At 47.2% G+C, this 144,179-nt stretch overlaps 1 protein-coding gene and 1 long non-coding RNA gene across 3 annotated transcripts; both read right to left on the bottom strand.

Moving 5' to 3' along the window:
• Positions 1-58,904: 58,904 nt before the first annotated feature.
• LOC134958454 (interferon-induced very large GTPase 1-like) lies at positions 58,905-117,328 on the bottom strand. 2 transcript variants are annotated; one of them, XM_063941075.1, is made up of 6 exons: positions 117,262-117,328; positions 113,915-113,979; positions 110,570-110,634; positions 92,433-92,548; positions 80,269-80,401; positions 58,905-66,352 (listed from the first exon to the last, which is right to left on the bottom strand). In XM_063941075.1, the coding sequence occupies exon 6, from the start codon at positions 66,348-66,350 to the stop codon at positions 59,121-59,123; it is 7,230 nt and encodes a 2,409-aa protein (XP_063797145.1). In that variant the 5' UTR covers positions 66,351-66,352; positions 80,269-80,401; positions 92,433-92,548; positions 110,570-110,634; positions 113,915-113,979; positions 117,262-117,328; the 3' UTR covers positions 58,905-59,120. The 2 variants fall into 2 exon arrangements, with proteins under 2 accessions (XP_063797145.1, XP_063797144.1); XM_063941074.1 differs by lacking the exon at positions 80,269-80,401.
• A 9,968-nt stretch (positions 117,329-127,296) lies between these two features.
• Positions 127,297-143,875, bottom strand: LOC134957119 (uncharacterized). Its single transcript, XR_010186476.1, has 3 exons — positions 143,842-143,875; positions 130,655-130,719; positions 127,297-127,365 (listed from the first exon to the last, which is right to left on the bottom strand). It is a non-coding gene; the product is annotated as an uncharacterized LOC134957119 (long non-coding RNA).
• Positions 143,876-144,179: the final 304 nt, after the last annotated feature.

Genomic DNA, 144,179 nt, shown 5'->3' with positions numbered 1-144,179 from the left:
CGCCGGCCTATTCTGAATAATTTGGTTTGCTGTAAGGGTTTGCTGAAGACCGTGATATAAAGATCAAAGGAGTAGTAAGCAACACCTGCAGATTATGGGGGCCAATTGTTCAGGTATGGGGCGATCAACCTCGGTTCGGGTTGATTCAGAGAACCGACCAGTCGGGTCGGCAAGATACATCATGTGTGAAAAATACGGAAGTCACACAGAGGTTTTATGTGATGAATGGGAGAGAATGACTGTACAAGACAGGGACAAATTCCCAAGAATAGGTAGCTTCAGTCCAGAAGTGTTACAAAATTTAAGGAGGAGGATATGTCTCATAAAATCAACAAAGAGACGAATTCAGCATCATGATTATTTACAGTTATGGCACCAGGAAGGTGAGATACAGAGAGGTTTGGCTCTGGCGGCGGGGGCTGGCCCTAACAGAAAATTGATTGCCACAGCCCCGCCACCACCATATATAGCAGGAGAGAAGTTGATTGCGGAGAGAAACGCACTGGGTTGTAAAACACAAACACTTAGTAACCCTGTAAATGTTAATGATGTTAACCAAGTAACTCATGCAATTATTAACCCGTGCAAGTTGTACCCTGTTTTGAACTTTCCTCAGGAGTGTGATCAAGAAGACGATTCAGCAACAATTTCAGCTCTCTCTCTCGCAGCCACTATAGCAGAGACCACAGTAGGCACAGCAACACCCACGAGATTAGCGAAGGCCCCTAGCGGAGGGATAGGTGAGGTCGTGTCAACGGGTAAGTACGGCACCATGCACTACACTGAAACAATTGTACCACAACAAGCTGTAGAATCTACACAGGAAGAGGCTGTTAGAATTGCTCCTGTAAGGGTAATAGCAGTTCCCAATGGAAAAACAGATGTGTCTGGAGCCACTCCCATAAGGAACATTGCCATGTACACTCCATTTTCCCGAATGGAATTAAGAACAATAGTGTCCGAATTTCCTGACCCCAGGAAAGACTTAGTTGCTAGCCAAAAATACATCAGGGATCTAGGTAACACTGTAGAACCCAACAACAAGGATTGGCAGATACTGCTGAGAGCTTGTTTACCTTCCAATGTCGACTCAACTCAATTCTTAGCTGACTGTGCATTGGATAAAGATGTACCGCTTACAGACGTGTACAACAAGGATAATGTAAAAAGGATAAATTTACAGCTAAAGGAGTATTTCCCAGCCGTTGTTAAATGGAACAAGATATTCTCCATTAGACAAAAAGAGTCCGAAACGGCAGCAGAATATTTCTACCGGGCACTATTAGAAATGGCAAAGTACACTGGAATAGAAGACATTAAGATCAACCCAAACCATCAAGACGTAGCAGTATCTGTACTGATGGATGGTTTAAAGGAAACATTAAAGACTAGGGTTCAGACCACGCAACCATGTTGGCGAGGTCTGTCGGTGTCCACATTGAGAGAGGCTGCTATTGATCACGACAGAAACATCACTAGGCACAGGGAGTCGCAAAGTGATAAGTTGATGTCAGTAAGTATACAGGCGCTGACCACAAGGCAGCCTGCGTATGTACCACCGAATCCTGTGGGTAAGGCAAGTGTAATAACATGTTTTTCTTGTAACAGACAGGGACACTATGCACGAGACTGTAGAACAAAGAGTGAACAGCACTATTAAAAATAAATTGAGTAAAGTAATGGCAGAGACAGGATTGACGTGGCCAGAAGCTTTACCCATTGTACTGTACAGCATCAGAACCACTCCCAGGTCCCCTCTTAACCTGTCCCCTTTTGAAATTCTGTTTGGTCGACAACCGCATGTCATGATTAACCCTCAGGATGATTTGAAATGTAACAATGAAGTAACTGTAAAATACTTGATTAACATGAGTAAGCAGTTGAGGAATCAAAATGATAATCTGAAGTTGGTGATTCCTGATTTACCAGATAGTAATTGTCATGACATTGAACCTGGGGATTATGTAATGATACGAAATTTTCTACGCTCAGGTTGTCTTATTGATAGATGGGAAGGACCATACCAGGTCTTATTGACTAGCACCACAGCATTGAAGGTTGCTGAGAGAGAGACTTGGGTCCATTCATCCCACTGCAAGAAGGTTGCTGATCCAGAGAAGTCCCGTGATAAGGAACAGACGGTAGAGGTTGTATCACTGGAGTGTCTGTTCCAGGAGGACTGAGGCGGCACCTGAGCCTTGAAGACCGAAAGCAGTTGTCGACTCCCCAATCCCTTTTATTGTTTTTCTCCACTTCCCATCCCCTCTTCCTTGAAATTTCTTTTTCCCCCTTCTCATTCTTCTCTATTTTCCCCTCAAAGATGGACTTGCCCCAAGAGACTGTGATCCGGATTTTGATGTTAACCATGATGTTGACCAGAGCAGTCTGTTCCGGCGAGAGTACCATAGAGGTCGAAAGAGGTTCTGGAATGGGTTCCGATTATGGTGATGGAGGCGTAGTTTTCCAAGATCAACCAAACCAACAAGCAAAGGCGAGTATCAGAAAACGATCCGATAGCATTGATCATAGAAGGAATTGTGACGGATTGTTAGCTGAAGAAAACTGTATCTGTAGGCTTTGTGACAATTTGATTGAAGATGGATGCATAAAGAAATGCCAATCCAGTTTTAATATCCATATGGACCGGCATCCATTGAGTGACTATCACTCCTTAGTGGGTAACGTATTAAACCAAACAGATTGTTGGGTATGCTCTCAAGTACCTCAGGGTCATAGCAAATCAGGGCTAGTACCATTTCCTTTAACGTTAGGGGAGGTACTTGAGCTAAGTGGTGGGAGACCGGTGGACCGGAGGTTTAACATCTCCAGCCCTCCTAGTTTGAAGCTCCACCAATACCATGTGGATAGGTCCCTCTTATGTTTTAATATCTCCAATCCCCGTAAGCCGGGAAATTGGGAAGTGTCATGGAGCAACCTTACCATGACCTTTTCGCATAGAGCAGATAGAATGCCTACAGATACAGAGCTTGTACGCCACATAGCCAGTAGAGGAAAATCTTTCCGGTATCGATATACCTTAGGAAATAGGATTACTAGAGTTGGAGAGGTATCACCAGGATACTGTGCACATATCGTACAAACTGATACGTGCATTAAGCAGATGGAAGAATTAGGGTCAGGAGAGTTCACCTGGAAGGTGTGTAACATGGTAATGTCCTTCTCCGTCCCATATGTCCTCCCCGATGATGCATATTTCATATGCGGGAGAAAGGCGTACAAGTGGCTTGCCCCAAACTCTGAAGGATTGTGTTATATTGGAAAAGTATTGCCTGAAGTGATGACTGTAACACATGACAAAATGAAGGACATACACCGTGGTGCCCAAGCTCCTTATACTCACACCCATTACGAGCACCGAGTTAAAAGACAACTGTCAGAAAGGTTAGAGCATCCGGCCTCTGATCTTATCCATGAATCCACCGGGATTCAGGTTCTGGTAGCGTTAGATTTCACTCGCACCGCTCGAGGAGTGATGAATTATAGATACATTTCCGCACTCGCCAATTTGTTAGATAATATCACTGAAATGTATGATGACACGTTTAGATACACTGGAAGAGAACTCCAAGCTTATAAAACAGAACTGGTACAGCATAGAATGGTTCTTAATTACCTCACAGCAGTAACAGGCGGATATTGTGTTACATTGGCAACACAGTACGGCGTGAAGTGTTGCGCGTATATCACAAATAGCACCGAGGATCCGGTAGAGGTCATAGACCAAAAGATGGACGATATTCTGCAATTAAAGTGGGAATTTCGCCGAAAACACAATCTCACTCTTGCTGCTGTAGGTAATGAGCTGACTGGTTGGGTGTCATGGTTGAACCCGCGAAATTGGTTCTCCGGTTTAGGAGACTGGGCTCAAGGAGTCATAATGGATGTTGGAAAGTTTCTACTATGTATCTTGGGTGTTGTTATATCTATTGGATTGATATTTAGATGCGGGCAGGCTTTAATGAGGTGCAAACAAAGTACAAAAGTGATGAGCTTGAGGAGTGAGGAAACCGTAATTAACCTGGATTTGATTTATGACCCAATAATAGAAACCAGGATGTGATGAAAATGCGATTATACGGTCCGTTTCTTTCACCTGTTTTTCTGCTTTTCTCCAAGATAACAAGACCCCCTTGGACGAGGAAGTTGACGAGACGCTATACAGACAACGGATGGACCAAAGAAAGAGTTTTGACCACTTGAGAAATGGACACTTGATGAACTTTGCCATGGATCCCCAGTTTCCCTAGTATTTTTAAACTCACGCTAGCCCAACATTTTTTGTAAATCTGATGGCACTGACAAAGCTTGTTGCTCATGCCTAAGGAGCAAAACAGCACAAAGAAGACGACTTTCAACTGATACCGAACAAAACTTCGACGACAGATGTACATTTACCTGACATAGAATATCATTGCATTTTCCATAAGTGTTCTTCATCTTCATCTCTACAACCCTCAGGTAATAACACACATAGTATAGGGAATACAGGCACAGATATCAGCAATCACATATTCCCCCATTCATGTATCATCAACTAAAATGTGCTCCCCATTTTGTTCAAAAATCCGAAAAGAGCTCGGTAAAGTTTGACAGCCCATCCACAGACCTGTACCACAGGATAAGAAGGAATTCAAATGTATACTTCGCAATACCTCGAAGCTTGATTTACAACACGTACGGCACGATGATACATGACCCCCCCCCAAACATGGACTCATACACACATGCTTCTGCTATCTCACTAGGTCATACCCTCTTCACACCTACTCCTCTCTCCTCCCCTACCCAACCATGGAAATGAATTAACCCCTGACATATATTTTTCTCCTTTTGAAATGTTTTAGAAGGTGGCAGTTATTATTGACTGCCAAAGGGTGGACTGTCAAAGTCAGAAAAATATCCCTATACATGCTGCCATATTTGCACCTCACGCTGGTCCGCGCTGCGCATGCGTACGCTCTCCCGTGAAGGCGCATACCCGCAATAGCGTGCACCCGCGGGCGCACGGTATGCGTATTTACGGTAGAGTTTATGTAGTCGTAGCGTGCGACTCATTCGTTACACATTTTCATAATTAATGTAGTTTATAGATCATGATCCCTTTAATAGTTCCTGAAAGTTTGGTTAATATAGAACGTCCCTGAACGGAGGAATCCCTCTTTGTATTGTACGAAGGGTCTAACAGGAATCATATAGCAGTGTTTGGTACCCATCGGAAGAGTATTTAATTAACAATATTCCGGTGTTGGTTTGGAGCGTATTAATCGCTCGTGCGGATAGTTATGGACATAAGAAGTTTATGTCCATTTCTATTATTTACTCATACTCAGGTATGCGGCGGGAAACCCAGTTTCCCACCCACCTGAGCTGTTGGAAATCGTCACAGCCCACCTGTATGAATCAACCTATGACCTTTTGTTATGATACGGGGCCGAATTCCTTCATCCAATGGACAATGGGATTGTAGGGACTATGAGATTGCATTGTGTGTGGGGCATAAATAGGCAGGCCGACCATATCCAACTTCACTCTCATCAACGGTTTTCTTGCTGATAATCGGGAGCTGGATATCGAGGCGCATGCGATCATACCCTTTGTGCGTAAGTTTTCTCTCCGTAATCATTGTCTTACTGTGAGCCAATTTCTCTCATCTCTTTCCATTTCTCTCTCTCCTTTCTCTTTTCTCTCACATCTCCCCTAGACTAGTATTGAATTGTATTAGATAGTATTGTATATTGGTTAGGAAGAATCTGTTATATTGTAGTGTATCATTTGTACTGTTATTCTCTTTTACAAGTATATTAGATATAATACAGTTAATAGGCTTTGGACCCTAAACCCGTATCTGTGTATTTCCTATAGTGTTGTGTTCACTTGAGCGTCGGTGACGCTCAAGCAGCTTTGTAGTTAGTCAGGGTACACAAGGTTGCACTTACACCCTGTATTCACATTAAGGTATTCTGTGTATTTCCTTGGTAAAAGGTTTAGACATAAAGGTATAGCGTTGTGAGCGTCTGCGCCGCTGGTGATCTCCTCGTGGTCTCGAGCATCCGCTACGCCATAGCGAATCATTTCTCTAGTCATAGCCAACAACGTGCTGTCCTGTGATCACTGGGCCGTGAGCGAACGTGACGCTTGAGCGTCTCGCCTACGGCTGAGCGATCGTTACGCAACTAGCGTACCCTTCCGGTACTTCTTAAGTGAACAGCGTACAGTGTTCTTAGACTTCATTAAGGGTTGTTTATACAACAAAAGAATTTAGTATTGTCAGCTGTGTCGACGCAGTACCTGAGGTAAGTCTGACTCCATGCGTAATTAACATAAAAGCTTTCTTTGACTAACTGTTTCCTTTGAGCATCTAAATAATACGGTTCTTTAAATACTGACTGCTGTATTGCTGGCTAGAAATGTTCAACTATGGGTTGCAAGCAAAAGATAATACAGCATTCATCATATAGGAGATGTCCTTATATATATCCCCTTCAATATGAGGCCGCAATGAAGCTAAACAGTCTCTCCTGTAGGGCTGCGCTAGTTTCCCTTCAGTATAGGACCTTTTTCCTTTTTATCAGTCTATATGCTGGCCCACCCCTCGACACGTATAGGCTGCCTGGAACTGCCTACCGCCTTTTGCATTAGGGGTTTTACCACTCACTGTTATGAAGCTCCAACTTCTCTGATCAGGATAGTGGATCTGTTCTCTGGAGCATCTCAGGGCATCACCGAGGGTAAGTATTTCGGCCCTCCGCAGCCGCAGCCAGCCTCCTCCGGTCCTCCCACTAGACCGAGCCGTCTCACTTCTTCCACCGGAGCTACGCGGACGTCACCGGAGGCAGGGAATGAGGTGAGTCACTTTCCTCTGAACAGGGATCGCGGTTCGCTCTCTCACTCACCGCTTGACTGGGCACACCAACAGCGCACTCCTCCTTCCTCTACGGCTCGCCTCAGACTACCCTAACGGTCCTCTGCTCCTTCTTCTTAAAGCCTCTCCTCAGGTTCCCGGATCAGTCCCGCTCTCCTCACGCGCCGGCTTCTCTACTGTTAGTTGTGTCCATAACACCCCCAAATCCTGGTAGTGTACAAGTCCTGGGGGGCCACGAGCCCATCAGTTTTCCTGGGCTAATAACGGTCTCGATCAGACTATTTACCCTCTGTGAGGGTGATATTCATTTTCCTGAAAGTCTCTGCCCTCTGTGAGGATATTATACATTTTAATAGCTTTTACCACTGAGTGGCATTTTAATAAAATGACACACCATAAATTTTACTAAAATTATTACCATAACTTATTTAACATAAATTATATTATTTTACTATGGCAGGGTACTACACATCTCCCCATGAAAATGTAATGGAGGGTGGCCAAAAATTACCAGACAGCGCCCCCTGAGTTTGCTTCCAGCCTGCACAGAGGATTTATAGAAAACTATGTCCTATTCCACAGCTAGCTATATTCCCTGTGCTAGACCCAATGAAGCCAAAAAAATTATTTTGTTTGCAGTGCCTGCAATTTTGCATGTTTGGTCCATCTGCCTTTCCCAGTTATACCTCTGTTCCTATAATGTCTATGGATTACTCACTTACCGGGTCACTCAGATGTGTAACTAGCTACATACTGTAGAGATTTATCAAAACTATTTATTAAAGAGGACTAATGGAGGTTTGCCCATAGCAACCAGTTAGGTTCGAGCTATCATTTTATAGAATGTAATAGATAAACAATATCTGCAATCTGATTGGCTGCTATGGGTAACACTAGTCATCTTTAGATGGTTTGATGATTCTAACCCATGGGTGTTTCTCTTATCCCTTATACAAGCCAATATAAATGTTTGTAAATTAGTTGTATTCACTTTAATAGACAGCTGTTTATATTTTATGTTATCTGCCAACAAGGCAAATACCCCCTCCCCCACCCCACGCCATCCTTGCACCCTAAAACAAATTCCTCTCTATGCAGCAATACACATGCAGGCCACTGTTGTCACCCCATTACATAACTGGAAATATAAAGACTGCAGGGTTGGCAACAGAAATCTAGGGGACCGGTACACTCATATTTTTGGGGCCCCCTATAACTTCAAGGTAGGTACAGGCTAGATGACCATTGGCTTATTCACCCCCCCCCCGTATCTCACCAGCCTCACTCCTCTCCTGTATCGCTGCAGTCCTCCAGCCTGATCCTCACCTCCTCCAGCACCATCCTTCCCACCCCTCTGTATCTCTCAGCCCCCCATTCCACTATGTCTCTCAGCCTCCCACTGTCTATCAGCCTCCGCATTCCCATGTCTCTTAGCCTCCCCACTCCCATGTCTCTTAGCCTCCCACTGTCTATCAGCCTCCCCATTCCCATGTCTCTTAGCCTCCCACTGTCTATCAGCCTCCCCATTCCCATGTCTCTTAGCCTTCCCATTCCCATGCCTCTTAGCCTTCCCATTCCCATGTCTCTTAGCCTCCCCATCAGGGACGTGCAGGCAGGGGAGGCAGTGCCTCCCCTGTCATTAAGGATTAAAATAATGCAAAGAAGATACTTATGACACATATTCTGTGTCATAAGTATCTGCTTTAGGCTGTGTATAATGTTAACCATTTTACCCTATAAAAAAACCCTGTTTTAAATGTGTTTCGGAGGCACCGAGAGCGGTGCCTCCCGCCGTCAGTAAGAAAGGTCCGGAAGTGGGGGGCGGAGCCAAGCATTGGGCAGTGAAAGCCCATTAAAAAAAGCCCTATAAGCGGCACCTAGTAGAAGTGTCGCTTTGACGGGGGCGTGCTTTCAGCTCATATGAAAGCACGCCCCTGTCAATAAAGAAGATATGATTGGGCAGTGGGAGGGCCGGCCCTATCATTAGCCCTGGACCTGCTACGAGGCTGCGTAAGATGCGGGCACCACATATAGGAGGGCGCAGCAGCCCGACATAACCTGCCGCAGTGAGTTGATCCCTTTTCCCCTGGTGTCCCCACTGCCACAGCGCACACAGTCCCACAGTCCCCTTGCCTCCCCATGTGTCTCCGCAGGTGGTGCCCAGCCAGCGCACACAGTATCCTTGTTCCCCGTGTCCCCCCAGACGGCGCTCACAGATACCTGTGTTTCCCCTTCCCCCTGGTGTCTCCTTGTGTCCCCACTGCCAGCACAGCCAGCGCACACAGTCCCCCCCTCCTTGTGTGTCCCCGCAGATGGCGCACAGCCAGCGCACACAGTACACTTGTTTCCCCCCCACCCCACGTGTCCCCGCAGAAAGCACACAGCCAGCGCACACAGTTTCCCCCCTCCTCGTGTGTCCCCGCAGATAGTGCACACAGTCCCCCCTTCTCACCATGTGTCCCCGCAGATGGCGCACCTCCACCCCGTGTGTTCCCTCAGATGGCGCTCCAGGCCCCTGTGTCTCTTATGGTTCCCCCGCTGCTGGCGCACACAGATCTCTGTGTTCCCCTTTCCCCCCTTCCCCCTGGTGTCTCATGGTCCCCCGCTGCCGGCACAGTCAGTGCACACAGTCCCTTGTGCGGGTGTCCAGGTGAGCGCTGGTCAGGGGGTCCAGGAGAGCAGGGAGGGCCATAGAGGGGAGAATCATGGATTCCATGAGAGGATTTTCTGGCAGGGGGAATCACTACAGTCAGTGAGAGGGATTGCTGACATGGGTGGTATTCAGTATGCCAGCTGTTGGGATTCCGGCACTCAGTATACCGGCACCGGAATCCCGACACTCGGCATACCGACAACTATTCTCCCTCTTGAGGGTCCACGACCTGGAGGGAGAATAAATAGCCACCGTGCCCGCAAGGGGCTCTTTTGCGCTCACCCCGCTGACGGTATGCCGGCGGCCGGGATCCCAGCGCTGGTATGCTGGCCGCCGGGAACACGACGGCTGGCATACCATACTACACCCACTGTAACTTTCTTACGCTGCCTGAGAAAGGCTGTCTATGAAGGGGGGGGGGGGGGGGGGTCGGGCATGTCTGCAGCCACAGTGACCCATGCTGAGTCTGCCCAGCTAACAGGGGACCTTGTAAGGCAGATGCAGACTTCTGCTGCTGGGTCTGCCTAGTGGGATGAGAAGGCCTCTATGGTAGGAGGATTACTGCAGCAATGGACACTCCCAGAGCTGTGAAAACGGTGGGGAGACAGCAGGGAGGGATCTGAAAAGATCCCTCACCTGCACTAGCTGCAGCATCAGTGACAGCTGCAGTAACTGGCAATGGCTTGGGGTTGGTAGCGTGCATGAGCATAGGGGTAGTAGCGGGCATCAGCAGGTCGGCGGTATGGGTCATCGGCGGGACTCGGCAAACATTATGGCTGCAGTGCCTCACCAGCTACTGACCTCACCGCACGCCACTGCTCCCCATTGTCCTGTGCCTCTCAGCTCTCCCCATCACCTTGTGTCTCTCAGCCTTCCCCTGTCTCTCAGCGCAGGGGCAAATGCAGGATTTGTGGGGAAGGAAGGTTCCTTCTATGCACTCACGTGTGTGGGTGTATACACGGTCGTGTCACATTAGTATGAGCACCAGCTAATAGCCAGAGTAACCCCCGTGTGCAGCACAGGCAGCAGCTAGACAGGCTGAACTGTCATTTTAGACACACGTCTGGTAGTGCCCTGTTTCCACTGGCTATCTATAATGGGTGCAGTGTGTGCGAGGCCCACCCTGCACCCATTTGTTTAATACTTACCTCTCTGGAGTCCCCCGTTGGAGCCATCCCTTCTCGGCAGCACAATAGAGTTTAAACACTAGGGGGAACAAACTCTATTACGCCTGCTGAAAACTCCGGAAAGATGGCACGGCGGCCATTTTTCCAGAGTTTCGCGCATGCGCATTAGCAAAATCTTCGGGAAAATGGCCGCTGCGCCGTGTTCCCGGAGGTTTGCGAATGCGCAATAGAGTCTGTTCTCAGACTCTATTGCTGCTGCGGAGAAGGATGGGCACCGCCTGGGGACCCAGGAGAGGTATGTATTAAATCCTGTACATCAGTCAGAGAGGAGGGGGCCCCTGAAGCAGAAGGCTGCACACGGGCCTCCTCGTCTCTTAAAATGCCCCTGCCTGGTTCATTTTGATGGTGAGCTGCTCCGCTGTAGAGTGTTGGTCGTCCCTCGCGCACTTTCTTAGCCGACGTTCACTTCTCACATTAATGGCACGTGGTGCTCCGCAGTTTCCACGTCGGTTATTTGCAATGCTGCCATTTGTCCAGCCATGCTATACCTTCACCACAGCAGCACGCGGACAGGTCACAAACTGCGCTGTGTCAGAAATACTAACAACCTAGGCCCAAAAGCCAATAATCATGAGGTGACCATAATAATGTGACTCGACCATATGTATGTATGTATGTATGTATGTATGTGTATATGTATATATATACATACACACACACACACACACACACACACACACACACACACACGTTACATAGAACACACACACGCAGAACACACACACACAGAACACATATACACATAGGACACATACACACAGAACAATTGTTAGGTTCCTGGTGCTCAGAACAAGGGAGATGCTCATGAAGTGAGTCCAGAGCACCAGGACGTAACGCTGGGAAAGGGGAATGGAAAGGGAATAGCCCCTGGCGCCCTAACTCTGTTGTCTCACCCGTGCTGTCAGAAATCCCTTGCGAGACTATGGTTTCTTGAGCCCCTGGCAGCCACGTTTGAAAGGCGGATTATGTCTGCCCAACTCCGGTGCCCCCCGGTCTTAGTGAGAGACAAAGGGAAATCCGAGACAGGATGATAACAAGATGCCCTCTAACTAAGCAAACAGGCCAGGGGCTACAAGCTAACTAAAAACCTAAAGTATGTGCGGAGAAACCGCCAAAGGAAAATAACAACAAAGGAAATGCTGATCACACGCCGACACAATACCCTTGTGTACTGGCGGTGACAGCACAAGCAGAACCCTCTGCAAAACACCAGGGACAGAAACAATAATGAAATATAGCGGCCTAGGCCAACGGACGCGGCAGTGCCGCTACTCACGGAACCGGTACGAATACTGGCAAACGGACAGGAACCCTCAATGATGCCGACACACACTCTCAGAACTGGAGGACAGGCAGAATCCCAAACGACAGACCGGTGGATCCCAGGAAACCAGGAACTTGACCAAGGTTAGGCAAAGCCACGGGACCTCCGGGCTGGAACGCCTAACAGCAGGACACGGGATCAGACACAGGAATCGACACAGGGACTGACACAGGAATAAACACAGGAAGCAGCTAGTCAGACACTGCTATACAGGAGCTCAGGGACTGGCAGGAACCAGGTCAGACTTCAAGCAGACTGAAAACCAAGAAATATCACCAGCATCTGCGAACTGCAATCAGCCAGCATATAACAGAGAGGCCTAGTTAATAATCCAGTGCAGCTGGCCTATTGCATGACTCCAAGCTGACAAAATGCAATTAGCAGCCAGATGAGGCTGAACACATGGGAACAAGCTGCAATTGCACAGACTCACCAGCTGCAGCAGACAAGAGTAATCTAAAACAGAGCAATGGGAAATCCTGGCATGCAAGACAACTAAATAAACATAAAATAGGAATGAACCACTACCTGTGGTTCATAACAACAATACATACACAGATACATACTATAGAACAAATATATACATACAGTACATACAAACACACACATACCTCCCAACTGTCCCGATTTTCGCTGGACAGTCCTGTTTTTTGGGACTGTCCCACTGTCCGACCTGTGGGCCGCAGTGTCCCGTGGTGGGGAAGGGGCAGTTGGGAGACTCTTGTCACTCATCGCTCTGCTGTAGAGCAGCTGTGAATAGACGCTGTACACATGCACACAGCGTCTATTCACAGGAGACAGAGGGACTGGGGCCATGGCAGCAGCTCGCAGAGCTCTGGCCATACCGCCACTGTGACTATAACGGGAGGCATGTCATGTGATCGAGCTGCGCCAAAGGAACCTGCATCTTAAGAACTAAAAGTTGGGAGATATGCACACACACTAACTACTGGAGTCTGCCCTGAGGGAAGAGGACGCTGCAGCAGGAAGTCAATGATGTCGACTCTGGGCACTTAGCAGATCAGCACTCAATAGATCCAGACCGAGGCAGCCAGCATAATCAATCTAAAAACTTTGATCTCAGCAAAGTACTGCTTTGCCAGGATCAAAGAGCTTTGATTATGCTGGCCGTCTCAGTCTGGATCAGCAGCATACAGGGAACCAACTGGACTTCTGAGGGTCTGGGGCCCCTCAGAATCACGAGGGCCCATCACAAGTGTCCCCTTTGGTCCCCCCCCCCCCCCCCCCCCCCGTCGCTGGGCTTGTGTATGCTCAAGTTATATATTCTGACCTGGATGTGCCAGTATAAGGGCAGAAGAGAAAATAAATTGTTGTTACCTGGACATATTGCTTCCTGTCCCAATGAGTAGCCATAGGAAACACTGCGCTCAATTCCATAAACGTAGATTGTAAATGGCATTGACTCATGATATATTTCATGTTGTCCCTCCGTTTTACCCAAAGAGACCTCCCAAGCATGGAATCCACTGAAAGATTTCGATGAAACGCTGTATGAACTGAGACGGCGGTGGTCCAGGTAGAACCCATCATCTGCAGATACCTGGGATACTATCAAGAGGAAGTTGTAGTATCTTGCTTGTGTTATAAATCTATAATGCATCCTTGTGACTAATGAGGGTGGGACATTCATGATAAAGGGGTCATAGGTCACAATTACTCCTGATATATAATCTTGGAAAATATATGTAATCATAATGGGTCTGGTGGAATTAATAGTTATTCCTTTCTCTATGGCAATTTGGATATATGAGCCATTCTGTAGGCTGTAGTGAGTGATACCCTTTGGACCGTTAACGTCCACAAGAGTATCTGGACTTTCTGATATAATTCTAATGACGTCCTTGGTGTGATTTAACAATGGAAACACAGCAAAAAAGCTCCCCCAGTTCTTCACAGGATGCAGCTGCTCGGCCAAGGCATCACATCCATTGCTGATTCCGGAAAAGCATTTTTGACCACTGAAAACAGCCACTGGGGCTGTGGATGAGACCCTGGTGCCTGTGAGGTCATCTGCACTTTGAAACTGAACGACTTGTTGATACTCAAGTTGGAACGAGAAGGAATCTCCACTGGTGTAGTAGACGCCTTTAAAGGTGATGGACCCAGAGGTGGTCACCGTCACTGAGACCACTTCTAGGCCGTTGGCCACAGCAAAATACTTGCTTGCTCCCGATCCAGTAGTTGATATGTAATACTCTGTTCCCAGGTCTTCAAGATGAAGACAGGCCATGGCGTCGGCAGAATAGATATGTGTGTAGAAAGCAAAGACAGATATGTCAACGTCAGATGACACCAGCACAGCCTTGGAAGTCTCTTGGGTTTCGGTGATCATATAATTGTAGTTCAAGGTCACCAGTGCACTGCTTTCCCTCTCAATGAACACCGTCTGGATGAATAGCGGCTTGGACACCGTGACTGAGGCTGTCTTATTATATGTCGCAAGATACAGCTGGAATGTTGTATCTGTGGATACGGCAGAGTTTTCCATAAAGGCTGTGATATATTTTCTCCAAGTCTGTCCTGGAGAAGTAAAGGTGCAAAATAAGTGTTATTAGTTCGCTGAACATGAATAATAATTATATGCTGTGATGGATTGCATGGATTTTGTGTGCTTATAAGTCTGGTAATACAATAAGTTGCAATAACGTAATTACACAAAAAATATGGATATTACATTGTATTCTGTGTTGCAAACAATAAGAGAGAGAAGACGACTCTTTTTCTGGGGCACTCTTAATTGTAAATGTGTGTGTATAGAAAAAAATAACAATAAAACATTTTCTCTTAGACTATCATTTTGCCCACCCTTCTGAGAACACTCACTACAATAAGACCTAGAAATACAGTATATCTCTCTTGGTAAATAGACATGAAGTATAAATGGAGATGTATTCATTTCAAATCTTATGTTTGTAGTAGCACCAATATTAAACAGTGGATGATGAAAATATCTTATGAATTCTTGATCAACAAAACATCAAACAATCATATTAGTTGATGGATCAGAGAAATATCACCTAATTTTACTCCTAGAAGCATAGCCAGATTAAGGTGGGGGATGCAGGGAATACTGTACCCCGGCCCCCTCTGTCTGGGGGCCCCCAAGCCGAAGCACACTGAAATCACTAGCTCTCCCTTTTGGGCAGCAGCAGAACCAGGAAACCAGAATGCATGCAAGACAGTATGCAATACAGGCAGAGACACATTAGTATCAGGTTTCATGAGCTACCGACAGAGCTTCCCAACAAGAGGAGAGATAGGAGGAGAGAGAGAGCTGCCTCGATCCTGTGTAACCAGGGATCTGGGTCACGTGTAACCTGTTATCTAATGAGAACATTCAGGTCTATAGAGAGAGACACACACATGGAGAGTCCCCTAGAGTCTTGTCCCAGTGTGTAATAACTTGTGCAGATGCTGCTGCTATTCTTGCATGTGACAAGAAAAATTATATGACAGGAGCGCTTAAATGTATAAATGAATTAAAAAAGCAAAATTAAAATTAAAAAGATTTTTGCAACACCTGTGAAAAGAAAAAAAAATGGTTAATGAGCAATGTTTACAGCACTTTCGTGCTAATGTGAGTAGTCCTGTGCGGGAGTCCTTTTTATGAGATCAGCCAGGATTAAGGACCAGCAAGTCTGAAACGCGCTGGAAAAGAATCTGTGAGTGAAGCCTTGACTCATCCCACCTGCGCCAAACGGATGTGAAGACGGGAGCGCTTGTACCAGCATTGGGACCAGCCGGCAGGACGCGATCCGAAAGAAAGAAGTACAGTCTGGACGTGACTGAAAGGTAGGCAGCAGTAGGGTTAGTTACTGTAGTTAGACTTTCCAACTGCAGCCGCAGTACGGACCAAAGTGCCGGCATTTATAAAAAGGACTCCCGCACACGACTACTCACATTAGCACGAAAGTGCTGTAAACATTGCTCATTAACCATTTTTTTTCTTTTCACAGGTGTTTGCAAAAATATTTTTAATTTTACTTTTTTAATTCATTTATACATTTAAGCGCTCCTGTCATTCTGTTTTATTGTAACCATTTCTTAAAGGAGCAGCTCCACATTATTTCTAAAAGCGCGGGTTATCCATTACATCTGTAAGAAAAATTATATATTTTATTTTTCTATGTGTATTTTGCGGTTAAGTTGTTCCACTATAACAAAAAATTATAAAATGGTTGTTTCTCAATAAGGTGGAGCTATAAACAGTACACAGGTATTATTTAATATACACCAATAGTTTAAATTGAATATACACAATCCATACCTCCAAACATGATCCATTCCAGGAGGGATAAAATGCTTTCTACCTGGACCTTCTTCTTAATTTATGCATTCCAGGTAACGCCAATTATATCTTAAGATGGAATTCCAAATAGAGAGCATTTTGTGCCTCCTGGAACGGTCATGTTTGGAGGTATGCACAATCTAATATACACCCCCCCCCCCCCTCTCCAGGGCCCCCCTGTTTTAAATGCCCGGGATCTTCCCAAGACAAGTATTGGCAAGGTAGCATTCCTTTAGTTGTGTGTTCATATGCTGGTAAGCAGTGTGCAGTAGTGTGAAACAAGGGCCCTCATTCCGAGTCGTTCGCTCGGTATTTTTCATCGCATCGCAATGAAAATCCGCTTAGTACGCATGCGCAATAATCGCACTGCGACTGCGCCAAGTTATTTTGCTATGAAGATAGTATTTTTACTCACGGCTTTTTTTTCGCTCCGGCGATTGTAGTGTGATTGACAGGAAATGGGTGTTACTGGGCGGAAACACGGCGTTTTATGGGCGTGTGGTTGAAAACGCTACCGTTTCCGGAAAAAACGCAGGAGTGGCTGGAGAAACGGGGGAGTGTCTGGGCGAACGCTGGGTGTGTTTGTGACGTCAAACCAGGAACGACAAGCACTGAACTGATCGCAGATGCTGAGTAAGTGTGAAGCTACTCTGAAACTGCTGAGGTGTGCTATTCGCAATATTGCGATTACATCGTTCGCAATTTTAAGATGCTAAGATACACTCCCAGTAGGCGGCGGCTTAGCGTGTGAAACTCTGCTAAATTCGCCTTGCGACCGATCAACTCGGAATGAGGGCCAAGGTTTTTTAAGTGCATTACAACCTATAATACCGTGCAATTGTCATATGGTATAAAGAATTATATATCAGAAACTATACATCCGCATCATACTTCTGCTTCTCATGTGTGAGATTATATATATATATATACTAGGTGCTTCATCGCGCCCTACGGGCGCTCTTCACACCGTCGGAAGGGGCTACGCCCCCTTAACCCCTGCACGCCTTTCTGGGGTTCAATATATGGAGTATTACCTGCATTCCTAGTTTTGTTAGTGTTTGAATATTGCACAATGATAGGGCGTCCGATGGTGAAGGGCGCGTAGTCCCTTGCAACAGGAAGGGGTTTGGGGAGTGGGGACCGCGGATGGGGGAGGGGGTATGAAGGCGCTGTGGGTGGGGTAGGAGCAGGGGTGTCGCAGGTGGGGGATGGCAGCTGCAGGGCTGTTGCGGATGGAGGAGGGGTTCCAAAGGTGCTGCAGATGGGGAAGGGGTGGGTGCGGGTGTGCAGTGGATGGAGGAGGTGTCCAGGGGGCGCGGTGGGTGGGGGAGGGGTGGATGCGGGGTAAAGTGGGTGGGGGAGTGGCGGGTGCGGTGCTGTTGCGAATGGTGTAGGCGATGCGGATTGGGAAGGGCCTGCTGCGTGGGTGGGGTAGGGGATCCAAAGGTGCAGCGGGCGGGGGAGAGCCAGATGCGGGGTGTGGCGGATGGGGGAGGGGCTGCTGCAGATGGGGGAGGGGTTTGGAAGACACTGCGGGTGGGGTAGGGGGTCCGAAGGCGCAGTGGGTGGGGGTGCCACGGGTGGTGGAGGGGCAGGTGCGGGGGTTTGCGGGGGGATGGGGAGGGGTCCAGGGGCGCTGCAGGTGGTGGAGGGGCAGATATCAGTGCACATAGTCTCTGTGGTAGTTAGTGAGGGTTGGTGATGGTGTGAGAGGGGTGAAGGCCAGTACACAGACAGGCAGTTAGAGAGCAGGATGAGGGTGACAGGGCATAGTGACGGGGAGTACTTAGCAGATATAGGGGTGGGCTACAGGTGTGATGTCACAGTGTGTGTACCTTTGCTCTCATGTGTGAGGTATATGTGAGGTATATGTGAGGTATGTGTGAGGTATGTGTGAGGTATGTGTGAGGTATGTGTGAGGTAAGGATGTGCGGGTCGTGGTGGCCACTAACCTCCAGGCTACTGCTGTGAGATGGTGACTGCAGAGGGAGGGAGCTCAGACCCAGCAGCAATGGGTCGTGGTCAGCATTCCTTCCTGGCCCCGTTCCGCCGCACACTGTCCGCCCCGTCTGACGGGCGTCATTCCTCCATCTTGCATGGCAGCGTCAGCTGCTGTGATCGCGGAGCATAGGTAAGCGTCCGGAGCCCTGTGGGCGGGCAGGCATGGTATTTCCCTGGAGAGGTGCGGCGCGCATCCTTAGGCTGCAGACGGAGGGAGCTCCGGCCCAGCAGCAATGTTGATTAGTGCGTGTCCCGTCCTGGCGCTGTCCCGCTGCACATGCTCCGCACCGCTTGCCGCTGAGCATGGCAGCCCTTGTGTGTATGCTGCAGATGCTGATCTAGCGGTGCCTGAGCTAGCGCCCTCTCCCTGGGGTGTGGGTGTCAGGCGGCAGGTATGGTGTGTAGGTGGGAGAGGAGCTGCGGGCGGCGACTCGCTGCCTGCAAGTACCCTCCATATCAGCGCTGTTCCCCTCCCTGCAGATAGTGTCAGTGGCCGTGGTGTACTTTTGCTACTGGTGGCCAGGGCCGGTGCTAGGGTGCTCGGTGCCCCCCTGCAAACTATGAATTTTGCACCCTCCCATATTCCTTTGTTGTGCATCGGGAAAAGTGGTGTGGTCTCACAACTAAGGGGCATGGCCACACAATAGTACCCCCATTTAAAATTACGCCACAATGTAGCACAATCTTATTCATCTTATACGTAATGCCCCACCCGTAGTAGTAGCGTCCTTATACGTAATGCCCCACCCGTAGTAGTAGCGTCCATATACGTAATGCCCCCCCAGTAGTAGTAGCAGTTATATGTAATGCTCCCCAACAGTAATAGTAGCGTCCTTATACATAATGCCCCCCCAGTAGTAGTAGCATCCTTATACATAATGCCCCCCAGTAGTAGTAGCATCCGTATACATAATGCCCCCCCAGTAGTAGTAGCATCCTTATACATAATGCCCCCCCAGTAGTAGTAGTGTCCTAATACATAATGCCCCCCCAATAGTAGTAGTGTCCTTATACATAATGCCCCCCCCAGTAGTAGTAGCAGTTATATGTAATGCCCCACAACAGTAATAGTAGCATCCTTATACGTAATGCCCCACCCGTAGTAGTAGCGTCCTTATACGTAATGCCCCCCAGTAGTAGTAGTAGTAGTAGTTATATGTAATGCCCCCCCATCAGTAATAGTAGCGTCCTTATACGTAATGCCACCCCTGTAGTAGTAGCATCCTTATACATAATGTGCCCCCAGTAGTAGTACCGTCCTTATACATAATGCCCCCCCAGTAGTAGTAGCATCCTTACATGTAATGCCCTCCCAGTAGTAGTAGTAGCACCGTCCTTATACATAATGCCCCCCAGAAGTAATAGAGTCCTTATACATAATGCCCCCCCAGTAGTAGCGTCCTTATATGTAATGCCCCCCAGTATTAGTAGCCTCCTTATATGTAATGTCCCCCTATAATAGTAGCGTCCTTATACGTAATGCCCCCCCATAGTAGTAGCGTCCTTATACGTAATGCCCCCCCTATAGTAGTAGCGTCCTTATACATAATGCCCCCCCATAGTAGTAGCGTCCTTATACGTAATGCCCCCCTATAGTAGTAGCGTCCTCATACGTAATGCCCCCCCATAGTAGTAGCGTCCTTATACGTAATGCCCCCCCATAGTAGTAGCGTCCTAATACGTAATGCCCCCCTATAGTAGTAGCGTCCTTATACGTAATGCCCCCCCTATAGTAGTAGCGACCTTATACGTAATGCCCCCCCTATATTAGTAGCGTCCTTGCATGTAATGGCCCCCCCAGCAGTGGCGTCCATAAAGTGTGCACACACAGACATGCCTCACACACACACAATTCACACATATATACAAACACACACACCCCACCAGGGCCGGACTGGGACTAAAAATAGGCCCTGGCATTTTTGAAGCACACAGGCCCACCTCTGTGACTCCTCCCCTTACTATTCCTGACTCCTCCCACTTATTAGTCTATGTTCTTACAAATATAATTAATATTCTAACAACATACAGGTGTACATCATTCTCTATTAAAATATACACAACCAGTGGTTGAAGTGGAAATTTTGAAGTGGGGGTATGTAAATGTGAGGTTTTTAATTAAGCGCGCGCCTTCGGCGCGCGCTCCGGAAAAGGGGGCGTGACCACTCAAAAGGGGTGTGGTCTTCAGTGTAATTTACCACACCATACACCCCTTATACGCATTATGCACCACAATAGTAGGACCCCTTATACTATCTAGTACTGCTGCCCCTTTCACATTATACCACACAGTATGAGCCAAAATTCACATTACAGCACCCGGTATGAGCCGAAATTTACATTATATGCCCCCGATAGTGCAGTGCCAGGTATACAAATGCCGCCACAGTGCCAGGTATACAGATGCCCCCACAGTGCCAGGTAAACAATTGCCCCCACAGTGCCAGATCCACAAATGCCCCCCACAGCACCAGGTATACAAATGCCCCCACAGTGCCAGATCCACAAATGCCCCCACAGTGCCAGGTATACAAATGCCCCCACAGTGCCAGGTATACAAATGCCCCCACAGTGCCAGGTATACAAATGCCCCCACAGTGCCAGGTATACAAATGCCCCCACAGTGCCAGGTATACAAATGCCCCCACAGTGCCAGGTATACAAATGCCCCCACAGTGCAAGGTATACAAATGCCCCCACAGTGCCAGGTATACAGATGCCCCCACAGTGCCATGTATACAGATGCCCCCACATTCCCAGGTAAACAATTGCCCCCACAGTGCCAGGTATACAAATGCCCCACAGTGCCAGCCAATTGCCCCCACAGTGCCAGGTATACAATTGCCCCACAGTGACAGCCAATTGCCCCCACAGTGCCAGGTATACAATTGCCCCCACAGCAGCCAGTGCTGCAGCTGCTTACCGCTGCTGCACTGCTGCTGTTGCTGCTGATCCTCCTCCTCCGGGCTGTGAGGGACGGGGGTGAGAACGCCGGGCGCCCGCCAGCACGGCTGTGTCTGGCGCGGCAGCGTATAGCGTTCAAACCAGCCGCCGGTTCGTGAGCCAATCAGAGCTCGCGGACCGGCGGCTTCTGATTGGCTGCCGGTCCGCGAGCTCTGATTGGCTCACGAACCGGCGGCTGCTTTGAAGTCCGCTATACGCGCCGCGCCAGACACAGCCGTGCTGGCGGGCGCCCGGCGTTCTCACCCCCGTCCCTCACAGCTCTCCAAGCCTGACAGCTGAGACGCGCTGCCGCCGGACTGAGCGGCAGCGCGTCTCAGTGACCGCTGGACCGGCCCACGTGGCCATCGGCCCTTCTGGCATCTGCCAGAAGTGCCAGATGGCCAGTCCGGCCCTGCACCCCACCATATATACACCCCCCCCCCCACTATATATACACACACACACACACACACACACACACACTATATACACACACACACACACCCCACTATATACATGCACACCCATACACACACACCCCACTATTTACACACACACACACACACACACACACACACACACACACACACACACACACACACACACACACACACCACTATATACATACACACACACACACACACACACACACACACACACACTATATAAACACACACACACACACACACACACACACACACACACACACCCCACTATATACACACACACACACACTATATACACACACACACACACACACTATATACACACACACACATTTCTCTCTCACCCTCCACTTACCAAGTCTGGCTGGCCGTCACTGCAATGCTGATTCCACCACTGTTCAGCTGTCTGGTCCCGTGTAGCTCCGCCACTCTATTCCGTGTAGCTCCTCCCCATCGTGATGCAGTAGCTCCGCCCCCTTTTCGAGACCCACACTGCACAGCACACAGCCCGCTGTCACAGGTGATTGGTGGGGGGAGGACAGGCACAGCAGCCGGCAGCTAGTGGCCATCCTCACCTCCTATACTGTAAGGTAGGGTCTTGCACCTGACTGCTGCTGGCGCTGGGTATGGGGTAGCTCCCTGCAGCAGATGCAGTTGACTCCGCCCAGCTCTGTGACTCCGCCCAGTGTTACGAGCACAGAGTCACAGATTAAGGCAAATATATAGGAGATATTAGAGATGAGCGGGTTCGGTTCTCCGAGATCTGAACCCCCCTTCCGAACTTCACCTATTTTACACGGGTCTGAGGCAGCCTCGGATCATCCCGCCTTGCTCGGTTAACCCGAATGCGGCCGAACGTCATCATCCCGCTGTTGGATTCTCGCGAGATTCGTATTCTATATAAAGAGCCGCGCATTGGAGATTGAACGGAGAGGACGTGGCTACGTTCTCTCCCTGAAATGCTCCATATCTGTGCTCAGTGTGCTGCAAATATCTGTGCTCAGTGTGCTGCAAATATCTGTGCTCGGTGTGCTGCAAATATCTGTGCTCAGTGTGCTGCAAATATCTATGTTCTTTGCCTGAAAAGCTCCATATCTGTGCTCAGTGTGCTGCATTTTGGTGACCAACAGTATATAGTTGTAGAGTACAGTACAATAGGCCATTGCTGTATCTTGCAGCTTTGTGTCACTGCAAGTATCCATTCCATGGGGGTCATTCCGAGTTGATCGATCGTTATTTTTTTCTCGCAACGGAGCGATTAGTCGCTAATGCGCATGCACAATGTCCGCTGTGCGACTGCGCAAAGTAAATTTGCTATGCAGTTAGGTAATTTACTCACGGCATTACAAGGTTTTTTCTTCGTTCTGGTGATCGTAATGTGATTGACAGGAAGTGGGTGTTTCTGGGCGGAAGCTGGCCGTTTTATGGGAGTGTGTGAAAAAACGCTACAGTTTCTGGGAAAAACGCGGGAGTGGCTGGAGAAACGGAGGAGTGTCTGGGCGAACGCTGGGTGTGTTTGTGACGTCAAACCAGGAACGACAAGCACTGAACTGATCGCAGATGCCGAGTAAGTGTGGAGCTACTCAGAAACTGCTAAGAATCTTTCGTTCGCAATTTTACTATGCTAAGATTCACTCCCAGTAGGCGGCAGCTTACGAGCGAACAACTCGGCATGAGGGCCCATATCTATGCTGCATTTTTGTGAGCAGTATATATAGTAGTACAGTGCAGTATTTTGGTGACCAACAGTATATAGTTGTACAGTACAGTATGCCATTGCTGTATCTTGCAGCTCTGTGTCACTGCAAGTATCCATTCCATATCTGTGCTGCATTTTTGTGAGCAGTATATATAGTAGTACAGTGCAGCATTTTGGTGACCAACAGTATATAGTTGTACAGTACAGTACAGTAGGCCATTGCTGTATCTTGCAGCTCTGTGTCACTGCAAGTATCCATTCCATATCTGTGCTGCATTTTTGTGAGCAGTATATATAGTAGTACACTGCAGCATTTTGGTGACCAACAGTATATAGTTGTACAGTACAGTAGGCCATTGCTATTGATATAATAATATTACTGGCATATAATTCCACACATTAAAAAATGGAGAACAAAATTGTGGAGGGTGAAATATGGAAAGATCAAGATCCACTTCCACCTAGTGCTGAAGCTGCTGCCACTAGTCACGGCAGAGACGATTCTATGCCATCAACGTCGTCTGCCAAGGCCGATGCCCAATGTCATAGTAGAGAGCATGTAAAATTCAAAAAACAAAAGTTCAGTAAAATGACCCAAAAATCAAAATTAAAAGCGTCTGAGGAGAAGCGTAAACTTGCCAATATGCCGACACGGAGTGGCAAGGAACGGCTGAGGCCCTGTCTTATGTTCATGGCTAGTGGTTCAGCTGCACATGAGGATGGAAGCACTCATTCTCCCGCTAGAAAACTGAAAAGAGTTAAGATGGCAAAAGCACAGCAAAGAACTGTGCGTTCTTCTAAATCACAAATCCCCAAGGAGAGTCCAATTGTGTCGGTTGCGATGCCTGACCTTCCCAACACTGGACGGGAAGAGGTGGCTCTTTCCACCATTTGCACGCCCCCTGGAAGTGCTGGAAGGAGCACCGGCAGTCCAGTACCTGATAGAGATGAGCGCCTGAAATTTTTCGGGTTTTGTGTTTTGGTTTTGGGTTCGGTTCCGCGGCCGTGTTTTGGGTTCGAACGCGTTTTGGCAAAACCTCACCGAATTTTTTTTGTCGGATTCGGGTGTGTTTTGGATTCGGGTGTTTTTTTCAAAAAACACTAAAAAACAGCTTAAATCATAGAATTTGGGGGTCATTTTGATCCCAAAGTATTATTAACCTCAAAAACCATAATTTACACTCATTTTCAGTCTATTCTGAATACCTCACACCTCACAATATTATTTTTAGTCCTAAAATTTGCACCGAGGTCGCTGTGTGAGTAAGATAAGCGACCCTAGTGGCCGACACTAACACCGGGCCCATCTAGGAGTGGCACTGCAGTGTCACGCAGGATGTCCCTTCCAAAAAACCCTCCCCAAACAGCACATGACGCAAAGAAAAAAAGAGGCGCAATGAGGTAGCTGTGTGAGTAAGATTAGCGACCCTAGTGGCCGACACAAACACCGGGCCCATCTAGGAGTGGCACTGCAGTGTCACGCAGGATGGCCCTTCCAAAAAACCCTCCCCAAACAGCACATGACGCAAAGAAAAAAAGAGGCGCAATGAGGTAGCTGTGTGAGTAAGATTAGCGACCCTAGTGGCCGACACAAACACCGGGCCCATCTAGGAGTGGCACTGCAGTGTCACGCAGGATGTCCCTTCCAAAAAACCCTCCCCAAACAGCACATGACGCAAAGAAAAAAAGAGGCGCAATGAGGTAGCTGTGTGAGTAAGATTAGCGACCCTAGTGGCCGACACAAACACCGGGCCCATCTAGGAGTGGCACTGCAGTGTCACGCAGGATGTCCCTTCCAAAAAACCCTCCCCAAACAGCACATGACGCAAAGAAAAAAAGAGGCGCAATGAGGTAGCTGACTGTGTGAGTAAGATTAGCGACCCTAGTGGCCGACACAAACACCGGGCCCATCTAGGAGTGGCACTGCAGTGTCACGCAGGATGTCCCTTCCAAAAAACCCTCCCCAATCAGCACATGATGCAAAGAAAAAGAAAAGAAAAAAGAGGTGCAAGATGGAATTGTCCTTGGGCCCTCCCACCCACCCTTATGTTGTATAAACAAAACAGGACATGCACACTTTAACCAACCCATCATTTCAGTGACAGGGTCTGCCACACGACTGTGACTGATATGACGGGTTGGTTTGGACCCCCCCCAAAAAAGAAGCAATTAATCTCTCCTTGCACAAACTGGCTCTACAGAGGCAAGATGTCCACCTCATCTTCACCCTCCGATATATCACCGTGTACATCCCCCTCCTCACAGATTATCAATTCGCCCCCACTGGAATCCACCATCTCAGCTCCCTGTGTACTTTGTGGAGGCAATTGCTGCTGGTCAATGTCTCCGCGGAGGAATTGATTATAATTCATTTTAATGAACATCATCTTCTCCACATTTTCTGGATGTAACCTCGTACGCCGATTGCTGACAAGGTGAGCGGCGGCACTAAACACTCTTTCGGAGTACACACTTGTGGGAGGGCAACTTAGGTAGAATAAAGCCAGTTTGTGCAAGGGCCTCCAAATTGCCTCTTTTTCCTGCCAGTATAAGTACGGACTGTGTGACGTGCCTACTTGGATGCGGTCACTCTCATAATCCTCCACCATTCTATCAATATTGAGAGAATCATATGCAGTGACAGTAGACGACATGTCCGTAATCGTTGTCAGGTCCTTCAGTCCGGACCAGATGTCAGCATCAGCAGTCGCTCCAGACTGCCCTGCATCACCGCCAGCGGGTGGGCTCGGAATTCTGAGCCTTTTCCTCGCACCCCCAGTTGCGGGAGAATGTGAAGGAGGAGATGTTGACAGGTCGCGTTCCGCTTGACTTGACAATTTTGTCACCAGCAGGTCTTTCAACCCCAGCAGACTTGTGTCTGCCGGAAAGAGAGATCCAAGGTAGGCTTTAAATCTAGGATCGAGCACGGTGGCCAAAATGTAGTGCTCTGATTTCAACAGATTGACCACCCGTGAATCCTTGTTAAGCGAATTAAGGGCTGCATCCACAAGTCCCACATGCCTAGCGGAATCGCTCCCTTTTAGCTCCTTCTTCAATGCCTCCAGCTTCTTCTGCAAAAGCCTGATGAGGGGAATGACCTGACTCAGGCTGGCAGTGTCTGAACTGACTTCACGTGTGGCAAGTTCAAAGGGCATCAGAACCTTGCACAACGTTGAAATCATTCTCCACTGCACTTGAGACAGGTGCATTCCACCTCCTATATCGTGCTCAATTGTATAGGCTTGAATGGCCTTTTGCTGCTCCTCCAACCTCTGAAGCATATAGAGGGTTGAATTCCACCTCGTTACCACTTCTTGCTTCAGATGATGGCAGGGCAGGTTCAGTAGTTTTTGGTGGTGCTCCAGTCTTCTGTACGTGGTGCCTGTACGCCGAAAGTGTCCCGCAATTCTTCTGGCCACCGACAGCATCTCTTGCACGCCCCTGTCGTTTTTTAAAAAATTCTGCACCACCAAATTCAAGGTATGTGCAAAACATGGGACGTGCTGGAATTTGCCCATATTTAATGCACACACAATATTGCTGGCGTTGTCCGATGCCACAAATCCACAGGAGAGTCCAATTGGGGTAAGCCATTCCGCGATGATCTACCTCAGTTGCCGTAAGAGGTTTTCAGCTGTGTGCGTATTCTGGAAAGCGGTGATACAAAGCGTAGCCTGCCTAGGAAAGAGTTGGCGTTTGCGAGATGCTGCTACTGGTGCCGCCGCTGCTGTTCTTGCGGCGGGAGTCCATACATCTACCCAGTGGGCTGTCACAGTCATATAGTCCTGACCCTGCCCTGCTCCACTTGTCCACATGTCCGTGGTTAAGTGGACATTGGGTACAACTGCATTTTTTAGGACACTGGTGAGTCTTTTTCTGACGTCCGTGTACATTCTCGGTATCGCCTGCCTAGAGAAGTGGAACCTAGATGGTATTTGGTAACGGGGGCACACTGCCTCAATAAATTGTCTAGTTCCCTGTGAACTAACGGCGGATACCGGACGCACGTCTAACACCAACATAGTTGTCAAGGCCTCAGTTATCCGCTTTGCAGTAGGATGACTGCTGTGATATTTCATCTTCCTCGCAAAGGACTGTTGAACAGTCAATTGCTTACTGGAAGTAGTACAAGTGGGCTTACGACTTCCCCTCTGGGATGACCATCGACTCCCAGCGCAACAACAGCAGCGCCAGCAGCAGTAGGCGTTACACGCAAGGATGCATCGGAGGAATCCCAGGCAGGAGAGGACTCGTCAGAATTGCCAGTGACATGGCCTGCAGGACTATTGGCATTCCTGGGGAAGGAGGAAATTGACACTGAGGGAGTTGGTGGGGTGGTTTGCGTGAGCTTGGTTACAAGAGGAAGGGATTTACTGGTCAGTGGACTGCTTCCGCTGTCACCCAAAGTTTTTGAACTTGTCACTGACTTATTATGAATGCGCTGCAGGTGACGTATAAGGGAGGATGTTCCGAGGTGGTTAACGTCCTTACCCCTACTTATTACAGCTTGACAAAGGGAACACACGGCTTGACACCTGTTGTCCGCATTTCTGGTGAAATACCTCCACACCGAAGAGCTGATTTTTTTGGTATTTTCACCTGGCATGTCAACGGCCATATTCCTCCCACGGACAACAGGTGTCTCCCCGGGTGCCTGACTTAAACAAACCACCTCACCATCAGAATCCTCCTGGTCAATTTCCTCCCCAGCGCCAGCAACACCCATATCCTCCTCATCCTGGTGTACTTCAACACTGACATCTTCAATCTGACTATCAGGAACTGGACTGCGGGTGCTCCTTCCAGCACTTGCAGGGGGCGTGCAAATGGTGGAAGGCGCATGCTCTTCACATCCAGTGTTGGGAAGGTCAGGCATCGCAACCGACACAATTGGACTCTCCTTGTGGATTTGGGATTTCGAAGAATGCACAGTTCTTTGCTGTGCTGCTTTTGCCAGCTTGAGTCTTTTCATTTTTCTAGCGAGAGGCTGAGTGCTTCCATCCTCATGTGAAGCTGAACCACTAGCCATGAACATAGGCCAGGGCCTCAGCCGTTCCTTGCCACTCCGTGTGGTAAATGGCATTTTGGCAAGTTTACGCTTCTCCTCCGACAATTTTATTTTAGGTTTTGGAGTCCTTTTTTTTCTGATATTTGGTGTTTTGGATTTGACATGCTCTGTACTATGACATTGGGCATCGGCCTTGGCAGACGACGTTGCTGGCATTTCATCGTCTCGGCCATGACTAGTGGCAGCAGCTTCAGCACGAGGTGGAAGTGGATCTTGATCTTTCCCTAATTTTGGAACCTCAACATTTTTGTTCTCCATATTTTAATAGGCACAACTAAAAGGCACCTCAGGTAAACAATGGAGATGGATACTAGTATACAATTATGGACTGCCTGCCGACTGCAGACACAGAGGTAGCCACAGCCGTGAACTACCGTACTGTACTGTGTCTGCAGCTAATATAGACTGGTTGATAAAGAGAAGATGTCTATGTAACTATGTATGTATAAAGAAGAATGAAAAAAAACCACGGTTAGGTGGTATACAATTATGGACGAACTGCCTGCCGAGTGCAGACACAGAGGTAGCCACAGCCGTGAACTACCGTACTGTACTGTGTCTGCAGCTAATATAGACTGGTTGATAAAGAGAAGATGTCTATGTAACTATGTATGTATAAAGAAGAATGAAAAAAATCCACGGTTAGGTGGTATTACAATTATGGACGGACTGCCTGCCGAGTGCAGAGACACAGAGGTAGCCACAGCCGTGAACTACCGTACTGTGTCTGCTGCGACTGGATGATAAATGATATAAAAAATATATATATATCACTACTGCAGCCGGACAGGTATATATTATATATTATATAATGACGGACCTGCTGGACACTGTCTGTCAGCAGAATGAGTTTTATTTTTATAGAATAAAAAAAAAAAACACACAAGTGAAGTCACACGACGAGTGTTTAACTTTTTCAGGCAATCACAATATAAGTATACTACTAACTATACTGGTGGTCAGTGTGGTCAGGTCACTGGTCAGTCACACTGGCAGTGGCACTCCTGCAGCAAAAGTGTGCACTGTTTAATTTTAATATAATATGTACTCCTGGCTCCTGCTATAACCTATAACTGGCACTGCAGTAGTGCTCCCCAGTCTCCCCCACAATTATAAGCTGTGTGAGCTGAGCAGTCAGACAGATATATAATATATATAGATGATGCAGCACACTGGCCTGAGCCTGAGCAGTGCACACAGATATGGTATGTGACTGACTGAGTCACTGTGTGTATCGCTTTTTTCAGGCAGAGAACGGATATATTAAATAAACTGCACTGTGTGTCTGGTGGTCACTCACTATATAATATATTATGTACTCCTGGCTCCTGCTATAACCTATAACTGGCACTGCAGTAGTGCTCCCCAGTCTCCCCCACAATTATAAGCTGTGTGAGCTGAGCAGTCAGACAGATATATATAATATTATATATAGATAATAGATGATGCAGCACACTGGCCTGAGCCTGAGCAGTGCACACAGATATGGTATGTGACTGAGTCACTGTGTGCTGTGTATCGCTTTTTTCAGGCAGAGAACGGATTATAAAGTAAACTGCACTGTCCTCACTAGTAAACTCTCTCCACTCAGTCTCTACACTTCTACAGTAACAGTACTCCTCCTAGTCAGCTCCAGTAAATCTCTCTCAGTCTCTTATAATCTAAATGGAGAGGACGCCAGCCACGTCCTCTCCCTATCAATCTCAATGCACGTGTGAAAATGGCGGCGACGCGCGGCTCCTTATATAGAATCCGAGTCTCGCGATAGAATCCGAGCCTCGCGAGAATCCGACAGCGTCATGATGACGTTCGGGCGCGCTCGGGTTAACAGAGCAAGGCGGGAAGATCCGAGTCTGCTCGGACCCGTGAAAAAAACCATGAAGTTCTGGCGGGTTCGGATTCAGAGAAACCGAACCCGCTCATCTCTAGTACCTGATAGTCAAATTGAAGATGTCACTGTTGAAGTACACCAGGATGAGGATATGGGTGTTGCTGGTGTTGAGGAGGAAATTGACAAGGAGGATTCTGGTGGTGAGGTGGTTTGTTTAAGTCAGGGACCCGGGGAGACACCTGTTGTCCGTGGGATGAATATGGCCATTGACATGCCTGGTCAAATTACCAAAAAAATCACCTCTTCGGTGTGGAATTATTTTAACAGAAATGTGGACAACAGGTGTCAAGCCGTGTGTTGCCTTTGTCGAGCTGTAATAAGTAGGGGTAAGGACGTTAACCACCTAGGAACATCCTCCCTTATACGTCACCTGGAGCACATTCATCAGAAGTCATTGACAAGTTCAAACACTTTGGGTGACAGCGGAAGCAGTCCACTGACAACTAAATCCCTTCCTCTTGTAACTAAGCTCCTGCAAACCACACCACCAACTCACTCAGTGTCAATTTCCTCCTTAGACAGGAAAGCCAATAGTCCTGCAGGCCATTTCACTGGCAAGTCTGATGAGTCCTCTCCTGCCTGGGATTCCTCCGATGCATCCTTGAGTGTAACGCCTACTGCTGCTGGCGCTGCTGTTGTTGCTGCTGGGACTCGATCGTCATCCCAGAAGTCGGAAGACCACTTGTACTACTTCCAGTAAGCAATTGACTATCCAACAGTTCTTTGCGAGGAAGATGAAATATCACAGCAGTCATCCTGCTGCAAAGCAGATAACTCAGGCCTTGGCAGCCTGGGTGGTGTTAAACATGTGTCCGGTATCCACCGTTAATTCATAGGGAATTAGACAATTTATTGAGTTAGTGTGTCCCCGGTACCAAATACCATCTAGGTTCCACTTCTCTAGGCAGGTGATACCGAGAATGTACACAGACCTCAGAAAAAGACTCACCAGTGTCCTAAAAAATGCAGTTGTACCCAATGTCCACTTAACTACGGACATGTGGACAAGTAGAGCAGGGCAGACTCAGGACTATATGACTGTGACAGCCCACTGGGTAGATGTACTGCCTCCCGCAGCAAGAACAGCAGCGGCGGCACCAGTAGCAGCATCTCGCAAACGCCAACTCGTTCCTAGGCAGGCTACGCTTTGTATCACCGCTGTCACGATCCGGGTATCTGGACACCATTTCTTACCCATCAGATGCCTCCTAAGGCTGGCTCAGCACTCCAGGACCGGATCCCGTCTGTTATCCTGATGTGCACATTCCCGCATCCTCTCCTGTCTCTCTGGACGCTGTCACAGTAACGCCTTATACATCTGGCATGGCGTCTCCCACGGCCTCCGCCGCCGTCCCTGAGCTTCTGCATTCAGAGTGGCGATTACGTCAGCCGCGGCCTCCACTGTGTCCGCGTGGTTGGATGTGCACCTGTCAGCCTTGCGTCTCCTGTCTCTTATGGCCGGCGCCGCCATTACTGTTTTCCAGACCACATGGATTACAACCAAACTTCCCTCCAAGTGTCTGCATGGGCGCAGCCATCTTGGATTCTGTCAGCTGATCATTCCTACCAATCTGTTATCAGTATTATTAATTTGCATAATTGCCTAACCAATGCCTTCCTTGCTGCAGGTATAAATAGGTTGTGCCTGAGCAAGGAAGGCGTCAGTGCTTTGGTTGTCAAACCTAGTTCCAGTTTGTCTCTCTCCTGTGAATGTCTTCCAGGTTCCAGCTCCTGTCTCCAGACTTCTGCTATAGAGACCCGCACCAGCATTCCATCTGCGGTGTAGCCTGACTCTCCGATCCATTCTGGACTCACCTGTTTCCAGCTACAACATCACCTGCTTCCAGCCCAGCTTTCAGCAGTGTACAGCTTCTCTTAAAGGGCCGGTGTCCTTTCTGCAGTTTACCACTCTCCACCGGTATTATTATTTCTTCGTTCTCAAATTCTACATTTCATCCATATTGCATCGCTCTCAAGCCTCATTTATTATTTAACTGGTTCCAGCCAGTATCCACTCCGTGCCACCATCTGTCTGGTTCTAACCAGTACCCCACAGCAGCATTTTTATTTACAGCAGTCCAGCTTTCCCTGGAACACCAGCTGGTACGACCCTGGGCTTTCCTCATTGCTACAGCTGAGCCTGGTAAGGACTTTCCAACTTGCAGATAATAAGAACTGTCTCATACCACCAGAGCTCTGTGGCCCCTGCCACCCTGTAGTACCCAGGAACTATATTATTATTTCTCTGCTGATTTTATGTTTCTTTTACTGCTACTGTGATGCATGGAGTTTGTCATAAATAAATATCATTGACTTTTACTCAAGTTGTCGTGGTCACGCCTTCGGACGGATATTCTTCATGTTACTTACATGTCCAGGGGTCTGATACAACCTCCCAGGTTCCGGTACATCTCAGCCCCTACAACTGAGGCTGCCTTCCGTCAGCTCAGGCCCTCAGTTGTGACAGTAAGCACTGACCTAATGAATCCAGCCGGAGACCAGGATCAAGCGGCCAGGCCGATGCAAGAACTGGCAGCCCGACTTGAACATCAGGAGGCTGCACAGGGCCACATCATCCGCTGTCTCCAGGATCTCTCTACTCGGCTGGATGGGATTCAGACAACTCTCCGTGGATCAGGCGCATCTGGGGCGTCAACCACAGTGACTCCAACTATAACCCCACCCACCTTACCCGTTTCTGCTCCACGTCTTCATCTTCCAACGCCAGCAAAATTCGACGGATCTCCAAGATTCTGCAGGGGATTTCTCAACCAGTGTGAGATTCAGTTTGAGCTACAACCTGGCAATTTTCCCAGTGACCGTACAAAAATTGCCTACATCATCTCTCTTCTCAGTGGCTCAGCCCTTGATTGGGCATCACCGTTATGGGAGAGGTCCGACACCCTGCTATCTTCTTACACTGCATTCGTGTCAACATTCAGGCGCATCTTCGACGAGCCGGGCCGGGTAACTTCAGCTTCGTCTGAGATTCTCCGTTTACGCCAGGGATCACGTACTGTAGGACAATATCTTATACAGTTCCAGATCCTGGCATCCGAACTGGCATGGAACGACGAGGCCCTGTATGCTGCATTCTGGCATGGTTTATCTGAGTGTATTAAAGATGAGTTAGCTACCAGAGACTTACCCTCCAAGTTAGATGAGCTAATCTCACTTTGTACGAAAGTTGACTTACGTTTCAGAGAGAGAGCAACTGAGCGTGGAAGATCATCTGCTCCAAGATCTTCTGCTCCTCCTCCTCGCCAACTGTCACCAACTAAAGATGAGCCCATGCAAATTGGCCGTCCCCGTTTAACTCCTGCTGAGCGCCGAAGACGTCTCTCCAAGTCTCTCTGTCTTTATTGTGCAGCTCCGTCTCACACCATTAATGCCTGTCCCAAACGTCCGGGACTCCAGACCCTAGCTCGCCAAGGAGAGGGCCGGCTAGGAGTAATGATCTCCTCTCCATCTCCTCAAGATTGTAATCTCCCAGTCTCGCTTCAAGTTGCTCAACGTTATCAGAACGTCATTGCCCTCCTTGATTCCGGAGCAGCTGGGAACTTTATTACCGAAGCCTATGTTAAACGGTGGTCCCTACCCACCGAGAGACTTCCTTCGTCCCTTTCCTTAACTGCCGTGGATGGCAGTAAAATTTTTGATACAGTTATTTCTCTAAGGACTCTACCAGTTCGTCTGAGAGTGGGAGTTCTTCATTCCGAACTTATTTCACTTTTAGTGATTCCAAGAGCCACACATCCTGTGGTCCTGGGCCTTCCATGGCTCCGTCTTCACAATCCTACAATTGATTGGACGACTACGCAAATCCTGGCATGGGGTTCCTCCTGTACTAAGACATGTTTGTTTAAAGTGTTGCCTGTCTGTTCTTCCTCCCTCAGGTCGTCTGATGTTCCACCTCCTCCATATCAAGATTTCACGGATGTGTTCAGTAAAGCTTCTGCTGATATCCTTCCTCCTCATAGAGAATGGGACTGCCCGATTGATCTCGTTCCAGGGAAGTTTCCACCTCGAGGCCGAACTTATCCGTTGTCTCTGCCCGAGACGCATTCTATGGAGGTATACATTGAAGAGAACCTAGCAAAGGGGTTCATTCGACCTTCTTCTTCTCCAGCCGGCTCAGGCTTCTTTTTTGTAAAGAAGAAAGATGGTGGTCTGCGGCCGTGCATCGACTACAGAGGTTTGAACGACATTACCATCAAGAACCGCTATCCTTTACCCCTGATTACTGAGCTCTTTGACAGAGTTAGCGGAGCTACCATCTTTACAAAGCTGGACCTGAGAGGTGCATACAATCTCATCCGGATCCGTGAGGGTGATGAGTGGAAGACCGCATTTAACACCCGTGACGGACATTATGAGTACCTCGTCATGCCCTTCGGATTGAGCAATGCTCCAGCTGTCTTCCAGCATTTCGTCAATGAGATCTTCAGAGACATTCTATACCGTCATGTCGTGGTCTATCTAGATGATATCCTCATTTTTGCCAACGATTTAGAGGAACATCGTTTTTGGGTAAAGGAGGTTCTGTCCCGTCTCCGTGTCAATCATCTCTACTGCAAATTAGAGAAATGCGTCTTTGAAGTCAAGTCCATTCCGTTTCTAGGGTACATTGTGTCCGGTTCCGGACTAGAGATGGATCCTGAGAAACTACAAGCAATCCAGAATTGGCCGGTACCCTTAACCCTCAAAGGGGTCCAGAGGTTCTTAGGGTTCGCCAATTATTACCGAAAGTTTATACGAGACTTTTCCACCATTGTGGCACCTATTACTGCTTTCACCAAGAAGGGTGCTAACCCGTCCAAGTGGTCTGAAGAAGCCATGCAAGCTTTTCATCTGTTAAAACAGAGGTTCATCTCTGCGCCTGTCCTGAAACAGCCTGACATCGACTCTCCTTTCATCTTAGAGGTGGATGCCTCCTCCGTTGGAGTAGGAGCGGTGTTATCTCAGAGGGCTAAAGATGGCCATTTACATCCTTGCAGTTTCTTCTCCCGGAAGTTCTCCCCAGCGGAGCGCAACTATGCCATTGGCGACCATGAGTTGTTAGCCATCAAGCTCGCTCTAGAGGAGTGGAGATATCTGTTGGAAGGAGCTTCTCATTCAATCACCATCCTTACAGACCACAAGAACCTTCTATATCTAAAAGGCGCACAATGTCTCAACCCTCGTCAGGCCAGATGGGCACTTTTCTTTTCCAGGTTTGACTTTAAACTCCAGTTCTGTCCGGGCTCTCAGAATCGCAAGGCCGATGCCCTTTCCCGCTCATGGGAGCAAGAAAATGAGTCAGAGTCTTCAGACAAGCATCCTATTATAAATCCGTTGGCATTCTCCACGGTAGGGATGGACTCTACGCCCCCATCAGGGAAAAGTTTTGTGAAGCCGACACTAAGGAAGAAGCTCATGCATTGGGCCCATGCTTCCCGTTTTGCCGGACATACAGGTATCCAAAAAACCCTGGAGTTTATCTCTAGGTCCTATTGGTGGCCAACTCTGAAAAAGGACGTTTTGGAGTTTATTGCATCTTGCCCAAAGTGTGCTCAACATAAAGTATCCCGCCAGTCGCCTGCGGGGCAACTGGTTCCACTATCTGTTCCCCGTCGACCATGGACCCATTTGTCGATGGATTTTATTACAGATTTGCCCATGTGCAACAAGTTCAATACCATCTGGGTGGTAGTTGACCGGTTCACCAAGATGGCACACTTCATTCCTCTCACCGGTCTTCCGTCAGCTTCCAAGTTGGCTCAAATATTCATACAAGAGATCTTCCGACTCCACGGTCTTCCAGAAGAAATTATCTCTGATCGAGGAGTTCAATTCACAGCCAAATTCTGGCGAAGTTTATGTCAAGTCCTCCAAGTCAAGCTAAAGTTTTCCACGGCTTACCATCCTCAGACCAACGGTCAAACTGAGAGGGTGAATCAGGACTTGGAGTCCTTCCTCCGCATCTATGTGTCCTCCTCTCAAGATGACTGGGTTCAATTACTTCCCTGGGCCGAGTTCTGTCATAACAACCAGTATCATTCTTCATCTTCTTCAACACCATTCTTCACCAACTTTGAATTCCACCCTAAAGTCCCTGAGTTCCAACCGCTTCCAGCAACTTCTGTTCCCGCAGTGGATATCACCTTGCATCAGTTTGCCAATATCTGGAAGAGCGTACGATCAGCTCTGCTCAAGGCATCGTTCAGGTACAAGAAGTTCGCGGATAAGAAGCGTCGAGCAGTTCCTGCTCTCAAGGTGGGTGATCAGGTATGGTTATCCACGAAGAATTTGAGGTTAAGAGTTCCCAGTATGAAGTTTGCACCTCGCTACATCGGTCCTTTTAAAATTGATCAAGTCATCAATCCTGTTGCTTACAGACTCCAGTTGCCTCCCTTCTTAAAAATACCCAGGACATTCCATGTTTCCCTGTTGAAACCGCTAATCTTGAATCGGTTTCATTCCTCACTTCCTCCAACTCCGAAAGTCCAAACTCAACGAGGCGTTGAGTATGAAGTGGCAAAGATCCTGGACTCACGTCACCGTTACGGTCAACTTCAGTATCTTATTGACTGGAAGGGTTATGGCCCTGAGGAACGTTCATGGACCAATGCTTCTGATGTCCATGCTCCTGCCTTGGTCCGGAGATTCCATTCCAAGTTTCCTCAAAAGCCAAAGAAGTGTCCTGGGGCCACTCCTAAAGGGGGGGGTGCTGTCACGATCCGGGTATCTGGACGCCATTTCTTACCCATCAGATGCCTCCTAAGGCTGGCTCAGCGCTCCAGGACCGGATCCCGTCTGTTATCCTGATGTGCACATTCCCGCATCCTCTCCTGTCTCTCTGGACGCTGTCACAGTAACGCCTTATACATCTGGCATGGCGTCTCCCGCGGCCTCCGCCGCCGTCCCTGAGCTTCTGCATTCAGAGTGGCGATTACGTCAGCCGCGGCCTCCGCTGTGCCCGCGTGGTTGGATGTGCACCTGTCAGCCTTGCGTCTCCTGTCTCTTATGGCCGGCGCCGCCATTACTGTTTTCCAGACCACATGGATTACAACCAAACTTCCCTCCAAGTGTCTGCATGGGCGCAGCCATCTTGGATTCTGTCAGCTGATCATTCCTACCAATCTGTTATCAGTATTATTAATTTGCATAATTGCCTAACCAATGCCTTCCTTGCTGCAGGTATAAATAGGTTGTGCCTGAGCAAGGAAGGCGTCAGTGCTTTGGTTGTCAAACCTAGTTCCAGTTTGTCTCTCTCCTGTGAATGTCTTCCAGGTTCCAGCTCCTGTCTCCAGACTTCTGCTATAGAGACCCGCACCAGCATTCCATCTGCGGTGTAGCCTGACTCTCCGATCCATTCTGGACTCACCTGTTTCCAGCTACAACATCACCTGCTTCCAGCCCAGCTTTCAGCAGTGTACAGCTTCTCTTAAAGGGCCGGTGTCCTTTCTGCAGTTTACCACTCTCCACCGGTATTATTATTTCTTCGTTCTCAAATTCTACATTTCATCCATATTGCATCGCTCTCAAGCCTCATTTATTATTTAACTGGTTCCAGCCAGTATCCACTCCGTGCCACCATCTGTCTGGTTCTAACCAGTACCCCACAGCAGCATTTTTATTTACAGCAGTCCAGCTTTCCCTGGAACACCAGCTGGTACGACCCTGGGCTTTCCTCATTGCTACAGCTGAGCCTGGTAAGGACTTTCCAACTTGCAGATAATAAGAACTGTCTCATACCACCAGAGCTCTGTGGCCCCTGCCACCCTGTAGTACCCAGGAACTATATTATTATTTCTCTGCTGATTTTATGTTTCTTTTACTGCTACTGTGATGCATGGAGTTTGTCATAAATAAATATCATTGACTTTTACTCAAGTTGTCGTGGTCACGCCTTCGGACGGATATTCTTCATGTTACTTACATGTCCAGGGGTCTGATACAACCTCCCAGGTTCCGGTACATCTCAGCCCCTACAACTGAGGCTGCCTTCCGTCAGCTCAGGCCCTCAGTTGTGACAGTAAGCACTGACCTAATGAATCCAGCCGGAGACCAGGATCAAGCGGCCAGGCCGATGCAAGAACTGGCAGCCCGACTTGAACATCAGGAGGCTGCACAGGGCCACATCATCCGCTGTCTCCAGGATCTCTCTACTCGGCTGGATGGGATTCAGACAACTCTCCGTGGATCAGGCGCATCTGGGGCGTCAACCACAGTGACTCCAACTATAACCCCACCCACCTTACCCGTTTCTGCTCCACGTCTTCATCTTCCAACGCCAGCAAAATTCGACGGATCTCCAAGATTCTGCAGGGGATTTCTCAACCAGTGTGAGATTCAGTTTGAGCTACAACCTGGCAATTTTCCCAGTGACCGTACAAAAATTGCCTACATCATCTCTCTTCTCAGTGGCTCAGCCCTTGATTGGGCATCACCGTTATGGGAGAGGTCCGACACCCTGCTATCTTCTTACACTGCATTCGTGTCAACATTCAGGCGCATCTTCGACGAGCCGGGCCGGGTAACTTCAGCTTCGTCTGAGATTCTCCGTTTACGCCAGGGATCACGTACTGTAGGACAATATCTTATACAGTTCCAGATCCTGGCATCCGAACTGGCATGGAACGACGAGGCCCTGTATGCTGCATTCTGGCATGGTTTATCTGAGTGTATTAAAGATGAGTTAGCTACCAGAGACTTACCCTCCAAGTTAGATGAGCTAATCTCACTTTGTACGAAAGTTGACTTACGTTTCAGAGAGAGAGCAACTGAGCGTGGAAGATCATCTGCTCCAAGATCTTCTGCTCCTCCTCCTCGCCAACTGTCACCAACTAAAGATGAGCCCATGCAAATTGGCCGTCCCCGTTTAACTCCTGCTGAGCGCCGAAGACGTCTCTCCAAGTCTCTCTGTCTTTATTGTGCAGCTCCGTCTCACACCATTAATGCCTGTCCCAAACGTCCGGGACTCCAGACCCTAGCTCGCCAAGGAGAGGGCCGGCTAGGAGTAATGATCTCCTCTCCATCTCCTCAAGATTGTAATCTCCCAGTCTCGCTTCAAGTTGCTCAACGTTATCAGAACGTCATTGCCCTCCTTGATTCCGGAGCAGCTGGGAACTTTATTACCGAAGCCTATGTTAAACGGTGGTCCCTACCCACCGAGAGACTTCCTTCGTCCCTTTCCTTAACTGCCGTGGATGGCAGTAAAATTTTTGATACAGTTATTTCTCTAAGGACTCTACCAGTTCGTCTGAGAGTGGGAGTTCTTCATTCCGAACTTATTTCACTTTTAGTGATTCCAAGAGCCACACATCCTGTGGTCCTGGGCCTTCCATGGCTCCGTCTTCACAATCCTACAATTGATTGGACGACTACGCAAATCCTGGCATGGGGTTCCTCCTGTACTAAGACATGTTTGTTTAAAGTGTTGCCTGTCTGTTCTTCCTCCCTCAGGTCGTCTGATGTTCCACCTCCTCCATATCAAGATTTCACGGATGTGTTCAGTAAAGCTTCTGCTGATATCCTTCCTCCTCATAGAGAATGGGACTGCCCGATTGATCTCGTTCCAGGGAAGTTTCCACCTCGAGGCCGAACTTATCCGTTGTCTCTGCCCGAGACGCATTCTATGGAGGTATACATTGAAGAGAACCTAGCAAAGGGGTTCATTCGACCTTCTTCTTCTCCAGCCGGCTCAGGCTTCTTTTTTGTAAAGAAGAAAGATGGTGGTCTGCGGCCGTGCATCGACTACAGAGGTTTGAACGACATTACCATCAAGAACCGCTATCCTTTACCCCTGATTACTGAGCTCTTTGACAGAGTTAGCGGAGCTACCATCTTTACAAAGCTGGACCTGAGAGGTGCATACAATCTCATCCGGATCCGTGAGGGTGATGAGTGGAAGACCGCATTTAACACCCGTGACGGACATTATGAGTACCTCGTCATGCCCTTCGGATTGAGCAATGCTCCAGCTGTCTTCCAGCATTTCGTCAATGAGATCTTCAGAGACATTCTATACCGTCATGTCGTGGTCTATCTAGATGATATCCTCATTTTTGCCAACGATTTAGAGGAACATCGTTTTTGGGTAAAGGAGGTTCTGTCCCGTCTCCGTGTCAATCATCTCTACTGCAAATTAGAGAAATGCGTCTTTGAAGTCAAGTCCATTCCGTTTCTAGGGTACATTGTGTCCGGTTCCGGACTAGAGATGGATCCTGAGAAACTACAAGCAATCCAGAATTGGCCGGTACCCTTAACCCTCAAAGGGGTCCAGAGGTTCTTAGGGTTCGCCAATTATTACCGAAAGTTTATACGAGACTTTTCCACCATTGTGGCGCCTATTACTGCTTTCACCAAGAAGGGTGCTAACCCGTCCAAGTGGTCTGAAGAAGCCATGCAAGCTTTTCATCTGTTAAAACAGAGGTTCATCTCTGCGCCTGTCCTGAAACAGCCTGACATCGACTCTCCTTTCATCTTAGAGGTGGATGCCTCCTCCGTTGGAGTAGGAGCGGTGTTATCTCAGAGGGCTAAAGATGGCCATTTACATCCTTGCAGTTTCTTCTCCCGGAAGTTCTCCCCAGCGGAGCGCAACTATGCCATTGGCGACCATGAGTTGTTAGCCATCAAGCTCGCTCTAGAGGAGTGGAGATATCTGTTGGAAGGAGCTTCTCATTCAATCACCATCCTTACAGACCACAAGAACCTTCTATATCTAAAAGGCGCACAATGTCTCAACCCTCGTCAGGCCAGATGGGCACTTTTCTTTTCCAGGTTTGACTTTAAACTCCAGTTCTGTCCGGGCTCTCAGAATCGCAAGGCCGATGCCCTTTCCCGCTCATGGGAGCAAGAAAATGAGTCAGAGTCTTCAGACAAGCATCCTATTATAAATCCGTTGGCATTCTCCACGGTAGGGATGGACTCTACGCCCCCATCAGGGAAAAGTTTTGTGAAGCCGACACTAAGGAAGAAGCTCATGCATTGGGCCCATGCTTCCCGTTTTGCCGGACATACAGGTATCCAAAAAACCCTGGAGTTTATCTCTAGGTCCTATTGGTGGCCAACTCTGAAAAAGGACGTTTTGGAGTTTATTGCATCTTGCCCAAAGTGTGCTCAACATAAAGTATCCCGCCAGTCGCCTGCGGGGCAACTGGTTCCACTATCTGTTCCCCGTCGACCATGGACCCATTTGTCGATGGATTTTATTACAGATTTGCCCATGTGCAACAAGTTCAATACCATCTGGGTGGTAGTTGACCGGTTCACCAAGATGGCACACTTCATTCCTCTCACCGGTCTTCCGTCAGCTTCCAAGTTGGCTCAAATATTCATACAAGAGATCTTCCGACTCCACGGTCTTCCAGAAGAAATTATCTCTGATCGAGGAGTTCAATTCACAGCCAAATTCTGGCGAAGTTTATGTCAAGTCCTCCAAGTCAAGCTAAAGTTTTCCACGGCTTACCATCCTCAGACCAACGGTCAAACTGAGAGGGTGAATCAGGACTTGGAGTCCTTCCTCCGCATCTATGTGTCCTCCTCTCAAGATGACTGGGTTCAATTACTTCCCTGGGCCGAGTTCTGTCATAACAACCAGTATCATTCTTCATCTTCTTCAACACCATTCTTCACCAACTTTGAATTCCACCCTAAAGTCCCTGAGTTCCAACCGCTTCCAGCAACTTCTGTTCCCGCAGTGGATATCACCTTGCATCAGTTTGCCAATATCTGGAAGAGCGTACGATCAGCTCTGCTCAAGGCATCGTTCAGGTACAAGAAGTTCGCGGATAAGAAGCGTCGAGCAGTTCCTGCTCTCAAGGTGGGTGATCAGGTATGGTTATCCACGAAGAATTTGAGGTTAAGAGTTCCCAGTATGAAGTTTGCACCTCGCTACATCGGTCCTTTTAAAATTGATCAAGTCATCAATCCTGTTGCTTACAGACTCCAGTTGCCTCCCTTCTTAAAAATACCCAGGACATTCCATGTTTCCCTGTTGAAACCGCTAATCTTGAATCGGTTTCATTCCTCACTTCCTCCAACTCCGAAAGTCCAAACTCAACGAGGCGTTGAGTATGAAGTGGCAAAGATCCTGGACTCACGTCACCGTTACGGTCAACTTCAGTATCTTATTGACTGGAAGGGTTATGGCCCTGAGGAACGTTCATGGACCAATGCTTCTGATGTCCATGCTCCTGCCTTGGTCCGGAGATTCCATTCCAAGTTTCCTCAAAAGCCAAAGAAGTGTCCTGGGGCCACTCCTAAAGGGGGGGGTGCTGTCACGATCCGGGTATCTGGACGCCATTTCTTACCCATCAGATGCCTCCTAAGGCTGGCTCAGCGCTCCAGGACCGGATCCCGTCTGTTATCCTGATGTGCACATTCCCGCATCCTCTCCTGTCTCTCTGGACGCTGTCACAGTAACGCCTTATACATCTGGCATGGCGTCTCCCGCGGCCTCCGCCGCCGTCCCTGAGCTTCTGCATTCAGAGTGGCGATTACGTCAGCCGCGGCCTCCGCTGTGCCCGCGTGGTTGGATGTGCACCTGTCAGCCTGGCGTCTCCTGTCTCTGATGGCCGGCGCCGCCATTACTGTTTTCCAGACCACATGGATTACAAACCAAACTTCCCTCCAAGTGTCTGCATGGGCGCAGCCATCTTGGATTCTGTCAGCTGATCATTCCTACCAATCTGTTATCAGTATTATTAATTTGCATAATTGCCTAACCAATGCCTTCCTTGCTGCAGGTATAAATAGGTTGTGCCTGAGCAAGGAAGGCGTCAGTGCTTTGGTTGTCAAACCTAGTTCCAGTTTGTCTCTCTCCTGTGAATGTCTTCCAGGTTCCAGCTCCTGTCTCCAGACTTCTGCTATAGAGACCCACACCAGCATTCCATCTGCGGTGTAGCCTGACTCTCCGATCCATTCTGGACTCACCTGTTTCCAGCTACAACATCACCTGCTTCCAGCCCAGCTTTCAGCAGTGTACAGCTTCTCTTAAAGGGCCGGTGTCCTTTCTGCAGTTTACCACTCTCCACCGGTATTATTATTTCTTCGTTCTCAAATTCTACATTTCATCCATATTGCATCGCTCTCAAGCCTCATTTATTATTTAACTGGTTCCAGCCAGTATCCACTCCGTGCCACCATCTGTCTGGTTCTAACCAGTACCCCACAGCAGCATTTTTATTTACAGCAGTCCAGCTTTCCCTGGAACACCAGCTGGTACGACCCTGGGCTTTCCTCATTGCTACAGCTGAGCCTGGTAAGGACTTTCCAACTTGCAGATAATAAGAACTGTCTCATACCACCAGAGCTCTGTGGCCCCTGCCACCCTGTAGTACCCAGGAACTAAATTATTATTTCTCTGCTGATTTTATGTTTCTTTTACTGCTACTGTGATGCATGGAGTTTGTCATAAATAAATATCATTGACTTTTACTCAAGTTGTCGTGGTCACGCCTTCGGGCGGATATTCTTCATGTTACTTACATGTCCAGGGGTCTGATACAACCTCCCAGGTTCCGGTACATCTCAGCCCCTACAACTGAGGCTGCCTTCCGTCAGCTCAGGCCCTCAGTTGTGACAACCGCTTTCCATAAGAGGCACACAGCTGACAACCTCTTACGGAAACTGAGGAACATCATCGCAGAATGGCTTACCCCAATTGGACTCTCCTGGGGATTTGTGACATTGGACAAAGCCACCAATATTGTGCGTGCATTACATGTGGGCAAATTCCAGCACGTCCCATGTTTTGCACATACATTGAATTTGGTGGTGCAGAATTTTTAAACAAAAAACGACAGGGGAGTGCAAGGGGCCTCCCTATAGATTGTAAGCTTGCGAGCAGGGCCTTTCTACCTCTATGTCTGTCTGTTTTTACCCAGTTTTGTTCTATTACTGTTGTTCTAATTGTAAAGCGCAACGGAATATGCTGCGCTATATAAGAATCTGTTAATAAATAAATAAATAAAATAAGAGATGCTGTCGGTGGCCCGAAGAATTGCGGACCACTTTCGGCATTCAGCCACCGCGTGCCGAAGACTGGAGCACCAGCAAACACTCCTGAACCTGCCCCGCCATCATCTGAAGGAAGAGGTGGTAACGAGGTGGAATTCAACCCTCTATATGCTTCAGAGGATGGAGGAGCAGCAAAAGGCCATTCAAGCCTATACATCTGCCTATGACAGAGGTTCCCAAACTGTGTGCCGTGGCTCCCTGGGGTGCCTCGGGACACTTTCAGGGGTGCCCTGGGTTCGTGGTCCAGGACCAATTCAAATTATTCATGGTCAATATAATAATAGGCAAAACCAGTGCTGGTGGCTGCCAGTCATAAAATATGTGGCCAAACAGAAGCAAATCTTGTCCCTCTCCACACAACTGACCCTAAGGATGACATATAAATGTGATCTACTTAATGTAATATTTCTTTCTAAATTTTTCAATAAGAAATTTTTGACCTTTGGGTGCTGTGAAAAAAATTCTGATATTCTAGGGCGCCGTGATTCAAAAAAGTTTGGAAACCACTGGCCTACGATATAGGCAAAGGAAGGGGAATGCACCTGACTCAAGCGCAGTGGAGAATGATTTCAACGTTGTGCAAGGTTCTGCAACCCTTTAAACTTGCCACATGTGACGTCAGTTCAGACACTGCCAGCCTGAGTCAGGTCATTCCCCTCATCAGGCTTTTCCAGAAGAAGCTGGGGAGATTGAAGGAGGAGCTAAAGCGGAGCGATTCCGCTAGGCATGTGGGACTTGTGGATGGAGCCCTTCATTTGCTTAACCAGGATTCACGGGTGGTCAATCTGTTGAAATCAGAGCACTACATTTTGGTCACCGTGCTTGATCCTAGGGTTAAAGCCTACGTTGTATCTCTCTTTCCAGCAGACACAAGTCTGCAGAGGTGCAAAGACCTGCTGGTGAGAAACTTGTCAAGTCAAGCGGAACGTGACCCGTCAACAGCTCCTCCTTCACATTCTCCCGCAACTGGGGGTGCGAGGAAAAGGATAAGAATTCCGAGCCCACCCGCTGGTGGTGATGCAGGGCAGTCTGGAGCGAGTGCTGACATCTAGTCCGGACTGAAGGACCTGCCAACGATTACTGACATGTCGTCTACTGTCACTGCATATGATTCTGTCACCATTGAAAGAATGGTGGAGGATTATATGAGTGACCGCATCCAAGTAGGCACGTCAGACAGTCCATACGTATACTGGCAGGAAAAATAGGCAATTTGGAGGCCCTTGCACAAACTGGCCTTATTTTACCTAAGTTGCCCCCCCCTCCAGTGTGTACTCCAAAGAGTGTTTAGTGCAGCCGCTCACCTTGTCAGCAATCGGCGTACGAGGTTGCTTCCAGAAAATGTGGAGAAGATGTTCATCAAAATTAATTATAATCAATTCCTCTGTGGAGACATTCACCAGCAATTGCCTCCAGAAAGTACACGGGGACCTGAGATGGTGGATTCCAGTGGGGACGAATTAATACTATGTGAGGAGGATGATGTACACAGTGAAAGGGGTGAGTAATCGGACGATGAGGAGGAGGTGGACATCTTGCCTCTGTAGAGCCAGTTTGTGCAAGGAGAGATTGATTGCTTCTTTTTTGGTGGGGGCCCAAACCAACCAGTCATTTCAGCCACAGTCGTGTGGCAGACCCTGTCGCTGAAATGATGGGTTTGTTAAAGTGTGCATGTCCTGTTTATACAACATAAGGGTGGGTGGGAGGGCCCAAGGACAATTCCATCTTGCACCTCTTTTTTCTTTAATTTATCTTTGCATCATGTGCTGTTTGGGGACTATCTTTTGAAGTGCCATCCTGTCTGACACTGCAGTGCCACTCCTAGATGGGCCAGGTGTTTGTGTCGGCCACTTGGGTCGCTTAGCTTAGCCATCCAGCGACCTTGTTGCACCTCTTTTTTTCTTTGCATCATGTGCTGTTTGGGGAGTGTTTTTTAAATCTGCCATCCTGTCTGACACTGCAGTGCCACTCCTAGATGGGCCAGGTGTTTGTGTCGGCCACTTGGGTCACTTAGCTTAGCCATCCAGCGACCTTGGTGCACCTCTTTTTTTCTTTGCATCATGTGCTGTTTGCGGACTATTTTCTAAATCTGCCATATTGTCTGACACTGCAGAGCCACTCCTAGATGGGCCAAGTGTTTGTGTCGGCCACTTGGGTCGCTAAGTTTAACCATCCAGTGACCTCGGTGCAAATTTTAGGACTAAAAATAATATTGTGAGGTGTTAGGTGTTCAGAATAGACTAGAAATTAGTGGAAATTATGGTTATTGAGGTTAATAATACTATGGGATCAAAATAACCCCCACATTTTATGATTTAAGCTGTTTTGGGGGGTTTTTGTAAAAAAACACCCGAATCCAAAACACACCCGAATCCGACAAAAAAATTTCATGGAGGTTTTGCCAAAACGCGTCCGAATCCAAAACACCTCAGCGGAACCGAATCCAAAACCAAAACACAAAACCCGAAACGAGACGTGCCAGTCGACGGGTCTACATAGGTAAGAATGTGTGTGTTGGCAGGTGTGAAATAAAGTTTTACTCTCAAGGTGTGTGTCTCCTGTTTTTATTTGGGTATTTTTTTCCCAGTAGTACTACAGGTACCAGCGAGCCCATTTTTCTCCCGCATGCTGGTACTTGTGGTTCTCCAAGTACCAGCTTGCGGGGAGGCTTGCTGGGACTTGTAGTACTACAGGAAAAAAACAATATTCTGGACATTTTCAAAGGCTATCAGCCCCCCATCAGCAGCCCTTGGATGGGGGGGGGACAGCCTCAGGTGCAGAGCCCGGTGCTGGTTTTAAAAATACGGGGGATCCCCTGTCCATTTTTCCCCCGGATTTTTAGAACCAGGACCAGCTCGAAGAGCCCGAGGCTGGTTATGCTTTGGAGGAGGGACCCAACGCCATTTTTTTCCGGGATTTTACCATTCCATCTAAAAAAAAACTAAAAAAACATTAAAAATATATAAATAATACTTGTGCCTCCAAAAAAGACAAACCAAGTACCTAATCCCTTCTAATATAAATAGATATGCTATTACCAATAAAAAAAAACATGTTTTAAATTTTTTTTTCCGTTTCACCCACCAAAGTGTGGCGGATTGAAAATGATGAATTTACTGTCTAAAAGCACTGTTGTCGAATTTCCAAACTTCAATTGAATATACTTTTGTCGACTTGCCGCATTTGTATCATTGCAAAAAAGTCGAATTTGCCAAAAGTCGAATTTCAAAAAGTCGAATTTGGAAAGTCAGTTTTTTTGACGGAAAGTACTGAATTGCATTGTCGAATTTTTTTGGGGGGCGAAAAAGTCCAGTTTTTAGACAATTTCGGGAATTCGACCGCAATTGCATATACCCCTATGAGTCTCTACGCACAGGAACAGTTGGAGAGAGCGAATGTATAATAGCTTGCACACTGACAGCCACTGACAGTCATATTATGATGGTTGGTATAGGCAGGCAAGCCGGTCACTGAAGTGATTCTTAAAGCACAGGAGTGGACCTATAGCAATGAAGGGTTAAACCCACAGGCTTGAAAGAGGCAAAGGCTGGCACTTGTCGCAGACTTTGAAAGCCTATAACAGTACTTGTAGTGACAAAGGGTTAATTCCAGCAGACTAGAATCAGGTAAGGGTGAAGCTGTATGTTAACTGGGAAAGCAAGCAGTACACTGGAAACAGCAGACGACTGACATACTTGCTGGACGAGAGTTAACACACTGGAATCTCATGCAGCTAGGCTGGCTGCATCAGAAGGTAACTAAACAGCAGATTACACAGCCTGTACAAACATATATGCAGGATAAGCATAAGTTGCACTGGAGAGAGTGCCAGAAGGGATTTATATAGGGTGTCTTGGGCCTGGACTGGTTGCAGTAGTCATGTGCTGGTTCCAGACTGGCTGGCTTGCGATCACCTGACCGCCGTGTTGGACTGGGGCATGAATGGCCCACCAGGGAAATACAATCACAGGGGCCCCCTAAAGGGCATTCCCATATTCTGGAAGGGGTGTGGCCACATGACCAAAGAGGAGTAGCCAGCCATTAAATGTGCCATCTAGTATAGTATATAAAGAAAAAGAGCTCTACCTCACTACACACTTTAGGTTGTTGTGTATGTGCCTGGGTTACCACGGCAGAGAACAGTAGATACACATAAAGACCCCAGTATAGTGCCAGATACAATTAATGACCCCAGTAGAGTGCCAGATACACAAAATGACCTGAGTATAGTGCCAGATACACATAATGACCACAGTATAGTGCCAGATACACATAATGACTGCAGTATAGTGTAAAATATACATTATGACCCCAGAAGAGTGCCAGATACACATAATCACCCAGTATAGTGCCTGATACACATAATGACCCAAGTATGGTGCCAGATACACATAATGACCCTAGTAGAGTGGCAGATACACATATGCCCCCACAGTGCCAGATACACATAATGACCCTAGTAGAGTGTCAGATACACATATGGCCCCACAGTGCCAGTTACACATACTGCCGCCACAGTGCTGCTCACTGCCACCACCCAGGCTTTGCTGATGCTCCCGCTATTGCTGTGTCTGTGGGCCGGGGAGGAGAGCGCAGTGTGCACCTCTTCTACCCCTCAGTCTGACTCTGCTCACTGCCACCGTCAGGCTCTGCTGTTGCTCCCGCTGCTACTACTGCTGCTCCTGTGTTTTAAGGGAGGAGAGTGTAGCTCGTGCCTCTCCTGCCCCTCAGTCTGGCTCTGGTAGGCCCCACCCTCACACAAAAGAGGGCATGGCTAAGAATCGGTGGAGCCTACTGGTGATTTCCCCGGCGGCCCTGTCCGAGCCTGCCTGACTGGACCCAAAATGGTGGCACCCACGTACCGGCTCTAGTGGAGAAGATACCTGAAAAACCTGTCCTGCTGGGACAAGTGTGTGATGAACCGCTTGAAAGTGGCAGTATTTGATACAAGAACGGGATCTCTGGTGCCGTTATTAGACAAGATGCACCGCTACCTGTTCCTCCCCAGTACTCAACCCAATACACCTGGCCAATGGCTATTAGTAAAAATCTGCAATCATAATTTATCATCAGCACGGATCTTCGATCCAGGAGTCAAGCACCCACAAGAGTTACACCCTCTGACAGTTGGCCCATTCAACAAGGTCCTTTGAGATCTCTAATGATTCTGCTTTGATTTTTATAAGCTAGTCCTGCGCCTTTGGATAAAACAGGGATCAGGGCTTTCCCCTTCCTATGTACTTACCATTTATGCAGGGAAAGAACACCAACCTCACTGCTGCCTGTTTGAATCTGGTGAGTGGGATTGATCTTTAGAGGTGGGACTATTGAAGCTAACTGTCAGATCACATGTACTGTCATTTAAACTTTAGGTACAAACAATTATTATATAGCGATCTACAGAAGGTCCTATCTCCAAATACACCTTCTGAAAGGCATTTTACTTGCAGCTTCATAAGCAGTGGTATAAAGATACATGCAATCCTTCTTAAAAGTCTAACCAACGCCAATTATTTTAGCTTTCAATACAGTATATTTCTGTTAATGTTAGGTGAAAAAGAACGCAACTTCCCCTTGCAAAAGTGGCACCTATCCCCAAGTAATGTTAGGTCCCGTCATGGTCTAGCAAGCATGAAGCACAATTCCCTAGATTAATTGGGCCAAAAAAGTACGTGTGGGCCAACTGCCAAGTGCACTCGTCCCAGTCCTGAGGGGTATATTTACTAAAAGTCAATTTGGGTTGAATTTTGGTTGAGGTGTGGTGATTTTGTGTTTCATGGTCTATATCGCACATTTTTGACAGCATTGAAAAAAACTGTCAAAATTCATCTGTTAATAAATGTGTGATTTAGACCATGATGCACAACATTGATAAAAAATCAACTGAACATCGACCAAAAATCTATTAAAATCGACCCAAGTCAACTTCTAGTAAATATATCTTCAGGCTCTTCCTGGCAACCATTGACAGTACTATAAGATAATTTTGTAGAACTACAAGCACCAGCACATGCTGGTAGCCAATAAGTGCTTAGGCATGCTGGGATTTGCCAGGGAATGTTAGACCATAATTGTATTGCCTTGTTGAGAATGATGCTTTTATGGAATTACTCCATGTGCAATATTGTCTCCACCCGAGACTGGAAGCACTCAAGTTAGTTAAAACGGGGTTTTTAAAAATAAATACATTTTATTTCACTTTCATTTCATCTCTAGGTTGTTACATATATCTTATGCTTTGAGCACAACTTGATGTCGGAGCATACTTACTGTACATTGTATTTTCCGCTGGACATATCTTATGAATGTGTACACCCATTATGTCTTAAGGTTCATTTGACTAAGGTCTGAGCTATTGATTAAAAAACTATATTCATTTCATGCTTGTTCAGTTTGTCATCAGTTTTGAAGTTATCGAGAATAGAGGAGCCTGTAGCCAATGAAACATTGGCACATACAGTAATAACACAATGTATTTCACTAGGTGGATGGGCTGATGTTGGTGACAAAACCTTGTCCAGTTGTGTGATAATTTTAGTGAGAATACGGCACTTGTCAGGGGAAGCATAATAAATTGAAGAGGGGAATGGTGGCAAGTGCTTAGTCACAAACACTGTTAGATAATGGAAGGAGCAGCTTCAGCCAACAAAAGAATAGGGATAAGGCTCTCCAGGTGGAAGAATTGTGCTGGTAATCACACATTATATGAAATTAGATTTATAAATTCAACTTAATTGAATTCATTCTGGAGGATCTGTCATGAGAGCTTCAAATTTAGCAGCGAACTCGCTGAAATCACGATGGTTCTGTAATCTCAATACCCAGAATCCTCAATGTGTGAGTTGGCCTAGGTACAGTATTTGGGCCTTTCAGAAACTTGTAACCCCTTGGTTTATCCTGCAATCACATATGATGGTCATTAGAATTTAATGAGGGATGGTGATGGATGGAGTCAGTAAAACATAGAAGAGCAAGTTGTGCTGATCCTCAATACCTGTATGAGATGTTCTGAAATGTAATGTGCTTCTCAACTGCAGAAGTAATGAGGGGGACATATGTTAAGAAGAAATTAATATCAAGAAGTTTTTGGCAGGATGAGTTTGGATGGTATTCCAAAAAATAGTATCAGATCTATTAAGACATACAATAGTGGACCAACCCATATAGAAATTCATAATACCATAATTTACACCAACAGTACTGTAGAGCTAGTATAATAAAACACGCAATACCAGTGAAATTGACTATTATATATTTGTTTATTATTTATCCATTCTGTTTTAAAACATTACAAAACAAAAAAAACCTAAAATGTTTTTTCCATATGAATTATATCCTAGTTAAAAGCTATTTTTTTTTTTGTTGTTGATCAAATTGAACTGGTCATTGAGAAAGAATATGCATTGCCAGTAATTGTGCTGATTTGGTTATCAAATATCAACAATACGATTTATTACATTATATAGTACTAAGAAAGCTAAAATACATAAAGGCATTAAGAGTGATTTGCGCAACAAATATTTTGAGATACGTTGATTTTAAATGCATTTTATAGTGCTAAATAACTAAATGAAAAAAGAAAAAAGGTCACGTTATGATCAATGATGGAATGTGTTTTTATAGACCTAACATTTGTTGTCAATCATTGGCTTTAAGGGGCTAAAATAACAGTCAGAGCATGTCTCAAATGTATTAAGCCTTAACGAGATAAAGTGGAGACTGATAAAGGGGGGAATTCAAATGTTTGAAAAGTCGGTTGGGAGTCTGTTTTTTCCTGTCTATTAGTTAGGAAAAAACAAACACCCAACTGACTTTTCAAACATTTGAATTCCCCCCAAAGAGTGATAAAGTACCAGCCAATCAGCTCCTAACTGCTATGTCACAGGCTGGGTTTGAAAAATGACAGTTAAGCCCAGTACAGACCAGGAGATTTCTCCTAGAGATGTGTGCTGTGCGAGGGAGTGGGGGGAGACGGGGGAACGCTCATTTCACCCAGCGGTGAAATGAGCGATGACACTAGATTGTGCCTGCATGAAGATTAAGAGAGATATTCAATTGTTTGACAAGTCAGTTGGGTGTCTGTGTTTTCCTATCTAATAGACAGGAAAAAACAGACACCCAACCGACTTTTCAAACATTTGAATTCCCCCCTTAATCTTCTCCCAGTCAATTGCTGTCCATTCAGTGTTCTACAGTATATCTGCAGTAACTCATGGCTTACATCCACAATGCATGTAAGATAACACTAATCATGGAACATCTTTGATGGGCGTGGCTTGGCCGAGCATGGAGTAGGCAGCTAGGAGTTAGAGCTCCGTATATCCTGCCTTTTATATCCTGCTTTCCCCGCTAGTGGCTACCAATAACCCGGCTCAGACGTTGTGGCTTTTGACCCTGCTCACATTGAGGGGTCTGTGGGACGGTGTTTCTGCTCTGGGAAGCCGCTGGACGCATCGCGGCCTACACCGCTCGGCATCACTCCTTCCGCCCGGCGCCATCTTGGGAATCAGCGGCGGAGTCCGGAGCCGCGCTGGGACGGGGCTCCCTCCACTCGCACCATCTGCTGTTTTCGGCTGAACCGGAGATCGCTGTGTGCCCCTGTCTCCTTTCACCTTGCGTTTGGCGGACTGCAGGCCCCTCTGTGGCGGTGATAGCTGCTGGCGGTGCGGGGGTACATCTGCCTACACGGGCCGTCTCTCCTCACATCCCCTGCCTTTCTGCGCTGCTGATCGGAGCCTCCCAGCCTGCATTACTCTGCCTGCAGGGCTGCCTTGATACCTACAACTACCCTGCTCTACCCACACTGCTGGGTGACGTTTCCATATCTACACTACTCTCTGAGAGGGTCCACTCAAAAGCCTGCTGTTGATTATACTGCCTGACTGCTGACATTACAGATTTCCTTTCCCCTGCCTGGGTTTATTCAACTGCGTGAGACTCTGGAGTCCTGGGGATTTTACAACCTGTGGTGAGCACGTACTGTTTATTCTATATCATTGAATCTGCCCGTCTCCCATCATGGTACGTGGGGGCAGTGCTGCTGCTGCTACCGCTGCTGCTAAACTTGAAAAATATGCTAGAGGCTCTCAATCCTCCTCCCAACCCACCAGGGCTGCTGCTCCCCCATCCCCCTCTTCCCCTTCGGAATCACCACCTCGGGAAGACGACACGTCTCAGTCGACGCAGCAAATTCTCTTAGCCATATCCACATCCGAGCACAGAGTCATGGATAAAATTGGCCAAGTACAGGTGGATATTACTTTAATCAGGCATGACATGCAAAAGATTCGTGAACGGGTGGGGGAGGCGGAACACCGTATCTCCGACCTAGAAGACGTCACCAATCCTCTCAAAGACACAGTTTCCAGCCTCACAACTCAGATGTCGGCAGTTAAGGCGAAGCTCTCCGATATTGAAGGAAGGCTGCGTCGTAATAACGTTCGCTTTGTGGGCCTCCCGGAGAGAGTGGAGGGCTCCTCCCCAGAATCCTTCCTTGAAACATGGCTTCTCCGTCTATTTCAACGCGATGACTTTGGTCCTCAGTTCTCTGTGGAGAGGGCCCATCGATTGCCTGCCAGGGCTCCTCCCCCGGGCGCACCTGCACGCACTTTCATAGCCCGTTTTCTACATTACAGGGACCGGGATGCAGTCCTACGGCTGGCCCGTACACAGGGTCCTTTGAAATTTGACAACCATGATATTGCTGTCTACCCAGACTTTGCCGTGGAAGTCCAGAAGTCGCGTACGCAGTTCCTACAGGTCAAGAGAAAGCTTCGTGATCATCAAATTCAATATGCCATGTTATTTCCGGCACGATTGAGGGTGGTGTATGATGGCTCCACACACTTCTTCAATACCCCTCAAGAGGCGGAGGCCTGGCTTGAGCGCAGACCCAGGCCCCCTATTTAGGGACTGGTTCTCCCTCAGAGGACGCATTGACTGCTGGGTTCTGTACTCCTTCTAGTCCTATAGCGGGAATGATCTTTATTTCTAGGAGCTGAATGCTAGGATATAGCCTTTTTGTAGAGGCATTAGTTGTCTCTACTCCCTAGGGTTGTTATAGGTTCTCAGCCTTAGTTCAGTTAACGGTTTTTCTGGGATCCAGGCGTGTCTAGTTTGGGATGGATATGCAGGGAGGGGGGGGTTTGGGTTGTTCTGGGTTTGTTCTTTTTTTTGTACATGTATTGTCTTATGTGTCACTGTGCTATTTTTTTTTCTCGAACTGTAATGTGTCCATGATTTCGTTTATGTATGCCTTCTGCTCTCCGTATGCTCCGCCTGTGTGCTGGCGGGGGGTCGTAGTGATCCCTTTGCTTCTCTCCCCTCTATGTTATGGGTTCCTCTCCTTTGCGCGCCTTGCTTGCCTTGGATTTTCTTCTTCCCCTCCCTCTCCGCATTTGCCCCTTGCCCTTTTTCTCCTCCTGTCCTTTCTCTTTTGTATCTATGGCTGCAGGGGTTGATGGGCTCCGCATACTCGGCTGGAATGTGAGGGGCCTGAATGACCGCATTAAGCGGGCGCTGGTTTTGTCTCAGGTGAGAAAATATAGGGCAGATGATATATGCCTTTCCGAAACGCATCTAGTTGGTACTAAAACCTTGGCTCTCAGGAAGCCCTGGGTGGGTCTCTCCTATCACTCCACCTTCTCTGCTAACTCCAGGGGGGTTTCAGTTTTGGTGCGGAAGTCGGTTAATTTCCACTTGGTTCATAGCCAAATTGACCAATATGGCAGATATGTATTTCTTAGGGCCTATGTTAACCGTACACTTTTACACATACTTGCTGTCTACGTCCCTCCCCCCTACAATAATGAGGTACTCAGGCGGGCGATGTCGTTTCTTGCTACTTCTCCCTCGGCTCCGGTCCTTTGCATCGGTGACTTCAATAATGTTTTGGATAAAGTCTTAGATAGATGGACTGAGCTTCCCCCTTCCCTACCCTCTGCCTCCCCGTCCCCCACTCCGTTCGCAAGGTTGATTTCCGAGCTTGGACTCCTGGATATTTGGAGGTTGAGACACCCTAATCAACTCCAATACTCCTGCCACTCGGCCAGCTTTCACTCGTTTTCGAGAATAGACTTGGCCCTCGTCTCCCCTGATCTCACTGCTAGAATACTGGATGCCCAGTACCTTCAGAGAGGAATCTCGGATCACTCACCTGTGCTGGTGGTCCTGGATTCTGTTCCTCCCCGTGGGGCTAAGCTCTGGAGGTTGAATCCCTTCTGGTTGACCTTGTTAACTGACCACGAGGCCTTGCTTAACGAATGGAGTGATTTTGGGGTTCATAATGCGTCCTGTTCTGATCCACTGGTTAAACATGACGCATTTAAAGCTTCACTAAGGGGCTCCTTCATACGACAAATAGCTAATGTCAAGAAATCTAGTAGAGAAGAGGAGATGCGCCTGGAGCTTGCCTGTTCCCAATCCGAATCTACTTACCTCACTACTAGGACCCTTGATGATCGGGCAAGTTGGGATTTGGCCAGGAAAGCCTGGTCTGACCACTTGCTTGATAAATCAAAGCGCAAATTACTTTTCTCCCAGCACGCCCTGTATTCACAATCGGACACGGGGGGTAGTTACTTGGCATTTCTGGCTAGGGGAGAGAGAACGGGGGGTTCCATTCAGCAGATCTGTGATACTCAGGGCGAAATGGTATATGCCACTCCTGAAATAGCCCAGGTCTTCCAGTCCTTTTATTCCTCGCTATATGCCTCTAGAGTCGCCTATACCCCCACTCAACTACAGCAATATCTTTCAGACATTACCCTGCCACAACTATCTCAACAATCTGTAGATATTTTGGATGCTAATATTACCCCAGAGGAAGTTGAGGCTGCTATTGCCTCCTTCCCTAACAAAAAGGCCCCGGGTAGCGACGGTATACCGGTTGAAGTTTATAAACAATATCGTGCATACTTTGTCCCCTATCTTTTGACTCTCTTTAATACATTGCTGGAGGGCGCTCGTCTACCTCCCTCTATGTCTGAAGCTATTATCGTGGTGATCCTTAAACCGGGTAAAGACCCTACGGCCCCGGAATCCTACCGCCCGATCTCATTGCTACCTACTGATGTCAAAATTTTGGCCAAAATTCTGGCACTTAGACTCAATAGTGTTATCACTTCGATCATACATGATGACCAGACAGGATTTATGCCAGGCAAGTCCACCCTCCAAAATTTGAGGCGACTGTTCTGTCACCTGCAGATGGGGGACCGCCCCGAGTCGGAGGCTGTGGTGGTTTCCTTGGATGCTGCCAAGGCCTTCGACTCTGTGGAGTGGGTGTATTTGTGGGAAGTACTTAGACGGTTTGCTTTTGGCCCCAAATTCATACGCTGGGTACAATTACTCTATTCCTCCCCCGTGGCTCGGATATCTGTCAATGGCTATGTGACCTCCCCGTTTGCCTTGTCCCGTGGTACCAGACAGGGCTGCCCACTCTCCCCTGCCCTTTTTGCCCTGGCTGTAGAGCCATTGGCATGTTTCATCAGAGCGTCCCCTGATGTTAGGGGCATCACCATTGACGGACATGAGGATGTCATTGCATTATATGCCGATGACATGCTCTTGTTCCTCAGAGACCCTGATGCTTCCCTGACCTCCCTTCTGGGTATTGTTGATACATTTGGTCTCTACTCCGGCCTGACTATCAACTGGAATAAGTCTAATGTCTTTCCCATCTCTGGTATTCTTCCTGACCCGTTGCCAGATGTGTCCTCCTTGACCTGGACCCTTCGCTTTCAGTATCTTGGTGTCTGGATCACTCCTAATGTTAAGTCTTTTGTACATCAAAACATTGACCAGGTCACGATGGATCTGAAGCGACGGGTTCATGTATGGAAGAAGCTTCCCCTTACTGTCACGGGTCGCATTAACCTTATTAAGATGGTGATGCAACCGAAGTATCTTTATTTATTGCAGCACTCTCCTACTTATATCCCCAAGAAAATATTCACTAATATTGATAGTGTACTTTCCTCCTTTGTTTGGGGCGACAAAACGCCTAGGGTTGCCCTGAGAGCTCTGGTTAAGGCTAAATCGGATGGAGGCTTGGGCTTTCCCAATCTCCGGGCTTATTATATAGCTGCTCAGCTTGCACACCTGTCTAATTGGATTCTCAACAGGGATAGTCTCACATTTGAGAGATTCTTTGCCGAGTGTGTGGGGTCTCATTTCTCCCCTCTCCAGTTTCTTCTTTCTGCCTCTTCTACTGCTGGTCTTCCTCCTTTGCTACGACAATCGCTACTTGTGTGGCGTCAGGCTCACTCCTATTACTCATGGCAGGGCACAGACTCTGACACGCCACTCTGGTTCAATCCAAGATATAGGGAGTTGTTGCAACTCTCACAGGACAACATATGGATTGGGGCAGGCCTTACCACAGTCTTGCAACTATTTGATAATGGTGTTCTCAAGTCTTTCGCACAACTGAAGGAGGAGCTTGAAATATCCAATAGATCCTTTTATCGCTATCTACAGCTCCGCCACGCGGTGCAGGCACAGTTTGGGGCCTCACCCCCGCCCATTTCTGACTCCCCGATTAAAGATATGGTTAGGAATTTAGGTGCAAGACACCAAGTTTCCATTCTATATAGTAGTCTGAATGCACACATCTGTCCGAATATATTTGATCAACTTAAACTCAAATGGGAACAAGACATTGGCCCAATTGCAGATGACCAATGGCTACAGGTGCTGAGCTCACTTAAATACTCCACTCAGTGTATCAAATATCAGCAGGTTTATTTTTATGTTCTGCATAGGACATACAGAACTCCAGTTTCTATGTATAAAGCAGGCCTACGGCCTGATAGTACCTGCCCCAGATGTGGTGCCCCTGAATCTACTTTTTAGCACCTATTATGGCTGTGCCCCACTGTGTATGCCTTTTGGGCAGCAGTTTGGGCGGACGTTCTGCTCACTGAACCTACGCTCCCCCCCCTCTCTCCTACTATATGTATGTTTGCGCTAGACTTAGAGGAATCCTACTGCCCTGCACTATACAAATATGTTCTTTGCCTGACTACCTTAGCTAAGGTGATTATAGCGCGTAACTGGTTTGCTACCTCTTCCCCCAGTGTGTACAACTGGCGAGCCCTAGTAAATGAGGTGTCAGGACACGAGAGGTTTACACATAGATCTAGAGGGACCCTACCCCATTACTTTAGCAAGTGGGATAGGTGGAATACCTCCCGTATGGCTACAACTGGAGCAATATTCTCTGACTGATTAAGGCTTCGTATTTGAATTTACAATGTTGCCGTGACGCTTATTCCATGTGACACTGTGACACAGATGGTATTAATTACTGTATTTTTTCTGCAATGTGTGTTTTTTTTTTTTTTTCTTTTTTCTCTCTCTTCTCTTTCTTTCTCCCTCTGTTTTGATTGTTGTTCTGGTTTTGTTCTGCATTTAATGTTGTTGTTTTTTTTTTTTTTTTTTTTACCTTGTCCCTGTGCAAAACTCTAATAAAAAATTACACAAGTAAAAAAAAAATCATGGAACATCTTTTGTTTTTATTCACTGTTATATAAAGTATATTTAGTCTAATATGCCAATTGATTTTACCCCATAATTATCTCAGTTTTACACTAGGGGTGTAAATGTATCTTTGAAGTTCATTATAAGATACTGTACATGTAGGCTATACCCTGCAGGCTCTTTTCAGTTTTTAAAATGCAATGAGACAATCTAATTCATTTTCTTAGTTATTTACATTTGTTTGTCTAACTCCAGAATGACATCTTGCTTCTCTATACTCTTCCATTGTGAAGGAATAGTTCCCTTTTCTGTAAATTGCAACTTATAATGTTTTTCTAAATCAGACTGGAAGTGGCAGATCACCCATTTCCAGTAAGATAATGGGGAGTTGTCTGGAGTAATATACCAGTTACTGTAAGGAGCTCCAGCATCACTGTAGGTTCTGAAAGGAAATCTCCTGTCATCGTCTTCACTACGTCTAAAACAAAGATCACTGGATACAGCAGTGGAACATATATGTGTGACAAAGTGATCTGTTTTGTGATATCTCCAAGCAATAATAGCGTGAGGACGATGGAACTTCACACTGTGCTTTCCACCATGTCCAGCAATAGTATTCGTACAGACTGCACCACAAAAGGGACACTTTTCCCAGCACCCCTGAAACCCACTAAAGAGTATTTCAAGAATCTTTTTTTTCATATTGAGCAGATCACACCTGGAAAAGTCACGTTTTAGGTCTTTCACCACAATTTCCATAGCCCGTGTCATCGCCTCTTTTAGAAAATCTATATCTGTTATGTTCTGATATATCACACTTTTGAGGTCAGCATTGGACAGATTCACCTCACTTCCGAGCTCTGAGCAGAAAGCATCCAGCCACGAGCTGACATCGCCACGTCTGTCTGTGACCATTACAGTGGACGTATCTATAGCCTTTATTATAATGTTTCTGAAGTGATCCACATTAATGTGTAAGTTGACGGATATCTTGGTCTTGTTATCATAATATTGGTCAATACATTCCCTAATAAAGGCTTGAACTGCTGATTTAGGATCAGTTATATAATTCATATAATCCTGGAAGTTCTCTTTCTCTGCCAGTGACTTAAGTAGACAGAACTCCAGTTTTGATCGGTTCCCATTCAGAGCAGGGTGGTTACTTCTCATGTCACCAGATAACTGGATTGCAGACCTCTCACACACTCCTTGTTGGACGGAGTCTTTAATTGTGTTACACAGGAAGTCAGCCAGTGATGCGATTTGTTTCGTTCCTTCACAAGAGAATTTGAAACTCTGCCAGAATTGTTCTCTTTTACTTTGTAGATAGGCAAGAGGATCATTGGCTTTTCTAAAAGCATCATTAATCTGGATAAATCTGTGGGCAGCCTTTTGGCACAAGAACAGAGACACATATAGAGTGTATTCACGTTTATATTTAAACTTACTGTCTAACATTGAGGTTACTTCTGTGTTTAGGATGTTCAGAATTTCATGAAAGTAAATAAGCTGATAATCCATTTGTTGCTGCTGTTTTTGATCTATATATTCATCTATTTGTTTGGCTAGAGCACGGGTGACACTTTCTATTTTTTTCTGGTCTGTAGCTGAAAGCTTTTCATACCATATTAAATGCGTGCGTTTAGTTGAAATGTACTTGGAGAACTCCTCAACTAAGTTTTTCCACTTATAAGAATTTCTTATTGTATCAGCTAGATCGGTCTCTCGCTTGAAGTGGTCTAATAAAACTTTTTCTAAATGCTGTTTGATTGGCGGTGGTTCAGGAGTCTGCATTTCCGCATCTGCTCCGCTAATGCACATATTCCACATTTTAGTGAATTTTTCCAGCAAGTCTTCATCATTTAAGTTTTTTCCTTTCAAGGCCAGGGCCATTTTTCTGCTTTCTGCAAGCATTTGTTCCTCATATTTCTCTTTTATCTCATTTATTTTTCTATTGTCCTTTTTTAAAGTAATTAGTTCATCTGCTTTTTTCCTTATCTCTACTATAAGGTCATCTTTATTAGTAGCGAGCCTGTTTTCTGTATTCACTTTCCATTGAACTAGTATGTCCCCATCTTTTTCATCGTTAAAAAATATATTTAAATCATCCATGATTGTCTTGTATTTTTGTTTAAACTCATTATTTAGAAACATTACACCTACAGATTTTATTTTATCATTGTGAATCTGGTTATTGATTTTGTTTTGAAGTGTCAGCATGTGTTCTCTCAGTGTCCATGCCCATTGGCTGTATTTCACTTCCAGTTTGTTGTAAGCTGCAATCTCAAGAGAATTCTTGAAGCTGAAAACAAAATTCTCATTAAGCAATGCGTTCCACAGGTCATTAACACGTGTTTTGAACATTGAAATACTTAACATTTTTTGTTGTGCTTCCTGTTTTGCAGAGTCGAGTATGACCTGTCTTAGTGTTTGCACATTTTGGCTGTAACTTGGGTTTGGAGGAGCCATTGGTGGGTCCCCTTCCCAGAGGTGGGCAAAGTAGTAAATATGAGTGTTTACATCAAATTTGATGACATCATTAAAACAGGTTTCATCACATTGCTCTTGCTGTGCAGCACACAATGTCATCTCATCCAGTTTTTCCTGTAGTTTTCTTCGGTCATCCATAATTTTCTCTTTGGCTGTGATTTCTCCGACATTTTGATGAACAAATAGACAGCTGGGTTGTAGATTGACTCTTTTCATTCTCAGAAATGCTTGGACAGCAATCTGTAGGATGTCTTGAATTTCAGAGGAATTTTTCCCAAAAATGTTGATGACTGTAAGGTTACCCAGGCCAATTACAAATGTGGCCAATTCATTGTCATGTGCATTTTTGTTTGACAACTCCACAGCTCTTAACCCCTCGGTATCTATAACAAGAACATAGTCAAAGGTCATCTCATGTCTTAGTTCTTCATCTACCTCTATAAGCTGCATAAATGCTCCTCTAGTACATCTCCCAGCACTTACAGCAAACTGCAGCCCAAACATAGCATTGAGTAATGTGGATTTACCTGAACTTTGTATACCCAGTACAGAGAGGACATAAAGCTTTTTGTCTCCTAGTATTTTTATCAGTTCATCCAGAATAGATTGAATCCACCTCAGTGGCACATGGGCTGCATCTCCATCCATCAACTCAACCGGATACCCAGAGACCATGAGAAGTGCCACAATTTTTGGCACATGTGAAAAACTTTTTTCTTTGGAGATGGTTTCTAATGCCTCATATATTTGGCCAAGTTCTCTCAGAATGTGTTCAAGCCCAAATGTTGACATTTTGATCTTCTCTGACAGTTTTTCTAAATGTTTCTTCATTTTTTCTATATTTGGTTTATTTTTATCTTTTTGCTTTTCCTTCTTTAGATTTGACCATACATTGTGGTACTCCTGGTTTAGCACTGAAAGAGTTTTTGAAGATAAGTCATCCAAATACATTTTAACCCACTGGAAAAAATACACCTTTGAGAATTGAACATTTGAGTGAAGTGTCTGTAGAAAAGATGACATGAAGTCATTGAGAGGAGAAGCTTTGTTGGCTTGTTGCTTTCTTAAGTTATGTTTTTCAGATTCTATATCACTTCGTTGTTGCTCAATAGTCTTGTTATTGTTTATTTTGAGTCGGTTCAGTTCTTTGTCTTTCATGCACCACGTGTGCCAGAGATCACCCTGTGAAGGAAGAAATTCATTCTTCAAATCTGATACATTATTTTTTTTTAATATGGAGATAAGAACCTCAGCTTGTTCTCTGCCTTGCTTGCATTGTTCTTTGTCTTCATCAACCATAAAGCCATGAGCTCTGGCAATGCTGCCACATTTGTTAAGGGAGTTCCTTAGCTGTAAAGTAGGTAATAATGACTGTATCGCGGTTGTTACTTCTTCTAATAATGCTGCTTCATTTCTATTTTTTATACCTATTTTCTTTCTCAATCCAGGTGTAGGTTGACTATGTTCTTTGTCTGCAAGTAAACAGATTAATGGTATGGAGGAATTCCATAATTGTTGTAGCACTTCTTTCCCCTTTGCATCTTTTGCATCTGAATCAGTGAACATTACTACAAGGACAGAAGAAATTTGTTTCAAGAATTTTACCTGTTGCTCATGGTCTCTGGCATCCCCATGAAGATTAGTGAATGCGATACAGTCATAAAAGGCATCATCCTCCTTCCCACCTGGACAATACCAGGCAATCTCTGTAACGCCATTCATCAGCAAAGAGTTCTTAGTGCTTCCTTTGCAGTGGCGATGGTAGAAGATGTCATGTTTTTGTCTACTCATCAGCCAATTGATTATCTGGGATTTAGAGGATGTAGATGGGCCAAGACGAATAAAGGATACAAAGGGAGTTTCTGTTTCCTTAATAAATTTGTCATTAGATTTATCATTCTCTGTGTTTTTGCCACTTTTCATTTTCCACTTCTTTTTAACTTCTTGAAAAGACCAAAGTGGGAACTCAATAGAATCTGTGTTGGGATTAGTTACCAAAAGTGGTACAGCAAACTGACAAAGTGATAGTTTTGTGTACATGTATTGTCTCATAAAATCATTAGCACAATGAAAAATGGCCATCTGGACATCCATAGGGTGAATTGTTTGTTTACTATTTGTGCCTTGATGCACAAAATCTTCATTAAAGTCATCAAGAAAATCTTTAAAAGTATCTTCAGATGTGTCCATGTTATTGATGTCTTCATTGCTGGTGTTCTCCTGAATGGGATCACCTTTGAATCTACATTGTACATATCGTGCACGATAATCCAACATGAGCAATTTTTGCAAAAAGTGGAAAGGAAGTTGTGTTTCTTCCGTAATCTGTGTTTCAGAGAGGGAAGATCTACAGATCTTATGAAAATCATCAGTCTTCATTTTTTGTGGATAATACTTGTGAAGGTCCAGTCTACTCAGTAATTGTAAAAACTGTGTATTCATGCTGCTGTGGTCAATTTCTTCATCATTTGTTATATATGTTACTTCTTCTTGGCACACATTATTAAGTTCATCAGAAATTTCATCTGTTTTTAATTCTTTTATTATGTGTCCGTAGCTAAATGCTCTCAGTTCAGCTTCCATTTTACTCCAGTCACAGTATTCTGAATGATGTTCAATTATATCACTGACATTGGGTGAAAGACAGCCTGCCAGGTGTTTTTTCATAAAATGTAAACGTTCTCCTTTTTGTTCCAGGGAGATTTCTTTATATTGACCCACAGATGTCAAACCTGTGTACATGACGAATGCTTGAGCCCGCTGAGCACATTGACTTCTGAGGTTTGTGTACTCCTGATGGGCTTCTTGCAACTGATTTTTCAGATACTCAGTATCATTATATCCTAAAAGGTTTCGGAAGTTATTTTCCATACAATACCCAGAGTTATTTGCAATGCAGAGAAAAAGTAATTCCATGTCAGTTTGTTTCATCTTCCTCATAGTTCTCAGGAAGGAATACAAAGAGAGACTGATGTGTATTGTAGCTTTAAGCTTTGCCTGTTGGTGTTCTGTGGAGGTCTTCATGGTGACACTAACATGTAGAACATTTTCCATTGAATTTTGTAAGACATCAATGAGTTCCTTAAAATTAGTCACAGAAATGTGATCTAGTTCATCTTTCTCAGAGTCAAAAATCCATCTCATAATTAATGAGGCATTGGGGAAGTTATCAACGGAATAAATATGAGGCTCGATTAGCTGTTGCAATGAAACTTTTATGAGATATGTGTCTTGTTCAGAACTATCTTTGTATTTCTTAACAATGCTCACTAAAATTTTTTGTAGATTCTTATCTGACAGACATAAAGTCACCCAAGCACTATAACTTCCTGTGGTTTCATTGAGTGTCTGTTTAAAGTCAATCAGATTCTGTAAATGTTGTTTGGAATTATCAACATTCCAGGAATTCACACCTTGCAAAAACAGTTTTGTTTTTTCCAACTCAGTTACTAGATGTTCTCCTACCATCATTTCAGAGCTGAGACCAGTCACTGATATATAATGATCAATTAGGCAGGAAGCAAGCTTGAAACTATCTTTGAACTCATTCTTGTGATTGTCTATGATGATCTTCCATATAGGTATCAGCTGAAACCCTCGGTCTATGACACTCCAGGTTTTGCTGCTGCATACAAGTCCTGATTTCCAGTGGGATAGAGAATCAGCTTCTGGTGGACCCCCTGTTTTAGCTACAGAAAACTGAATATTTTTCTGAAATGTTGATAGTTTAGACATGTCCACAGAACCCTGTGTATTTGTTGTTGACAGGTCAATGTCTCCTCCGCTTCCTGCATAACTAACACCCATGTACACGTTTAGTGCTTCAGATGTCATTTGTTTTGCTTCTAGCAACTGACTGGTAGAAATTCCTTGCATGGAAGCTTTCCACCAGTATATTCCCCCAAAGTGTAGGGGACCAAGGTTGGCATGCGAGCCAAATCTCTGGAAAAATTCAGCACATCTTGCTGCTAAAATCTGTTCATTTGTGTTTATGTCAATTAAGGTTTCAATGTCTTTTAATGCATTTACTGCAGCCTGGGAAAGTCTGAGCTGGTCCATTGTAAAGTAACAGGAAGCTAGAGGGATGTAGTTATATCTGGTTGTACACACATACGTCTGCTCACTGGATTCTTTTCTAACTTTGTCAGATTCTGAAGATTGTCTGGAACCAGTACTGCTGTTTAGACCAAACCCCAAAAAGCCAATACTAATTAAACTATTTAAACTTAACCCAATCTTTTCAACAAGTTTTTGAAATTTTGATTCCTCTTCATGAGATGTAAATTCCATTTGCTGCAGAAGTGTTTTATGCTCTGGTCCAACAAGATTGAAACCTTCTGGGACACAGAGAAGTGGTTCACGTTTCTTAAATACATCTTCAATGTTTTTTGTTTGGAAGATTCCCTCAAGTGCCAGCCCTCCAGAAGCACGTGTAATGATTTCTTTATCACATAACATCTCTTTCTTTAGATATGATTCTTCTCTGAGCTTAATTTGGTTTTCGAAGTAACCTACCAGATCCGCTAATGGTTTTTCAGAAGGTGCTGAGCATTCAGTTGGTATCTCCAGAGCTTTCCACATTTCTTCTTCACTGTGTTTGACAATCTCATCTTGTCGACTTTTCCCTTCAGAGCTCAACTCTTTTAACTTCATAAGTATCTTAGCAGCTTGTTCAGTTTTATTTTTCAGTGACTGACATCGCTTCTCTTGTGCTTCTGCAATCTGTACACTGCTGTCTGGTATGTTAAATAGTTTATGCAATGCTCTTCTTTCCCAGGGGTATCTGATGTTATCCTCTAGTATTGAGCAGTCTTCAGCCTTTATATACTGTAATGACTGAATATTTCTAATGCCCCATTTATCTTCTAGCACTTGGCGCCATTTCTCAGGATCCAAGCCAGTTTCTGTGAGCTTGATGACAAGCTCTTTAGTACTAGAACTTTCATCTGGTTCTTGAAGTTCTTCTGACATTTCTGTTAAAGAATTAAAAGAAAATTGTTAATGATTGAACTGAACCTTGTTGTGATTATTTTATGAATCAATCACAAGATATTAGACCCCATGCAACCCTTTGTGTGTATCAATTGTATGGTGACCTGCAGTTGACCTGTTAGGTATATTAGGTTATGGGCCCTACACACTGGCCGATACCAGTGAAAGATATGAATGAGATATCGTTTATATCTTTCAGTGTGTAGGCACCAACGATGAACGATGCGCGGCCCCACGCTCGTTCATCATTGGTTCCGGGTCATTTATACATGCCGGCCAATATGGACAAACTCGTCATGGGGCCGGGTGACGGGGGAAGTGAAGAAACTTCACTCCCCCTGTCACCATCCCCCCGCCGCCGGGTCGTCCGACGCCCATACCGGACAACTGGCACCTCGGCGGCACATTGCTAGATGTGTAGGGCCCATAAGACTCTCTACAAATGTATCATTCTTTCCTCTGACCTGTTTAGAGACCACATTACAGACCTGCTCCTCTATCAAAGACTCCCCCCACCCCCACCACCACCGCCACTAAAAGAATGGTGTGTTGACAAACAAGATCATGCCTAATTTGCATTAACACACAAAGCCAGAGAAGGGGGCCTGTGACCGCATATAATGCCAGGTATAACTGTGTACAAATTTTTGGAAGCCAAATTGACATGGGGAATTGTCCCGATCTTCTTATGTCTTCCAATAAAACATATCCATGTGAGACTTTTTCTATTTTAGACCTTTTTGTTTATAGAAAACTATTTGCCATTGGTTAAGAAAACAGCATACTGTAGGTTAAAAGGGGAGAAAAACTCTGGTCTCATGGTGGCTAAGCAGTCCACCCTTAATAGTGATAGGTCACTAGTGTAGTTCACTGATCTGCCTGAGTCAGCAAAACTAATATGTAGCAAAATTAGTGCAATGACATTGGGCCTAATTCAGACCTGATCGTAGCCATGCAAAATTTTGCACGGCTACAATCAGTCACACTGACATTCCGGGGGACGCCCAGCACAAACTAGTCCGCCCCACATGTCTGCCCCCCCCCCCCGCACAAGTACAAAAGCATCGCACAGCGGCAATGCTTTTGTACTTGACGAGTAGCTCCCTAGCTGTGCAGCTCTTGCGCGCTGGCAGGGAGCTACCGTCACTGTCCGGGTCGCAGCGGCTGCGTGTGACGTCATGCAGCCATTGCGGCCCACCCTCCCTGCATTCGCCAGACCATGCCACCTCCCACCCAGTGACCACCTGTGCTTGTCAATCAGGCAGAAGCGATTGCAGGGCTGAGATGGCCGTCGGCTGTCTGGCATGCGTCGGCGCATGTGCAGTTCAGACCTGATTGGCTGCCATGCGAAAACGCACAGCAACAATCAGGTCTGAGTTAGGCCCATTGGCCCTCATTCCGAGTTGATCGCTCGCTAGCTGCTTTTAGCAGCATTGCACACGCTAGGCCGCCGCCCTCTGGGAGTGTATCTTAGCTTAGCAGAATTGCTAACGAAAGGTTAGCAGAACTGCTACTAAATAATTCCCTGCAGTTTCTGAGTAGCTCCAGACCTACTCCTAGATTGCGATCACTGCAGACTGTTTGGTTCCTGGTTTGACGTCACAAACACGCCCTTCGTTCGGCCAGCCACGCCATCGTTTCCCCAGGCACGCCTGCGTTTTTACCTGACACGCCTGCGTTTTTCAGCACACTCCCGGAAAACGGCAAGTTACCACCCAGAAACACCCACTTCCTGTCAATCACTCACCGATCAGCAGAGCGACTGAAAAGCGTTGCTCGGCCCTGTGTAAAATTGCATAGCTTTGTGTGAAAATACTTAGCACATGCGCCCTGCGGCCCATATGCATGCGCAGAATCGCCCATTTTTAGCCTGATCGCTATTCTGCTAAAAACAGCAGCGAGCGATCAATTCGGAATGACCACCATTGTACTAAATGTCTTAGTATCGCACTTTATCAGGGCAAGTCCCTGTTCCTTCATCACTAGCAGGCAGGACAACATGAAAATCGCAAGCTTGAGTTTCTTCCTTGTTCCACCTGCTATACTAACTATATACATCTCTGCTACAAGAATTAGTTTACTTGTTCTGCTTAAGGATAATAGTATTCAAGTGTCTTTCTCTTTGTGGGGCCTACTTATCAAGCCCAATAAATAATGTGGAAACAGTAGTTTCAGATTGTTTAAGTGAAGTGGCTGTTTGTTAATGTCTAACGCCGGATATATGACAGATATCTCTTGTACTTGGCACAAATCACAGCTTACCACCATCTGCATACATACTTTGCAACAGTGCAATGTAAGAAACTCTCAAAACCAAACCTACAAATAAATTGATAGTGGGGGTAATTCAGACTGCATCGGTGCAGCAGCAGCGATCGTAGTGTGAATTACTTTGTGGAGTGCGCATGCGCAGCGGCCGCACTGTGCATGCGCACCCTGGGAGCCCAGTGAGATGCTATCAGCATCTCAGGGCTGCGATCGCCTCTGCCTGATTAACAGGCAGAGGCGGTCGCGGGACGGGAGGGGGCGTGCCAACGTTAGAAAGCTGTTGGCATTTTGACATGTCGGCATTTCAAATGTTGGTATTCTGACTATGTCGGCATTTTTAACATGTTGGCATAATTAATGTTGGTATTTTGACCGTGTCTGTATTTTGACTGTCGGTCAATGGCTTTCGGGATTATGACCGTCTGTATTGTGTCCGTCGGTAACTCAGCTGCTACCCCCTGACGGGCATGATACTCCCTAATATGAAGGGCGATGATTGTTAATACCCATACTTACCAACAAACGGAAGTTGAAATTCAGGACCCAAATGTGCACCCAAAAGGATGCAGGGCCTCACAATAAGCGGGTATGGCCTTGGGGCACACCTGTTTCCATCACTCTGTAGGCGTGAACAGCACTCTTGGAGATGCAGTGGTGGGAGAGTGATGCGTGTGGGGAGACTAGACCATCTGGTCCCATCCCACAGCAGAACTACTTTAGCACAAATTGCTGAAAAAGTTGATGCATCGCAGCAGTTTTGGCCAAACCTCCTGTCCAGGAATCTGAGAGTGAAAAGGTGGTAACCCTATCCACTGTACAATTGGGGAAAAAAGCAATTCAGCCTCTTTAGTAAATAGTGCAGGTACTGTATTTTACCTTTGAATTTCCATGGGAATGCTGGAAGTAATGTCACATTTGAAAGCCTTCTACAGTATATCTGCTAAACAGACAGGACTGTTATTTTGTTCCAGCACCTGAATATAGGGCCTAATTCAGACCTGATCACAGCAGCAAATTTGTTAGCTAATGGGCAAAACCATTTGCACTGCAGGTGTGGCAGATATAACATGTGCAGAGAGAGTTAGATTTGGGTGGGGTGTGTTTAAACTGAAATCTAAATTGCAGTGTAAAAATAAAGCAGCCAGTATTTACCCTGCACAGAAACAAAATAACCCACCCAAATCTAACTCCCTCTGCATGTTATATCTGCCCCCCCCCCCCCCCCCCCCCTGCAGTGCACATGGGCTCTCATTCCGAGTTGATTGCTCGCTAGCTGCTTTTAGCAGCATTGCACACGCTAGGCCGCCGCCCTCTGGGAGTGTATCTTAGCTTAGCAGAATAGCGAACGAAAGATTAGCAGTTCTGCTATTACATATTTATTTGCAGTTTCTGAGTAGCTCCAGACCTACTCCTAGATTGCGATCACCTCAGTCCGTTTAGTTCCTGTTTTGACGTCACAAACACGCCCTGCGTTCGGCCAGCCACTCCCCCGTTTCTCCAGCCACTCCCGCGTTTTTCCCTGGCACGCCTGCGTTTTTTAGCAAACGCCGTGAAAACGCTGAGTTGCTGCCCAGAAACACCCACTTCCTGTCAATCACACTACGATCACTCGAGCGTTGAAAAATCTTTGCTCGAGCTTGTGTAAATCTACTAAGTTTTAGTAAAATAACTAAGCGCATGCGCTCAGCATACCATGCGCTTGCGCAGTTAGCGGTAAATCGCAGCATAGCGAAAATCGGCAACGAGCGAACAACTCGGAATGAGGGCCATGGTTTTGCCCATTAGCTAACAAATTTGCTGCTGCGATCAGATCTGAATTAGGGGGTCATTCCAACCTGATCGCACGCTATGGTTTTTCGCTGCGGTGCGATCAGGTCAAAACTGCGCATGCGTATGCTTCACAATGCACAGGCGCGTCGTACGGGTACAAAGCGGATAATGGCTGAGCGATGAATTTAACGAAGAATCCATTCGCACAGCCGATCGCAAGGAGATTGACAGGAGGAAGGCGTTTGTGGGTGGCAACTGACCATTTTCTGGGAGTGTTTGGAAAAACGCAGGTGTATCCAAGCACTTGCAGGGCGGGTGCCTGATGTAAATTCTGGACACGAACTGGCTGAAGTGATCGCTGCAGCCGAATAAGTTCTGGGCAACTCAGAAACTGCACAAAACTTTTATGTACCGCTCGGCTGCACAAGCGTTCGCACACTTGCACAGCTAAAATACACTCCCCCATAGGTGGCGACTATTTGATCGCAGTGCTGCAATAAGTAGCTAGCGAGCGATCAACTTGGAATGACTCCCTTAGGCCCTATGTTCAGGTGCTGGAACAGAATAACAGTCCTGTCTGTTTAGCAGATATACTGTAGAAGGCTTTTTATGCTGTATGGGCCCCCCAAGACCCTGGGGCCTATGTATACCGCACGCCTTGCACTCATTAAAGATACACAAAAAAATACAAGATCGAGGACTGCGCTTCTTGCTTCACTTGATATAATAAACTGCTTGTGGAGGAATAAGAGGATTCCACGTTCCTCTCAGTATATACAGATAAACAAAACAAGGGTTACCTCCCAGCGCTAACTTAATCAAGTGTGATGTTGACTCACACCACCCAATGTATTTAAATATCTATTAGTACAGGTTGAGTCTCCCTTATCCAAAACGCTTGGGACCAGAGGTATTGTGGATATCGGATTTTTCTGTATTTTGGAATAATTGCATACCATAATGATATATCATGGCGATGGGACCCAAGTCTAAGCACAGAATGCATTTATGTTACATATACACCTTATACACACAGCCTGAAGATAATTTAATACAATATTTTTAATAACTTTGTGTATTAAACAAAGTTTGTGTACATTGAGCCACAGAAAACAAAGATTTCACTATCTCACTCTCACTCAAAAAAGTCCGTATTTCGGAATATTTGGATATGGGATACTCAACCTGTAACATACTTGCCGAATTCTGGGCTGCTCTCTCCGGGAAAGAGCAGCCCGTCGGCTCAACAGGGGGGGCTGGATGTCAGGTGACGCCAAGGGGGGCAGAACGGGGGCGGATCGGAGGCGGAGCGGGGCGTGGCTTCTGAATCGCGTCATTTAAGCCACGCCCCCACTGTGTAATGCCGCGATTACCGGCATTATACAGCAGGGGGCGTGGTTACGATGACGCGATTCAACAAGAATCGCGTCATCGCCTGCCCGGACCGCCCACTTTACTCGTTAAGTGGGCGGCGGGCAGGGGGTGACCCCCATAAATCGGGAGACTTGCCTGCTCTTCCGGGGGGCCGGGAGGGTCACCCGTTTTTCGGGAGCCTCCCGGCCATTCCGTTAGGGTAGGCAAGTATGACCTGTAATAGTAAAAATACAGACCAGATAAAAATTAAATTTTTATATTTTTATTTGTTTAAGAAAAAAGATGATCATCTATTCAATGAACATTCAAACGACTAAAAATCAATAGTGATTCCTAATACCGGTATACTGTAACATGGACATAACGTACATACATCTCCTATATAATAGCCCTGTGATTCTGTGCCTGGCCCTCTAACGCTGGGCGTGGCTAGGAGTTCTCATTGGGTTAGTGGCAGGTCTATCACACCCAGTCCACACCTGATTGGGTGAGAAACGCCCTCCCACACAGGTTACATCCAATGGGAGGCTCTGCCCTTTGCCTGCTGTGTTTTCACAGAACAGGATTAGCAATGGGACTGATGGAGCTGCATCTCCAAGCCCACACCCCAAAATAGTCCCCCTGCATCTGCAGCATCACACCCTCCAACACTTTACACATAAACACTGATACACATTCAAAAAGGGGGCGTGGCCACGGGTACAGCGCCGTGGCCACGCCCCTTTTCCTATACTTTCAATGGAAACTTGGAGAGTCAAAAAACGGTACAGACCATAAAAAAAAGGGACTGTACCTGCCAGAAAGGTGCAGCTGGAGGGTGTGTCACTGCACCTGCAGGAAGTCTGTGCTGTAGAGAGGGGGAAAACATCCTTTTACTGCAGCGTCCTATGGGGGTCATTCCAAGTTGATCGCTAGCTGCATTCGTTCACTGTGCAGCGATCAGGCAAAAACTCAGCACCTCTGCGCATGCGTATGCAGCACAATGCGCACGTGCGGCATACTATTACAACGAACGATGTAGTTTTACACAGGGTCTAGCGATGCTTTTCAGTCACACAGGCAGCCGCAGAGTGATTGACAGGAAGAGGGCGCTTCTGGGTGTCAACTGACCGTTTTCAGGGAGTGTTCGGAAAAACGCAGGCGTGGCTGGGCGAACGCAGGGCGTGTTTGTGACGTCAATCAGGAACTGAATGGTCTGAAGTGATCGCAGGCGCCGAGTAGGTCTGAAGCTACTCTGAAACTGCACAAAATATTTTTGGACCCGCTCTCCGATCCCTTCGTTCGCACTTCTGCTAAGCTAAAATACACTCCCAGTGGGTGGCGGCATAGCGTTTGCACGGCTGCTAAAAACTGCTAGCGAACGATCAACTCGGAATGACCACCAATGTCTTGCTGCCAGTCCACCTGCCCCCTCCGGCATCAACAATCCCCACTCCCTAGCCGCAGGTGGAAAAAAAGCTGCTGCGGCCACCGGCATAGATGTGTATGAAAGCGGCGCAGCGGAAGACTTTCATAGGCCTCCCTGCACCGCATACTCTCTGAGCCCGGGAGCCTCCTCTGCGGGTGATGTCACAGAACTGCCTCCACGCCACAGCCGCAGCCACGCCCAGATCCCCAGAGGCCCTGACTCCGCAACACAGCACCTGGGCTGCCGGCCTGGAAGCCCCGAGATGGTTAATGTAGCGGATAGAGGGGGTGATATCGCAGAGGGTAATGTCTGGACGCTGAATCAATGTAAAAGGTGACAGTGCAGCGCAGTACAGTGGGTGTGCAGTTAGGGCCATTGCTAGAGTGTTCAGCGCCCCCCTGCAAACTATAAATTTGCACCCTCGCATACTTTACAAACGCACAGCGCACATAATGACCCCTGTAGTAGAGACACTTACACATGTAATGCCCCCTGAACCAGTGACGCTTACACATGTCACGCCCCCCCCTGTACCAGTGACGCTTACACACGTAATGCCCCCTCTACCAGTACCGCTTACACACGTAACGCCCCCTGTACCAGTGCCGCTTGCACACGTTATGCCCCCTGTACCAGTGCCGCTTACACACGTAATGCCCCCCCCTGTACCAGTGACGCTTACACACGTAATGCCCCCTCTACCAGTACCGCTTACACACGTAACGCCCCCTGTACCAGTGACGCTTACACACATAACACTCCCTGTACCAGTGACGCTTACACACGTAACGCCCCCTGTACCAGTGACGCTTACACACATTATGCAGACAGTCACACATACACACACACACACACACACACACACACACACACACACACACACACCAGACACATATATATACAAACACACACACACTGCACAGCACTCTCACCTTTTACACTGATTCAGCCAGTCACTCAGTTCTGCCAGCCAGTCTCTATTGTTATCACCAGTGTCCCAACGCACCACATTACAGGGAAGTAGACGCACTACATAAACTACAGCTCCCAGCAGCCCTTAGCGCCGAAGCATTCCGCCCCTTAGGGCTGCTGGGACCTGTAGTTTATTGCGTACATCTTCTTCCCTGTAATGCGGCGCGTTGGGACACCGCGCAATCAATAGTGACTGCCTGCTGTGCGAGTCTCCAGGAGAGCCACTGCCAAAGGGAGGACAGCAGCTTAGCTGCTGACAGGAGGAGAAGCATTACCCGCCCCTCCCCCACTCACAGTACCTCCAAGCCCCATCCGCGGCACCCCCACACTCCCCCTCCAGCACCCGCGATAGCTCCGGACCCCCTCCCCCACCCGCAGCGACCCCGCACCCGTACCTCCTGCCGCACCCACCCCTCCCCCACCTGGGGCAACACCGCAACTGCTCCTCCCCCACCCGAAGCGGCTGCGGACCACCACCTACAGCACCCAAGCACCCTCCCCCACCTGCGGCCCCACCACAACCGCCCCTCCCGTGGCACCCCAGGATCCCATCCGCCTCTTCCCCGCACCCCCTACTTCCCCAACCAAAGCACCTACTAGGTGATTCATCAGGCCCTGCGTGCGCTGTTCACGCCGTTGCAAGGGGCTACGACCCCTTAACCATAAGCCGCTCATAACTTTATTGTGATTACATAAACCTTTTACTTAAGCTAGCTTATCACTAAATAAAACCACACCACACACTGAAATAAAGACACGGACACAGTAGCTGGAGTTAAAGGTCAGACGATGTTTATTAATCGCTGACCAACTCTTTAAACTAATAATTGAGGCCGAATTAGAATTGAATTGAATATATATTAACTTTAGTTTGGAGGATGGCAAACAGAAAACCGCTGCCAAACACCAGCACCCGTCACCTAGATGACAAACCACCAAACCAAGGAGGGGAGTACACATGCCCCGCCTCCTTCCCGCATAACCCGCATTGTGCTGGCCTTACCCCTCTTTCTCTGGCAAACGTTCGGTTCCCGCAGGGGAACGTCTAAATGTCCAACCGCAAGAAAAGGACACACCTGCCGTCCATTTAAAGAGGGAGCCCCACAATGACCACTTATGCCTGTGTGACAGCTGGTTGGCAGCGATTTCCCGCCAATCTGGCTTTCAATAGCCCACAGCAAGAACAAAAAACGTAGACGCATTCTGGGAGGGCGGGCGGGCATAAACTGAAAGGCAAGAGGGAGTCTAGCAAGATGGCCACCCCCTATATACTAACCTAAGACCCTCCTCTTCATCCTGATGCACAACCCCTTAAACCAATAGGAAAAAAACAACCGGGAAAACTGATCTGCCTAGCAACTGCTTAGTCATTTAACAACCAATCACAAAAAGTTGATCGCTTATATGGCCTCAGGCTTATGCAGCCTTCAGCTTATCTAAGCCGCTCATAACTTTATTGTGATTACATAAACCTTTTACTTAAGCTAGCTTATCACTAAATAAAACCACACCACACACTGAAATAAAGACACGGACACAGTAGCTGGAGTTAAAGGTCAGACGATGTTTATTAATCGCTGACCAACTCTTTAAACTAATAATTGAGGCCGAATTAGAATTGAATTGAATATATATTAACTTTAGTTTGGAGGATGGCAAACAGAAAACCGCTGCCAAACACCAGCACCCGTCACCTAGATGACAAACCACCAAACCAAGGAGGGGAGTACACATACCCCGCCTCCTTCCCGCATAACCCGCATTGTGCTGGCCTTACCCCTCTTTCTCTGGCAAACGTTCGGTTCCCGCAGGGGAACGTCTAAATGTCCAACCGCAAGAAAAGGACACACCTGCCGTCCATTTAAAGAGGGAGCCCCACAATGACCACTTATGCCTGTGTGACAGCTGGTTGGCAGCGATTTCCCGCCACCAAGGTTTTCCAAACCGCCACCGCCATCCGCAAACAGAACCTTAACCAACCAGAAACTAACTAGCTCTAACGAAAAAGACCGAAAATATCTTCCAGAAAAAAACGCACTCCTTCCGGAGAAAGGTGAACCCCATCGTCTCTATAGAACTGCCTGTTCCGCAGCACCAGCAGAGGATGCTTAATTGCCACTCCGCCTATGGCCTTGACAAACAGAGACACCGTCGAGTTCACCTTTTTGCGTGCTTTCTCCAGCGCCGAGAAACGCACCGCACCACGCCAATGGAAACGGGGCACCATTTCCGACCAGACAATGCATACCCCAGGCCAGTGACAACGTATCGCCACCACATCCGCCTTTATAGACAAAATCAAGTCTATGCCTTTAACTCGGCCCAGATCATTACCACCCAGATGAATGATAATACAACTGGGGCGACCCCAGCGGCGCTCCCTAGAAAAAAGGACGCGCAACAAATCACCCCATAACATGCCCCTAACACCTAACCATCTAAATTGCCGGGACCCAAAAATCTCAGTCGCCCTAGATGCCATGGGATGTTTCTCCGCCCAAAAAACATATGAATGACCAACCATCCATATGTGGTCTCCAAAATTGCTGACAGCTGTAAAAGAAAATATCCTAATGTCAGATTATGCACATAATCTGTAACTTAAACACAACGTAACCAATAAAACCCAAGTGAAGGAGAAAACTCAAAAAACCTCCCGTGGACCTTGGTAGAACAGCCAATTGAAATTAGGCCCCCTCGGAGGAAAAATTTTAAAAATTCGCTTCACACCCTCGATTCCTGAACGGTAAGCGTTCAAAAACCGACGAGTAAACACGTTTTTGGGTTAGCGCAACAGGCGCACTTATAACTTATCTATACGGACATAGGACTTATAGGAGGCCGACTTCCAGCGACCCAACTCCCGAATAGCCGCTGGTGATGAACCAGCGGCCGCCGCATGGGTAGCCGCCCCAATCCGAAAGGAATGAGTACCGAAGTCCGCCTCCTGCAAGCCCAACGCCGTCAAACATTTCTTGAACACCGATGAGAACTGAAACTTTGTCAGAGGGTCCAACTGCGCGTGCACCAGCAACTGGTTGCCCCCCGGAGGTCTTAACCGCACATACTCTTGCGTCAACCGCAGCGGGCAAACGCCCATACCTCCCTGAGCCTCCAAGGACAACCAGCGACCCCGACCTGTTTGATCTGTCTTGGACCGCACAATCCTACAGAGCAACAGGCCCTCCTGCAAGCGCACATTCTCGTAGAGCAGACCCGATTCCCGGGACGCCTTGCTGCTCGCCACTAGCTCGCTCACCCGAAAAGCCCCGAAAAAGGCCAGGGCATACGCGCTACTAAACAATGCCACCTCAAATTCCGAGGACGCAATCCGAGGTAGCATACGCAGCAATTCCGCTAGCAGCTGCAACGTTATAGGCCTACGTGAATCCGCAGGCGCCGGGTGCAACCTAGCCCAACCTTTCAGCGCTCTGGAAAGGACAAACGACCCCGTGGGGTCCGTTGTCCCGTGGAGTCGTGAGTGAAAGGCGATGCCCGCAAGGGCAGTAGCCATGGCCGCTTTTGACCTACCGTTTTGGTAATGCTCCCAAACAAAGGTCAACAGGGCGTCGGCCGAGGACTCACCTGCTACCCCGTACCTACTCTGAAAGGCTGACCAATCCCGCCATGCAGCATCATACGCTCGTAGCGTAGAGGGAGCCAGTGCACACCTGGCCAACGCCGTTAAACCGCTTCGACCATCTGCCAGACAGAAGGTGGGCACTGTAACCCCTCTGCCTCCGCTCCCGGAACCAACGTCCTGAATTTGTCAAACTGGAACCGGGACAATGCATCCGCAATTCCATTGTCAACTCCAGGTACGTGGCGAGCCCTAAAATTAATATTGCGCTGCAAACAAACCAACACTAAATGCCTTAGCAATCGCAGCGCCTGCGGAGATGAGGAACGCTGGTTATTAATCGCATGCACTACCCCTAAGTTGTCGCAAAGAAACAAAATGTCCCTATTTGCGAACCGTCCGGCCCATAACTCAAGCGCCACTAAGATCGGGAACAATTCCAGCAGAAGCAGGTTCTTGGTAAACCCACGCATTACCCAAGATGCCGGCCAGGCCGCAGCGCACCATGAGCCAGCGAAGAACGCGCCGAAACCTCGACTGCCTGAAGCATCCGTGAACAACTGCAGCTGCTTACTGGAACAACAAGGAGCGGGCCACAACACTTCCCTGTTGAAGGACACCAGGAACGAGACCCAAATCCGCAAATCATCCTTGATCTCGCGGGAAAGGTACACGGAGTGATTCTGTCGAACCGTCCCCGCGGTGGCCCGCTCAAGTTTGCGACAGAAAATCCTACCCATGGGGATAATCCGACACGCAAAATTGAGAGAACCAAGCAAGGACTGCACCTGTTTAAGCCGAACCCTGCGTTTTCCTAAACAGTCTGTAATCAAACCCAATAGTTTCCGCACCTTATCCTCGGGCAAGCGACAGCACCCCCCTACCGTGTCAATCTCGATACCTAAATAGCTAAGACAAGTGCAAGGACCCTCGCACTTATCCTGCGCAACCGGTACCCCTAAAGCGCAGAATAACGACCTGGCCACCGAGAGAATGTCCCCACAGACCGAACTGTCTCCGGGGCCTACAAAAAGAAAGTCATCCAGGTAGTGAGCCACCCCCATCTGCCCGGAGGCGGTCTGGACGCACCAGTGCAAAAATGTGCTAAAGCACTCAAAGTAGGCGCAGGAGACAGAGCAACCCATGGGGAGACACCGATCGACGTAGAATTCGCCCCCTATTTTGAAACCCAGAAACCGCAGGGAATCTGGGTGTAGCGGGAGTAGCCGAAAGGCCGACTCCACGTCCAATTTTGCCAACAGACTCCCCGGACCACAATCCCGCACTAATCGCAGCGCGTCGTCAAACGACTGATATCGAACTCTGCATTGGGCTTCCGGGATAGCGTCGTTGACCGACAGCCCCGGCGGGTGCGACAAGTGCTGTATCAAACGAAACTTACCTATGGCCTTCTTGGGCACTACCCCTACTGGGGAAATGCACAAGGAGGGCAACGGGGAAAGGGCGTAGGGCCCAGCCATGCGCCCCAGCCCAATCTCCCCGTCAACCCTCCGCCGGACTTCCTGCGGGAATTCCCGAGCCGATCTCAAATTCTGGCGTGCAACCACATACACCGAATCCGGGATTGGCAAACGAAAACCGTGCTGAAAGCCCTGCAAGAGAAACGATGCCGCCGACTCATCGGGGTACAAGGTAAGCCAGCGCTGCAACTCGGGAACTATAATCGGGGAGAAGGCCTTACTTGCCAATTCCACCGGCCTCGGTGGAAGCGGCAGGCTTACCGCCTGTCGCCGCGGTGCATTCCTTGGCCGGGTGACTGGCTCCGCACAACCTGCATGAGTGGCGAAAACGACAGCCCGTTCCTTTGCCGCATTTGCCGTCGTTGTAGGCAAAGCACTTGCCTTTTCCCGTCAATCGAGAAGCCACCGCCCCGGCCGCCCCGGGCTTCTTGGCCGTGACGTCCGGGGTGGGTTTGACCTGCTGCGTGACCTCCAACCACACCTCAACATCCTTAAAACCCGCGGGCAGGATGGGGTTGCCATCCTGATTGCGACGAAACTTCTCGTCGTAATCCCGCCACGCGGAACCCTTGGATTTTAAGTACATATCGTGTACTAAAAACAAATATTTCACCAAGTTGGCATACTCCGCGGGACGCGATTCCGTGTAGCAAGCCATGAACACCAAAAACCCACGCAGCCACTGGTGAAAATTGCGAAACGCATTTTCCCCAATACCACCCGGTTTCTTGGCCGCGTCAAAACCCTGCCGCATTTCCTCTGTAAGGGTGAATATGTCTACATACTTCCCCTTACGTATTTTTTCCCGCATGCGCTTACGAACCCCTCTTGTCACTGCCGTGTTGGCGCAATGTACCATCTCGCCGTAACGGGGAGGGTCGGAGGGGACCACCTGCGCAGGAGCGGCCACCTTGTGCGCCTCCTTGGCCATTCGCCGCGCGATGAGCCTAGCTAATTTACGCGGGCGCCGCGGAGAGCCGGATGATACGCTGCTAGAAGACGAGGAACTACAAGTTGAAACGTGTAAAGGAATATTTAGCTCACCGGAGTTTGAAGGACCCGGAACCGCGTCGTCCGCTGCACCCGCCTCCGCTGATGGCCGTACCTCCACGTTCGCAGTCGCGCTTGTCCGTGACCTTCGCCTCGTGACGGGCGTAGCCCCTGAATTAGACGGAACCTGCAAGGGAGAAAAAGAGGGGACAACCGGCACCGGGGGAACCAGAACATCATTAACACTTGTCCGCAAATGCGGAGGCGGAGAGCCCGTCCCCCCGTTCCGTGGCGGATGGCCGCCCGGCAGCTGCAGGGAGGGGGCCCCCGCCGAGGTGTACCCGATCGACTGCGTAAAGGCTGACCCGCTCACTGCACCGCCCGCCCCCGCCCATCCGTATGACGCCGGAAGGAACTGAGGGGGCGCCGCGAGAGGGGGCCAACTCTGTGCCACCTGATACCCACCGCCCGGTGCCTGCCCTGACTGCAGGCCCGCAAAGGCCGGCAAGGGCACCGCGACTCGGGGGCCACCGACCGACCACGTGGACTGCACGCCGGCGCCCGCGCTGGCCCCGTGCGGGGAAAACTGTGTGCCGGACACCGTCATGAAGCCCATGGAAGGCATGCTGGCGGCTAAGGGGAATGCTGGAGCCGGAGGCCACGCAAAACCCCCGGGGAAGGACTGGCTCCCCGCGAAGCCTTGCTGCGCTGCTACCGAAAGCGCCCCGCCGGGCGTCATATAAGCCGCCGAGACGGATGTCTGTGTGGACCCAAACTGAAAAGGACCGGGAAGGGCGTGGAGAGGGGTTTGAAAACCGACGAGCGGGGGCGCCGTTAATGGCGTCGGGGCGTCTGACACCCAAGAGGAGCCCGAGCAGGCCACCGAGGCCGGGGGAAAACCCTGCCATGTGACTGCCGCCGGGGCGGGTGTGGCGGCCGCCGCTGCCACGTCCCCCGCCCCGGCGACACTAGGCCCAAACGGCCCAATATTATTTAAATTGAGGTGCGGTGTGCTAAACCCCCCGCTGGAGGGGGGTAGTATGGGGCCCTGTATTGTCCCGGGGACAGCGGGAGCCGCTACCCGCTGCCCTGGGCTCATATCCCCCAGCTGCATATTGACCCCCCCCTCGCCCCCCGCAGCTCTGCCGCGGCCGTCCGAGAGCCGACCGCGGGGATGGAGGAGGAGGGCCGGAGGCACTTATGGAAGGAGGGAGGGAAGCCGTTTCGCCCGCGGGAGGCGCCGGGGAGCGCGGCCCAGCCGGACCGCGCGCACCCGCGCCACGTGCAGAGCGGCCGCCGGCCGCCGGAGGGGAAGTGCTGCAGACGCCCGAGGCAGGAGGGAGAGGAGAGGCCCGTCCCGCTGCGAGCGCCGGGACGCGCGGCCCGGCCGAGCCGCGCGCATCGGCACCACGTGACGAGCGGCCGCTGGCCGCCCGTCTCCGTGCGGCAGGGGAGCGGGCTGTAACTGCCCGTCCCCGCCGCCTGTCTGAAACAGGGGGAAGTCCTCTCTGTGGCGCAATGCTCGGGGAGCGGGAGCGGAAGGCGCTCCCCGCATCCACGAGGCGCCGGGGGGGGGGAGCTGCACGTTTTGGACGAGGCATGGCAGAGGGGGGAGAATCTGCAAAAGTAGACAATGACACGCAGAGAGGGGGCACAGCACTGTATAATGCCCTAGAGAAGGCAAATGAAATTCAAAAACAAAAAAAACAAAAACAATTTACAGGCAGTGAAAATAAGCAATAGTACTTATCCTTCCTGGGGCATAAACTGAAAGGCAAGAGGGAGTCTAGCAAGATGGCCACCCCCTATATACTAACCTAAGACCCTCCTCTTCATCCTGATGCACAACCCCTTAAACCAATAGGAAAAAACCAACCGGGAAAACTGATCTGCCTAGCAACTGCTTAGTCATTTAACAACCAATCACAAAAAGTTGATCGCTTATATGGCCTCAGGCTTATGCAGCCTTCAGCTTATCTTGCACGCCCTTTGTCCGTGCAATATTTAACCACTCACACAATTATGATTGGATGTAATACACCATATAATAAAAATATTCCACGCCACAAGGGTGTGCAAGGGTTAAGGGGACGTAGCCCCTTACAACGGTGTGAAGAGCGCCCGTAGGGCGCGATGAATCACCTAGTATAACATATATAGGCTAGTGATACGCCTGTTTGGCGATTTACTCACTTTCTTAGCTGTAATGTTTCTATTCCAAATTCAGTATGGTGTCAGATATATCACTCCAGTACTGTACTCAGTTGCTGGAAAAAAATGCACTTAAGAGTCTCCTTCTTATGTCTATCGTCCTCTTATATAGTGCTAAAACTCAATCTTCATAATGGGCTTATTACAATGGAGTCAAAAAAATATATACATCCTCTGTTATTTCCCAAAGCTTTGTATCCAAAAGACTTACTGTAAGATTGAGTTTTAGCACTATATAAGAGGACGAAAGACATAAGAAGGAGACTCTTAAGTGCAATTTTTTCCAGCAACTGAGTACAGTACTGGAGTGATATATCTGACACCATACTGAATTTGGAATAGAAACATTACGGCTAAGAAAGTGAGTAAATCGCCAACAGGCGTATCACTAGCCTATATATGTTATATGTATGTACGTTATGTCCATGTTACAGTATACCGGTATTAGGAATCACTATTGATTTTTAGTCGTTTGAATGTTCATTGAATAAATGATCATCTTTTTTCTTAAACAAATAAAAATATAAAAATTAAATTTTTATCTGGTCTGTATTTTTACTATTACTAATAGATATTTAAATACATTGGGTGGTGTGAGTCAACATCACACTTGATTAAGTTAGCGCTGGGAGGTAACCCTTGTTTTGCTCATTAAAGATACACTTATGCATTTACATATACAAAGAGGATTTGGGTAACCATGTCTTAAGTCATTGCAAAACTAGGAAAATAATGAAGGGTAATTAAATAGCAGTACAGGTGTCCCAATTTATAGCAAAAGACTTTGAAAAGTTATGTACTGTAGTATGTTTTCATGAGCTCCATAGGGTGTATGTAGCATGGTAAAAAGAGAAGATAAGTGAGCGCTCAGCTTGATGTGTGTGCAGTTATTGCACTACTGTATATTTAATTTTCTACACTGGACACTGATTGAATAAGAAGAAACTTTATTAAGTATCTAAAACAATGTTCACATTGTGGCAATAATAGTGTCAGTATACATGTGTGATGTTATAATGTAAAAAGAAATCTGGGTACGTTACACTCATAATGTCATAAATAAATGTGGTCAATATGCTTAATGTACTGTACTGAGACATCACTGGCAATGTAGTAAGTGTGGTCCCAAATGTCTGTGCTGATGAGACCGGGTTTATCTAGCTATACAGGACAGTCCAAATTCTGTTTCGCTGGTCCCAGAAGGAGTCCAGTAGAGTTCCAGACTTCATAAAATGGATAGGGTCCTCCTGATGGATGTGAGGTGTAAACAATCTATTGGTGAAAGTACAGTATTGTACAGACAAGAAAAGTGTTCAGGTGTAATGCTGCCCATACACTAGGTCGATATCGTGTACGATTACACGATATTGACGCGTCAATTAACTAAAGATGAGCGAGTTCGGTTCTCAGAGAACCGAACCCTACCGGACTTCACGTCACGAGCCCAGATCCGAGCCCGGCTCGGGTTTTTCCGCCTGACTCGGAAACCAGAACGAGGCAAAACGTCATCATCCCGCTGTCGGATTCTCGCGGGGTTTGGATTCCATATAAGGAGCCGCACATCACCGCCATCTTCACTCCGGCATCGGAGAGTGTAGAGAGAGGACGTGTCTCCGTCCTCAGTGTCCGTGTCTTGTTCTGCATCTGTCTAATCACAGTGGTTGTGTCCTCTGCTGCCATATGTGCAGTGCTGCTGTATAAGTCCAGTCCAGTGTTGCTGTGTTGTGCTGCATCAGTTCAATGGTGTATTGTGCTGCATCAGTCTCCAGTCACAGTGGTGGTGTCCTCTGCTGCCATATGTCCAGTGCTGCTGAATAAGTCCAGTCCATTGCAGTGGTGCTGTGTTGTCCTGCATCAGTACAGTGGTGGTGTGTTGTGCTGCATCAGTACAGTGGTGGTGTGTTGTGCTGCATCAGTACAGTGGTGGTGTGTTGTCCTGCATCAGTACAGTGGTGCTGTGTTGTCCTGCATCAGTCTCCAGTCACAGTGGTGGTGGTGTCCTCTGCTGCCATATGTCCAGTGCTGCTGTATAAGGCCAGTCCAGTGGTGCTGTGTTGTCCTGCATCAGTACAGTGGTGGTGTGTTGTGCTGCATCAGTCCAGTCACAGTGGGGGTGTCCTAAGCTGCCATATGTGCAGTGCTGCTGTATAAGTCCAGTCCATTGCAGTGGTGCTATGTTGTCCTGCATCAGTCCAGTGGTGGTGTGTTGTGCTGCATCAGTCCAGTCACAGTGGTGGTGTCCTCTGCTGCCATATGTCCAGTGCTGCTGTATAAGTCCAGTCCAGTGGTGCTGTGTTGTCCTGCATCAGTACAGTGGTGGTGTGTTGTGCTGCTTCAGTCCAGGCACAGTGGGGGTGTCCTCTGCTGCCATATGTCCAGTGTAGCTGTATAAGTCCAGTCCAGTGGTGCTGTGTTGTGCTGCATCAGTACAGTGGTGGTGTGTTGTGCTGCATCAGTCCAGTCACAGTGGTGGTGTCCTCTGCTGCCATATGTCCAGTGCTGCTGAATAAGTCCAGTCCAGTAGTGCTGTGTTGTGCTGCATCAGTCCAGTGGTGGTGTGTTGTGCTGCATCAGTCCAGTAACAGTGGTGGTGTCCTCTGCTGCCATATGTCCAGTGCTGCTGTATAAGTCCAGTCCATTGCAGTGGTGCTGTGTTGTCCTGCATCAGTCCAGTGGTGGTGTCCATGTGCTGCCGTATATGTCCAGTGGTACTGCCGTATATGTCCAGTGGTACTACCGTATATGTCCAGTGATCCTGCCGTATACGTCCATTGATACTGCCGTATATGTTCAGCGGTACTGCTGTATAAATCCAGTGATCCTGCCGTATAACTCCAGTGATCCTGCCGTATAATTCCAGTGGTACTGGCGTAAAAATCCAGTCCAGTGATAATGCTTTATATGTCCAGCGGTACTGCCGTATATGTCCAGCAGTACTGCTGTATATGTCCAGCAGTACTGCCGTATAAATCCAGTGATCCTGTCGTACAATTCCAGTGATCCTGTCGTATAAATCCAGTGATCCTGCCGTATAATTCCAGTGATCCTGCCATATGATTCCAGTGATCCTGCTGTATAAATCCAGTGATCCTGCCATAAAATTCCAGTGGTACTGGCGTATAGGTCCAGTCCAGTGGTATTGCCGTATAAATTACAGTGATTCTGCCGTATAATTACAGTGATCCTGCCGTATATGTCCATTGATACTGCTGTATATGTCCAGTGATACTGCCGTACATGTCCAGCGGTACTGCCGTATAAATCCAGTGATCCTGCCGTATAATTACAGTGATCATGCCATATTTATCCAGTGATCCTGCCGTATAAGTCCAGTGATCCTGCCGTATAATTCCAGTGGTACTGGCGTATAAGTCCAGTCCAGTGATACTGCCACATATGTCCATTGATACTGCCATATATGTCCAGTGATACTGCCGTATAAGTCCAGTCCAGTGATACTGCCGTATAAGTCCAGAGATACTGCCATATATGTCCATTGATACTGCTATGTATGTCCAGTGATACTGCCATATAAGACCAGTGGTATTGGCGTATAAGTCCAGCAATACTGCTGTATATGTCCAGCGGTACTGCCGTATAAATCCAGTGATCCTTCCGTATAATTACAGTGATCCTGACATATAAATCCAGTGATCCTGTCATATAAGTCCAGTGATCCTGCCGTATAATTCCAGTGATACTGGCGTATAAGTCCAGTCCAGTGATACTGCCGTATACTGTATGTCCATTGACACTGCCGTATATGTCCAGTGATACTGCCGTATAATTCCAGTGGCACTGGCGTATAAATCCAGTCCAGTGATACTGCCGTATATGTCCAGTGATACCGCCGTATACTGTATGCCCAGTGATACTGCCGTATACTGTATGTCCAGTGATACTGCCATATAAGTCCAGTGGTACTGGCGTATAAGTCCAGTCCAGTGATAGTGCTGTATATGTCCAGTGATACTGCCGTATATGTCCATTGATACTGCCGTATATGTCCAGAGGTACTGCCGTATAAATCTAGTGATCCTGCCGTATAAATCCAGTGATCCTGCCGTATAATTCCAGTGGTACTGGCGTATAAATCTAGTCCAGTGATACTGCCGTATATGTCCAGTGATACTGCCACATATGTCCAGTAATACTGCCGTATATGTCCAGCGGTACTGTCGTATAAATCCAGTGATCCTGCCATATAATTACAGTGATTCTGACGTATAAATCCAGTGATCCTGCCGTATAAATCCAGTGATCCTGCCGTATAATTCCAGTGGTATTGGCGTATAAATCCAGTCCAGTGATACTGCCGTATATGTCCAGCGGTACTGCCGTATAAATCCAGTGATCCTGCCGTATAAATCCAGTGATCCTGCCGTATAATTCCAGTGGTATTGGCGTATAAATCCAGTCCAGTGATACTGCTGTATATGTCCAGCGGTACCAGTGTCGGACTGGGGCATGAAGGGCCCACCGGGGGAATGCAGTGATATGGGCCCATACTTAGGGGTGTGGCCAGCCTAAATACGGGGTGTAACCAGCCTCCACAGAGGCTTGAAATACACAATAGTTTAGTGCAGTGTAATGCAAGTGCACAATCTGGAACCTGATCCCTAGAGGAAGGAGTGGGCCCTCAGGCAGTGGGGCCTACCGGTCGTTTCCCTGGTACCCTTGTGGGCCAGTCCGACCTTGAGCGGTACTGCTGTATAAATCCAGTGATCCTGCCATATAATTACAGTGATCCTGACGTATAAATCCAGTGATCCTGCCGTATAAGTCCAGTGATCCTGCCGTATAATTCCAGTGATACTGGCGTATAAATCTTGTCCAGTGATACTGCCGTATATGTCCAGTGATACTGCCGTAGATGTCCATTGATACTGCCGTATATGTCCAGCGGTACTGCCGTATAAGTCCAGTGATCCTGCCGTATAAGTCCAGTGATCCTGCCGTATAAGTCCAGTGGTATTGGCGTATAAATCCAGTCCAGTGATACTGCTGTATATGTCCAGCGGTACCAGTGTCGGACTGGGGCATGAAGGGCCCACCGGGGGAATGCAGTGATATGGGCCCATACTTAGGGGTGTGGCCAGCCTAAAAAGGTGGTGTAACCAGCCTCCACAGAGGCTTGAAATACACACTAGTTTAGTGCAGTGTAATGCAACATATCTACCATGTATAATACAAGTGCACAGTCTGGAACCTGATCCCTAGAGGAAGGAGTGGGCCCTCAGGCAGTGGGGCCTACCGGTGGTTTCCCTGGTACCACTGTGGGCCAGTCCGACCTTGAGCGGTACTGCCGTATAAATCCAGTGATCCTGCCATTTAATTACAGTGATCCTGACGTATAAATCCAGTGATCCTGCCGTATAAGTCCAGTGATCCTGCCGTATAATTCCAGTGATACTGGCGTATAAGTCCAGTCCAGTGATACTGCCGTATATGTCCAGTGATACTGCCGTATATGTCCATTGACACTGCCGTATATGTCCAGTGATACTGCCGTATAAGTCCAGTCCAGTGATACTGCCGTATATGTCCAGTGATACTGCCGTATACTGTATGTCCATTGATACTGCCGTATATGTCCAGTGATACTGCCGTATAAGTCCAGTGGTACCGGCGTATTATTTCAGTCCAGTGATACTGCCGTATATGTCCAGTGATACTGCCGTATATGTCCATTGATACTGCTGTATAAGTCCAGTGGTACTGGCGTATAAATCTAGTCCAGTGATACTGCCGTATATGTCCAGTGATACTGCCGTATATGTCCAGTGATACTGCCATATAGGTCCAGCGGTACTGCCGTATAAATCCAGTGATTCTGCTGTATAATTACATTGATCCTGACGTATAAATCCAGTGATCCTGCCGTATAAATCTAGTGATACTGCCGTATAATTCCAGTGATACTGGCGTATAAGTCCAGTCCAGTGATACTGCCGTATACTGTATGTCAATTGATACTGCCGTATATGTCCAGTGATACTGCCGTATAAGTTCAGTGGTACTGGCGTATAAGTCCAGTCCAGTGATACTGCCGTATATGTCCAGTGATACTGCCGTATATGTCCATTGATACTGCCGTATATATCCAGTGATACTGCCGTATAAGTCCAGTGGTACTGGCGTATAAATCCAGTGATCCTGCCGTATAATTCCAGTGATCCTGCCGTATAATTCCATATAATTCCATATAAGTACAGTCCAGTGGTGCTGCCATATAAGTTCAGTGGTGCTGTCCTGTGCTGTATATTATTATTTACTCCAAATAAAGGGGTTATTAATATTTAATCCAAATAATTTTCACAGGGTTTGCCCTGTGTGGTGTAGAGGTACGCTCTCCTGTACCGCATATTGTTATATAACTCCAGAAAAATAATGGAGAACAACAATTTGGAGGATAAAATAGGGAAAGATCAAGAAACACTTCCTCCTAGTGCTGAAGCTGCTGCCACTAGTCATGACATAAACGATGAAATGCCATCAACGTCGTCTGCCAAGGCCGATGCCCAAAGTGATAGTAGTGGGCATGTAAAATCCAAAAAGCCAAAGTTCAGTAAAAAGACCCCAAAAATGTTATTTAAATGGTCTGAGGAGAAACATAAACTTGCCAATATGCCATTTACGACATGGAGTGGCAAGGAATGGCTAAGGCCCTGGCCTATGTTCATGACTAGTGGTTCAGCTTCACATGACGATGGAAGCCCTCATCCTCCCGCTAGAAAAATGATAAGAGTTAAGCTGGAAAAAAGCACAGAAAAGAACTGTGCATTCTAAGATTTTATCACAAATCCCCAAGGAGAGTCCAAGTGTGTAGGCGGTTGCGATGCCTGACCTTCCCAACACTGGACGGGAAGAGGTGGCTCCTTCCACCATTTGCACGCCCTCTGCAAGTGCTGGAAGTAGCACCCACGGTCCAGTTGCTGATATTCAAATTGAAGATGTCACTGTTGAAGTACACCAGGATGAGGATATGGGTGTTGCTGGCGCTGAGGAGGAAGTTGACGATGAGAATTCTGATGGTGATGTGGTTTGTCCCACCGGCGGAGACACCTGTGGGATGAAGTAGCCCATTGTGATGCCTGGGCAAAATATCAAAAAAGCCACCTCTTCGGTGTGGAATTATTTCTCCACAAATCCGGACAACAGGTGTCAAGTCATGTGTTGCCTCTGTCAATCTGTAATAAGTAGGGGTAAGGACGTTAACCACCTAGGAACATCCTCCCTTATACGTCACCTGCAGCGCATTCATCATAAGTCAGTGTCAAGTTGTGAAACTTTGGGTAAGAGCGTAAGCAGTCCACTGACACTTAAATCCCTTCTTTCTCTTTTACCCAAGCTCCTGCAAGCCACACCACCAACTCCCTCAACGTCAACTTCCTCCTCAGTCAGGAACGTCAGTTATCCCTCAGGCCATGTCACTGGCAAGACTGAGGAGTACTCTCCTAACTGGGATTCCTCCGGGGGATCCTTGAGTGGTATGCCTGCTGTTGCTGCCACTGCTGTTGTTGCTGCTGGGAGTCGATCGTCATCCCAGAGGGAAAGTCGGAAGACCACTTGTACTACTTCAACTAAGCAATTGACTATCCAACAGTCCTTTGTGAGAGGAAGATGAAATATGACAGCAGTCATCCTTTTGCAAAGTGGATGACTGAGGCCTTGACAGCTATGTTGGTGTTAGACGTGCGTCCGGTATCCGCCATTAGTTCAATGGGACTTAGAGAACTGTTTGAGGTACTGTGTTCATGGTATCAAATCCCATCTAGGTTCCAGTTCACTAGGCAGGCGATACCGAGAATGCACAGAGACGTCAGAAAAAGTGTCCTCAGTGTCCTACAAAATACAGTTGTACCCACTGTCCACTTAACCACGGACATGTGGACAAGTGGAACAGGGCAGACTAAGGACTATATGACTGTGACAGCCCACTGGGTAGATGTATGGCCTCCCGCAGCAACAACAGCAGCTGCACCAGTAGCAGCATCTCGCAAATGCCAACTCATTCCTAGGCAGGCTACGCTATGTATCACTGTTCCCGTAAGAGGCACACCGCTGACAACCTCTTACGGAAACTGAGGGACAACATTGCACAATGGCTTACCCCAGTTAGACTCTCCTGGGTATTTGTGATATTGGACAACGCCACCAATATTGTGCGTGCATTACATCTGGGCAAATTCCAGCACGTCCTATGTTTTGCACATACAATTAATTTGGTGGTGCATACTTTTTTTGAAAAATTACAGGTGCGTGCAGGGGATGCAGCCGGTGGCCCAAAAACTGCGGCCCACTTTCGGCATTCAGCCACCGCGTGCCAAAGACTGAAGCGCCATCAAACACACCTGAACCTGCCCTGCCATCACCTGAAGCAAGAGATGGTAATGAAGTGGAATTCAACACTCTATATGCTTCAGAGGATGGAGGAGCAGCAAAAGGCCATTCAAGCCTATACATCCACCTATGATATAGGCAAAGGAGGGGGAATACACCTGACTCAAGCGCAGTGGAGAATGATTTCCATCTTGTGCAAGGTTCTCCAACCTTTCGAACTTGCCACACGTGAAGTCAGTTCAGACACTGCCAGCTTGAGTCAGATCATTCCCCTCTTCAGGCTTTTGCAGAAGCAGCAGGAGAAATTGAAGGAGGAGCTATTCTGCAAAGTATGTGGGACTTGTGGATGGAGCCCTTCATTCGCTTTGCCAGGATTGAAGGGTGGTCAATCTGTTGAAATCAGAGCACTACAAATTTGGCCACCGTTGGCCTACGTTGTATCTCTCTTTCCGGCAGACACAAGTCTGCAGAGGTTCAAAGACCTGCTGGTGAGAAAATTGTTAACTCAAACGGAACATGACCCGTCAACAGCTCCTCCTGCATTTTCATCCGCAACTGGGGCTGCAAGTCCTAGCCCACCCGCTGGCTGTGATACAGGGCAGTCAGGAGTGAGAGCTGACATCTGGTCCAGACTGAAGGACCTGCCAACGATTACTGACATGTCTACTGTCACTGCATATGATTCTGTCACCATTGAAAGAATGGTGAACGATTATATGAGTGACAGCATCCAAGTAGGCATGTCAGACAGTCTGTGCATATACTGGCAGGAAACAGAGGCAATTTGGATGCACTTGCACAAACTGGCTTTATTTTATCTAATTTCCCCCCACCCCTCCAGTGTGTACTCCGAAAGAGTGTTTAGTGCAGCCGGTAACCTTTTCAGCGATCGGCGTAGGAGGTTGTGTTCATCAAAATGAATTATGTATTCCTCCAGGAAGAACTTGACCAGCAATTGCCTCCAGAAAGTACACAGGGACCTGTGATGGTGGATTCCAGTGGGGACGAATTAATACTCTGTGAGGAGGAGGATGTACACAGTGAAAGGGGTGTGGAATCGAAGGATGAGGTGGACATCTTGCCTCTGTAGAGCCAGTTTGTGCAAGGAGAGATTGATTGCTTCTTTTTTGGTGGGGCCCCAAACAAACCTGTCATTTTAGCCACATTCGTGTGGCAGACCCTGTTGCTAAAATGATTGGTTTGTTAAAGTGTGCATGTCCTGTTTATACAACATAAGGGTGGGTGGGAGGGCCCAAAGACAATGGGCCCAAGGACAATTCCATCTTGCGCCTCTTTTTTTTCTTTGCATCATGTGCCGTTTGGTGCCTAGTTTTTTTAAGCGCCATTCTGTCTGCACCTGCAGTGCCACTCCTAGATGGGCCAGGTGTTTGTGCCGCACACTTGTGTTGTGTAGCACACTTGTGTAGCATTAAACCATTATTGACCAATGTTTCTAATACATAGCAATGTTTCACAGTATTAAAATAATAAGCAGAATTTTTTTTCATTAAAACATTAATGAAAAAAAAATTGTTTATTTGTTTGTTTTTAAAAACTGTTTTATCCAACTCTGGTACATGGTATTAATAATCAAAGTGACAGTTATACACAGCCAATAATAGCACCTGAGCCATACCGTAGCCAATAGCATTTCATCACAATACCTCTGTCGTTTCTCCATTTTTCCTCCTCCTCTTCTTCTTCTTTTCTTCGTTTTTTTTCCTTTGTAACGAGAGGCCTTTGGGCGTTTTGACATGATGTGACGCACTTACAATAAAACCTGCCACAAAAAAAAGAATGTTTTCCTTTACAGAGACCTATGTAACATTCCTGTCCCCATACCACACGATGCCACAAATGAATACCCCCCATTTCAAATGATTATATCACAAACGAATAACCCCAGTTGACATGATTATGCTGCATATTGATGCCCCCCGTTAACATGATTTTGCCATAAAGTAATGCCCCCAGTTTACATGACTATGCCACATATTACTGTGGTAGTGACTTAGGAATATTTCAGTGGGTGAGGCATGGTAACATGCAGGGCCGTAACTAGGTATGTGTGGAGGGGGCACTGCACATAGGGTGTCATTCCGACCAGATCGCACGCTGCGCTACTTCGCAGCCATGCGATCGGGTTGGAACTGCGCATGTACAATGGCTGCATTGCGCAGGTGTGTCGTTGGGCAGCGACGCTGCTAACGAAGAAAGCAGTTGCAGCAGCGACCGCAAGAAGATTGACAGGAGGAAGTCATTCCGAGGCGTCAACTCAACGTTTTCTGGGCGTGGAGATCCGAACGCAGGCGTGTCGAGGCATTTGGAGGGCGGATGTCTGACGTCAATTCCTTGACCTGCAACGCTGGATTGATCGCACAGAGTAAGTAACTCTTACCTTGGTCTTGTTCTACACAAAACATTTTTTGCATAGCAGGGCTGCACAAGCGATCGCAGCCCTGCTATGCAAAGATCCACTCCCCCATAGGCGGCATCTAGTTGATCGCACGGGCTGCAAAAAGTTGCAGCGTGCGATCAACTCGGAATGACCCCATAGTGTTGCAGGGTAGGGGGTGCTGATGTCTGCACTTGTCAATTATCTGTTTTAATTACTTTCACTTGCAGCTTCCCCCCTTTTTGAAGACCAGCATCTCCTGACCGCCCCTGTCTCCTACCCTGACCACTTCTGTCGCTAATACCCATACAACATTCATGAACTCAACTTGAGATTTTTTTGTTATTCAGTCACACTGCCCTTTATTACATTTCAAGATGCTGACATACCCAGGATTTAAACCCATTGCCTGTGGCATTGCAGTCAGACAGTCTATTCGTAGAGCTATCTGCCCTTGCATAGAAAGCTAGAGAATTCTAAGCAAGATAATTAAAACTATTTGAAGCTTACCTTGTACTTTGTGAAAAAATGATCAGCAATGTGGCTGAGCAGATCTATGTAGTGTGTGGCTGCAAGAGATTGGATGTGTGGCTGCACACTACATAGATCTGCTCAATTGCAATGCTGTTTATTTTTTTTACAAAGTACCAGTAGCTCCATATAGTATTCATAGTTTTTATGCAGGATCAAATAGTATATTGAAATGTGTTATTTAATAAAGAGTATTGTAGCTGAATAACAATGAGCTCTCAAGTTAAGTGTATGAATGTGGTATAAAGAGAATTTGTGTCCAAATCCATTTTCATGCAGTGATCTACAAATGTGTGCGTATTATATATGCGGCGGGCACTTTTTATGTGTTGTGTTTTGGTTTTGGTTCTGGTTCCATCCTCGTGTTTTGGATCTGGATTGTTTTTGCCAAAACCACCCTTTCCGGTTTTGGTTTTGGATCTGGATGATTTTTGAAAAAAAACACTAAAAACAGCTAAAATCACAGAAATTGGGGGTAATTTTGAGTCTATTCTGAACACATCAGAATATTGTTTTTAGGCCAAAAGGTTGCACCGAGGTCACTGGATGACTAAGCTAAGCGACCCAAGTGGGTGGCACAAACACCTGGCCCATCTAGGAGTGGCACTGCAGTGGCAGACAGGATGGCACTATTAAAAACTAGGCCCCAAAGAGCACATAATGCAAAGAAAAAAAAAGAGGTGCAATGAGGTTGCTGGATGACTAAGCTAAGCGACCCAAGTGGGCGGCACAAACACCTGGCCCATCTAGGAGTGCTACTGCAGTGTCAGATAGGATGGCACTTTTAAAAACTAGGTCCCAAAGAGCACATGATGCAAAGAAAAAAATTAAGAGGTGCAAGATTGAATTGTCCTTGGGCCCTCCCACCCACCATTATGTTATATAAACAGAACATGCACACTTTAACAAACCAATCATTTCAGCAACAGGATCTGACACACGACTGTGGCTGAAATGATTGGTTTGTTTTGGGACCTCACAAAAAAAGAAGCAATTAATCCCCCCACCAAAAAAGAAGTAATTAATCTCTCCTTGCACAAACTGGCTCTACAGAGGCAAGATGTCGTCCTCATCCTCCGATTACTCACCCCTTTCAGTGTGTACATCCTCCTCCTCACAGAGTATTAATTTATCCCCACTGGAATCCACCATCACAGGTCCCTGTGTACTTTCTGGAGGCAATTGCTGGTCAATGTCTCCGCGGAGGAATTGATTATAATTAATTTTGATGAACATCATCTTCTCCACATTTTCTGGAAGTAACCTCCTACGCCGATCGCTGACAAGGTTACCGGCTGCACTAAACACTCTTTCGGAGTACACACTGGAGGGGGGGCAACTTAGGTCAAATAAAGCCAGTTTGTGCAAGGGCCTCCAAATTGCCACTTTATCCTGCCAGTATATGCACGGACTGTATGACATGCCTACTTGGATGCTGTCACCGAAATAATCCTCCACTATTCTTTCAATGGTGACAGTAGACATGTCAGTAAACGTTGGCAGGTCCTTCAGTCTGGACCAGATGTCAAACACTTGCTCCTGACTGCCCTGCATCACCACCAGTGGGTGGGCTATGAAATGTTATCCTTTTCCTCGCAGCCACAGTTGCGGTAGAAAATGAAGGAGGAGCTGTTGATGAGTCACGTTCCAATTGAGTTGACAATTTTCTCACCAGCAGGTCTTTGCACCTCTGCAGACTTGCGTCTGCTGGAAAGAGATATAACGTAGGCTTTAAACCTATGATCGAACATGGTGGCCAAAATGTAGTGCTCTGATTTCAACAGATTGACCACCCTTGAATCCTGGCAAAACGAATGAAGGGCTCCATCCACAAGTCCCACAAACTTAGCGGAATCGCTCTGTCTTAGCTCCTCCTTCAATTTCTCCTGCTGCTTCTGCAAAAGCCTGATGAGGGGAATGACCTGACTCAAGTTGGCAGTGTCTGAACTGACTTCACGTGTGGAAAGTTCGAAGGGTTGGAGAACCTTGCACAACATGGAAATCATTCTCCACAGCGCTCGAGTCAGGTGCATTCCCCCTCCTCTGACTATGTCGTAGGTGGATGTATAGGCTTGAATGGCATTTTGCTGCTCCTCCATCCTCTGAAGCATATAAAGTGTTGAATTCCACCTCATTACCACCTCTTGCTTTAGGTGATGACAGGGCAGATTCAGGAGTGTTTGCTGGTGCTCCAGTCTTCGGCACGCGGTGGCTGAATGTCGAAAGTGGGCCGCAATTTTTCGGGCCACAGACTGCATCTCCTGCATGCCCCTGTCAATTTTTAAAAAATTCTGCACCACCAAATTAATTGTATGTGCAAAATACGGGACATGCTGGAATTTGCCCAGATGTAGTGGACGCACAATATTGGTGGCTTTGTCCGATATCACAAATCCCCAGGAGAGTCTAAGTGGGGTAAGTCATTGTGCGATGATGTCCCTCAATTTCCGTAAGAGGTTGTCAGCGGTGTGAATCTTACGGAAACCGGTGAAACACAGCGTAGCCTGCATAGGAATGAGCTGGCGTTTGTGAGATGCTGCTACTGGTGTAGCTGCTGCTGCTGCTGCGGGAGGCAATACATCTACCTAGTGGGCTGTCACAGTCATGTAGTCCTTAGTTTGCCCTGCTCCACTTGTCCACATGTCCGTGGTTAAGTGGACAGTGGGTACAACTGCATTTTTCAGGACACTGAGGACACTTTTCTTAATGTCCCTGTACAGTCCTGGAATCGCTTTCCTAGTGAAGTGGAATCTAGATGGGATTCAGGTACCGGGGACACAGTATGTCCATCAACTGTCTAAAGCCCACTGCATTAATGGCGGATATCGGACGCACGTCTAACACCAGCAACAGGGTGACTGCTGTCATGTTTCATCTTCCTCACAAAGGACTGTGGACAGTCAATTGCTTAGTTGGAGTAGAACAAGTGGTCTTCCGACTTCCCCTCTGGGATGATGATCGACTCCCAGCAGCAACAACAGCAGCGGTAGCAGCAGCAGTAGTAGGCATACCACTCAAGGATCCTCCGGAGGAATCCCAGTTAGGAGAGGACTCGTCAGTCATGCCAGTGACATGGCCTGCAGAACTACTGACATCCCTGACTGAGGAGGAAATTGACAGTGAGGGAGTTGGTGGTGTGGCTTGCAGGAGCTTGGGTACAAGAGGAAGAAGGGATTAAGGTGTCAGTGGACTGCTTACGTTCTTACCCAAAGTTTCTGAACTTGACAATGACTTCTGATGATTGCGCTGCAGGTGACGTATAAGGGAGGATGTTCCTAGGTGGTTAACGTCCTTACCCCTACTTATTACAGATTGACAAAGGCAACACACGGCTTGACACCTTTTGTCCGGATTTGTGGAGAAATAATTCCACACCGAAGAGGTGGTTTTTTTGGGTGTTTTGCCCAGGCGTGACAATGGGCTTTCTCATCCCACGGACATAAACTGTCTCCACTGGTGCCTTATTCAAACAAACCATATCACCACCAGAATCCTCATCATCAACTTCCTCCTCAGTGCCAGTTACACCTACATCCTCCTCATCCTGGTGTACGTCTACAGTGACATCCTCAATCTCAATATCAGCAACTGGACTGGCGGTGCTCTTCCCAGCACTTGTAGGGGGTAGTGCAAATGGTGGTAGGAGCCTCCTCTTTCCATACAGTCTTGGGAAGGTCAGGCCTAGACATCGCAACCACGGACACACTTGGACTCTCCTTGGGGATTTGTGATATCTCTGAATGCACAGTTGTATTTCCTGTGCTTTAACAAGCATAATTTTTTGTAATTTTTTGAGAGGGAGGAGAGCTTCCATCCTCATGAGAAGCTGAGCCACCAGTCATGGACATAGGCCAAGGCCTTAACCTTTCCTTGCCACTTCGTGTCGGGAATGGCATATTGCCAATTTTCCGTTTCTCGTCAGATAATTTCTTTTTTTTTCTGATTATTAATTTTTCCTTCTTAGTTTTTACATGCCCTCTATGACATTGGGCATCGACCTTAGCAGACGACGTTGATGGAATTGCATCGTCAATGTCATGACTGGTGGCACCAGCAGCTTCAGCACTAGTACTAGGATCTGGAAGTGGTTCCTGAACTTCCACTATTTTTTCCTCCAAATTGTTGTTCTCCATTTCACCTGACAGCACCCCTTTATAATTACAGCACACAGAACAGTGCCCCTTTATTTTCACAGCACCCCTGTATACTTACAGCAGACAGGGACAGTGTAATGTTATTTGAAAAGCAGCAGCACCCCTATATTTTACAGCATACAGCAGTGTGCTTTTAATGTTTAACAACTGCACCTCTGACTTTTTACAAAATACAGGCCCAGCAGCACCCCTATATTTTACAGCATGCAGCAGTGTGCTTTTAATGTTTAACAACTGCATCCCTGACTTTTTACAACATACAGGACCAGCAGCACCCTTATATTTTACAGCATACAGCAGTGTGCTTTTCATTTTTAACCACTGCGCCTCTGAATTTTTACAACATACAGGGCCAGTGTAATGTTATTTGAACAGCAGCAGCACCCCTATATTTTACAGCATACAGCAATGTGCTTTTATTTTTCACAACTGTGCCTCTGAATTTTTACAACATATAGGGCCATTGTAATGTTATTTGAACAGCAGCAGCACCTCTATATTTTATAGCATACAGCAGTGTGCTTTTAATGTTTAACAACTGCACCTCTGACTTTTTACAACATACAGGGCCAGCAGCACCCCTATACTTTACAGGATACAGCAGTGTGCTTTTAATTTTTAACAACTGCACCTCTGACTTTTTACAACATACAGGCCCAGCAGCACCCCTATATTTTACAGCATACAGCAGTGTGCTTTTAATGTTAATTTAGTGCCCTCAAAGTTAATCTCACCTCATTGCTACAGCAACCCTGATAATATCATTCACATCTCTCCCACAGACTCCTATTCCCTCTTCTGTGCCCTCTGGAATGACAGATCTGTTTGTAATAAACTGATCCCCACTCATGACCTTTTCATTTCCAACTCCCTGCACCTACTAGCCATTACTGAAACCTGGATTTCGCTCTCTGACACTACTTCTCCTGCTGCTCTCTCTGCTGGGGGCCTCACATTCACCCCCCCCCCCCGACCTGGGGGTCGCCATGGGGTGGTGTTGGGATCCTTTTACCTTCTAGTTACTCCTACCAACTCATACCACCAGAACCGTCCCTTTCATTCTCTACATTTGAGGTCCATGCTATACGCCTCTTCCAACCAGTCCATCTTAGAGTTGCTGTCATTTACCGCCCCCCTGGCATTGCCTCCAAATTCTTTGACAACTTTGCTTCCTGGCTTGCTCACTTCCTCTTTTCTGACATTCCCTCCATTTTCCTAGGTGATTTCAACATCCCTATTGATATCCCCACACAATCCCCTGCCTCTAAACTCCTTAACCTCACCTCTTCACTTGGTCTCTCCCAGTGGACCTCCTCACCCGCCCATATGAATGGGAGCTCACTGGATCTGGTCTTCACTCACCGTTGTGATATTTCTGATTTTTCCAACTCCCCTCTCTGACCACCACCTGCTCTCCTTTAACCTATCTCTCTCTGCTTCCCCATCTCTACCTCCTAAGGCTACCATCACTAAGCGTAACATTGAGGCTATTGACACCAAATTCCTTTCCTCCCTGTTTGACTCACTTCTCTCTCCTATTCTCTCTCTCTCATGCCCTGAATAAGCCACTTCCATATAGAATGCATCCCTTACTTCTGCTCTTGACTCTGTTGCTCCACCAACCACTATTCACCCTCGCAAATTAACACCTCAACCCTGGCACACCACATGCACCAGATATCTGCAACAATGCTCACGTACTGCTGAGAAACCTTGGAGGAAATCACACTCTATGGCAGACTTCCTCCATTTCAAACTTATGCTCTCATCCTTCAGTGCTGCCCTTTCCCTTGCTAAACAGTCATACTTCAAGAACCTCACCTCCTCCCAGTCTTCCAACCCCCGGCGCCTCTTTGCCACTCTCAACTCACTCCTCTGCCCACATCCACCTCGTCTCCCCTCCTCACTCTCTGCTCTTGACTTTGCCACTTACTTCACGTCCAAAATTTACTCCATACGTCAGGACATCACATCACACCAGACCATTAGCAACCAGCCTCCTCCCATAACTTACCACCCCTCCCCATCCTTCTCACCAACTCTTACATCTTTTTCCCATGCATCTGGTGAGGAAGTCATGTCTCTCATTTGTTCCTCTTCCCTTACCACCTCCCCTCTTGACCCTATACCCTCTGTTATGCACACCAGTGCCTGCAGGAATGTACTGGTGTCTGAACTGTTATGCACACCAGTGCCTGCAGGAATGTACTGATGTCTGAACTGTTATGCACACCAGTGCCTGCAGGAATGTACTGGTGTCTGAACGGATAGGGATGCAAAACAAATGAACTCAGACACAGACTGGGGAATATGACATTACGTACACAGAAGGTGATAGGGTAACAAAATAAACACAAAGTGAACAGAGAAGCCCAGAGGCTAAGAAACTGGGTGTCTCCCTAGTATTAGGAATGCTCAGATGGAAAAAGCAAGATGTTGTGTTTTAATACGTAGAGAACCCGAAATGCTGTTGCTAAGGGCAACAGCAAAACCCTAAAGGGTTACCAACGGGTGTGGCAGTAAACTCCTTGGTCAGAGATGGAATGATAGACACAAGGAGAGTCTCCACAATCCTAATCCTCACTTGCAGTGCACAGGTTCAGCTTACTGCCACTAAACTGACACCTGAACACCTTGCACAGTGAGAAAGGATTTAGGCAGGCAAGTCTGAGAATACAGCCGCAAACTTGCTAAGTTCACAGAGTAGCAAAAGAACCCCAGCAAGTTAAATGACTGACTCCAGTCTTACTGCTAGGTCTGGATTGGCAGAGTGTAGTACCAAACCCCAAGGCCTATTTGCAGTAAGCAACAACAAATACAAAGCTACACAGTACTAGCTAGCTTTCAGGAACTGACTTACCAACAAAGATTCAGCAGCATCTGCTTAACCTGAGAAGAGGCCTTATATAGCAGGTGCTGTCCACGCCCCACTCAGACCTCACAGACTGTGAGCACAAAAACCAGCACCGGATCCCCTGCCGTGCACAGAGCCTGTAACCACTACACAGCAAAAGACCCGAACCGGAGTATCAGCTGCACTCAGGTTACTCCGCTAGCACTTGTCTCCCGGTTGCCATGACGACGTGGCAGCACAGGGCAGGAGACCCTAACAGTACCCCCCTCTGGCGAGGGGTCAAAGAACCCCTACCACCGGGTTTATCGGGGAACTGCGAGAAGAAAGAGCGTATCAGTCTGGGGGCATGAAGATCACAACTGCGCACCCACGACCGCTCCTCCGGGCCATACCCCTTCCAGTGCACCAAAAATGACAGCCGACCCCGAACCATCTTGGAGTCAAGAATCCTTTCAACAACAAACTCCCTCTGGCCACGTATCAGAAGAGGGGAAGGTCTTCCACTGGAAGAAGGATTACTAATCGCCCGTTTTAAAAGGGAACAATGAAATGTTTTATTGATACCCAAAGAACGGGGCAGATCTAACTGAAATGCCACCGGATTGATAACCCTGGTGATCTTATAAGGGCCGATGAACCGGGGGCCTAACTTATGAGATGGCTGTCTCAACTTCAAATTCTTGGTAGACAACCAGACGAAGTCTCCTAATTTGAAGCTGCGGGGTCTATTCCGCTTATCCAAAGCCCTTTTGGTCACTAATGACACAGACACAAGGGCTTTCTTCACTTTCCTCCAAATACCTCTAAGGACCGAAACCACAGAAGAACCACCAGGCGTGGAGTCCAGGGGGTCAAAAGAATTGGCCTTAGGATGATGCCCATACACACAAATTAAGGGAGAGATCCCTGTAGCAGAGTGAGCCGCGTTGTTATAGGCAAACTCCGCCATGGACAGATGAGCAACCCAGTCAGTCTGACACTTGGAGACATAACACCTGAGGAACTGCTCCAAGGACTGGTTCACCCTTTCAGTCTGCCCATTAGACTGCGGATGGTAGCCTGACGACAAGCTGACAGAAATCTGGAGATCGGAACAAAATGCCCTCCAGAATTTGGCCACAAACTGGGATCCGCGGTCAGAGACCACATCAAGTGGCAACACGTGGAGACGCACAACATGCAGCATAAATAATTCAGACAGGCGTCTGGCCGATGGCAGCCCAACCAGTGGAACGAAGTGCGCCATCTTCGAATACCTGTCAACGACAACCCAGATGGCTGTCATCCCCGAGGATTTGGGCAAGTCCACCACAAAATCCATTGAAATGTGGGTCCATGGCTTAGATGGAATAGAGAGTGGATGTAATGGGCCAACAGGAACCCCTCTAGGAGTCTTATTTCGGGCACAGATGTCACATGCCCGAACCCACTGATCCACATCCTTAGCCACCGAGGGCCACCACACCGCCCTAGATAGCAACTCCCGAGTTCTGGCAATACCCGGGTGACCTGCCGACTTCTTGGCATGGAATTCCAGGAACACTCGCTGTCTTAACCTAGCAGGCACAAACAAAAGACCTACCGGAAGGTCTGGAGGAGCCTGCTCCTGTGCTCTAAGGACTAATGACAAGAGGTCCTGGGTAATGCCCACTTTAATACATGATGGGGAAACAATGGGCAACGGCTCCTCGGTGGTCTCCTGGATTGGAGCAAAACTCCGCGAGAGCGCATCAGCCTTGATGTTTTTTGACCCAGGGCGATATGTTATCAAAAAATTAAAGCGAGCAAAAAACAAAGCCCATCGTGCCTGCCTGGCATTGAGACGCTTCGCTGACTCTAAATATGCCAGATTCTTATGGTCGGTGAGAATTGAGACCACAAACTTAGCCCCCTCAAGCCAGTGTCTCCACTCCTCGAGTGCATCCTTAATAGCCAACAATTCCCGGTTACCCACGTCATAATTCATCTCGGCAGGCGAAAATTTACGGGAAAAGTAAGCACAGGGATGAAGGCGATTATCAGACACTCCCATCTGAGAGAGCACTGCCCCAATACCCATCTCAGAGGCATCCACCTCCACCACAAAAGGACGCTCTGGATCTGGGTGTCGCAGCACCTTGGCCGAGACAAATGCCCTTTTGAGACGGGCAAAAGCCGCTTTAGCCTCACAAGACCAGTGAGCAACATCCGCCCCTTTCTTAGTGAGTGCCACCAAGGGCGCCACTATAGACGAAAATCCAGTGATAAACCGTCTATAAAAATTCGCAAAGCCCAGGAAACGCTGAAGCGCCTTCAAACTAGTGGGCTGCACCCAATCCAGGACTGCCTGTACCTTGGAACCCTCCATTTGGAAACCTTCTGGGGAGATAATATATCCTAGAAATGCGATTTGCTGAACTTCCAATTCGCACTTCTCCAGCTTCGCCCCAAGCCGGTGGTCTCTGAGTTTCTGGAGGACTAAGCGTACATGCTTCCGATGTTCCTCCAGGGAATGGGAGAAGATTAGGATGTCATCTAAGTATACAACTAAGAATCTATCCAAATATTCCCTGAGTACATCGTTCATGAAATCCTGGAAGACTGCCGGGGCATTACAGAGCCCAAAAGGCATCACCAAATATTCATAATGCCCTGAGTGGGTATTAAAGGCAGTCTTCCATTCATCCCCCTCTCTTATTCGGATTAGATTGTACGCCCCGCGTAGGTCAATCTTAGAAAAAATGGTGGCAGTACGAAGCTGGTCAAACAAGACCGAAATGAGAGGCAGTGGGTATGAGTTTTTAATCGTGATACGGTTCAATTCCCTGAAGTCGATGCAGGGTCGCAACGAACCGTCCTTTTTACCCACGAAGAAGAACCCCGACCCAACTGGAGACTGTGAAGGTCTGATAAATCCCTTAGCCAAGTTCTCCTGAATGTACTCTGCCATAGCCTGAGTCTCAGGACGTGACAGGGAGTACAACCTGCTCTTGGGAAGCTTAGCATTCGGCAACAAATCAATGGCACAGTCATAGGGGCGATGGGGAGGTAGTACCTCTGCAACTTTTTTGGAGAACACATCCGCAAAATCTGCATAACACCCTGGCAATCCTGGCAAACTTAGCTGCGAGAGCCTGACTGGAATGCTCAAGCAACTCCTGAAACAATCAGTACCCCAACTAAGAATCTCCCCAGAGACCCAGTCAAATTGAGGATTGTGGGCCCTTAACTAGGCTAACCCCAACACCAATGGGGCAAAAGTACAGACAGTCACATAAAAGGACAATTTTTCAGAGTGTGTGGCTCCAATAAACAAAGAAATCTGGCTAGTGCAAGAGGTAATTTTACCTTGGGATAATGGTTCCCCGTTTAACCCACAAATCTCAATTTCCAATGCCAAGGGTACTAAGGGAACAGAGTGTTTCAGGGCGAATTGGCGGTCCATAAAAACCCCGTCGGCCCCACTGTCCACAAAGGCCTCAGTCTTGACAGTTTGACCGAGGATCTTCAAGGTCACCGGTATGATAAAAGTCTTCTTGGGAAATTCTGACTTCTGGCCTGACAGGATATTTCCCATCACCCTCAGGCCCTGAAGTTTTCCGGCTTTTCTGGACATGATACTACCACATGACCTTTATGCCCACAGTACAAACACAACCCCTGCTGTCTCCTCCGCGTCTTCTCACGCGAGGAGAGGCGGGTAGCCCCAATCTGCATAGGCAACTCGGAAAATTCCTCAGAGTCTGAGGTTCCCTTGGGAAAGAAGGAAACCTCGGTCTCCCTTTCAAGCCTACGCTCTCTCAGCCGTCTAGCCACCCGGATGGATAACTGCATGAGCTGATCCAAGCTATCAGGCAAGGGATATTCTACCAGTTGGTCTTTTATCTGGTTAGAAAGACCTCTTCGGTACTGGTGTCTCAGGGCTGGGTCATTCCACTGGGTATCATGGGCCAACCTCCGAAACTCCGTACAGTAAACCTCAACTGGCCTTCGCCCTTGCTTAAGGATCGAAATCTAAGCCTCGGCTGAGGCCGTCTTGTCAGGGTCATCATACAACATGCCCAGTGCCGTAAAAAAAGCATCAACACTTTTAAGCGACGGACAGTCAGGCTGCAACCCATATGCCCAGACCTGTGGGTCTCCTTGTAGCAAGGAAATCACTATGCCCACCCGCTGAATCTCCGACCCAGAAGACTGAGGCCTAAGCCGGAAGTATAGCTTGCAGCTCTCCTTGAAACTAAAGAACTGCGAGCGATCTCCAGAAAAATGATCCGGGAGATTTACTTTCAGCTCCTTAACCCCTGAAGGTGCTGCTGCTGCGGGAGCTCCGCCAGCGGCCTGGGAGGTGTGCATTTTAATGGATAAATCATTAAATTGTCGAGTCAGGACCTGCACCTGATCGACCACCTGTTGCAACGTATTTTGAGGGGTATGCTCCATATTCCCACAAAATTTCAACAGGAGTATTGGGCTGCTGAATATGTTATGCACACCAGTGCCTGCAGGAATGTACTGGTGTCTGAACTGTTATGCACACCAGTGCCTGCAGGAATGTACTGGTGTCTGAACTGTTATGCACACCAGTGCCTGCAGGAATGTACTGGTGTCTGAACGGATAGGGATGCAAAACAAATTAACTCAGACACAGACTGGGGAATATGACATTACGTACACAGAAGGTGATAGTGTAACAAAATAAACACAAAGTGAACAGAGAAGCCCAGAGGCTAAGAAACTGGGTGTCTTCCTAGTATTAGGAATGCTCAGATGGAAAAAGCAAGATGTTGTGTTTTAATACGTAGAGAACCTGAAATGCTGTTGCTAAGGGCAACAGCAAAACCCTAAAGGGTTACCAACGGGTGTGGCAGTAAACTCCTTGGTCAGAGATGGAATGATAGACACAAGGAGAGTCTCCACAATCCTAATCCTCACTTGCAGTGCACAGGTTCAGCTTACTGCCACTAAACTGGCACCTGAACACCTTGCACAGTGAGAAAGGATTTAGGCAGGCAAGTCTGAGAATACAGCCGCAAACTTGCTAAGTTCACAGAGTAGCAAAAGAACCCCAGCAAGTTAAACGACTGACTCCAGTCTTACTGCTAGGTCTGGATTGGCAGAGTGTAGTATCAAACCCCAAGGCCTATTTGCAGTAAGCAACAACAAATACAAAGCTACACAGTACTAGCTAGCTTTCAGGAACTGACTAACCAACAAAGATTCAGCAGCAGCTGCTTAACCTGAGAAGAGGCCTTATATAGCAGGTGCTGTCCACGCCCCACTCAGACCTCACAGACTGTGAGCACAAAAACCAGCACCGGATCCCCTGCCGTGCACAGAGCCTGTAACCACTGCACAGCAAAAGACCCGAACCGGAGTATCAGCTGCGCTCAGGTTACTCCGCTAGCACTTGTCTCCCGGTTGCCATGACGACGTGGCAGCACAGGGCAGGAGACCCTAACACCCTCCCACCTCCTCTGCTACCTCTCTCCTTCTGCCTGTTCCCATCTTTCCCACCTTCTCAATCTCTCCCTCTCATCAGGCACTGTCCCCTCTGCCTTCCAGCATGCACTCATCTCTCCTATTCTTAAAAAACCTACCCTTGATCCAAACACTCTCTCCAACTACCGACCCATCTCTCTTCTCCCTTTTACCTCCAAACTCCTTGAGCGTATTGTCTACAACCGCCTTACTTCCTTTCTTTCCTCACACTCACTGCTTGACCCATTCTAGTCTGGCTTCCGTCCTCTCCACTCCACTCCACTCCACTCCACTCCACTCCACTGAAACTGCCCTTACAAAAGTCTGCAATGACCTCCATGCTGCTAAATCTAAGACCACTACTCTCTACTTATTCTTCTTGATCTCTCTGCTGCTTTTGACACTGTGGACCACCCTCTCTTACTGCAAATCCTTTTCTCCATTGGTCTGCGTGATACTGCCCTCTCTTGGCTTTCTTCCTACCTCTCTGACCGTTCATTCTCTGTCTCCTCTCATGACTCCACCTCCCCCTCACTTCCACTAACTGTAGGTGTACCCCAAGGCTCTGTCCTTGGTCCTCTTCTTTTCTCTCTCTATACATCCTCACTAGGTGAGCTCATTAGCTCTTTTGATTTCCAATATCATCTCTATGCTGATTACACTCAAATCTATCTTTCCTCTCCGGACCTCTCCCCTGCTCTCCTCACTCGAATCTCCAACTGTCTCTCTGCTATCTCTGTTGGATGTCCCAGCACTTTCTTAAACTTAACATGTCTAAGACCGAGCTGATCATCTTCCCTCCCTCCTGCATAACCTCACCTCTCAAAATCTCATTATCTATTGATAGCACAACTATCTCCTCTAGCCCCCAAGTGCACTGTCTTGGAGCAATCCTTGACTCCTCCCTCTCCTTCAAACCACACATTCGGCACCTCTCACAAACATGCCGTTTTTATCTAAAACATATTTCCAGGATCAGACCCTTTCTGACCCAGGACGCTACTAAGACCCTTATCCACTCACTGGTCATCTCCAGACTGGACTACTATAATCTCCTCCTGACTGGCATTCCTGACAAATACCTCTCTCCACTGCAATCTATCCTCAATGCTGCTGCCCGGCTCATTTTCCTCACCAAACGCACTACGTCCACCTCTCCTCTCCTACAAGACCTTCCTTGGCTTCCCTTCCCTTTCAGAATCCATTTCAAGCTTCTCACACTCACTTGCAAAGCCCTCACCCACTCCTCTCCCATTTACATCTCTGACCTTATCTCCCCTTACACTCCCACCAGTCCTCTTTGCTCTGCTAATGCACGCCGACTCTCCTGCCTCCTGACTACTTCCTCCCACTCCTACCTCAAAGATTTTTCATATGCTGCTCCAATTCTCTGGAATTTCCTACCTCTCCCTCTCTCTACAAAATTTCAAACGGGCTCTCAAGACCCACTTCTTCACCAAACCCAGCCAAATCTCATCCTAACCCTCTGTTCCACGCTCTATATGTACCCCGTCTGTGTCACCCCTGTCTGTCTACCCCTCACCTTTAGAATGTAAGCTCTCACAAGTAGGGCCCTCTTCCCTCATGTGCTTATCCTCTTACTTTAATAATCTTCAACTGCATCAACTCCAGCAGTCCTCTGCCACCTGATACTTATTCCAGTGTCATCTGCTGATGTAGCTATGTTTATTTACTCTGTACTTGTCCTATATTGTCTTCAACTGTAAGTTGCTGTTTTCCTGTTTTGATTATTTATTTATGTACTCTGTAATTGGGCACTGCGGAACTCTTGTGGCGCCATATAAATAAAGGATAATAATAAAATAATAATAATAATGTTTAACAGCTGCACCTCTGACTTTTTACAACATACAGGGCCAGCAGCGCCCCTATATTTTACAGCATACAGCAGTGTGCTTTACATTTTTAACAGCTGCACCTCTGAATTTTTACAACATACAGGGCCAGTAGCACCCCTATATTTTACAGCATACAGGAGCAGTGTGCTTTTAATGGTTTAACAACTGCACCTCTGAATTTTTACAACATACAGGGCCAGCAGCACCCCTATATTTTACAGCATACAGGAGGACAGTACCCCTGCACCCTGTACAACACAGTGACAGCCAGAACAGCAACACCCATGTACAGCTGCAGCACATGAAACACCTGTGACAGCCAGGACAGCACCCCTAACACAGCACATGTACACCACAGTGACTGCAGCAGCACCCCTACAGAGCACGCACTAACCCCATCCGACGCCACCACCCACAGAGAGACAGAGGTCTGTCTCCCTCACTCTTCAAGTCCGGAGTGAAAATGGCGGCGATGCGCGGCTGTTTATATGGGATCCAAATCCCGCGAGAATCCGACAGCGAGAATCCGACAGCGGGATGATGACGTTTTGCCTGTTCTGGTTTCGGAGACACTGGTGTTTCATGTGATGCCAGGTGTTTGTGCCGCATACTTATGTCGCTTAGCTTAGTCACCCAGCGACCTCGGTGCACCTCTTTTTTTCTTTGCATGGTGTGCTCTTTGGGGCCTATTTTTTCTAAAGTGCCATCCTGTCTGCCACTGCAGTGCTACTCCTAGATGGGCCAGATGTTTGTGCCGCACACTTGTGTCTCTTAGCTTAGTCACCCAGCGACTTCGGTGCACCTCTTTTTTTCTTTGCATGATGTGCTCTTTGGGACCTATTTTTTCTAAAGTGCCATCCTGTCTGCCACTGCAGTGCCACTCCTAGATGGGCCAGGTGTTTGTGTGACACACTTGTGTCACTTAGCTTGGTCACCCAGAGACCTCGGTGCACCTCTTTTTTTCTTTGCATGATGTGCTCTTTGGGGCCTATTTTTTCTAAAGTGCCATCCTGTCTGCCACTGCAAGGCCACTCCTAGATGGGCCAGGTGTTTTTTCCGCCCACTTGTATCGCTTAGCTTGGTCATCCAGCGACCTTGGTGCAACCTTTTGGCCTAAAAACAATATTGTGAGGTGTGAGGTGTTCAGAATAGACTGAAAATGAGTGGAAATTAATATTATTGAGGTTAATAATACTGTAGGATCAAAATTACCCCTAAATTCTGTGATTTTAGCTGTTTTTTGTTGTTGTTTTTTTTTCCAAAAATCATCCAGATCCAAAACCAAAACCCGAAAGGGTGGTTTTGGCAAAACCAATCCAGATCCAAAACACAAGCAGGGATCCATATCCAAAACCAAAACACGAAAAGTGCCCGCTGCACATCTCTAGTTGTGACCAACAAGTGAGCCGAGAATTGTCATATACATGGGTGTTTATTTATGAAGCGTTGATTTGTAATACCTGGCGCTTCTGCTCTGGTTTATGCCCAATATTTAATAGGGCAATACTTTTAGTAGCCTTGTTTTGCTAGTTAGAAGCATTGACCTATTAAATATTGAGCATAAACAGGATCAGAAGTTCCAGGTTGTAATATTTCCCATGCAGTTTAATTGTTGAAAACGATCTCAATCAAAAAGCAACAACACTGCTCCACAAGACCTAAGATTTTCCACTGGATTATGTTTGTATTTTTCTTACTAGAACGTAACACACATCAGCATTTAATGGGCAACATTCTGCCGTGTGCTCCTTATTTTGCTGTCATGTCACTTTATACTTTATACAGTCTACTAGCACTTACACACACACCGCTAGAGAGGAGGGGGCCCTGACGGAGACTTCACACACGCCCCTCCTCTCTTAGGGGGTCATTCTGAGTTGATCGCACGTAGCAACTTTTTGCTGCCCATGCGATCAACTCGACGCCACCTATAGGGGAGGGCTTTTTTGCATAGCAGGGCTGCGATCGCTTGTGCAGCCCTGCTATGCAAAAAAAGTTGTGTAGAACTAGACCAGGGTAATAGTTACTTACCCTGTACGATCGATCCAGCGATGCAGGTCCCGGAATTGACGTCAGACATCTGCCCTCCAAACGCCTGGACACGCCTGCGTTCGCTGCACCACTCCCAGAAAACGGTCAGTTGACGCCCCGGAACGCCTTCCTTCTGTCAATCTTCTTGCAGTCACCGCTGCGACTGCTTTCTTCGTTCGCGGTGTCGCTGCCTGGTGGCAAAGACGCGCCTCTGCAATGCGGCTGCCGCGCATGCACATTTCCGACCCGATCGCACGGCTGTGAGGAAGTGCAGCGTGCGATCGGGTCGGAATGACCCCCTTAATACGCCCCTGCCGCAGGCCATGGCTAATTGAATATGCCACTAAATATCTGTTGTAAGTATCCTAGAGGGTATCAGCTAGTGGGGAATATAATAGTCTTTTGACATTATGCATTTCATTTACTGAATTTAGAAACAAATATATATTACTAATTACTATTGGCTATTGCAACTATAATAACACCATATCGTCAAATATCATTCAAATAATTTCCATACCTTAGATATGTAAAATAATCTTCTGTATTATGGTATTCAAAATGAACTCAATTGGTAGAAAATACCTAATAAAACAGAATACACTTTTAATAAAACAATCCCAAGAAGAAAAACATAGGGGTAAATTTACTAAGATTCGTATTTTCCCGTTTGAGGTCAAAGTTCAATCACGAATGACATCGAAAGTGTAAATATGCAACTTTTTGAATTGATTACGACTAATTTACTAAGCTGCCGTATTCTGCATTTTCGGGTTTTCCGATGTCGATGTCATTCGTTTTTTTGGCAGTGTTTTACGTGAGTGACTTGTAAAACACTGCCGACTTTAATACAATGAATCTCGGCCGGATCTGAGAGATCCGTGCTGGGCTTCATTGTGCACCTTGTAAAAAAAAATAAAAAATGTTTAAATGTAAAAAAAAAAAATGCGTGGGGTGCCCCCTCCTAAAGCAAACCAGCCTCGGGCTCTTTGAGCCGATCCTGGTTGCAGAAATATGGGGAAAAAATGGACAGGGGTTCCCCCATATTTAAACAACCAGCATCGGGCTCTGCGCCTGGTCCTGGTTCCAAAAATACGGGGGACAAAAAGCGTAGGGGTCCCCCGTATTTTTGAAACCAGCACCGGGCTCCACTAGCTGGACAGATAATGCCACAGCCGGGGGTCACTTTTATACAGTGCCTTTGCGGCCGTGGCATCAAATATCCAACTAGTCACCCCTGGCCGGGGTACCCTGGGGGATTGGGGACCCCTTCAATCAAGGGGTCCCCCCCAGCCACCCAAGGGCCAGGGGTGAAGCCCGAGGCTGTCCCCCCCATCCAATGGGCTGCAGATGGGGGGCTGATAGCCTTTGTTCAAAGTGAATGATATTGTTTTTAGTAGCAGTACTACAAGGCCCAGCAAGCCTCCCCCGCAAGCTGGTACTTGGAGAACCACAAGTACCAGCATGTGGCGGAAAAATGGGCCCGCTGGTACCTGTAGTACTACTACTAAAAAAATACCCCAATAAAGACAACACACACACACCTTGAAAGTATAACTTTAATACATCCATCCACACCTCCATATACACATACTTACCTTATGTTCCCACGCAGGTCGGTCCTCTTCTCCAGTAGAATCCATGGTGTACCTGTTGAAAAAATTATACTCACATAATCCAGTGTCTTAGGCTCCTCGGTAAATCCTTTTGTAATCCACGTACTTGTAAAAATAAAAAAACGGATACCCGACCTCGCACTGAAAGGGGACCCATGTTTTCACATGGGTCCCCTTTCCCCAAATGCCTGGAACCCCCTCTGACTTAAGTCCAAGAAGGTTCCATCAGCCAATCAGGGAGCGCCACGTTGTGACACCCTCCTGATCGGCTGTGTGCTCCTGTACTGTATGACAGGCGGCACACGGCAGTGTTACAATGTAGCGCCTATGCGCTCCATTGTAACCAATAATGGGAACTTTCAGGTCAGCGGTGAGGTCACTTTCGGTCAACCGCTGACCTGAAAGTTCCCACCATTGGTTACAATGGAGCGCATAGGCGCTACATTGTAACACTACCGTGTGCCGCCTGTCAGACAGTACAGGAGCACACAGCCGATCAGGAGGGTGCCACAACGTGGCACTCCCTGATTGGCTGAAGAAACCCACTTAGACATCAGTCAGAGGGGGTTTCTGGCATTCGGGGAAAGGGGTCCCATGTGAAAACATGGGTCCCCTTTCAGTTCGTGGTCGGGTGTCCCGTTTTTTTATTTTTACAAGTACGTGGATTACAAATGGATTATCCGAGGAGCCTAAGACACTGGATTATGTGAGTATAATTTTTTCAACAGGTACACCATGGATTCTACTGGAGAAGAGGACCGACCCTCGTGTGAACATAAGGTAAGTATGTGTATATGGAGGTGTGTATGTATGTATTAAAGTTATACTTTCAAGGTGTGTGTGTATTGTCTTTATTGGGGTATTTTTTTAGTAGTAGTACTACAGGTACCAGCGGGCCCGGTTTTCCGCCGCATGCTGGTACTTGTGGTTCTCCAAGTACCAGCTTGCGGGGGAGGCTTGCTGGGACTTGTAGTACTGCTACTAAAAACAATATTCATTACTTTCAACAAAGGCTATCAGCCCCCCATCCGCAGCCCATTGGATGGGGGGGACAGCCTCGGGCTTCACCACTGGCCCTTGGGTGGCTGGGGGGGGGGGACCCTTGATTGAAGGGGTCCCCACTCCCCCAGGGTACCCCGGCCAGGGGTGACTAGTTGGATATTTGATGCCACGGCCGCAAGGCACTGTATAAAAGTGACCCCCGGCTGTGGCATTATCTGTCCAGCTAGTGGAGCCCGGTGCTGGTTTCAAAAATACGGGGGACCCCTACGCTTTTTGTCCCCCGTATTTTTGGAACCAGGACCAGACGCAGAGCCCGGTGCTGGTTGATTAAATATGGGGGAACCCCTGTCAATTTTTTCTCCATATTTTTGCAACCAGGGCCGGCTCAAAGAGCCCGAGGCTGGTTTGGTTTAGGAGGGGGTACCCCACGCATTTTTTTTTTGTAAAATTATAACATTTCCCACCCCTTCCCACTGATAAACATGCACGGATCTCATGGATCCGTGCATGCCTATACAAACACGGGATAAAAAAGCAGGTCTGTTTTTTTTTAGCACTTTTTCATGATTTGTATTTTAGCACGGCAGTGTTTGGCTATTGTCGGCAGTGTTTGTGTTTTGCTCTTTTTAGTAAATGACCGATTTCTACCAAATTGCAGGCGTATTTGACCGATGGTGTGTTGATTCGTGATTTTTTCCAAGGACTTCCAAAATATTCCGAATGCCCTCATCACTGCCGTGATTTTTGCTTAGTAAATTACCGAGATGACACTTTGAAGAAAAAACGGCATCTCGGTCAAAATCGGGACCTTAGTAAGTATACCCCACACTGTATAAAGGAAACCGCTCCTTAGGGGAGGGTATCTGGACTCTAGGTCGACCACACTTAGGTCTACAGTCATTAGGTCGACCATTATTGGTCAACATGCATTAGGTCGACATGGTTTCTAGAGCGACAGGGTCGCTAGGTCGACATTTACTAGATCGACATGACAAAAGGTCGACATGAGTTTTTCACAATTTTTTTACTTTTTCATTCTTTACGATCCACGTGGACTACAATTGGGAACGGTAACCTGTTTCGAGCGCATCTGTAGAGAGTATCAGCTAGTGAGGAATATAATAGTCTTTTGACATTATGCATTTAATTTACTGAATTTAGAAACAAATATATATTACTAATTACTATTGGCTATTGCAACTATAATAACACCATATCATCAAATATCATTCAAATAATTTCCATACCTTAGATATGTAAAATAATCTTCTTTATTATGGTATTCAAAATGAACTCCATTGGTAGAAAATACCTAATAAAACAGAATACACTTTTAATAAAACAATCCCAAGAAGAAAAACATAGGGGTAAATTTACTAAGATTCGTATTTTCCCGTTTGAGGTCAAAGTTCAATCACGAATGACATCGAAAGTGTAAATATGCAACTTTTTGAATTGATTACGACTAATTTACTAAGCTGCCGTATTCTGCATTTTCGGGTTTTCCGATGTCGATGTCATTCGTTTTTTTGGCAGTGTTTTACGTGAGTGACTTGTAAAACACTGCCGACTTTAATACAATGAATCTCGGCCGGATCTGAGAGATCCGTGCTGGGCTTCATTGTGCACCTTGTAAAAAAAAAAAAAAATGTTTAAATGTAAAAAAAAAAAATGCGTGGGGTGCCCCCTCCTAAACCAAACCAGCCTCGGGCTCTTTGAGCCGATCCTGGTTGCAGAAATATGGGGAAAAAATGGACAGGGGTTCCCCCATATTTAAACAACCAGCATCGGGCTCTGCGCCTGGTCCTGGTTCCAAAAATACGGGGGACAAAAAGCGTAGGGGTCCCCCGTATTTTTGAAACCAGCACCGGGCTCCACTAGCTGGACAGATAATGCCACAGCCGGGGGTCACTTTTATACAGTGCCTTTGCGGCCGTGGCATCAAATATCCAACTAGTCACCCCTGGCCGGGGTACCCTGGGGGAGTGGGGACCCCTTCAATCAAGGGGTCCCCCCCCAGCCACCCAAGGGCCAGGGGTGAAGCCCGAGGCTGTCCCCCCCATCCAATGGGCTGCGGATGGGGGGCTGATAGCCTTTGTTCAAAGTGAATGATATTGTTTTTAGTAGCAGTACTACAAGGCCCAGCAAGCCTCCCCCGCAAGCTGGTACTTGGAGAACCACAAGTACCAGCATGTGGTGGAAAAATGGGCCCGCTGGTACCTGTAGTACTACTACTAAAAAAATACCCCAATAAAGACAACACACACACACACACCTTGAAAGTATAACTTTAATACATCCATCCACACCTCCATATACACATACTTACCTTATGTTCCCACGCAGGTCGGTCCTCTTCTCCAGTAGAATCCATGGTGTACCTGTTGAAAAAATTATACTCACATAATCCAGTGTCTTAGGCTCCTCGGTAAATCCTTTTGTAATCCACGTACTTGTAAAAATAAAAAAACGGATACCCGACCTCGCACTGAAAGGGGACCCATGTTTTCACATGGGTCCCCTTTCCCCGAATGCCTGGAACCCCCTCTGACTTAAGTCCAAGAAGGTTCCATCAGCCAATCAGGGAGCGCCACGTTGTGACACCCTCCTGATCGGCTGTGTGCTCCTGTACTGTATGACAGGCGGCACACGGCAGTGTTACAATGTAGCGCCTATGCGCTCCATTGTAACCAATAATGGGAACTTTCAGGTCAGCGGTGAGGTCACTTTCGGTCAACCGCTGACCTGAAAGTTCCCACCATTGGTTACAATGGAGCGCATAGGCGCTACATTGTAACACTACCGTGTGCCGCCTGTCAGACAGTACAGGAGCACACAGCCGATCAGGAGGGTGCCACAACGTGGCGCTCCCTGATTGGCTGAAGAAACCCACTTAGACATCAGTCAGAGGGGGTTTCTGGCATTCGGGGAAAGGGGTCCCATGTGAAAACATGGGTCCCCTTTCAGTTCGTGGTCGGGTGTCCCGTTTTTTTATTTTTACAAGTACGTGGATTACAAATGGATTATCCGAGGAGCCTAAAACACTGGATTATGTGAGTAAAATTTTTTCAACAGGTACCCCTTGGATTCTACTAGAGAAGAGGACCGACCCTCGTGTGAACATAAGGTAAGTATGTGTATATGGAGGTGTGTATGTATGTATTAAAGTTATACTTTCAAGGTGTGTGTGTATTGTCTTTATTGGGGTATTTTTTTAGTAGTAGTACTACAGGTACCAGCAGGCCCGGTTTTCCGCCGCATGCTGGTACTTGTGGTTCTCCAAGTACCAGCTTGCGGGGGAGGCTTGCTGGGACTTGTAGTACTGCTACTAAAAACAATATTCATTACTTTCAACAAAGGCTATCAGCCCCCCATCCGCAGCCCATTGGATGGGGGGGACAGCCTCGGGCTTCACCCCTGGCCCTTGGGTGGCTGGGGGGGGGAACCCTTGATTGAAGGGGTCCCCACTCCCCCAGGGTACCCCGGCCAGGGGTGACTAGTTGGATATTTGATGCCACGGCCGCAAGGCACTGTATAAAAGTGACCCCCGGCTGTGGCATTATCTGTCCAGCTAGTGGAGCCCGGTGCTGGTTTCAAAAATACGGGGGACCCCTACGCTTTTTGTCCCCCGTATTTTTGGAACCAGGACCAGGCGCAGAGCCCGGTGCTGGTTGATTAAATATGGGGGAACCCCTGTCAATTTTTTCTCCATATTTTTGCAACCAGGGCCGGCTCAAAGAGCCCAAGGCTGGTTTGGTTTAGGAGGGGGGACCCCACGCATTTTTTTTTGTAAAATTATAACATTTCCCACCCCTTCCCACTGATAAACATGCACGGATCTCATGGATCCGTGCATGCCTATACAAACACGGGATAAAAAAGCAGGTCTGTTTTTTTTTAGCACTTTTTCATGATTTGTATTTTAGCACGGCATTGTTTGGCTATTGTCGGCAGTGTTTGTGTTTTGCACTTTTTAGTAAATGACCGATTTCTACCAAATTGCAGGCGTATTTGACCGATGGTGTGTTGATTCGTGATTTTTTCCAAGGACTTCCAAAATATTCCGAATGCCCTCATCACTGCCGTGATTTTTGCTTAGTAAATTACCGAGATGACACTTTGAAGAAAAAACGGCATCTCGGTCAAAATCGGGACCTTAGTAAATATACCCCACACTGTATAAAGGAAACCGCTCCTTAGGGGAGGGTATCTGGACTCTAGGTCGACCACACTTAGGTCTACAGTCATTAGGTCGACCATTATTGGTCAACATGCATTAGGTCGACATGGTTTCTAGAGCGACAGGGTCGCTAGGTCGACATTTACTAGATCGACATGACAAAAGGTCGACATGAGTTTTTCACAATTTTTTTACTTTTTCATTCTTTACGATCCACGTGGACTACAATTGGGAACGGTAACCTGTTTCGAGCGCATCTGTAGAGAGTATCAGCTAGTGGGGAATATAATAGTCTTTTGACATTATGCATTTAATTTACTGAATTTAGAAACAAATATATATTACTAATTACTATTGGCTATTGCAACTATAATAACACCATATCATCAAATATCATTCAAATAATTTCCATACCTTAGATATGTAAAATAATCTTCTTTATTATGGTATTCAAAATGAACTCCATTGGTAGAAAATACCTAATAAAACAGAATACACTTTTAATAAAACAATCCCAAGAAGAAAAACATAGGGGTAAATTTACTAAGATTCGTATTTTCCCGTTTGAGGTCAAAGTTCAATCACGAATGACATCGAAAGTGTAAATATGCAACTTTTTGAATTGATTACGACTAATTTACTAAGCTGCCGTATTCTGCATTTTCGGGTTTTCCGATGTCGATGTCATTCGTTTTTTTGGCAGTGTTTTACGTGAGTGACTTGTAAAACACTGCCGACTTTAATACAATGAATCTCGGCCGGATCTGAGAGATCCGTGCTGGGCTTCATTGTGCACCTTGTAAAAAAAAAAAAAAATGTTTAAATGTAAAAAAAAAAAATGCGTGGGGTGCCCCCTCCTAAACCAAACCAGCCTCGGGCTCTTTGAGCCGATCCTGGTTGCAGAAATATGGGGAAAAAATGGACAGGGGTTCCCCCATATTTAAACAACCAGCATCGGGCTCTGCGCCTGGTCCTGGTTCCAAAAATACGGGGGACAAAAAGCGTAGGGGTCCCCCGTATTTTTGAAACCAGCACCGGGCTCCACTAGCTGGACAGATAATGCCACAGCCGGGGGTCACTTTTATACAGTGCCTTTGCGGCCGTGGCATCAAATATCCAACTAGTCACCCCTGGCCGGGGTACCCTGGGGGAGTGGGGACCCCTTCAATCAAGGGGTCCCCCCCCAGCCACCCAAGGGCCAGGGGTGAAGCCCGAGGCTGTCCCCCCCATCCAATGGGCTGCGGATGGGGGGCTGATAGCCTTTGTTCAAAGTGAATGATATTGTTTTTAGTAGCAGTACTACAAGGCCCAGCAAGCCTCCCCCGCAAGCTGGTACTTGGAGAACCACAAGTACCAGCATGTGGTGGAAAAATGGGCCCGCTGGTACCTGTAGTACTACTACTAAAAAAATACCCCAATAAAGACAACACACACACACACACCTTGAAAGTATAACTTTAATACATCCATCCACACCTCCATATACACATACTTACCTTATGTTCCCACGCAGGTCGGTCCTCTTCTCCAGTAGAATCCATGGTGTACCTGTTGAAAAAATTATACTCACATAATCCAGTGTCTTAGGCTCCTCGGTAAATCCTTTTGTAATCCACGTACTTGTAAAAATAAAAAAACGGATACCCGACCTCGCACTGAAAGGGGACCCATGTTTTCACATGGGTCCCCTTTCCCCGAATGCCTGGAACCCCCTCTGACTTAAGTCCAAGAAGGTTCCATCAGCCAATCAGGGAGCGCCACGTTGTGACACCCTCCTGATCGGCTGTGTGCTCCTGTACTGTATGACAGGCGGCACACGGCAGTGTTACAATGTAGCGCCTATGCGCTCCATTGTAACCAATAATGGGAACTTTCAGGTCAGCGGTGAGGTCACTTTCGGTCAACCGCTGACCTGAAAGTTCCCACCATTGGTTACAATGGAGCGCATAGGCGCTACATTGTAACACTACCGTGTGCCGCCTGTCAGACAGTACAGGAGCACACAGCCGATCAGGAGGGTGCCACAACGTGGCGCTCCCTGATTGGCTGAAGAAACCCACTTAGACATCAGTCAGAGGGGGTTTCTGGCATTCGGGGAAAGGGGTCCCATGTGAAAACATGGGTCCCCTTTCAGTTCGTGGTCGGGTGTCCCGTTTTTTTATTTTTACAAGTACGTGGATTACAAATGGATTATCCGAGGAGCCTAAAACACTGGATTATGTGAGTAAAATTTTTTCAACAGGTACCCCATGGATTCTACTAGAGAAGAGGACCGACCCTCGTGTGAACATAAGGTAAGTATGTGTATATGGAGGTGTGTATGTATGTATTAAAGTTATACTTTCAAGGTGTGTGTGTATTGTCTTTATTGGGGTATTTTTTTAGTAGTAGTACTACAGGTACCAGCAGGCCCGGTTTTCCGCCGCATGCTGGTACTTGTGGTTCTCCAAGTACCAGCTTGCGGGGGAGGCTTGCTGGGACTTGTAGTACTGCTACTAAAAACAATATTCATTACTTTCAACAAAGGCTATCAGCCCCCCATCCGCAGCCCATTGGATGGGGGGGACAGCCTCGGGCTTCACCCCTGGCCCTTGGGTGGCTGGGGGGGGGAACCCTTGATTGAAGGGGTCCCCACTCCCCCAGGGTACCCCGGCCAGGGGTGACTAGTTGGATATTTGATGCCACGGCCGCAAGGCACTGTATAAAAGTGACCCCCGGCTGTGGCATTATCTGTCCAGCTAGTGGAGCCCGGTGCTGGTTTCAAAAATACGGGGGACCCCTACGCTTTTTGTCCCCCGTATTTTTGGAACCAGGACCAGGCGCAGAGCCCGGTGCTGGTTGATTAAATATGGGGGAACCCCTGTCAATTTTTTCTCCATATTTTTGCAACCAGGGCCGGCTCAAAGAGCCCAAGGCTGGTTTGGTTTAGGAGGGGGGACCCCACGCATTTTTTTTTGTAAAATTATAACATTTCCCACCCCTTCCCACTGATAAACATGCACGGATCTCATGGATCCGTGCATGCCTATACAAACACGGGATAAAAAAGCAGGTCTGTTTTTTTTTAGCACTTTTTCATGATTTGTATTTTAGCACGGCATTGTTTGGCTATTGTCGGCAGTGTTTGTGTTTTGCACTTTTTAGTAAATGACCGATTTCTACCAAATTGCAGGCGTATTTGACCGATGGTGTGTTGATTCGTGATTTTTTCCAAGGACTTCCAAAATATTCCGAATGCCCTCATCACTGCCGTGATTTTTGCTTAGTAAATTACCGAGATGACACTTTGAAGAAAAAATGGCATCTCGGTCAAAATCGGGACCTTAGTAAATATACCCCACACTGTATAAAGGAAACCGCTCCTTAGGGGAGGGTATCTGGACTCTAGGTCGACCACACTTAGGTCTACAGTCATTAGGTCGACCATTATTGGTCAACATGCATTAGGTCGACATGGTTTCTAGAGCGACAGGGTCGCTAGGTCGACATTTACTAGATCGACATGACAAAAGGTCGACATGAGTTTTTCACAATTTTTTTACTTTTTCATTCTTTACGATCCACGTGGACTACAATTGGGAACGGTAACCTGTTTCGAGCGCATCTGTAGAGAGTATCAGCTAGTGGGGAATATAATAGTCTTTTGACATTATGCATTTAATTTACTGAATTTAGAAACAAATATATATTACTAATTACTATTGGCTATTGCAACTATAATAACACCATATCATCAAATATCATTCAAATAATTTCCATACCTTAGATATGTAAAATAATCTTCTTTATTATGGTATTCAAAATGAACTCCATTGGTAGAAAATACCTAATAAAACAGAATACACTTTTAATAAAACAATCCCAAGAAGAAAAACATAGGGGTAAATTTACTAAGATTCGTATTTTCCCGTTTGAGGTCAAAGTTCAATCACGAATGACATCGAAAGTGTAAATATGCAACTTTTTGAATTGATTACGACTAATTTACTAAGCTGCCGTATTCTGCATTTTCGGGTTTTCCGATGTCGATGTCATTCGTTTTTTTGGCAGTGTTTTACGTGAGTGACTTGTAAAACACTGCCGACTTTAATACAATGAATCTCGGCCGGATCTGAGAGATCCGTGCTGGGCTTCATTGTGCACCTTGTAAAAAAAAAAAAAAAATGTTTAAATGTAAAAAAAAAAAATGCGTGGGGTGCCCCCTCCTAAACCAAACCAGCCTCGGGCTCTTTGAGCCGATCCTGGTTGCAGAAATATGGGGAAAAAATGGACAGGGGTTCCCCCATATTTAAACAACCAGCATCGGGCTCTGCGCCTGGTCCTGGTTCCAAAAATACGGGGGACAAAAAGCGTAGGGGTCCCCCGTATTTTTGAAACCAGCACCGGGCTCCACTAGCTGGACAGATAATGCCACAGCCGGGGGTCACTTTTATACAGTGCCTTTGCGGCCGTGGCATCAAATATCCAACTAGTCACCCCTGGCCGGGGTACCCTGGGGGAGTGGGGACCCCTTCAATCAAGGGGTCCCCCCCCAGCCACCCAAGGGCCAGGGGTGAAGCCCGAGGCTGTCCCCCCCATCCAATGGGCTGCGGATGGGGGGCTGATAGCCTTTGTTCAAAGTGAATGATATTGTTTTTAGTAGCAGTACTACAAGGCCCAGCAAGCCTCCCCCGCAAGCTGGTACTTGGAGAACCACAAGTACCAGCATGTGGTGGAAAAATGGGCCCGCTGGTACCTGTAGTACTACTACTAAAAAAATACCCCAATAAAGACAACACACACACACACACCTTGAAAGTATAACTTTAATACATCCATCCACACCTCCATATACACATACTTACCTTATGTTCCCACGCAGGTCGGTCCTCTTCTCCAGTAGAATCCATGGTGTACCTGTTGAAAAAATTATACTCACATAATCCAGTGTCTTAGGCTCCTCGGTAAATCCTTTTGTAATCCACGTACTTGTAAAAATAAAAAAACGGATACCCGACCTCGCACTGAAAGGGGACCCATGTTTTCACATGGGTCCCCTTTCCCCGAATGCCTGGAACCCCCTCTGACTTAAGTCCAAGAAGGTTCCATCAGCCAATCAGGGAGCGCCACGTTGTGACACCCTCCTGATCGGCTGTGTGCTCCTGTACTGTATGACAGGCGGCACACGGCAGTGTTACAATGTAGCGCCTATGCGCTCCATTGTAACCAATAATGGGAACTTTCAGGTCAGCGGTGAGGTCACTTTCGGTCAACCGCTGACCTGAAAGTTCCCACCATTGGTTACAATGAAGCGCATAGGCGCTACATTGTAACACTACCGTGTGCCGCCTGTCAGACAGTACAGGAGCACACAGCCGATCAGGAGGGTGCCACAACGTGGCGCTCCCTGATTGGCTGAAGAAACCCACTTAGACATCAGTCAGAGGGGGTTTCTGGCATTCGGGGAAAGGGGTCCCATGTGAAAACATGGGTCCCCTTTCAGTTCGTGGTCGGGTGTCCCGTTTTTTTATTTTTACAAGTACGTGGATTACAAATGGATTATCCGAGGAGCCTAAAACACTGGATTATGTGAGTAAAATTTTTTCAACAGGTACCCCTTGGATTCTACTAGAGAAGAGGACCGACCCTCGTGTGAACATAAGGTAAGTATGTGTATATGGAGGTGTGTATGTATGTATTAAAGTTATACTTTCAAGGTGTGTGTGTATTGTCTTTATTGGGGTATTTTTTTAGTAGTAGTACTACAGGTACCAGCAGGCCCGGTTTTCCGCCGCATGCTGGTACTTGTGGTTCTCCAAGTACCAGCTTGCGGGGGAGGCTTGCTGGGACTTGTAGTACTGCTACTAAAAACAATATTCATTACTTTCAACAAAGGCTATCAGCCCCCCATCCGCAGCCCATTGGATGGGGGGGACAGCCTCGGGCTTCACCCCTGGCCCTTGGGTGGCTGGGGGGGGGAACCCTTGATTGAAGGGGTCCCCACTCCCCCAGGGTACCCCGGCCAGGGGTGACTAGTTGGATATTTGATGCCACGGCCGCAAGGCACTGTATAAAAGTGACCCCCGGCTGTGGCATTATCTGTCCAGCTAGTGGAGCCCGGTGCTGGTTTCAAAAATACGGGGGACCCCTACGCTTTTTGTCCCCCGTATTTTTGGAACCAGGACCAGGCGCAGAGCCCGGTGCTGGTTGATTAAATATGGGGGAACCCCTGTCAATTTTTTCTCCATATTTTTGCAACCAGGGCCGGCTCAAAGAGCCCAAGGCTGGTTTGGTTTAGGAGGGGGGACCCCACGCATTTTTTTTTGTAAAATTATAACATTTCCCACCCCTTCCCACTGATAAACATGCACGGATCTCATGGATCCGTGCATGCCTATACAAACACGGGATAAAAAAGCAGGTCTGTTTTTTTTTAGCACTTTTTCATGATTTGTATTTTAGCACGGCATTGTTTGGCTATTGTCGGCAGTGTTTGTGTTTTGCACTTTTTAGTAAATGACCGATTTCTACCAAATTGCAGGCGTATTTGACCGATGGTGTGTTGATTCGTGATTTTTTCCAAGGACTTCCAAAATATTCCGAATGCCCTCATCACTGCCGTGATTTTTGCTTAGTAAATTACCGAGATGACACTTTGAAGAAAAAATGGCATCTCGGTCAAAATCGGGACCTTAGTAAATATACCCCACACTGTATAAAGGAAACCGCTCCTTAGGGGAGGGTATCTGGACTCTAGGTCGACCACACTTAGGTCTACAGTCATTAGGTCGACCATTATTGGTCAACGTGCATTAGGTCGACATGGTTTCTAGAGCGACAGGGTCGCTAGGTCGACATTTACTAGATCGACATGACAAAAGGTCGACATGAGTTTTTCACAATTTTTTTACTTTTTCATTCTTTACGATCCACGTGGACTACAATTGGGAACGGTAACCTGTTTCGAGCGCATCTGTAGAGAGTATCAGCTAGTGGGGAATATAATAGTCTTTTGACATTATGCATTTAATTTACTGAATTTAGAAACAAATATATATTACTAATTACTATTGGCTATTGCAACTATAATAACACCATATCATCAAATATCATTCAAATAATTTCCATACCTTAGATATGTAAAATAATCTTCTTTATTATGGTATTCAAAATGAACTCCATTGGTAGAAAATACCTAATAAAACAGAATACACTTTTAATAAAACAATCCCAAGAAGAAAAACATAGGGGTAAATTTACTAAGATTCGTATTTTCCCGTTTGAGGTCAAAGTTCAATCACGAATGACATCGAAAGTGTAAATATGCAACTTTTTGAATTGATTACGACTAATTTACTAAGCTGCCGTATTCTGCATTTTCGGGTTTTCCGATGTCGATGTCATTCGTTTTTTTGGCAGTGTTTTACGTGAGTGACTTGTAAAACACTGCCGACTTTAATACAATGAATCTCGGCCGGATCTGAGAGATCCGTGCTGGGCTTCATTGTGCACCTTGTAAAAAAAAAAAAAAATGTTTAAATGTAAAAAAAAAAAATGCGTGGGGTGCCCCCTCCTAAACCAAACCAGCCTCGGGCTCTTTGAGCCGATCCTGGTTGCAGAAATATGGGGAAAAAATGGACAGGGGTTCCCCCATATTTAAACAACCAGCATCGGGCTCTGCGCCTGGTCCTGGTTCCAAAAATACGGGGGACAAAAAGCGTAGGGGTCCCCCGTATTTTTGAAACCAGCACCGGGCTCCACTAGCTGGACAGATAATGCCACAGCCGGGGGTCACTTTTATACAGTGCCTTTGCGGCCGTGGCATCAAATATCCAACTAGTCACCCCTGGCCGGGGTACCCTGGGGGAGTGGGGACCCCTTCAATCAAGGGGTCCCCCCCCAGCCACCCAAGGGCCAGGGGTGAAGCCCGAGGCTGTCCCCCCCCATCCAATGGGCTGCGGATGGGGGGCTGATAGCCTTTGTTCAAAGTGAATGATATTGTTTTTAGTAGCAGTACTACAAGGCCCAGCAAGCCTCCCCCGCAAGCTGGTACTTGGAGAACCACAAGTACCAGCATGTGGTGGAAAAATGGGCCCGCTGGTACCTGTAGTACTACTACTAAAAAAATACCCCAATAAAGACAACACACACACACCTTGAAAGTATAACTTTAATACATCCATCCACACCTCCATATACACATACTTACCTTATGTTCCCACGCAGGTCGGTCCTCTTCTCCAGTAGAATCCATGGTGTACCTGTTGAAAAAATTATACTCACATAATCCAGTGTCTTAGGCTCCTCGGTAAATCCTTTTGTAATCCACGTACTTGTAAAAATAAAAAAACGGATACCCGACCTCGCACTGAAAGGGGACCCATGTTTTCACATCGGTCCCCTTTCCCCGAATGCCTGGAACCCCCTCTGACTTAAGTCCAAGAAGGTTCCATCAGCCAATCAGGGAGCGCCACGTTGTGACACCCTCCTGATCGGCTGTGTGCTCCTGTACTGTATGACAGGCGGCACACGGCAGTGTTACAATGTAGCGCCTATGCGCTCCATTGTAACCAATAATGGGAACTTTCAGGTCAGCGGTGAGGTCACTTTCGGTCAACCGCTGACCTGAAAGTTCCCACCATTGGTTACAATGGAGCGCATAGGCGCTACATTGTAACACTACCGTGTGCCGCCTGTCAGACAGTACAGGAGCACACAGCCGATCAGGAGGGTGCCACAACGTGGCGCTCCCTGATTGGCTGAAGAAACCCACTTAGACATCAGTCAGAGGGGGTTTCTGGCATTCGGGGAAAGGGGTCCCATGTGAAAACATGGGTCCCCTTTCAGTTCGTGGTCGGGTGTCCCGTTTTTTTATTTTTACAAGTACGTGGATTACAAATGGATTATCCGAGGAGCCTAAAACACTGGATTATGTGAGTAAAATTTTTTCAACAGGTACCCCTTGGATTCTACTAGAGAAGAGGACCGACCCTCGTGTGAACATAAGGTAAGTATGTGTATATGGAGGTGTGTATGTATGTATTAAAGTTATACTTTCAAGGTGTGTGTGTATTGTCTTTATTGGGGTATTTTTTTAGTAGTAGTACTACAGGTACCAGCAGGCCCGGTTTTCCGCCGCATGCTGGTACTTGTGGTTCTCCAAGTACCAGCTTGCGGGGGAGGCTTGCTGGGACTTGTAGTACTGCTACTAAAAACAATATTCATTACTTTCAACAAAGGCTATCAGCCCCCCATCCGCAGCCCATTGGATGGGGGGGACAGCCTCGGGCTTCACCCCTGGCCCTTGGGTGGCTGGGGGGGGGAACCCTTGATTGAAGGGGTCCCCACTCCCCCAGGGTACCCCGGCCAGGGGTGACTAGTTGGATATTTGATGCCACGGCCGCAAGGCACTGTATAAAAGTGACCCCCGGCTGTGGCATTATCTGTCCAGCTAGTGGAGCCCGGTGCTGGTTTCAAAAATACGGGGGACCCCTACGCTTTTTGTCCCCCGTATTTTTGGAACCAGGACCAGGCGCAGAGCCCGGTGCTGGTTGATTAAATATGGGGGAACCCCTGTCAATTTTTTCTCCATATTTTTGCAACCAGGGCCGGCTCAAAGAGCCCAAGGCTGGTTTGGTTTAGGAGGGGGGACCCCACGCATTTTTTTTTGTAAAATTATAACATTTCCCACCCCTTCCCACTGATAAACATGCACGGATCTCATGGATCCGTGCATGCCTATACAAACACGGGATAAAAAAGCAGGTCTGGTTTTTTTTAGCACTTTTTCATGATTTGTATTTTAGCACGGCATTGTTTGGCTATTGTCGGCAGTGTTTGTGTTTTGCACTTTTTAGTAAATGACCGATTTCTACCAAATTGCAGGCGTATTTGACCGATGGTGTGTTGATTCGTGATTTTTTCCAAGGACTTCCAAAATATTCCGAATGCCCTCATCACTGCCGTGATTTTTGCTTAGTAAATTACCGAGATGACACTTTGAAGAAAAAACGGCATCTCGGTCAAAATCGGGACCTTAGTAAATATACCCCACACTGTATAAAGGAAACCGCTCCTTAGGGGAGGGTATCTGGACTCTAGGTCGACCACACTTAGGTCTACAGTCATTAGGTCGACCATTATTGGTCAACATGCATTAGGTCGACATGGTTTCTAGAGCGACAGGGTCGCTAGGTCGACATTTACTAGATCGACATGACAAAAGGTCGACATGAGTTTTTCACAATTTTTTTACTTTTTCATTCTTTACGATCCACGTGGACTACAATTGGGAACGGTAACCTGTTTCGAGCGCATCTGTAGAGAGTATCAGCTAGTGGGGAATATAATAGTCTTTTGACATTATGCATTTAATTTACTGAATTTAGAAACAAATATATATTACTAATTACTATTGGCTATTGCAACTATAATAACACCATATCATCAAATATCATTCAAATAATTTCCATACCTTAGATATGTAAAATAATCTTCTTTATTATGGTATTCAAAATGAACTCCATTGGTAGAAAATACCTAATAAAACAGAATACACTTTTAATAAAACAATCCCAAGAAGAAAAACATAGGGGTAAATTTACTAAGATTCGTATTTTCCCGTTTGAGGTCAAAGTTCAATCACGAATGACATCGAAAGTGTAAATATGCAACTTTTTGAATTGATTACGACTAATTTACTAAGCTGCCGTATTCTGCATTTTCGGGTTTTCCGATGTCGATGTCATTCGTTTTTTTTGGCAGTGTTTTACGTGAGTGACTTGTAAAACACTGCCGACTTTAATACAATGAATCTCGGCCGGATCTGAGAGATCCGTGCTGGGCTTCATTGTGCACCTTGTAAAAAAAAAAAAAAAAATGTTTAAATGTAAAAAAAAAAAAATGCGTGGGGTGCCCCCTCCTAAACCAAACCAGCCTCGGGCTCTTTGAGCCGATCCTGGTTGCAGAAATATGGGGAAAAAATGGACAGGGGTTCCCCCATATTTAAACAACCAGCATCGGGCTCTGCGCCTGGTCCTGGTTCCAAAAATACGGGGGACAAAAAGCGTAGGGGTCCCCCGTATTTTTGAAACCAGCACCGGGCTCCACTAGCTGGACAGATAATGCCACAGCCGGGGGTCACTTTTATACAGTGCCTTTGCGGCCGTGGCATCAAATATCCAACTAGTCACCCCTGGCCGGGGTACCCTGGGGGAGTGGGGACCCCTTCAATCAAGGGGTCCCCCCCCAGCCACCCAAGGGCCAGGGGTGAAGCCCGAGGCTGTCCCCCCCATCCAATGGGCTGCGGATGGGGGGCTGATAGCCTTTGTTCAAAGTGAATGATATTGTTTTTAGTAGCAGTACTACAAGGCCCAGCAAGCCTCCCCCGCAAGCTGGTACTTGGAGAACCACAAGTACCAGCATGTGGTGGAAAAATGGGCCCGCTGGTACCTGTAGTACTACTACTAAAAAAATACCCCAATAAAGACAACACACACACACACACACACCTTGAAAGTATAACTTTAATACATCCATCCACACCTCCATATACACATACTTACCTTATGTTCCCACGCAGGTCGGTCCTCTTCTCCAGTAGAATCCATGGTGTACCTGTTGAAAAAATTATACTCACATAATCCAGTGTTTTAGGCTCCTCGGTAAATCCTTTTGTAATCCACGTACTTGTAAAAATAAAAAAACGGATACCCGACCTCGCACTGAAAGGGGACCCATGTTTTCACATGGGTCCCCTTTCCCCGAATGCCTGGAACCCCCTCTGACTTAAGTCCAAGAAGGTTCCATCAGCCAATCAGGGAGCGCCACGTTGTGACACCCTCCTGATCGGCTGTGTGCTCCTGTACTGTATGACAGGCGGCACACGGCAGTGTTACAATGTAGCGCCTATGCGCTCCATTGTAACCAATAATGGGAACTTTCAGGTCAGCGGTGAGGTCACTTTCGGTCAACCGCTGACCTGAAAGTTCCCACCATTGGTTACAATGGAGCGCATAGGCGCTACATTGTAACACTACCGTGTGCCGCCTGTCAGACAGTACAGGAGCACACAGCCGATCAGGAGGGTGCCACAACGTGGCGCTCCCTGATTGGCTGAAGAAACCCACTTAGACATCAGTCAGAGGGGGTTTCTGGCATTCGGGGAAAGGGGTCCCATGTGAAAACATGGGTCCCCTTTCAGTTCGTGGTCGGGTGTCCCGTTTTTTTATTTTTACAAGTACGTGGATTACAAATGGATTATCCGAGGAGCCTAAAACACTGGATTATGTGAGTAAAATTTTTTCAACAGGTACCCCTTGGATTCTACTAGAGAAGAGGACCGACCCTCGTGTGAACATAAGGTAAGTATGTGTATATGGAGGTGTGTATGTATGTATTAAAGTTATACTTTCAAGGTGTGTGTGTATTGTCTTTATTGGGGTATTTTTTTAGTAGTAGTACTACAGGTACCAGCGGGCCCGGTTTTCCGCCGCATGCTGGTACTTGTGGTTCTCCAAGTACCAGCTTGCGGGGGAGGCTTGCTGGGACTTGTAGTACTGCTACTAAAAACAATATTCATTACTTTCAACAAAGGCTATCAGCCCCCCATCCGCAGCCCATTGGATGGGGGGGACAGCCTCGGGCTTCACCCCTGGCCCTTGGGTGGCTGGGGGGGGGAACCCTTGATTGAAGGGGTCCCCACTCCCCCAGGGTACCCCGGCCAGGGGTGACTAGTTGGATATTTGATGCCACGGCCGCAAGGCACTGTATAAAAGTGACCCCGGCTGTGGCATTATCTGTCCAGCTAGTGGAGCCCGGTGCTGGTTTCAAAAATACGGGGGACCCCTACGCTTTTTGTCCCCCGTATTTTTGGAACCAGGACCAGGCGCAGAGCCCGGTGCTGGTTGATTAAATATGGGGGAACCCCTGTCAATTTTTTCTCCATATTTTTGCAACCAGGGCCGGCTCAAAGAGCCCAAGGCTGGTTTGGTTTAGGAGGGGGGACCCCACGCATTTTTTTTTGTAAAATTATAACATTTCCCACCCCTTCCCACTGATAAACATGCACGGATCTCATGGATCCGTGCATGCCTATACAAACACGGGATAAAAAAGCAGGTCTGTTTTTTTTTAGCACTTTTTCATGATTTGTATTTTAGCACGGCATTGTTTGGCTATTGTCGGCAGTGTTTGTGTTTTGCACTTTTTAGTAAATGACCGATTTCTACCAAATTGCAGGCGTATTTGACCGATGGTGTGTTGATTCGTGATTTTTTCCAAGGACTTCCAAAATATTCCGAATGCCCTCATCACTGCCGTGATTTTTGCTTAGTAAATTACCGAGATGACACTTTGAAGAAAAAACGGCATCTCGGTCAAAATCGGGACCTTAGTAAATATACCCCACACTGTATAAAGGAAACCGCTCCTTAGGGGAGGGTATCTGGACTCTAGGTCGACCACACTTAGGTCTACAGTCATTAGGTCGACCATTATTGGTCAACATGCATTAGGTCGACATGGTTTCTAGAGCGACAGGGTCGCTAGGTCGACATTTACTAGATCGACATGACAAAAGGTCGACATGAGTTTTTCACAATTTTTTTACTTTTTCATTCTTTACGATCCACGTGGACTACAATTGGGAACGGTAACCTGTTTCGAGCGCATCTGTAGAGAGTATCAGCTAGTGGGGAATATAATAGTCTTTTGACATTATGCATTTAATTTACTGAAGTTAGAAACAAATATATATTACTAATTACTATTGGCTATTGCAACTATAATAACACCATATCATCAAATATCATTCAAATAATTTCCATACCTTAGATATGTAAAATAATCTTCTTTATTATGGTATTCAAAATGAACTCCATTGGTAGAAAATACCTAATAAAACAGAATACACTTTTAATAAAACAATCCCAAGAAGAAAAACATAGGGGTAAATTTACTAAGATTTGTATTTTCCCGTTTGAGGTCAAAGTTCAATCACGAATGACATCGAAAGTGTAAATATGCAACTTTTTGAATTGATTACGACTAATTTACTAAGCTGCCGTATTCTGCATTTTCGGGTTTTCCGATGTCGATGTCATTCGTTTTTTTGGCAGTGTTTTACGTGAGTGACTTGTAAAACACTGCCGACTTTAATACAATGAATCTCGGCCGGATCTGAGAGATCCGTGCTGGGCTTCATTGTGCACCTTGTAAAAAAAAAAAAAAAATGTTTAAATGTAAAAAAAAAAAATGCGTGGGGTGCCCCCTCCTAAACCAAACCAGCCTCGGGCTCTTTGAGCCGATCCTGGTTGCAGAAATATGGGGAAAAAATGGACAGGGGTTCCCCCATATTTAAACAACCAGCATCGGGCTCTGCGCCTGGTCCTGGTTCCAAAAATACGGGGGACAAAAAGCGTAGGGGTCCCCCGTATTTTTGAAACCAGCACCGGGCTTCACTAGCTGGACAGATAATGCCACTAGCTGGACAGATAATGCCACAGCCGGGGGTCACTTTTATACAGTGCCTTTGCGGCCGTGGCATCAAATTTTTTCCGATGTCGATGTCATTCGTTTTTTGTAAAATTATAACATTTCCCACCCCTTCCCACTGATAAACATGCACGGATCTCATGGATCTGTAGACGAGCGAGGCACCTTGCCCGAAGCATGGCGAGCGAAGCGAGCCATGCGAGAGGACACTGTGCACTAATTGGGGTTCCCGGTCACTCTACAAAGAAAATGACACCATCTTTTTTTAACTCATGTCGACCTTGCTCATGTTGACCTATTTTAGGTGTCGACTTAGTCACTGTCGACCAATGGTGGTCGACCTAGTGACTGTTGACTTAAGTATGGTCTACCCTATGTACTAAACCCTTAGGGGAGATGCATTAAATCTTAGAGAGAGAGAGAAAGAAAGAGAAACTTTGCCCATAGCAACCAATTATCTAGCTATCATTTATAAATCTTTATAAAGTTGCTATGGGCAACTCCTCCACTTTATCTCTCTCTAAAGTGTGATATATCTCCCTCCTGGCCATTCTGAAGCTATCTATAATCTGAGAAATTGTGTCAGATCACACAGACAGGGGTGTAGCGAGGGTGGCTCCAGTGGAGCGCAACCTCCAGGTGCCGGAAAAGTTAGAGGACACGCCGGATCCTGCTCACCCCCTCCTTTTACCCCCTTTACCACAGGCCACTGTAAAGGCAGCCGCAGAGCAGGAGGAGGAGCAGGCATACTTGCCTACTTTTGAAAACTAGTTTCAGGGAGATTCCAGGCGGCAGTGGAATGTGCCGTTGAGGGGCGTCTCTAGCTCCGCCCAGGGTGTGTGTCTAGCTCAGGGGTGTGTCCTGTAATTGCAGGTAAAAACTATAGTACTAAAAGCAGCAAAAGGCAGCATTATACCCAGCACTTTACATTATAACATTCCACCAAACTTGTTGAATCCTCCAGGAGGGACATCTGTGCGATTAGGGACATGGCCTCGTTGATAAGGGTGTGGCCTCACAGGAAGTGCCGCGATTACGAGCCATGCCTGTTTTTGTTACTATGGGGGCATGAACAGCGCTCTGTGAGGAGCTGGCCACGCCCTGTGTCCTCTCTGCCGGTGAATAGAGCATGTGCGCATGTGCTCAGTGCCTATTCACTGCTGCTCTGCTAACGTCTGCCAACTGCGGGACACTGATGCCCGCGGGTGGGACAACGGTACAGTCAGTGAAAAAATGGGACTGTCCTGAGAAAATTAGGACAGCTGGGAGGTATGACATAAATAACATATACAGCACCCCTCGCCCATTTTACTCCCAGTACCAGATTACACACAGTATACACAACCCCCCATATTACACCCGGGTGGTCTTCAGTATGCCGGCGGTCGGGCTCCCGGTGACCAGCATACTGGCGCCGGGAGCCCGACAGCCGGCATACCGACACTTATTCTCCCTCGTGGCGAGCGCAGTGAGCCCGCAAGGGGCTCATTTGCGCTCGCCACACTGTCGGTATGCCGGCGGTCGGGCTCCCGGCGCCGGTATGCTGGTCGCCGGTAGCCCGACCGCCGGCATATTGTAGTGAACCCATTACACCCAGTACCACTTTACACACAGCATACATATGGGATGTAATCATGTTACCGGCGGTCAGGATCACGACCGCTAGAAATCCCAACAGTCGGCATTCCGACTAACAGGGACTATTCCCACTCGTGGGTGTCCATGACACCCATAAAGTGGGAATAGAACCTGTGGTGAGCGCAGCGAGCCTGCAGCATGGCGAGTTCAGCGAGCCCGCAAGGAGCTTTGTTGCACTCGTCCCCGCCGCCGGCAATCTGGCGTCTGGGATCCCAGCGTCATTATGCTGACCAATGGGATCCCGACCGCCGGTCATCCGATCCCAACCCCCCCATATTACACCCAGCACAAGACATTATACACAGCGCCCCCATATTACACCCAGCACACGACATTATACACAGCGCCCCCCATATTACACCCAGCACATGACACTATATACAGCCCCCCCATATTACATCCAGCACATAACATTATACACAGCCCCCCCATATTACATCCAGCACATGACATTATACACAGCCCCCCATATTACACCCAGCACATGACATTATACACAGCCCCCATATTACATCCAGCACATGACATTATACACAGCCCCCCATATTACATCCAGCACATGACATTATACACAGCACCCCCATATTACACCCAGCACATGACACTATACACAACACCCCCCATATTACATCCAGCACATGACATTATACACAGCCGCCCATATTACATCCAGCACATGACATTATACACAGCACCCCCCATATTACATCCAGCACATGACATTATACACAGCCCCCCATATTACATCCATCACATGACATTATACACAGCCCCCCATATTACACCCAGCACATGACATTATACACAGCCCCCCATATTACATCCAGCACATGACACTATACACAGCACCCCCCATATTACATCCAGCACATGACATTATACACAGCACCCCCATATTACACCCAGCACATGACACTATACACAGTACTCCCCATATTACATCCAGCACATGACATTATACACAGCACCCCCATATTACACCCAGCACATGACACTATACACAGCGCCCCCCATATTACACCCAGCACATGACACTATACACAGCACCCCCCATATTACATCCAGCACATGACATTATAAACAGCACCCCCATATTACACCCAGCACATGACACTATACACAGCGCCCCCCATATTACACCCAGCACATATTACACCCAGCACATGACACTATACACAGCACCCACCATATTACATCCAGCATATGACATTATACACAGCACCCCCATATTACACCCAGCACATGACACTATACACAGCGCCCCCCATATTACACCCAGCACATGACATTATACACAGCCCCCCATATTACAACCAGCACATGACATTGGCCCTCATTCCGAGTTGTTCGCTCGCAAGGCGAATGTAGCAGAGTTACACACGCTAAGCCGCCGCCTACTGGGAGTGAATCTTAGCTTCTTAAAATTGCGACCGACGTACGCGCAATATTGCGATTACAAACGAGTTAGCAGTTTCTGAGTAGCTTCAGACTTACTCTGCCTGTGCGATCAGTTCAGTGCTTTTCGTTCCTGGCTGACGTCATAAACACACCCAGCGTTCGCCCAGGCACTCCCACCGTTTCTCCGGCCACTCCTGCGTTTTTTCCGGAAACGGTAGCGTTTCCAGCCACACGCCCCTAAAACGCCGTGCATCCGCCCAGTAACACCCATTTCCTGTCAATCACAATGCGAACGTCGGAGCGATGAAAATGCCGTGAGTAAACTTACTTTCTTCATAGTAAAGTTACTTGGCGCAGTCGCAGTGCGAACATTGCGCATGCGCACTAAGAGAATTCTCACTGCGATGCGATGATAAACTCCGAGCGAACAACTCGGAATGAGGGCCATTATACACAGCACCCCATATTACATCCAGCACATGACATTATACACAGCACCCCCATATTACACCCAGCACATGACACTATACACAGCGCCCCCATATTACATCCAGCACATGACATTATACACAGCACCCCCATATTACACCCAGCACATGACACTATACACAGCGCCCCATATTACACCCAGCACATGACACTATACACAGCCCCCCATATTACATCCAGCACATGACATTATACACAGCCCCCCCATATTACATCCAGCACATGACATTATACATAGCGCCCCCATATTACATCCAGCACATGACATTATACACAGCACCCCCATATTACACCCAGCACATGACACTATACACAGCCTCCCATATTACATCCAGCACATGACACTATACACAGCACCCCATATTACACCCAGCACATGACATTATACACAGCGCCCCCATAATATAACATCCTGCACATGACATTATACACAGCACCCCCATATCACACCTAGCACATGACACTATACACAGCGCCCCCATATTACACCCTACACATGACATTATACACAGCTCCCCCCATATTACACCCTACACATGACATTATACACAGCTCCCCCCATATTACACCCTACACATGACATTATACACAGCGCCCCCCATATTACACCCTACACATGACATTATACACAGCCCCCCATATTACACCCTACACATGACACTATACACAGCCCCCCCATATTACACCCAGCACATGACACTATACACAGCCCCCCATATTACACCCAGCACATGACACTATACACAGCGCCCCCCATATTACACCCAGCACACATTACACCCAGCACATGACATTATACACAGCCCCCCCATATTACACCCTACACATGACATTATACACAGCGTCCCCCATATTACACCCTACACATGACATTATACACAGCCCCCCATATTACACCCTACACATGACACTATACACAGCCCCCCATATTACACTCAGCACATGACACTATACACAGCGCCCCCCATATTACATCCAGCACATGACACTATACACAGCCCCCCATATTACACCCAGCACATGACATTATACACAGCCCCCCATATTACACTCAGCACATGACACTATACACAGCCCCCCCATATTACATCCAGCACATGACACTATACACAGCCCCCCCATATTACATCCAGCACATGACACTATACACAGCCCCCCATATTACATCCAGCACATGACACTATACACAGCCCCCAATATTACACCCAGCACATGACACTATACACAGCCCCCCCATATTACATCCAGCACATGACACTATACACAGCCCCCCCATATTACATCCAGCGCATGACACTATACACAGCCCCCCATATTACATCCAGCACATGACATTATACACAGCCCCCCATATTACACCCTACACATGACACTATACACAGCCCCCCCATATTACACCCAGCACATGACATTATACACAGCCCCCCCATATTACACCCAGCACATGACACTATACACAGCCCCCCCATATTACATCCAGCACATGACATTATACACAGCCCCCCATATTACATCCTACACATGACACTATACACAGCCCCCCCATATTACACCCAGCACATGACATTATACACAGCCCCCCATATTACACCCAGCACATGACACTATACACAGCCCCCCATATTACACCCAGCACATGACACTATACACAGCCAGGGGCGGATCCAGAAGAAAATGATAGGGGGGGCACCATGGAAGGGGCAAGTACATTTGCGTGCGGCTTCGGTGCATGTGAGGTGGCGCTTCTTATACAATGCCCACAGTTGTAGCGCTCATTATGCAATGTCCACTGTACTGGTAGTGCCCCTTATATAGACCCCCAAGTAGTGGTGCCCCTTTTGCAATGCCCGTATTGCCCCCAGTAGTAATGCTGCCTGTAGTAATGCCCCCAGTCATTATGCCCCCAGTGGTAATTCCCCTGCAGTCATGACCCCAGTAGTTTACCCCTGCCCCCTTTAGTTTAGCCTCCCAGTGGTAATGCCCCCAGTAGTTTAGCCACCAGTAGTAATGCCCCCCTGTAGTTTGCCTCATTGTAGTTTAGTCCCTGTAGTTATGCCCCCTTGTAGCTTAGCCTTCAGTAGTAATGCCCCCAGTAGTTTGGCCCCTGTAGTTATCCCCCAGTAGTTTGGCCCCTGTAGTTAAGCCCCCAGTAGCTGCCCCCAATAGATGACCCGCCAGTAATAATGCCCCCTACGAGTTTGCCCCAATAGATGACCCCCCTGTAGTAATGCCCCCAGTAGATGGCCCCCAGTAACAATGTCCCCCAGTAGCTGCCCCCAATAGATGACCCCTCAGTAGTGATGCCCCCAGTAGATGCCCCCCAGTTATAATGCCCCCAGTAGTTTGCCCCCCCAGTAGTAATGCCCCTTGTTGATGCCCCCCAGTAGTAATGTCCCCCATAGTTTGCCCCCAGGAGATGCCCCCGCTGCATTAAGGAAGAAAAAAACATACTTACCGAGCCCCGTTCCCGCGCCGCTGCAGTCCTCCTCCTCCCTGGGCGTCCGCTCCCCGCACTATGAGAGAGACGTCATGACTGACGTCTCTCCCATAGCACACGGCGCACAGTGACAGCGCCGGAAGCCGGAGCTCAGTACTGAGCTCCTGCCTCCGGCTACCGCTGTGCAGGGAGACGAGCGCCCGCTGGTAACACAATCTCCGCGGGCGCCCGTCATCTCCCTGTGCGGCGCCGGGGGAGAACGGGGGAGCGCAAGGGGAGAACGGGTGACGGAGGGGACGGAGGCCAGAAATGACAGGGGGGACACGGGCCCGAGTGCCCCCCCCATGGATCCGCCACTGTACACAGCCCCCCATATTACATCCAGCACATGACACTATACACAGCCCCCCCATATTACACCCAGCACATGACACTATACACAGCCCCCCCATATTACACCCAGCACATGACACTATACACAGCCCCCCCATATTACACCCAGCACATGACACTATACACAGCCCCCCCATATTACACCCAGCACATGACACTATACACAGCCCCCCATATTACACCCAGCACATGACACTATACACAGCCCCCCCATATTACACCCAGCACATGACACTATACACAGCCCCCCCATATTACACCCAGCACATGACACTATACACAGCCCCCCCATATTACACCCAGCACATGACATTATACACAGCGCCCCCCATATTACACCCAGCACATGACACTATACACAGCACACTCACCCCCTCCCCTATATTTCACTCTGTACCAGCTTACATATTATGATACACATCCCCCCCCTCCTATATTACATCCAGTGCCACAGTATATCCCCACCATTACATCCGTACTGACCTGCTATAGATCTGACCTGAGGACAGTGTGGGAGGGGACATGAACACCCAGATGCCCGAGGAGCTGCTGCTGCTGGGCTGATGATACACTGCTGAGTGTGGTGGGAGGGGCCAGCCACAGGGAAGCAAAGCCCTGCTTCAGACGGCTTCTCAATGTGCACAGCAGGACAGCTGCTGCTGCTGCACACAATGCTCCGGAGGCTGCCCTGAAGTCTCCCGTGAAGGACCCGCCCCCCGGCCTCTCCGGATTTGCGCATGCACAGTATAGCATGTCACGGATGGCTTTATATCCGGGAGGGCTGACAAGGTTTGCGGGGCAGCGGGAGGCTCTTTTAAAAATCAGGAGCCTCCCGCTGAATGCGGGAGGGTAGGCAAGCCTGGGAGCAGGTTACTTCTGTCCTGCAGCACCACTCTCTGCCCCAGCTGCTGCAGCACCTCTCTTTATCTCAGCTACTGCAGCACCTCTCTCTCTCTCCCAGCTGTTGCGTCACCTCTTTCTGCCCCTGCTGCTGCATACCTCCCAACTTTGTTTTTATGTGGAGTGGGACAGTCAAAAGGGGTGTGGCCTATGAAAGGGGGCGTGGCTTCATGGGAGGCCCACACTTGCGAGCCACGCCCCCATTTTAGTCACTGAGGGGGCATGCCCAGCGCTCTGTGAGCCGCTGGCATGCTCCCTCTCCCTCTGACTCCACTGAATAGACGCTGTGCGCATGCGCACAGCGTCTATTCACCGCTGCTCTGCTAAGCAGAGCAGCGATTGACAGAGCCTCCCAAGTGATCCCCCCACCGCGGGACACTGTGGCCCGCGGGTGGGACAGCGGGACAGTCCCCAAAAAACGGGACTGTCCCGCGAAAATCGGGACAGTTGGGAGGTATGCTGCTGCAGCACCTCTCTCTCTCCCAGCTGCTGTGTCACCTCTTTCTGGCCATGCTGCTGCAGCACCTCTCTGCCCCCGCCGCTGCAGCACCCCTTTCTGCCTCAGCTGCTGCAGCACCCCTCTATGCCACAGCTGCTACAGCACCTCTCTCTACATTGATGCTGCAGCACCTCTCTCTGTATTAGAAGCTGCAGAGTAACATGTATAAGTGGCTCTACTGTGACATAACCTCCGCTACATTTTTGTCCCTGTTCTAAACATGAGAGGCGCCTAAAGGAAACTTTCACCCTGAGCTCCACAAGGTCTGAAACCGGCCCTGTCACCAATTTAGGATTTTTCAATAATTTTCTTTTGGAAATGTAAAATGCCCCAATTCAGTACAGGGGAGGGGGTACTGAAACATACCCTTTCTCCGGGCACCATGGCACCTAGCTACACCTCTGGGTGGGTTATATTGTTTCTGTGCAGGGTAAATACTGGCTGCTTTATTTTTATACTGCAATTTAGATTTTAGTTTGAACCCACCCAAATCTAACTCTCTCTGCACATATTATATCTGACCCCCCTGCAGTACACATGGGGGGTCATTCCGAGTTGATCACTCGCTAGCAGTTTTTAGCAGCCGCCCACTGGGAGTGTATTTTAGCTTAGCAGAAGTGCGAACGAATGTATCGCAGAGCGCATGCAAACATTTTTTGTGTAGTTTCAGAGTAGCTCAAAACCTACTCAGCGCTTGCGATCACTTCAGACTATTAAGTTCCGGATTTGACGTCACAAACCCGCCCAGCGTTCGCCCAGCCACGCCTGCGTTTTTCCTGGCACGCCTGGGTTTTTCCGAACACTCCCTGAAAACGGTCAGTTGCCACCCAGAAACGCTCACTTCATGTCAATCACTCTGTGGCAACCAGTGCGACTGAAATGCATCACTAGACCCTGTGCAAAACGGCATCATTCATTGTGCCCGTACGTCACGCATGAGCATTGCGCCGCATATGCATGCGCAGAACTGCCATTTTTTAGCCTGATTGTTGCGCTGCGAACAAATGCAGCTAGCGATCAACTCGGAATGACGCCCATGGTTTTACCCATTTGCTAACAAATTTGCTGCTGCTGCGATCAGATCTGAATTAGGCCCATAGCCCCCTGTTCAGCACTGAGTACTTTCATGCCAGGTTACTTCTCATACAGTTTCTATAGTATTATGTATGAGCACTTGGGAACAATTATGTACAGATGAAACTCAGAAAATTAGAGTATCGTGCAAAAGTTCATTTATTTCAGTAATTCAACTAAAAAGGTGAAACCAATATATTATATAGACTCATTACCAGGGCAGTCGAGAACCGGGCTGGGACCAGGTACTTTCATGGGGCGTGGCCTAATCACAGGAGGTGTGGTCATGTACCCTTAGAAAAAAAATACTGAAAAAAATTGTATTTTAAGCACCTCCATGGCCACACTGCAGCCCAGTACACAGCAGAGTGTGCTGAGCTGAGGAGAAGAGCTGCAGCTGCCAGGTAAGAGGGAGGGGGCCTGGACCCCTCCATTAGACCTGGGCCCGGGTAATTTGTACCCCCTCCCCCCCTCTCTCGGCGCCACTGCTCATTACATGCAAAGGGAGATATTAGAAGCCTTTATTTGTTATCATTTTGATGATTGTGACTTACAGCTTAAGAAAACCCCAAATCCTAAATCTCAGAAAATGTTAATATTACATAAAATCATTAAAAAAAAGGATTTTAAATACAGAAATGTCGGCCCTCTGATAAGTATAATCATGCATATGTACTCAGTACTTGGTTTGGGCCCCTTTTGCATGAATTACTGCCTCAATGCAGTGTGGCATGGATTCTATCAGCCTGTGGCACTGCTGAGGTGTTATGGAAGATCAGGATGCTTCAATAGCGGCCTTCAGCTCTTCTGCATTGTTCGGTCTCGTCTCTCTCATCTTTCTCTTGGCAATGCCCCATAGATTCTCTATGGGGTCCAGGTCAGGTGAGTTTGCTGGCCAATCCAGCACAGTAATCCCATGGTTATTGAACCAGGTTTTGATATTTTTGGCAGTGTGGGCAGGTGCCAAGTCCTGCTGGAAAATGAGATCAGCATCTCCATAAAGATTGCCTGCTGAAGGAAGCATGAAGTGCTCTAAAATGGACAGGTAGATAGCTGCGCTGACTCTGGACTTAATAAAGCACCATGGACCAACACCAGTAGATGACATGGCTCCCCAAATCAACAGACTGTGGAAACTTTACACTGGACTTCAAGCATCTTGGATTGTGTGCCTCTCCATTCTTCCTCCATACTATGGGACCTTGTGTGAAGATTTCACAGTCTGTGTTGATTTGGGGAGCCATGTCATCTACTGGTGTTGGTCCATGGTGCTTTATTAAGTCCAGAGTCAGCGCAGCTGTCTACCTGGCCATTTTAGAGCACTTCATGCTTCCTACAGAAATCAATCTTTATGGAGATGCTGATCTCATTTTCCAGCAGGACTTGGCACCTGCCCACACTGCCAAAAATATCAAAACCTGGTTCAATAACCATGGGATTACTGTGCTGGATTGGCCAGCAAACTCACCTGACCTGGACCCCATAGAGAATCTATGGGGCATTGCCAAGAGAAAGATGATAGACACGAGACCGAACAATGCAGAAGAGCTGAAGGCCGCTATTGAAGCATCCTGATCTTCTATAACACCTCAGCAGTGCCACAGGCTGATAGAATCCATGCCACACCGCATTGAGGCAGTAATTCATGCAAAAGGGGCCCAAACCAAGTACTGAGTACATATGCATGATTATACTTTTCAGAGGGACGAAATTTCTGTATTTAAAATTCTTTTTTTAATGATTTTATGTAATATTAAAATTTTCTGAGAGTTAGGATTTGGGATTTTCTTAAGCTGTAAGTCACAATCATCAAAATTATAACAAATAAAGTCTTGAAATATCTCACTTTGCATGTAATGAGTCTATATATTTTTTCAAAAGTGTTTTTATTGCAAGTTGCACAATAAATATCAAGAATTGAAGAATACAATGAGTAGTTGCATACATTTTCTATCATTTTCTTCCTCCAGGTATAACATAGATACATACAGTATGTCGAGTTTTATGTTGTAGAGAAAAATACAAATAACATTGCGATAACAATAAAATGACAAATCATGTTTTCCAAATACAGTCTCTTGGTTGTTTTTGTTGTGAGTAATTAGTATGTGTTTAAATGACAGTAGATTACAGTCTTAAGTAAATAGGGGTTAGGGAGAGCAAAGAAGGAAAGAGAGAGGGGAAGGGAAAGGTAGAGAGAAAGAAGTGTAAAAAAAAGGGGGGTAAAGGCATGCATGTCCGAGTCATCCTCCATACTTTAACTTAAAGCGATTGGTGGATCCTGCATGAATATTCTAGTTTCATACCAAAGGGTCATACGGAAACATTTATGTATTTGCTGTCTAGTTTCTATGGGTAAGGTGTCTATAGAACTTTCCCATATTGAAAAGAAATTTTCAGTTTGTGAGTCCTTATGGAGTGTAGTTTCAGTCCATTCAAGTTTAAACATTTGAAATAATTTTTCTTTAAACATATTAAGTGATGGGGGCATGGGAGAAATATGTTGTTGTAATATGCATTTTCTGGCTACCGAAGAGATAAACAGTAATAATTTATTACATCCAACTGAAATTTTTGGAATTTGGCAAAAAAACGAGTATTGCCCACTCTGGGGTCAATGATAGAAAGTTCACCAGGTAGTCCACTGTAAACTGTCTTATCGTTAACCAAAAACGCTGAATCATGGGACACTCTCATAAACAATGGTACAAGGGGGGTAATTCAGAGTTGATCGTAGCAGCAGATTTGTTAGCAGTTGGGCAAAACCATGTGTACTGCAGGGGGGTCAGATATAACATGTGCAGAGAGAGTTAGATTTTGGTGGGTTATTTTGTTTCTGGGCAGGGTAAATACTGGCTGCTTTATTTTTACACTGCAATTTAGATTTCAGTTTGAACACAACCCACCCAAATCTAACTCCCTCTGCACATGTTACATCTGCCCCCCCCCCCCCCCCCCCACCACCACCACCACCACCACCAACTGTAGTGCACATGGTTTTGCCCAACTGCTAACAAATTTGCTGCTGCATCAACTCTGAATTAGGCCCAAGGTCGCTTCAGGGCACTTACATTTGTGACATGTGGATGTGCTAGTCATACCAATTAGATTACAACGGTGTGGAGATAAGTATCCTCTATAGCAGTGGTTCTCAAACTCGGTCCTCAGGACCCCACACGGTTCACGTTTTCAATGTCACCCAGCAGCTGCACTGTGTATCACACCCTGTCACATTTTAAAAATCTACAGGTGACCTGCAAAACATGGACCGTGTGGGGTCCTGAGGACCGAGTTTGAGAACCTGTGCTCTATAGAATATTTTGAAAAACATTTCCTTGTAGGATGTGGCTGATATTGTTTTAATAGAGTATAATAATGAGTCTATATAATATATTAGTTTCACCTTTCAAGTCGAATTAATGAAATAAATGAACTTTTGCACAATATTCTAATTTCCTGAGTTTCACCTGTACTGTACAGCAGCGAGTCATTCAGATAAGGATATTCATTCAGTAGTGATCATTATCTCTAAAAGAAAATGTTACAATAGTTTACTAGAAACATTTAAATCCACTGTTATTAGTTCCTGCACTTTGATGATATTAATAACAACCACTTGCATTAGATTATTAGTTTCTATATGAAGCTACAGTAGTAACAGAAAGAACATTTGCTGGTTCCCCAGTATAATTACCTTGCTCCTGAGTGTCTGGATGCTGGCTGCACTGTAGATGCAATAGACAGCAGCAGCTCGCTCTTATTTATAGGGAAAATTCCTAAGCTAGTGTAGTTTCAGTTTCATTCACACTGAAATCAGCCCATTTCCAGGAAATCAGAGGAGATGTATATTTTATGGAAAATTAAATTGCACTCTGTATTGTATAATATGCACCAGTGGCGTAACTTCATCTCAGTTGCCCGGAGGCAAGATAAATGTTGAGTGCCCCCCTCCCCACAAAAAATGATTAGTATTTTAACTTACCCTTCTATACCTACCACTACATCACTGACCCCGTCTCTCTATACCCTACA

The sequence above is a fragment of the Pseudophryne corroboree genome, chromosome 9 (genome assembly GCF_028390025.1).
Source record: "Pseudophryne corroboree isolate aPseCor3 chromosome 9, aPseCor3.hap2, whole genome shotgun sequence".
Taxonomy (NCBI): domain Eukaryota; kingdom Metazoa; phylum Chordata; class Amphibia; order Anura; family Myobatrachidae; genus Pseudophryne; species Pseudophryne corroboree.
The sequence above is the reverse complement of the archived record's forward strand: the minus strand, read 5'-3'. Positions and strand labels throughout refer to the sequence as shown.

What these genes read in the sequence shown, in the direction of transcription:
- LOC134958454 (XM_063941075.1), bottom strand. Translation starts at nt 66,350, where the DNA reads ATGTCAGAAGAACTTCAAGAACCAGATGAAAGTTCTAGTACTAAAGAG.